Source organism: Prunus mume, linkage group LG1 (genome assembly GCF_029339155.1).
Source record: "Prunus mume cultivar Tortuosa linkage group LG1, ASM2933915v1, whole genome shotgun sequence".
Lineage (NCBI taxonomy): Eukaryota > Viridiplantae > Streptophyta > Magnoliopsida > Rosales > Rosaceae > Prunus > Prunus mume.
Genome location: NC_142698.1, coordinates 9,005,715 through 9,146,420, shown reverse-complemented (window position 1 = coordinate 9,146,420; position 140,706 = coordinate 9,005,715). Strand labels below are relative to the sequence as shown.

At 37.2% G+C, this 140,706-nt stretch overlaps 14 protein-coding genes, 1 long non-coding RNA gene and 2 pseudogenes across 20 annotated transcripts; 11 read left to right on the top strand and 6 right to left on the bottom strand.

Annotated features, from left to right (window-relative positions):
• The first annotated feature begins 11,401 nt into the window (after positions 1-11,401).
• On the top strand, positions 11,402-17,733 carry LOC103333979 (signal transducer, putative (DUF3550/UPF0682)). Its single transcript, XM_008236893.3, has 9 exons — positions 11,402-12,158; positions 13,675-13,881; positions 14,005-14,256; positions 15,285-15,351; positions 15,443-15,625; positions 15,768-15,859; positions 16,386-16,568; positions 16,649-16,785; positions 17,006-17,733. The coding sequence occupies exons 1-9, from the start codon at positions 11,646-11,648 to the stop codon at positions 17,190-17,192; spliced, it is 1,821 nt and encodes a 606-aa protein (XP_008235115.2). The 5' UTR covers positions 11,402-11,645; the 3' UTR covers positions 17,193-17,733.
• A 6,338-nt stretch (positions 17,734-24,071) lies between these two features.
• LOC103333969 (histone H3.3) lies at positions 24,072-25,802 on the top strand. The gene is made up of 5 exons (XM_008236882.3): positions 24,072-24,164; positions 24,760-24,831; positions 24,931-25,007; positions 25,103-25,193; positions 25,278-25,802. The coding sequence occupies exons 2-5, from the start codon at positions 24,760-24,762 to the stop codon at positions 25,446-25,448; spliced, it is 411 nt and encodes a 136-aa protein (XP_008235104.1). The 5' UTR covers positions 24,072-24,164; the 3' UTR covers positions 25,449-25,802.
• Positions 25,462-28,745, top strand: LOC103333958 (pentatricopeptide repeat-containing protein At5g56310-like). 2 transcript variants are annotated; one of them, XR_016123416.1, is made up of 3 exons: positions 25,462-27,087; positions 27,371-28,408; positions 28,613-28,745. XR_016123416.1 is itself a non-coding variant. In XM_008236870.3 (2 exons), the coding sequence occupies exons 1-2, from the start codon at positions 26,301-26,303 to the stop codon at positions 28,327-28,329; spliced, it is 1,746 nt and encodes a 581-aa protein (XP_008235092.2). In that variant the 5' UTR covers positions 25,462-26,300; the 3' UTR covers positions 28,330-28,477. The 2 variants fall into 2 exon arrangements, 1 of the variants encoding a protein (XP_008235092.2); XM_008236870.3 differs by lacking the exon at positions 28,613-28,745 and having other exon boundaries at positions 27,371-28,477.
• Positions 28,746-28,823: 78 nt separating this feature from the next.
• LOC103333952 (Myosin heavy chain-related protein) lies at positions 28,824-32,565 on the top strand. 3 transcript variants are annotated; one of them, XM_008236865.3, is made up of 2 exons: positions 28,824-28,962; positions 29,486-32,565. In XM_008236865.3, the coding sequence occupies exon 2, from the start codon at positions 29,504-29,506 to the stop codon at positions 32,330-32,332; it is 2,829 nt and encodes a 942-aa protein (XP_008235087.2). In that variant the 5' UTR covers positions 28,824-28,962; positions 29,486-29,503; the 3' UTR covers positions 32,333-32,565. The 3 variants fall into 3 exon arrangements, with proteins under 3 accessions (XP_008235087.2, XP_016646838.2, XP_016646837.2); XM_016791352.2 differs by having other exon boundaries at positions 29,480-32,565; XM_016791351.2 differs by lacking the exon at positions 28,824-28,962 and adding an exon at positions 28,977-29,265.
• A 1,327-nt stretch (positions 32,566-33,892) lies between these two features.
• On the bottom strand, positions 33,893-34,333 carry LOC148920954 (secreted RxLR effector protein 161 pseudogene; annotated as a pseudogene).
• Positions 34,334-47,727: 13,394 nt separating this feature from the next.
• On the top strand, positions 47,728-48,980 carry LOC148920953 (uncharacterized). The gene is made up of 2 exons (XR_016123221.1): positions 47,728-47,865; positions 48,648-48,980. It is a non-coding gene; the product is annotated as an uncharacterized LOC148920953 (long non-coding RNA).
• An 8,101-nt stretch (positions 48,981-57,081) lies between these two features.
• GCL1 (GCR2-like 1) lies at positions 57,082-62,338 on the top strand. 2 transcript variants are annotated; one of them, XM_089051282.1, is made up of 5 exons: positions 57,082-57,371; positions 57,452-57,657; positions 59,668-59,779; positions 60,960-61,430; positions 61,821-62,338. In XM_089051282.1, the coding sequence occupies exons 1-5, from the start codon at positions 57,171-57,173 to the stop codon at positions 62,160-62,162; spliced, it is 1,332 nt and encodes a 443-aa protein (XP_088907408.1). In that variant the 5' UTR covers positions 57,082-57,170; the 3' UTR covers positions 62,163-62,338. The 2 variants fall into 2 exon arrangements, with proteins under 2 accessions (XP_088907408.1, XP_008235076.2); XM_008236854.3 differs by having other exon boundaries at positions 57,083-57,317.
• Positions 62,339-72,528: 10,190 nt separating this feature from the next.
• Positions 72,529-75,637, top strand: SNRK2.7 (SNF1-related protein kinase 2.7). Its single transcript, XM_008236848.2, has 9 exons — positions 72,529-72,962; positions 73,128-73,202; positions 73,541-73,642; positions 73,839-73,892; positions 74,003-74,095; positions 74,215-74,307; positions 74,439-74,543; positions 74,645-74,743; positions 75,033-75,637. Exons 1-9 carry the CDS (start codon positions 72,843-72,845, stop codon positions 75,309-75,311), a joined length of 1,020 nt encoding a protein of 339 aa, XP_008235070.2. The 5' UTR covers positions 72,529-72,842; the 3' UTR covers positions 75,312-75,637.
• A 2,487-nt stretch (positions 75,638-78,124) lies between these two features.
• Positions 78,125-80,784, top strand: LOC103333920 (small ribosomal subunit protein eS6). The gene is made up of 6 exons (XM_008236838.3): positions 78,125-78,279; positions 78,362-78,426; positions 79,544-79,601; positions 79,680-79,788; positions 79,928-80,200; positions 80,363-80,784. The coding sequence occupies exons 1-6, from the start codon at positions 78,274-78,276 to the stop codon at positions 80,596-80,598; spliced, it is 747 nt and encodes a 248-aa protein (XP_008235060.1). The 5' UTR covers positions 78,125-78,273; the 3' UTR covers positions 80,599-80,784.
• A 971-nt stretch (positions 80,785-81,755) lies between these two features.
• Positions 81,756-83,170, bottom strand: LOC103333909 (peroxidase 17-like). Its single transcript, XM_008236827.3, has 3 exons — positions 82,914-83,170; positions 82,623-82,814; positions 81,756-82,412 (listed from the first exon to the last, which is right to left on the bottom strand). Exons 1-3 carry the CDS (start codon positions 83,109-83,111, stop codon positions 81,816-81,818), a joined length of 987 nt encoding a protein of 328 aa, XP_008235049.2. The 5' UTR covers positions 83,112-83,170; the 3' UTR covers positions 81,756-81,815.
• Positions 83,171-89,141: 5,971 nt separating this feature from the next.
• LOC103333899 (peroxidase 17-like) lies at positions 89,142-90,604 on the bottom strand. Its single transcript, XM_008236817.2, has 3 exons — positions 90,361-90,604; positions 90,076-90,267; positions 89,142-89,884 (listed from the first exon to the last, which is right to left on the bottom strand). The coding sequence occupies exons 1-3, from the start codon at positions 90,553-90,555 to the stop codon at positions 89,297-89,299; spliced, it is 975 nt and encodes a 324-aa protein (XP_008235039.2). The 5' UTR covers positions 90,556-90,604; the 3' UTR covers positions 89,142-89,296.
• A 3,935-nt stretch (positions 90,605-94,539) lies between these two features.
• Positions 94,540-96,792, bottom strand: LOC103333890 (peroxidase 17-like). The gene is made up of 3 exons (XM_008236805.3): positions 96,218-96,792; positions 95,871-96,062; positions 94,540-95,430 (listed from the first exon to the last, which is right to left on the bottom strand). Exons 1-3 carry the CDS (start codon positions 96,407-96,409, stop codon positions 94,837-94,839), a joined length of 978 nt encoding a protein of 325 aa, XP_008235027.2. The 5' UTR covers positions 96,410-96,792; the 3' UTR covers positions 94,540-94,836.
• Positions 96,793-97,897: 1,105 nt separating this feature from the next.
• LOC103333881 (uncharacterized) lies at positions 97,898-105,213 on the top strand. The gene is made up of 15 exons (XM_089044132.1): positions 97,898-98,218; positions 98,315-98,403; positions 98,559-98,625; positions 98,746-98,861; positions 99,278-99,344; positions 99,512-99,560; positions 99,939-100,024; positions 100,250-100,515; positions 100,587-100,642; positions 101,099-101,184; positions 101,927-102,019; positions 102,635-102,968; positions 103,285-103,844; positions 104,394-104,628; positions 104,711-105,213. Exons 1-15 carry the CDS (start codon positions 98,027-98,029, stop codon positions 104,977-104,979), a joined length of 2,565 nt encoding a protein of 854 aa, XP_088900258.1. The 5' UTR covers positions 97,898-98,026; the 3' UTR covers positions 104,980-105,213.
• A 902-nt stretch (positions 105,214-106,115) lies between these two features.
• Positions 106,116-108,263, bottom strand: RABA4A (RAB GTPase homolog A4A). Its single transcript, XM_008236782.2, has 2 exons — positions 107,934-108,263; positions 106,116-106,736 (listed from the first exon to the last, which is right to left on the bottom strand). The coding sequence occupies exons 1-2, from the start codon at positions 108,164-108,166 to the stop codon at positions 106,292-106,294; spliced, it is 678 nt and encodes a 225-aa protein (XP_008235004.1). The 5' UTR covers positions 108,167-108,263; the 3' UTR covers positions 106,116-106,291.
• Positions 108,264-116,892: 8,629 nt separating this feature from the next.
• Positions 116,893-119,729, top strand: LOC103334489 (ABC transporter G family member 1-like; annotated as a pseudogene). Its single transcript, XR_016124775.1, has 7 exons — positions 116,893-117,454; positions 117,863-117,942; positions 118,207-118,672; positions 118,789-118,875; positions 118,997-119,122; positions 119,237-119,428; positions 119,526-119,729. The product of XR_016124775.1 is annotated as an ABC transporter G family member 1-like (transcript).
• A 4,860-nt stretch (positions 119,730-124,589) lies between these two features.
• On the top strand, positions 124,590-128,728 carry LOC103333853 (RNA-binding (RRM/RBD/RNP motifs) family protein). Its single transcript, XM_008236763.3, has 6 exons — positions 124,590-124,777; positions 124,875-124,977; positions 125,580-125,650; positions 127,896-128,087; positions 128,173-128,300; positions 128,403-128,728. The coding sequence occupies exons 1-6, from the start codon at positions 124,655-124,657 to the stop codon at positions 128,449-128,451; spliced, it is 666 nt and encodes a 221-aa protein (XP_008234985.1). The 5' UTR covers positions 124,590-124,654; the 3' UTR covers positions 128,452-128,728.
• Positions 128,729-134,208: 5,480 nt separating this feature from the next.
• Positions 134,209-137,226, bottom strand: LOC103333844 (phospho-2-dehydro-3-deoxyheptonate aldolase 2, chloroplastic-like). The gene is made up of 5 exons (XM_008236751.3): positions 136,533-137,226; positions 136,122-136,399; positions 135,604-135,880; positions 135,244-135,489; positions 134,209-134,889 (listed from the first exon to the last, which is right to left on the bottom strand). Exons 1-5 carry the CDS (start codon positions 137,058-137,060, stop codon positions 134,626-134,628), a joined length of 1,593 nt encoding a protein of 530 aa, XP_008234973.2. The 5' UTR covers positions 137,061-137,226; the 3' UTR covers positions 134,209-134,625.
• Positions 137,227-140,706: the final 3,480 nt, after the last annotated feature.

Here is a 140,706-nt window from a genome sequence, read left to right as displayed (position 1 = left end):
GAGGGAAGAGGTACTTTAATGTTACATTAAGTGCGTCTCGCAAAACGAAAGGACATTTTATGTTGCTCTAGCTCTACGAGCTTCACTTTCTTTGCTTGTATTGCATCTCTTTCTTCTCCGTAGCATATCTCAACCTCTTGTTGTTTATGTCAAAAGAAATGGTGTGAGTTCCATAACCTCTTCCTTTCACTTGCCTCTCTTGGCAAGTTGGAAGAGAGAGGTGAGATCATGTTAAGAGGAAATGAAAAACTTATTGCATGACAGCATTGCATGTGTGGCCTCATTGCTATAACAATAGTATGATTCATATCATAATTCGGAGATAATCCCTATTTTTGAATCACATCTCTGTAATTTGAGAGGGCGATTTGGGATGAAAGGCTTAAGGATGATGGTTTCATAAGGGGCAATTTGACCAACTCTTAGGTCAGTTGACAGCCTTGGGGCTTGTTAGGACGACTATTGAAAGCAAAAAGAACTAGTGGAGCCATAGAGTTTTCATCATGGGAGATGTTGTTGGACTCATTGAAATAAAATAATACCAAGAATGGGTCAAGAATGAGGTATAGTCTAACCAAACCTTGGTTATCAAAATCACTAGCAAAAAAATAATGAGTAGGTGACCAAATTTACTTGTGATGGGTAGGGCTGGCATTTTAGACCGAAAAACTGCAAATACCGACTAAGATTTTACTGCATCTAAATCAACCTATCAAGAAAACCGTGCGATTTATAAAACTGATCATGATATGCGGTTGCGGTTGTGGTACCGCAAACCGCAATATAATTTAATTAATTATTAAAACAAGTACTTATAATTATTTTATATTAACTAACAAAGGCTAGGACTTCATCATTTAGATGAATCTTTCTTTCTCTTTCTCTTCTTCTTTTTCTTTTTATTCTCTCTCTCTCTCCCTCTCTCTCTTTCTCACTCTCTCATCTTCTTCCTTTATGTGGGACTCGCCTAGGCTTTGAATGTATTACTAATGAAGTGTATTCTTTGTCAATCTCTTGAAGTTCCCTCTATTATTGTTCTTTTTTTAAAGGGAGTTTCACTAAAACACCCAAAATGGAGGTTGAAATTATAAAAAAACCCAAGCACTATTTAAACATATAAACACACCTCAAAACCCATCATTACACACACTCAAAATTCATTTATAAACACACCCAAAAAGTTGACTTTGGGGTTGATTTTGGGTGTGTTTCTATGTTTAAATAGTGCTTGGGTTTTTTTATAAATACATGTCTAGGATTGGGTTTATTTATAAATTTGTATTTTTTAAATCTCAGCCTTGAAGAAATATCAATTGAATATTTAGTGAATTAATATAACTTAATTAGTAAATAATCAAACTTTTATCTAGTAAGAACTTGGATTTCAATTACTATCGCAAACTCATTAGTTGTATTTTGTTAGGTTGTTATTAGTGTATTAGTCGAGATAATCTTTAGCTTGCAATCAACTATTTAGTTGATTAATTGTGCATTAGCAGGATTGTGGATTGTACTGTTTTTTAATAATAAAGTTCATTATTTCCATATATGAATTAAAGAATCATTGTCAATGATAGAAAGTTGTACTTATTTCAGCAGTATTTTTAAGCATGAGCGTACTCTCTTTTTTGTTGATAGAAAGTTCTGTAATGTTATGTTGTTCTCTATATCGACAATTGCAGTATACCAACTGCAATATACTGACAATTACGATATACCGTAATATGTCAGTCGGTTCACGGTTTCATTGAAAAGTTGCGGTGACCGAACCGTAACCTCCCCTAGTGATGAGTATGTGATACGAGTAAGCATATTTCTTATTTTGACTTTCTTTTTATCTTTGGATAATCTATTCTATTTTACTATAATCAATATCTCATTGAAATACTAGAGCAATGATAGGCATTCTCAGCCACAACCTGTGTTGAGGCCCTTTATAGGTAATTAATTAATTATTCAAATTTTTGAACATAGTATTTTGTTCAATATCCCATCGAAAGAGAAACAGACGAATGAGGCTTTGGTGGGGGATGACTTTTCTTATATCGAAGTATTCAAGGTGACAATGGAGAAGTCACTTTACAATACTGGAGTAAACAATAAAACGGGCTTCCTGAGTAAGACGATCTATGGGCTTCTATCCCTAGGAGTAGGGATCACATTTAGCCCGAGCCCCGATGAGCTCAAGCTTGGTTCGGCCCAATGGGCTAAAGCTTGGTATGGCCTGATGGTTAGGCCCACTCAGCCTGGCCTATTCTAAGGTTGGGTATAGCTTAGGTTTAGGATTTGAAACTCACAGCTTAGCCCAATAAGACCTGCTTATGGCCTGACTCGACCCGAGTATGCTCACCCATTGTCTTGTCTTTCTACTTTAATTTATTTTTATATTACTCAATTTACTTAAGTTTATAATGTAAATAAGAAAGTAACCCCCATTTGGATTCAATTAAAAATACTAGAAAATTAAATTCCCAACAAATCAAAATATGAAAATCCAATTTTAGTATAAGATACAATTTATACAAATATTGGTAAAGTCAATGTATACTTTGTTGAGACCCAAAAAATCCACGGTTCTGCCCAAATAAATTCTCAGCCAATGCAATACCTTATCAAGAAGAAATCTGATTTGGGCACGCGAAAGTTCGTCATATATGCTTTGCACACATGCCACGCCAAACAAATAAGCAACACGCCATGCTACAAGCTTAAGTGGGTCCAAGCCACGCAAGATGCCCGGGGCTTACTTGAGTAGGTTGTGGTATAGATGGTAATAAATTGTCATGAGACCCATTGATCGGCCGAGAAATGGAAGTCCCGGGTTGCTTGGGAGCCTCGGGACTCAAGTCCATTTCATAGGCCCAAACATGTGGGTGAGCACAAGAGAGAAAAGAATAGCCCATCACTCCAAACAAAAATAGCCCAACCAAAATAGCATATTGACTCAACCAAAAGCCCAAATGTTTGATAAAGAAAGCCCACTTACTTAATAAATCAACTTGGCCCATACAATTACAATAGAAAAGTTGCAAAGCTCCAGCACTTGGTTGAAGAACAAAGCCACAAAGGAAAATTTGAAGAGCTGCTGGAAGGCTCCAGCACATAGAAGGGAGCAAGTTTCAAGCAAAAGACACCCAAGGGACCAAGGGATATTGGAGCGCAGATCACCCTTTGAACTAGCATGCATACCCATTCTCTTTCCCTCATCAAACCTGGCCATAAAAAAAGGAAGAAAGGAAAGGAAGGAGATGACTGAAAATGGGAGTTCTGAAACAGCTGCGGGAAAGGGGCATTGAGCTCCCAAAAATCCTGATTTTGTGCAAATGGGTAGAGTGGATTTCACCAAAATAGGATGATTGAAGGGATGAGGGAGAAATGAAGGAAAAGACTTGACCAAATTGGATATAAACCATTAGGGTTTCTTGGAAAATGTCAGCTTCCAGCAGTTATAAAAGGGGGCTCTTCTACCCAACAAACATCAATCATATCAGAGAGCAAGCTTCCTCTCTTACTCCCAAAACCTAGCAATTTCGTGCTCAACTCATCCTTTTCCCTTAGTTTTCCCTCTTGGCAAGCTATTCTGACACTTGACAGAGTCTCTGTCAAGCTGCCAGAAAAACACTCAAGCCACCTTTTTCTCTTTTTTTTTTCCTCATGCTCAACCAAACCTCTCTGCAAAATCCTTTCTCTCCAACCTTAATACCCCATCTTTCCCCTAGGAACACTTAGTTTTCTCTTCAGTGTTAAACTCATAACAATTTTGCTCTCATGCCAAAAGCTTCTCGTGCCAAGCTAAAAAATTTATCTATAAGCATCAAGAAATCATCTGTAAGTTGTTGTTGTTTTGGTTGGTGAAGATAACCAAGATGCTTTCTAAGGCTCTATTGCCCTTTCAAAGCATATTTGGGGCTTGATTTTCGAACTCAGACAAAGGGGACAATTTCATCAATCTATCATTTACTGCAGCCCATCCCATTTACAGTTGCCGGAAGAAAAAAGCCCCTACATACTTTATACTAAAATATCATAAAATAGTATTTAATTATTTAAGATGTAACAAATATAAACTGCCAAAAATATCATTTAAAACATTAGGGCCCGTTCGGTAATGTTTTCGGAGAATGTTTTATGAAAATGAAAACGAGAAAACGAATTTGTATTTTCAGGATTCAAAAATGCATCTAGTAGATTAATTGGAAAACATATTCATAAAATAAAAATAGTGAAAACATGTCTGGTAGGACAATTTGAGAATAATAATATTTCAAGTATTTTTTTGCTAATTTCTCTCCTAATTTTTTTTAATTTTTTTATATTTTAAAGGCTAAAATTATTACAAATAACGGAAAATGTATACTTTGAGAATAATAATGTATAATTAAAATCTAATTTTAGAAAAACGTAGATAATAAAATAAAATTAACTTTTGTTTAATATAAATACGAAATTGAATAATATATGATGGTTTTATCATAAAATTAATATACAGTAGTGTAGCAAAATAAAATAATGAAGTGGAATGAAAAAACTGAAAATTGAAAAGAAAAAAAAATTAAAAAAAGAAAAGAAAAATCAGACCAACCAAAAAAAAAAAGAAAAAAATAAAGCAATGAGACCAATGCATTGGGTAGAAAATGAAAACGACAGTTTTTGTACATGAGTTTGAATTTATTTTCAAAAAACGAATTCCAGTGAAAATGAAAACGACATAATGAACACGTTTTTGGTAGAAAATGAAAACCAAAAATAAAAACGGGGCCTTGAAAACGTTACCGAACGGCCCTTAATATTTCGAAAGTCCATTTTTCATACTTAGTCAAATTTTGAGAGAAAACCGTTTAATGCTACTTTTTTTGGATTTTCTTATTGGCTACATAAACAGATGTTGCGCTGTGATGAATATCATGGGATTTTATCCTATAATTTCCTCGGACCACGCTTGAAAGACATTTTCAGTGTTTAGACAGAATTCCACTTGCAGCAGCCAACAACCTGAAATCCATGCCAGTGTCCTATTTGAAACATAAAACAAAATATCAGGCGGCATTGGTCCACAGGTGATGAAGCTGATCAGAGCAAACCAACCCACTCACAAAAAAAATGTCAAATTTTGAATCTCTTCCTTCCCTCTCTCTTTCATCATTATGAGTTTCCTTTTATTCTCGAGCTTTTGAGATCACTTCCTCTTTTAAGCCTCTGCAGATAGCTAGCTTTAGAAGATTCTCGAGCAGCATACTGAAAAAAGCTTGAGTTGATTTTGATTTTTGTTGCTTTTTATTGACATGGATGGCCTTCCTTTGCCTTTAGCCTCTTTTCCAAAGCCATACGTACGTACTCAATGCCAATGGTGGAAGTGGAACTATTTCTTCATTGGTAGGGTTCACAGCACTCGTGCCTGCCTCTGACTTTAACAATTAACTTTTTATTTTTATTTTTATTTTTATTTATAATGTTTAGCTTTTTACCTACTCACTACAAGTTAATCATTTCTCAAATTAATTAATTAAGTATATATTTTTTAGGGTTTCTTTTTCTTTTTTTTCACTGATGTGGAGTGTGTGATGGACCTTCCAAGGTTCCAAACATGCATGCCCAAATATATATTTTATAATGGGAGAAGTTGAGATTGTCATCCTTCTTTATTCCATTTATCTATAATTTTATTTCGTTATATATATAAATTACCCCACTTCATTTTATACTCTCACTTTTCTGTGTAAAGTTCAACAATTCAAACTGCCCGTGAATGATTGATTCACCCAATTGTGTAAGAATGATAATGTAATTGAATCATTCATATTTGATCTAACCATTGAGAAAAAATGACCTCTCATTCATTAGAAACAAAAATTATATATAAGTAAACTATATAGTTTATCATCAGGGGTATATGATATAAAAACATCAAATTAAATGAAAGCTCTGCTGCCTTGTTGCATGACAAGATACGTCCCAAGAAACTTTAATGATCCAGCGTTAGTGACAGTGAGTAAGGAAATCTCTAGCCTCTACCTAATAAAGCAAACGAAAATGACTCCCATTGAAAATTGGAAAAGGGCATGCATAAAGTCGTGCAATGAGCCGTAAACTAAAGAGTAAAGAAGGAGAGATGATTCGAACTCGGGTGCAGAGTGGAGCACGTTTGCTCAAGTCAAGTTAAGCCAATGTTTGCATATACTCTTTAATTTTAAAATAAAAAACATCTTTCTGAAATTTTGAAGTTCAAAACATCTTCGAAATTCAAAAGAATATTTCATCAATCATTCAATTGTTGTTTTATACGAAAGCCGACACACCACGCCCATCCACTTTAATTTAGAAATCTGAATTCTATTGTTGTTGTTGTAGTTAGCTTAGTGAAAATAGCAACGATACCTAATTAACAAGTCAACTAAAAATACTTCACTACATATTCAAAGTAAAGAGCCTTACCATAATAGAAATAAAGAGAAAAACTACATGAGAGATTGGAAAAGAAAAATACATATCCAATACTATTAGTAGAACTATGTTTAGTAAATACTATGTTATGAATTAAGGACATTGTTTGTCTCCATTAGAAGGATATATTCCTCCTACAAATCATAGTTTGACACTTATACAAAAATAATTCATTAAAAACGCAAAAATAAAAATTTATGTACACATATCAAACTATGATTGACATGAAAATAGAAGTTCCTACTTACATTAGAAGGAGACAAGTAGTTTCCATGAATTATGACAAAACAACAACTTATGCTTTGTTTATGAGGTCCCTGCATATTTTATTTTGGATGTCCTCTCTTTTTCCAAGTTTTTTTTTAATGATATAATATATTTTAAAACCCTAGTCACTAAGAGAGAGAGAGAGAGAGAGAGAGAGAGAGAGAGAGAGAGAGAGAGATAGAGTCGAATCCTGTCGGATCATCAGTGTTCTTCGTCTTTTGGTGGACTTATGTCGATCTACTCTTCCTTTGGCAAATTTATTGTCTCAAATCTTGGCAAATTTGCTCTTTGAGGTGTTACAGTTTGGTCATAGTTAGATCCGCTGCTTATTGGTGCGTTGAGGTCTTGGAGTAACTAGGTGATGCTCTATATGTCATGTTCTAGAGGAAGATTGGCGGCGATTTGGTTTTCCTTTTGCGGTCGTTGTTTTAACTTTTTAGTTTTGATTTAGTTTGTTCAATAAAGTCCAAAAACTCTATGAGTTGTTTTGTGTTGTTTTTCTTTCATAATTCTAAAAAATTTGTTGAGTTTGTTGTGTTTCATAGTATTTTAAGGAGAGCCATGCCAGTTAGCGGCTGGTTTTGTCCTTAATGTAATTGGACTAGATTCGAGGCAACTATGGAGGTAGATAAGAGTTTTAGAAAAGTTATTTTTTGGAAGTGATTCTCTCTAAATCGTTTTAGCTTTTTAGCTGTCTCAAGTCACTAGGGAAGTTTTGCGCATGTTCACCGTACTGCTATTGGGATGACTCCCTTTACAGTCTTTTTCTTCTGTACTCATTTATATGTTTGATCAAATAAACTTCAATTTTTAATCTATAAAAAAAGGCCATGTATATTAGTCTAACCATATTTTACCTAACCTTAAAAAATGTTCTGAGTTTGAATTTAAAAAGAAAATTCTTGTATATTATATATATATATATATATATATTATACTCGAAATCTCCCATATGAAAGCAAAATGGGGCCGCGGTCTAGCTAATAGCTTATGAAGATAGTCAACCTAGGCACATATATCATTGAGGATAGATCCCCATATTATTACATATTTAGCATCTTATAATAAGTTTAAATGCAAGGTCACGTCAGAGGGACAACGATACTTTAGACCATATTTTCTGTTTGGTTTGATTTTTCGGACGCACGTCAAATAACTTTTCCATGAGAATTTGAGTACATAAATTTTTTTATTAAATTCCATAAAGTGTCACCGACATTATTGATAAATATGAGTATTTTTGCTCAACATTTTAATTCAAGATGTACTATCATTATATTTTTTAACATTTGGCATGTATTTATTGACATAAGCATGGTTCCATAAATACAAAGCAAATGATTAATTATGGTTATGTCAATGGACACGTGTCAAGTGTTGAAAGTACACCTTAAGTTAAAGTGGTGAGCAAAAATATTTCTATAATATAAAAAGAAAATTTAATAATGAAAAAAAAAACGAAGACTAATCAAATTAAACACACGATTGTTTTTGTTAATCTTTTCGATCTTTTGTAATGTACTCCCATATGAACAACTTGTGGAATTTCTCCACTAATTAAGAAAACCACTAAAGTATTTACATTGGATAAATTTTGATAAAATTTCAATATCATCTTTGAGCTATGTTTGTTCAACAACTAAGTCTCCCTTTCTGGTCCATGCAGCGGTAGGTCACATAAAGGGTGGTCCTAATTATTAAATGAGAACAAGAACAACCAAAACTTTGACAGCAAATCACAATTAAGACATGCTTAAGTTTGCCCTTCACAAATCTCCGTATTGAGGGGTGGAACTGTTGATTTTGTAGATCTACTATCAATTGGTGCTTTGGGTTTAGGGGTGTTTGTGAGATTGCTGGAAGTTGAGCGGGATTTGCTTTTCCACTTGTACATGTTTCCTATTCCCAACTCCCAAATTGATAAGGAGTTATCATCTTTAATATGATTTTCTTACAGAACCGGTTGCAGTGACTTTATGAATTTTCTTATGTTTTTAGTTTCCAATGAGTTGGGTCTTCAAGATGTAAAATTATTTTTGCTCATTGTCTTGCAATAATTGTGGTTATTGTTTGTATCTTTCATTGTTTGCAAGAGCTTTTTGTGAGGCTATGATTATATAATGTCCATTTATTAATGAAATTACTGCTGCCATAAAAAAAAAGTATGTCCTTCACAGGATTTTTTTAATTACTTTTTATATATATTCATTTTCAGAGTAGGTAGGATAATGTCCCCTCAAAAGATTGAACAAAACAATGTGGCTCATAGCTTGAGTGAAGAGAAAAGGATAATTAAATTGACAGCACAAATATACACAAGAAAAGGGGAAAGAAATTAATGGAGTGGCCTGAGGGCCATATTATTAGCCAAAGTGAAAGTCAAATTATTAGCCATTTTATTATGGTGTAATCATCAGGAAACAGCCTGTGGATTAACAGAAAAAAAAAAAAAAAAATTAAAAGGCAACCTGCTACTCAATTATATTTGAATTTGGTGTGGTGAAGGTGTGAAACCACATTTGGTTATATGCATTATATATGTACACCGCGACTATGTGGCACGACATGACCTAAGACAATTGTAAAATATTTATAATAATAATAATAATATTCAATACCTCAGTTTGATGTACTTTTTTCCATGATAAAATAGTTATAATCATTATATACTAACGTGGTATAAAATGCTGTGCAGTTAAGTACATGCCAGATCAACTTTCAAGTAATACTAGATATATAAATTATTAATTTTTTTGTGAGAATTTATAATCTCATGACGGATCACATGTTATTATGTACAAAAATGAAATATAAAACAAATATTGTATATAATTTTTTTTTTCATTTTTTCACGGCATGCTTCCATCGGTCACCAAATGATCATTCGTGACAATTGTTGGATCCATATATTAGAGAATTTCACTTGCCTATATTACATTATGAATGATTATATATACACAATTTAACTAAAACGAACATTATGAGTTGTAAGCAAAATGTTTGTAGCTCATGTGATTTTTAAAAGCATTTATCTCTGTACTCGAGATTATAGATTCGATTTCCCCTTTTTCATCTGAAAACAAATTATAAATTATGTTTCTTTTGCATAAAAATAACATTTTCCAAAGCCACATTCAAATATTAGTCATTAACAATGCCGTATGTCTTGGTTCCACGAATCAAACTTTGTTTTCATGCTGCTTTGAATATCAATGTGTCATATATTAAGGTTGGTCAGAGATTACAAGAAGTCAAACTCAATGGGAGAAGACATAATAAACTTTTATACTTGGAGAAGTGTTTTAAAAAGTTATGAGAATAAATTATGCCACAATTTGATTCATATATTTCTCTTTGACTTTGTATTTTTCATTTTTTTTTAATTTTGAGGTTGGGTAATATTGTGAATAAAAAATTATGATAGTGTGATGAAAGATGACAATGCTTGGTTTACCTTTTCACTAGGAAAATCCACTCCTACATTCATTTTCATATCTCTTACCCAAAAGTATCAACCAAAGAATTGAATGATATGAGAGATGTGAGAAGACAATTCTAGAGTTTAATGAGTTTAGATGGATGTATAGAGGTGAGTGTATTGAGTAATCAGTTTACTTTCTTTTGTTTTTTTCACTTAGGTTTTTAGAGGTCTTGGGTAAACTTTTCGTCCACATCTTCATTGAAAGGAACAATTTGATTATGTTGGGACGATTTATTAAGGCTAAAATCATAACCAAACCAAACTAATACAGTTTGATTCAATTTTCGGGCCGTTTGACATTTTGATGGTCAAAATTAAACCAATCTGCTCATTACAATTATGATCAATCCACTTAATGTCCACACAAAAACGAAGCTAGTTTGGAGGTAATTGTATTTACCAAACTATAGAATGACTTGTGTTTATTTTATTTTAGGGTTAATGACCTAAATGGTCCCCCAACTGTCGCGAAATTATCATTTTGGTCAACCAACTAAAATTTTCAATTCAAACGTCCTTAAACTTTTTATAATATACCAAAATCGTCATTCCGTCAAAGTCTGTGTATTATTCCGTTAAATATACTCACCTAAAAATACGGTTTTGTCCCTTGATTGAACGGAATAATACACAGACTTTGACGAAAGGACAATTTTGGTACATTATAAAAAGTTTAAGGACGTTTGAATTGAAAATTTTAGTTGATGAATCAAAATGATAATTTCGCGATAATTGGGGTACCATTTAGGCCGTTACCCTTTATTTTATTTATAATTATGTTATTTTCCTTTCGTGTTGAGCCGGTTACAACTTGTGTCACCCTAATTTGTCTTTAGGCAAATGATCCGGACAGATAACTTTTGGATTTTGGTTTAAGTAGGATTTGTTTTGGGTTAATAATATTTGAAGGCTTGATTGGAACTGACTGAGATGGGGACAGACCATCCAACGGTCATGAATAAAACTAAGCGAAACGTACTTCTCAGGACCACATGGAAATGAAACCCATCCCTTCAGCTCTCGAAAATTCTCTCTCTCTCTCTCTCTCTCTCTCTCTCTCTCTCACATCACTCGTCGTCAGCTCAGAGAGAACACTTTGGACATGTTTGCAAATGACAAAATTTAACACAAAAAGAGAAAAAAAAAAAAAAAGGGAAAAAAAAAGTCACGGATCAAATCACCCAATATCTCCCACGCCGCCACTGTAATTCACAAATTCAGTGACCAAAAACAAACAAAACCAAAAACCAAAATCCCCAAACCAGAAAAAGAAAAGAAAAGAAAATCACAAAAAATATAAAACCCAGCAAAGGCCATTTCTTCTCGTCTTCTCTCTCTCTCTCTCTCTCTCTCCGCTCTGTCTATGGTCTATAAAAGCTACTACACCTTTTCCGATGACCTCCGGGGGCCGTAATTACTGAAACAAAGGCTGCTGCTGCTTCTTTTAACTGGCCACATGTCCGACAACGATGTCGTTTCGGGGACTTTCCGAGCGCTGGTGGAGAGCGCGGACCGGAAGTTCGCTAGGGTTCGCGACGTGCCGGCGTACGGACGTGTCCACAACCAGCACTACTTCCACAAGGTCTTCAAGGCCTACATGCGCCTCTGGAAGTACCAGCAGGAGAAACGGTCCAAGCTCATCGAGGCCGGTCTGAACCGCTGGGAAATCGGCGAGATCGCGAGCCGGATCGGCCAGCTCTACTTCGGCCAGTACATGAGGACCAGCGAGGCCAGGTTCCTCGTCGAGGCCTACGTCTTCTACGAGGCCATTCTTAGCCGGAGCTACTTTGAGGGGTCCAATTCCAGTTCCAAAGCTTTCGGGAAGAAGGATCTCGGCGTTCGGTTCAAGGAGTTGAGGTTCTACGCCCGGTTTTTGCTCGTTTCGTTGATTTTGAACCGGACCGAGATGGTTCAACTTCTCGCTGAGCGGTTCAAGGCTCTTGTTGATGACTGCAAAGCCAATTATCGGGTAATTCACATCGTTCTTTTTTAGCGGCACTAGGATTTGTTTGGTTGTTGAGAACCAATCAATCATGCAAGTTACAAGAGTATGTTGACTTGGTCCTTAGCATTTTCGGGTATTTTTTAGTTACTTCTATACTCGGACATACAGAGCAACAAGTACTACTAACAAGATAAAAGCTTTCTCAAATTAAGTGACAATTTTTTTTATTTATTTATGCTTTTTTCTGTGATTGGATCAATTGAGTGATTTATTATTGGACTTCTGAATTTTATTTCCCGTTTTGATATGGGGTCTTTGATTTCAAGTTAAGATTTCAATTATTATTATAATTTTTTGGTGAAAAAATAGGTTTTTTTATTTTAATAGTCATAATATTAAGTGAAAACGACCTGTTATCTAAATCAGATCCGAGTGTCAAGTGTTGCCATGATGTTATGAAAACTGACTAAAGAGAAGATGTAAATTCCTTAATGAAATGGTACCTCCAGCTGAGATTCCGCTTGGGGGGAGGTAACTCACTGATTTGGGTGGGTCTGAAAGTTACATCATGTTGAGGGAGAGATATGGGGAAACTTATTGATGGCTCAGTCTCCACTAGAAAGTCACTTTGTTTGTGATAGTAATGTGCTGGTTGCTTTTGTGATTTTAAATAAATTAGTCAAAGGCGCATTCACAGTTGAGATGGCAGATCCAGAGAAATAAGAACTCTGATAAATAAATGGTTTCAAGTTTTCTTCAATTTTATCCATATATCAACTACCGTTTGAATCATTAACATATGTGAATTCTGATGGCATATAATTGAAGCTTAGATCAAGTATGATGACTTGGAAATTAAATATCAACCTTTAAGTTTATAAGGAAGTTGCGACTAAATTTAGCATCTCATGCATACCAAGGATGATAAACCTGTCTTTACTCTAATCGGGGAGAAAGGTGGAAGTGAAGCTAATCAAGGACAATCCAAGAATGAAGTCAATGGATGTGTACTTAGTATTGTGGTTTGATTCTTGTCCGGAAGCACTTGCCTCGAAATAGTGATATATGATACCTAGATATACATGGCTTAGATAACGCATTTTATATGCAGGAATGGTGCTTCTAGTTGAGCTAGGCAGTTGGTACAGTGACTGACACACATAGGTGGAGTTGGTGGAATTTATACAGAGACACAGGGACTGTTAATTTTTGGGGTGGGTGAGTTTGTTAGGTTCAATAGTCTTTTGAATTACTAAGTTGTTGAGTGAAGCAATGCGAAGTTCTAAGTCACCGAATGCCATTCATTTTCTGCTTGGATGCTTTAATTGAAGCAAGTAAAATGTCAAGGTTAATCAATTTTTTACTGATCAAATATGCGTGCATTCATTTATGTCTCTGTTCAAATAGTTAATGTGCATGTACACTTTCGTTCATGTCTCAGTTCAAGTGGTTAATTAGAAATAGGTTTCCTCAAATGAGTTCTTGTGTACTTATTTCGATGGGTGCGCATGATTTGGACATTTGAGCTATCTCTTCTCAGGAAACTAATTTTAAAGAATGGAGGCTAGTGGTGCAAGAAATTGTTCGATTTATGAAAGTTGATACGGCCTTTATGAATGTCAGGCCATTGCGATACTCCGCCTTGTTTGATTCACATCCGTCGTCTCTTCCATATGTGGCTCGTTTCCATGCAAAGAGGGTTTTAAAATTTCAAGATGCATTGCTGACAAGCTATCACCGTAATGAGGTCAATAAATTATTATTTTTTCCGCATCTTTGGCTATTTATTTTAATTTATTTCACAATTGATAATAGATACAGGCCTCACTTAGGAAAGTTTTTGTGAATGTTTGTGTACTGTGACATGTAGGTCAAATTTGCTGAACTTACATTGGACACTTACCGAATGCTGCAATGTTTGGAATGGGAGCCAAGCGGGTCTTTCTACCAAAAGCGTGCAGTGGAATCCAAAGAGAATGGCACTTTTATTGATCACTCCGGGGCTTCTGCCGCATCTGGAGTAATCGATATGAACTTGGCTGCGGACATGACTGATCCAACTTTACCTCCAAATCCAAGGAAAGCGGTTATTTACCGTCCATCTGTGACACATTTGATTGCGGTTAGTGTTAATCCCATCTTTATCATATTTGTTATCTGAGGGATCTGTCTCTGGAACTTTTGGAATTTGAAACGCATGTTGTGTGATGCATGAACCTGGACATGCAACATTCAAAATTATACCAAACTGACAATGGAATCCAGAAAAAATAGGACAGAAGACAAAAAAAATGTAATTTTGTTTTTATTTGATACATTGAATAAATTACAAAAGCTAAGGTATGATTTAAGGAATATTCATGAAATTTGATCAAATTCCTAACTTCTAATTTCCTGAAGAAAGTTCAAAGAATTAAAAAGAATAAAAGACTAAAAATCTTTGAGCTTGAAAAATTAATTACATACAGTTTTAACCTTTACTTTGTTCAGATTAAATTCTGTGGTGAAAGAAGAAAGAGTTAAGCACGACCCTTCATGTCCAACTAGTCCCTATTTTGTTAGTTGAAATGGGTTTTTGTTTGACAAAAAGTACTTTTAAGCAGACAAAGAAAAAACAAAAGGAAACTTTAAAAAATTACAGAATGAACTCCAGTTTTTCACATTTTTTCTTTTTGAATTTAGCCTGTCCATGTTGGGGCTGGATTCCAGATGTTTCCAAAACTTTTTTTTTTCCTTCACACATCATATGTAGCAATGCAGCCCTTTGGGTCTGTTGGTCTGTCCTTCTATCAGTGAAATGGCCTATAAACTTAAAGACGCATTTTATTTGCATGATTCTGACAAAGTTTCTGTGGCATATTTGTGTGTAACTTATTTGTTTGCTCAGCTTTATCATGTGGGGTTCATTATAACTATGATTGAATAAGGGCATTGCCAGTTTCACTGTTCTTTCATGTACCTGCAATAGAAAATGGTGTAAATATGTCTTTATTGCAACAACATGGAGTGGGTCCATCAAATAACAGTTGCTTGTTTGCCAGTATTAAAATTTTCGATCTATAATATACATGTATTTTAATTTATTCTTTCTGTTTCTTAATTATGTAAGTATTATTGGTAAGGCTGATTGCTTAAATGATGCATCGGCAGGTGATGGCTACAATATGCGAGGAGCTCCCTCTCGACAGTATTATGCTAGTGTATCTGTCAGCCTCAGGTTAACTTTGGTTTCTTAGGATAAAAATCAACTCATCATTTATCATGTCTTTGTCATCCCAGATTATTGAACTTGATGATAAATTGTGCAGGGAAGGCTGGTCGTAATAATGTTACTCAGGCATACAACTCTGGAGGATCACATAAATCCTCAAAAAATAAAGTTCCTCTCCCAGCTCAGAATAATTCTATGCCTGAATCTTGTATAAACAACAAGGGAGAGTCAAGTGGCTATTATGACCAATATTTGTGGTTTGGCCCTAGAGGAAATGGTGGTAGGTTCCTGTTTTGAATCATTGTGCTGTCTTGTTTTATTGTGACCATTTTTGTGCACAGTAACCTGTTAACTCATTTATTATGTCTCGTCTTCCCTGTGTTATTGTTCCACCCTTTCATTTGCTTCTTTTGGATTTTCAGGTTTGAGTAACCTCTACCCTGGCGACATAATTCCTTTCACTCGGAGACCTCTTTTCTTGATAATAGATAGTGACAACAGCCATGCATTCAAGGCAGGTTTGTCAAAACTTGTGCATGAATTCCAAGGTTCCGTGTTTTGTTTACAGTGGAGTGTTGTTTCTAAATCACATTTGTCTAACTTTAAGAATAAATGACATTTATGGTTATCGTCTGAATTTCACTATATGGTCAGTGCCATGTCTACACTATATGTTTGATCCCGGAGTAAGTTTTGACATGTTGAGAGGAACTTACTCACTTTCTGGAACCAGTAATAGTTTACCCACTGAATGTTATTGGAAGCACATTTATCACTAGCAAAAATGGAGCCCTTCAGGCTCAAATATGTCTTTCGTATCTAAACTCAAAAGAGCGCCAGTGTCTTCTGAATCTTTCTAAAGGTTGCACTTCTCCAGATGCAACTGTTTTTCATGGTGCTTGGCCATTTTGATGGAATCGGAGAAGCTTTCTCGAACTCATGGTGTCTGTTCATTGCCCGATGTTCAATATTGAGTCAATCTGCCTCTGAGTCTGGTTTGTCAGTGAAATTACGTACGTTCTGATTATGAATGATTTCAGGTTTTACATGGTGCGGAAAGAGGAGAGACAGCTGCTCTGTTTCTTTCACCTTTGAGACCAGCATTCAAGAACCCAGCTGATGCTGATTTAATGCAAAATGGAAGTCAGTTTACCTTTTTCTTGACTGCTCCTCTGTCAGCATTCTGCCACTTAGTTGGCTTCTCCTCTTCTGATGGTGAAGCAGTAAGTTAGTTGCAAGACCTGTAGTACTTCTGACAATCCATTGTATTTTAGGTGTTCCAATTAATTTGTTCTGCTTTTAGGAGGTTTATAACAATGCTGAAAGCATCCTCTCTGCTGCCTTCTCTGAGTGGGAAGTTATTCTTTGTACATCAACAAGCCTGGATCTGGTATGGGCACAAGTTATATCTGATCCATTTCTGCGGCGGCTTATTCTGAGGTACTCCTCTTTCCACCTTGCAAAGGACTACAAAGCAACGGATTCATAATATGTTATGCTTAGCGCTATCTTACTCGATTCTGTGACTTGAAATGGGCTGTGCAATTTCTTTAATAATGAGAAACAAGATAATAGCATTTGTCTTGGAGTTCTGTTTCTGTTTATTTGCTGGTGTATAATTAAAATAGTGGAAATGCTTACATGATGCTCCTACTTCCAGATTTATATTCTGCAGAGCTGTGCTTTCATTCTTCTGTCCTCCAGAAGATAGTGAGCAGTATTTGCCGATTTGCCTACCTCTTCTTCCCATTTCTGTTTCTCCAGAGTCTGAAGTTGTGCAGTCTGCCGTCCACCGGCTTGCAAAGCACCTCAGCGTCTCTGACTTTTTTCACTTTGTTGACACATGATTACTTGATTAGATATCAAAGCTAGATTGTAAGTATAGCATTGCATCTTCTGGGGTTAACGTCTCGTATATCCGGTTTGACCACAGCACAGATCAATCAACTGGGCTTATTGGGTTTGAGAAGATACTGGTTGATAAGCGCAAAATATAGAGAAAATGTTTTGAGCGTGGTCATGCAGCCCTGTTGTTTCTCGATGATGTATGGTGGTTTCGTTGTATGATCATTATAGTGCGGTGTGAACTTTGCCAGGTGAAACTTTGGAGCTTTTTCAAATTACATATAATTGTCAATACCTTTGTAAAAGAAAATCAGCTAGTGAAATGAGATCTAAATTTTTTTTTTTTCTTCTAACCTTTCTTGGCGGCACCGTTACATTCTTGGTGAAGCTTAGGTAGATGTAAACGGTTACCGAGGAGTTTATTGAAGGCCTCTGGTACTGACTCTAGAATTCGATTTGAGATTTTGGTTTGTATTGTTTTAGTTTTTACTATTGCTCATTTTTGCCGGGGGACTTGGTATAAAAGGCTTTCTTTGTTCTTTACGTTCTTTTTGCTTCTTTCAAATTTCAGTTTGGTTGTTAATGTGAACTCCGAGAGCAGCCCTAACATAACATGGGCTAACTGACACTAACCAACATTAATGTGCAAGAAGACTTTTTTTGCTTGTAAGTGACTTCAACAACTAGATAAATTTCCTAAAGTAGCGTATTAGACAACCTTAACAGCTATTTTGGTTGAATTAGTCCCGCTACTCTAGCTACCTTTGACCCCAATAGAACAAATTGATTTTTCATTTTGAGGACTTTTGCTATTGAAAGGGGCGATAATACACTAAATTCACACATAACACGAATGTTAGGATCACAAGGAGAAATTATAGAATGGTACAGTATCATAACGTCAGATAGTGAGACTCCCACTCAAAATCTACCACTTGTGACTTTTTACAGCTGGAAACACATCCAATTTTATCCTTTACAATAAAATTAATAAAAGAAAAACCACAAAGAAGAAAATTGCACCAGACTCCCACCCGACTAAAATTACCAGTTCTCGTTCGCCGCCCCCTCTCTCTGAGTTTCTAATCCTCCTTCCATCTCTCTCTACTGTACCAACAACTACTTTATCTTACATTTGTTGTTTATTTCCACATTGAAATTCTGCCCATTTATTCATCTTCCTCAAAGTAAAAAGAATTAAGAATCGAAAAAACTAGAATATTGTACGCCAACCACTGCACCCAGCTTTGCCTCCCCTGGTCATCGCCCATGCTCTCTCAGTTTCTCTCTCTCATTTAGAAGAATGATATCTACTATTCCAATTGATCCCAAGTCAGCTTTTGGGCAAGCCATATTCAATCGAATGAGATCTGCATATTCAATTAAAAAGTCTCGAGTTTTCTCATATGTTATCGAGAGAGGACAAAGAGATGTAGGGAAGAAGAGAGAGAGAGTGAAAGAGTGAAGGAGATAGTTTGGGTGACTCATTCTTTTTTATTTATTATTTTATAGATTTTATTTGAAAGGGTAAAAGTATAATTTCATGTCCAGCTGTAATTAGTTTTAACTTTTAAAAATAAAAATAGACAAGTGGTAGATTTTGAATGGGAGTATTACCAGCTGATGTGGTGATACCGTACCATTCTATAATTTCTCAAACCGAGGAGCATACTTGTGGGGTGCAATTACTCCAAACCACTACATTAGTGAATCTTTTACCTAGAAGAAATTGATTTTGCTAACCGTGTTCTCAACTTTCCAATCCAACAATTAGTCTTTGTTGCTTCCGAATTTGCCCTTCAATGATGTGGGGATTTGACTAGTAGGTCTCTCCCAAGCTGACTTTTGGGCCTTGCTTTGGGTTGAAGGCAAGAGAAAAGGGTTGCAACATGTAACATTGTTGTGTTCCAAAAAAAAGACTCTAATTATGCCAAGTTACCTACATGGTCTAGTCCAATGAAAAATGAACTTGACTTGTGGACTAATAGTCTCAAGTTTAAATCCCTTTAGAGCACTTCCATCTATTTGTCATGTCAAAGAGCAAGGGGAGGCAAGGGCTATTACTATTCACATGAATAGTGCTAGCATTGCAAAAGTCAAAGTGTGTTTCCACCCATTGCCATAGCAAATGACAATTACTATTCACTTTAAATTATTTTATTTTTTTATACATAAACGATTAATTTTGATAGGGTTTATGGTTTTGGCGTGAGAAGTAAAGAATATGGCTAGGTATATATATATATATATATATATAATTTTGAATTTTTGTGTAACACCCCGACTCTATTTAATTTCCAATGCAAATGGAAAAACTAAATTAAATGTGAAATTACGAAACTACCCTCGGGGTAGGGTATTTCGGTCATTTTCTTGTCCGGAAGGATTTTGGGACCACAAGTGGTTTGGTTGCGTAGGTGGTTCTGAGATGAATTCGTGGACAGGCGGTAGGCTTGAATCGGAGTTATAACGAGGTTTTGGCGATGAAATTTCATTCAGTGGCAAAACCGTAAATAACTCGAAAAGGGTATTTGTAAAACCAAAAATCAGATTTTCATTTTTATTTCTCTCTCTCTCTCTCTCTCTCTCTCTCTCTCTCTTTTCTCTCTCTCCCGTGCGGTTCCTCTCTCCCGACCCGACACTCTCTCTCTCTCTCTTCGTTTCTCCCTCGAGTCACGGCAGGCCAATCCGTCCGTTGGCTTCGTCTTGACGTCGGTCAAGACCCATCGATTTCCCGTCGAAAACTTCGAAAATAGCCTACTGTTTTGGTTCGAGCCGGACTTTTCGTCGTTGCTTGCGCCGCCTCCGCCGTCCATTTCGAGTAAAATTGGTGAGGTTTCTCTTTCTTTTATCTGTTCTAGCTGCACTGTTGTGTAGGATTGAAACGATTTTGAGGTTTTGGAAGTTATTTTGAATTAGGTTTTGGCCGGATTTCGGGATGAAATTCCGCCACTTCGGTCAATTTTTGGGGTGTGCCCAAGAACAAAAGTGGCTCCAAACAGGGTGTTACATCTGGAATAGGAGTCTTGAGCCGAGATTTTGAGATTTTCCGGCCAAGCCTAATCGCTTTGGACACTCGCTTGCTGCCAGCGCGTGTGGCGGCGCGTGGGCAAGTGTGGTGGAGCTGTAAATCATTCCAGTGTGATCCTTAGGTTGTCACGAGCGCGTAGGATTTAGCGGATCTCGATTCCGAGGTCGTTTGACAATCGAACGAATTATCGCATATTGTGCGTTATTCGGGTTCTATATGTCCCGACCGTTGGATTGTTTTCAAACTGAAGTATGTTCCTCTAGGTACCCTTAGGATCGTGTAGGATTCGACGGATCGTAAAACGGAGTCCCGGATACTCCGGAAATGCTAACTTAGGGTGAGGGTTTCAATAACCGTCCATTTGTGTGATCGTGAGCTATCTAACCGTCCGTTTCGGACCAAATGTATAGGACGTGTATCCTAGACCTCGTAAAACCTATATGAACTCCCGGGAAGCTAGGGTTTTATTTTAAAGTTCTGTTTTGAAGCGCTTGACGTTCATCGTATTTTCAGTATTCAATCGTACTCACCCAAAGATACGCAGCGGGACCCTCTAAGGGTCAAGCTGTGTGGGATTACTTGTGAGTGGACTTTTCTTTTGAAACTCAGTATGATTTCATTCATGAAAATATGACATATAGTTTTATTATGTTTATCAAGAATTTATATATGCTCGAATGAAAGTTCGAGGTTTTTATAAAACTTATTATGATATTTGAATTTTGAGAAATCGTGTTTGCATGCGTCTATGCATGGGGTACGTGATGGTTGATATGAGCTATGGAAAGGTAATATTTGATTTGCTAGTTGGAGTGCGTTAAGCACTATTTCATGTACCTCCCCTGATCTGATTTTGGTTACGGATACTGAGTACTTTTGAAATTATGAGAACTCAGAACATCCTTGAGGGATGTTCTTGTGGACCCTGGATTTGGGGTAGTCTGCGCGCGTAGGACTGGTATTTCAGCGTACAAGCTTTGACCGTGTCTGTATGTCTTTGGTGAGAGTTAGTCCCCAGTTGGACGGCTCGTTCCCTAGACACATGGTGAATTGAGGAATGGCTCTGCCATGTGGACTAGTCAAACAGTCCCCCGGTTGGATTGTTTTCCCGGTACAATTAAATATTGGTTATATTCATATACTATTATTCTTAATATTATTATTATTCTGTTATATCATATATTTAGTATGTATATAATTATATGTATGTATGAATGTTCTTTGATTCTATTCCTCGGTAAGGATACTTCCTTGCCGGTCGTACCTTTGAGAATGTTTATGAGAGTCTAACCTTTCGGAACTCTTAAATTGAGTGGTGGGCTTCGTGAAGTATTATTCACGGATTACGGATTTGAGATCCGGTATAAATGTGTTAGTATGTATGCATGTACTGTTTATGTTGTTTTGTTGTGCTTATGGTATCCTTGCATGTTTTAATAAAGGTGGGGGTTACACTATTTTGTTTTCACTTGAACTAAACTTGACTTTTGTCCACTCACAACTTTCTGTTTTGCGCTGACCCGATCGAGCTTTGCATTGAGCGGACCGGGTGCATCTTGGAATTCGAGTCTTCGTAGAGACTCTTGGTACCTTTTCCTTTCCGTTGTGATATTAGGTTGTATTTTGAATTACATAGATATGCTCATGAGGGTTTAAATTTTGTGAGGCACAGAGGCCTTGTTTGTAAATTATTGTATGCTGTAAAGCATACTGCCAGTTGGTTGTTTTTAAGTAAATTTTGAGCGAGTTGAATTGGGAAATGTTCAATTTACAGGGGAGACTCCAAATTTTGGTAGAAAGTCTCGATCTTTAGTAAATGGGCCCGACATCGGGATGATGTCGGTAATTAGCGAGTCCGTCCTAGGTTCCGAGGAATTTCTGGACGGGTCCTGTCATTTTGGGTTTTTTCAATTTTAAAATTATTTTAATTGGCTACACGTCATTATGATGTCGGCATTACGTCACTTGCTCAGGCAACAACACATGTTGGATTTTCCTGTGGGCATGCCTAGGTTGGTGGGCCCTACACCTTGCCCAGGCTGCATTTGGAGGCTAGAATCACAAAATGGGCCTCGTGCCCCCTCTTGCCTGGGCTAGCCCTGCGCGCTGAAAGTGCTCTTAGCACCTTGACAATGCATGCGTGAGAAATAAAAATATATGAAATGAACTTGACTTGCTCCCCCAATATCATTTGTATATAAAAAAAAAAAAAAATTTCATCAATTATTTTCATCAATTGTCATATAGAAAATGTCAAACACATGATTTTACATATAAATTCTCAAACTCAATGTATAGGAATCTGTTAAATAAAAAAGTTTTACCCAAGTGAGTTTGGTCTAGTGGAAAATTGAACGGGCTAGGCCACACATGTTGGGCGAATGTGATTGGGCTCCTCAATGAAGTCTCGAGTTCGATCCTCTGCATGTGTAATGAAACTCTTGGGGAGAACTTTTCCTTAACCCGTGCTCGGCTCGGAGAGGTGACACTCCTACCACCTTTTTTTTAACCCAAAAAAAAAAAAAAATCAGCCAAAAATCTAATGGCATGGGTTAAGAATATGGGTGACATTTTAGACAAAAAAAGGGCAACAACCAACCGACAATTTACAGCAATGGAACTGCAATCGCGGGAAACCGAACTGCATTTGCGATATGAAGAATCGAACCGCATTTGCGATTACGGTATTTGATTTTCAAAACTTGCTGTTACCGCAAACCGCGACTATATATATATATAAATTGCATTTTGGAAATAGCATTTGTGCTTAAACAACACAACGGAGTCCTTCAAATCCACTCACCACCACCAACACTTGAATTTATAACTTTAATTTGTAACATTAATGCATTGCATTTTCCCTTTAGTTTGTAACTTTAATTTGTAACATTGGTACATTGCATTTTCCCTTTAGTTTGTAACTTTAATTAACTTTGAATTGGATTTTTCCTTTGGGTTGTAACTTTAATTCATTTTGCATTGCATTTTCCTTTTGATTTGTAACTTTAAATGATTTGTAATTGGAATGCTTGAGAAGTTAACTTTAATTGGAATGCTTGGAATTGTAACTTTAATCTTCTTTAGGTTGTGAATACTTGGGAAGTTGAGGAGGTTGCGAATTTATATATGTTTGAGAAGTTGAGGTTGTGAATTTATATTTTTGGGTTAAAGTATGTTTGAAATAAAAAAGCTTCAAAAGAAGCATCAAAATTAGGCATAAAATGTGAAAGATTAGATTTTTATGACACAAAAAAACTTGCAGTTTTAAACCGCTAATTCTGATGGAATCGACCGCTTTTTGCCACAAAAACGGTCGGTTTGCGGTTTGGGCAAAATTCGCGATTACCGAATCGCAATCGCCCTTAGTTAAGAATCCAGATCTGATTAGAAAAAATAAAAATAAAATTGTTGCGGTAAACTGCCAAAAATGGTCGATTTGCGATTTGGACAAAAATTCGCGGTTACCAAACTGCAACCACCCCTAGTTAAGAATCCAGATCTGATTAGAAAAAAATAAAAATAAAATTGTTTGCACGCTCAAGAGTAAAGTTCACATAGCATTACGATTTAAAAAAATGAAAAATTTCTCCCGTAATAACGTTTTACCATCCCAATTACGCAACCTCCGTTTGGTCCGTTTCCCATTTGTAACCAAGTGTTGTTTTTCTCGGCCAATAGGAAGCCTGTGTTAGTCCGTAGCGATCCGCGTCACCACCACAACAACCCATCGCGACCGTGCACTTAAACTGAGAAAACACAACTAAGCCCCTCCATCACCGTTAGATACCACAAAGAGAAAACACACGGATAGTGGATCTCATCCGTCCGATCCCCCAGACCGTTTTGAGTCACACGCTATATATATTCCTTAGCCTCTTGTACGTTCAAATCTTTAGAGAGAGAGAGACAGAGTAAAGAGAGACAGAGCGCGAAGAACACAGAGGTATGACTTTCGTTTAATTTTTCAAAAGTTTTATTTATTTATTTCTGAAGGTAAATAAGGGTTTGCTTTTCGTTCCTACTCAGCTTGCCTATGTCTGTGATCTTGATTTAGGGTTTTTGGTGGTGTAATGGCAAATAATTTTGATTAGGGTTTTCCGTTGCTTTTTCCATTTCATAGTTGGGATTTAAGGATTTCTCCCATTTTTCATGGTATTTCAATGTGAAGATTTAGGGTTTTCCGTTGTTTAGGGTGTTTCATTGTAAAGATTTGGGATTTTCCGGTGCTTATGGTATTTCATGTAAGGATTTATGATCTTGCGTCGTTATTACATTTCGATGTCAATAATTAGGGCTCCTGAATTTTAGTTTAGTTTTTAATTAGGGTTTATGAAAAGACCTGAATGTTATGAACTGGGTTTATGCAGATTCTATATATTCACTTTTCTATCATTTGGGCAATATACATCGTTGTTAACGTTTCTGAAATTATTTTCTAAAAGAAATACTTCTTTTCCTGTTGTCTTATATTTTTGCCAATAAAAGGTTTAATTGTGTGCTAGAACAAATGTTAATTTTCTTTTCTGTTATGTGTTCAGATGGCCCGTACAAAGCAAACTGCTCGTAAGTCAACTGGAGGAAAGGCTCCAAGGAAGCAGCTCGCTACCAAGGTTGGTGCTTGTAAACTTTGCAGTGGTCTAATTTCTTTTCTTGAAATTGTGTCGTAGGTTGTTTGCAGTTGTTAATTTTTTTTTCTTTCTGTGTTATAGGCTGCCCGTAAGTCTGCACCAACCACTGGAGGAGTCAAGAAGCCCCACAGATACCGCCCTGGTACTGTTGCTCTTCGGTGAGTGATTGATCTCTTTTACAGTTTTCCAAGTTTTGGTCTTTATGGCCATAGGCTGTGGTCTAAATTCTGTTTTATTTGGAATGTTTGTGCAGTGAAATTCGTAAGTACCAGAAGAGTACTGAGCTCCTGATCAGGAAGTTGCCATTCCAGAGGCTTGTTCGTGAAATTGCCCAGGACTTCAAGGTATATTTATTGTTTCCAAAATTATGTCAGATTGTTGTTGATGATCTGTTCATGAATGCTGTGTTGATCAGTGTGTTTTTGCAGACTGATCTGCGTTTCCAGAGCCATGCGGTGCTCGCACTGCAGGAGGCAGCTGAGGCTTACCTTGTGGGTCTGTTTGAGGACACCAACCTTTGTGCCATACATGCCAAGCGTGTTACCATCATGCCGAAGGATATCCAGCTGGCTAGGAGGATCAGGGGTGAACGGGCTTAAATGACCAGCCTCTGCAATGAAGATGAGGGGTTGCTTGTGTGGTGGCTGCAGATGGATGGGGTTGATTTGTAAAATGCTTAATTGGGAAAGGAAGGAAGGTGTTTTGTTTGGTACTGTTATTATTAAGTCAGATCAGATAGATAGGTGGTAGGTACAAGCTTGTAGTGAATATCCTTATAGGCAAACACTCTTATGAATTGATGTGCTTTTGGGTGTTTTGTTTCTTAGATTGAGGAACCTTCAATTTGTTGGTCCACGCTTAATTGTGTTTCTGTTATTTTGGTTGTCTGCAGCCTCACTAATGTGGTATTGAACAATATTTCATCTAATTTAGTCCTAAGTTTGTATTTGTTATGTGGATCTGGATGATTTGATGATTCGTTAAAATTGTTAAGATGCTGTTTATGAATGTGATACGTTATCTGGTATCCGCGTTCAACTCTGTCAATAGCCATTGAAACAACAAATGCGTCTTGAGCTTCTTTCCCCGTTAATGTCTCGGTCTGTGTGTTGTGTTCTCTGATGTTGGTTTTAGGGTTATAAGAGATTTGTTCGTTTTCTTCTATAAATACAGCCTTATATTGAATATGGTTTAAAAGCAACATAATATTTGTGAAAACTCAGTACAGAGACCCAAAAAGGCCAGATGCCCGCAGCAGTGGACAAGTGATGGTTTGTCTGCCATCGTCTTTTGTTGTAGTTTAGACCAGTGGAGGCTTTTAGTTACTCCGTAGCACTAGACGAGAATATGCTGGGGTTTGCTTAGGCCTGGTAAGTCCCAGAAAGAGAAAATGAGCATAAATCTAGAGTAGAGCCTACAAGTAATGATGTTGATATATATTTGGGCTAATAATGCGACTTATTCTTCGAACTCCGGTCCCTGCCAATCTCATTTCAGGTGCTTGTTACATTTTCCGCTGCTTGCTTTCTCCACAGTTTAAGCTTTTCTCAACCCAAGATGTATATGTTTGCAACGTCAAGATTGGTGCCTTATCAAGAGCGGGTAAGATTGAAGCCGCCCGCCAATTGTTTGATGAAATGCCCACGAAAGACGTTGTTACATGGAATGCTATCGTTACTGGGTACCGGAAAAATGGGTATTTTGGAGAATCAAAGAGACTGTTCGAATTGATGCCTACTAGGAATGTGGTGTCCTGGAATTCCATGATAGCCGGGTGTTTCGAAAATGAGATGGTTGATGAGGCTTTTAGGTACTTTCGGTCGATGCCGGAGAGAAATATTGCTTCTTGGAATGCTATGATATCAGGTTATGTGAAATATGATCGGCTGGAGGAAGCTAGTAGGCTTTTTGAAGAGATGCCGAGGAGGAATGTTATTTCTTATACGGCAATGATTGATGGGTATGCAAAGAAAGGAGACCTAGAGCGGGCAAGAGCACTTTTTGATTGCATGCCCAATAAGAATGCCGTTTCTTGGACCGTGCTGATCAGTGGGTATGTGGAGAATGGGAAGTTTGATGAAGCAAGGGAATTGTACGAGCAGATGCCAGAGAAAAATGTGATTGCAATGACCGCTATGGTCACAGGGTACTCTAAGGAGGGGAAGATGGAGGAGGCGAGAACTTTATTTGATCAAATTCAGTGTAAGGATCATATCTCCTGGAATGCAATGATAACAGGTATGCCAACTGCAATTCACTCATCCATAAAAGAAACCTTTAACTGCTTAGTGGGTAACTGAACTTGTGCTCATGACATAAATGACAACTTGACGAGGTTACACTTCAAAATTGGCTGAATTTTTGCTTCTGTGCTTCTAATTTTCCAAAACCTAAACTTGTTTGTGCTTGCAGAACTTAGTAAATCAAACAAAATCTTGTTGATGGTACTATAGTGCTTGACAATATTCTGAGCATGAGATAGCTTTCCCTAGTCCCTTCACATGCCTGTTTCTGTTTACAGGCTACACACAAAATGGCAGCGGAGAGGAAGCTTTGAAGTTACATTCACAGAAGCTCAAGATTGGTTTGCGTCCAGATAAATGGACCCTTGTTTCGGTTCTTACCGCCTGTTCTAGTCTTGCATTACTTAAAGAAGGGAGACAAACTCACGTACTCATTATCAAACATGGATATGAATCAAATTTATCCATATGTAATGCTTTGATTACCATGTACAGCAAATGTGGTGCAATCCTTGATTCTGAGTTAGCGTTCAAACAAATTGAGAGTCCAGACCTTGTCTCATGGAACACCATTGTTGCTGCATTTACACAGCATGGTCTCTACGAGAGAGCTCTTGCCTTTTTCAACCAGATGGGGTTGCTTGGCTTTCAGCCAGATGGTATAACATTTCTTAGTCTGTTATCTGCTTGTGCTCATGCGGGGAAGGTGAATGAAAGCATTGATTTGTTTGAGGCAATGGTTAGTAATTATGGTATTGCCCCTAGATCGGACCATTATGCTTGCTTGGTTGATATTTTGGGTCGAGCAGGTCAGTTAGAGAAGGCTTGCAAGATAATCCAAGAGATGCCATTTGACGGAGACTGTCGGATATGGGGTTCTCTTCTTGCATCTTGCAGTGTTTATGTAAACGTGCAAATAGGGGAACTAGCTGCCAAGAAAATATTAGATCTAAATCCTCATAGTTCTGGGCCTTATGTTTCGTTGTCTAATATATACGCAACTGCCGGAAAGTGGAGAGATGTTGCAAGATTGAGAACTCTGATGAAAGAGCATGGAGTTAAGAAGCAACATGCGCACAGCTGGACAGAGATTGGAAATAAGGTGCACATTTTCCTGGGAGGGGATATATCTCATCCAGATATTGATAAGATTCATTTGATGCTCAAAAGGATCAGTCTACACATGGCAGTGGATGATTTTGCAGAGATCGGTGTTCCGTGGAGCTGTTCTTACTGACCTATGGTATGGGATGCATTGGTTTTTATCCAGGGGCAGAGCCACAGCAGCCCCCCAAACACCACCTTTCATGTAAAATGTATGTTAAACTTCTGTAATGAAAGTCCTGCAAGCTCAATGCCCTGAGGCTTTGGCATGCTTCAATTTTGCCACCAGGTGTACTGATATTGATGAAGAAATATAAAAATGTCGAAAAGTTAAAAAGTAAAAAAGAAAGAACAGGCCAGCCCTTGCTAAATTTGGAGCTTGCAAAGATAGGTGAATAATGTAAATTCATTTTCAGGCCCAAAAACAGTGTAAGCCCGAGTTGTTGATTGGCAAATTTGAACACAACAGTCTCCAACGACTATGGCAGGCAGCCGACCAGAGGCAGAGGCAGAGGCAGTCATAGGTTGGACCGTTGGAAACTTGGAATATTATGTGTGGAATGTCAATTTTGTCAAATTCAATCAATCCACTTATTAGATTGCTTCCTTCCAACACCCGCCAAATAGGTTCCCTTCAGTGGAAAAACCGCCAACCTCGGACTTTTCCACCAAAATCATTTTAGTGACTTTCCCAAAATAGAAAATCCCCTGTCCCAACAACGTTCTTCACCATAATCAAACATGGCACCTCCAGACCGAGGCTAAGGTACTTTTCTTTTTCCTTGAAAATTCCAATGCTTTTTTCTGTATTAATTATATCTTTCTTTTGTGTTAATCTCATTCATTAGGCTTTTAACGTTGTTGGGTTACTGTTTCATTGCTTTTCTCAACTTCCTTAATTCGTTAATTCTTGCCTTTGACGTTCAATCTGTGAAATATTACTAGTTTTCTGATCTGGATCTTTGAAATTCAACCAAAGAAGCTTTCTTTGGTCATATGAAATTCAAGACCATCTCTGCTCTGCATTGAAGTCCTCAAGAAAGCCCTCTAAGCTACAAATTTGCATGTGGTATTGATCCCGTTTCATAGTTTTTGCTTTGATTGAGAACAGGGTTTTTATTCGTATGGAACTTTTTTCAAAGTCAATATCCATCTTCATAACTGTTTTAAAGGATTCTAAGGGATTGGATTGACCATGCCAATTTTTTATATTTTTCTTTGATGGTTTTTTTGCATTGGATTTTAATTTGTTTGGTGATGGGTGTTTTGTGTGTTCATGGTAGAAACAGATCGCTGGAGCTTCGGAGATGCAGCAACAAATAATGGAGCAACCTGAAGAGGAGCTGAAGGAGCAACTGCAGACAATGGAGCTACAAAGAGATCGAGCAGTTGATGAACCGAGAGAGATAAAAAAGGTGGCAGATGAGGCCAACATGAGGCTTAGTGAAGAATTGTCAACTCAGGAGGGAGATGGGGTGCATTCGGAATTGAATTTGGTGAAGGATTTATTGTCTGATGCAAGGCAAGATTTGAAGAGTAAAGAGGAGAATATTGAGTCTTTGAAACTTGAACTTGGAAAGGCCAAAGATGTGGAGCTCAAACTGGCAAAGAATGCGAAAACCTCCGAGGTTCACACACAGACTTTGCTGTCTCAAGGCGCAGAACGAATTCGTGAATTGGAGCTCAAAGCAGATAATGCAAAAACCTCCGAGGCTCAGACAAAGGCCTTGTTAGCTGAAAGTAAAAAAAGAATTCGGGAATTGGAGGTCAAACTGGCAGAGAATTTGAAGTCCTCTGAGGCAGAGGCTCACACAAAGGCTTTGTTGTTTGCAAGCGAAAAAAAAGTTCGGGATTTGGAGCTCAAACTGGCAGAGAAGGTGGAAACCTCCGAGCCTCACACCAAGGCTTCATTGTCTGAAAGGGAAGGAAGAATTCAGGAATTGGAGCTCAAACTGGCAGAGAAGGTGGAAACCTCAGAGGCTCGCACCAAGGCTTTATTGTCTGAAAGGGAAGGAAGAATTCAGGAATTGGAGCTCAAACTGGCAGAGAAGGTGGAAACCTCAGAGGCTCACACCAAGGCTTTATTGTCTGAAAGGGAAGTAAGAATTCAGGAATTGGAGCTCAAACTGGCAGAGGTTATGAAGTCCTCTGAGGCAGAGGCTCACACAAAGACTTTATTGTCTGAGAGTGAAGGAAGAATTCAGGAATTGGAGCATGAACTGGCAGAGAATGTGAAAACCTCTGACGCTCACACCAAAGCTTTATTGTCCGAAGGGGAAGGAATAATTCGGGAATTGGAGCTCAAACTGGCAGAGAGTGTGGAAACCTCTGAGGCTGACACGAAGGCTTTATTGTCCGAAAGTGACGAGAGAATCCGGGAGTTGGAGATGGAAATAGAGAAGAGAAAGCAATCAGAAGCTAGAATTCTTGATTCATTGATCACCCAGACAAACCAACTTGAACAAACCAAGGTTTTGCTTGAAGAGGCAAAGTTCGAGATTGCTTCGATTCAAAACAAATTGGAGAAAGGGGAAGATGAATCTGCTCAACATAGTCAAGAGCGTAGTACGTCTCATTATCATGATCACCTCGAAAATAATCTTTCCAAGAAGGAGGAATTAGAGAGTCTAAAGTCTGAGATTCAGCTAACAAAGGAGAGTCTGGTTGATGCCCTAAAGAAGGAGCAACTTGCTTCATCCAAGGCTCAGAAATTACTTGAGGAGATGGGAGTGCTTAAACGTGAACTGAAGTTGACAGCGGAAGCTGAAGAAAACGGAAAGAAGGCAATGGATGACTTGGCTTTTGCACTGAAAGAAGTTGCAACAGAAGCCAACCAGTTGAAAGATAAACTCTGCGTGACCCAAGCAGAGTTAGAGCACTCAAGATCACAAGAAGAATGCTTGAATTCGATGTTAAAGAGCAGTGAGGAAAGTTATAAAGCACTATTGGATGAAGCAAAGAAAGAAGCTGAGAGGTACAAAAATACTGCTGCCAGGTTGAAAATAGAACACGAGGAGTCAGTTTTGGCATGGAGCGGGAAAGAAACTGGTTTTGTTGATTGCATTAGAAGAGCTGAAGAAGATAGATATGCTGCACAGCAAGAGAACTTTAGATTGCATGAGTTGCTTCTGGAGACGGATAACAGGGCCATGGTATCAAAGGAAGAAAATAGCAAGTTGCGAGACATACTTAAACAGGCCTTAAATGAAGCAAATGTTGCAAAAGGAGCTACAGCCATTGCTCAAGCCGAAAATTCTCAGCTGAAAGATACCCTGACTGAAAAGGAGGATGCCTTGAATTTCCTTGCCTGTGAAAACGAAAATTATAGGGTAAATGAAATTGCAGCTCATGAAAACATTAAGGAGTTAAAGTGGTTGCTCATTGAATCGTCGAAGAAGGAGGAGAAAGAGAAATCGCCATCAAAGGAAAAGGATGGTAAGAAAGAGGAGAAAGAGAAAACAGCATCGAAGGAAAAGGAGGGCAAGAAAGAGGAGAAGGAGAAAACACCATCAAAGGATAAGGAGTCGAAAAAGGAGGCTAAGGAGAAACTATCTTCAAAGGAAGTGAAGAAGGAGGTCAAGGAGAAAAAACCACCGAAGGAGTTAAAAAAGGAGGATGCTGGTAAAGAGAAACCACCATTGTCAGGGGACGCCAAAAAGGAAGATAAAGAGAAAACATCATCAAAGGAGGATAAGGAGGCTGCAGCATCTCAAAATGGAGGCTTATTTGGCAAAGTTTTCAGTTTCAATCTCAAGGAGCTCAAAATTTCAAACATGCACGAGGAAGTTGATGATGATGATCATGAGATTGAAATAGATGAGGCTCTCAAAGGCTCGATATTCGAGGTAGATTCGCCAGGCTCAGCTACGCATCACCGGAGAAATTCTTCTTTTACATTCACAGATGATGGAGAAACACTCCATTCAGATGATTATGATCATCTAGATGGGACTCAAGCTGAAAACTCAAGGAAGAAGAAAGCGTTGCTGCGAAGATTTGGAGATCTTATAAAGAGAAGTACTACTTATACCAAAAAGGAACCATCACCATCACCAGATACCAAAAAGGAACCATCACCATCACAGGATGCCAAAGAGGAAACATCGCCGACGAAAAGGGAAGCTTCCCCGGAATAGACAAGCTGCATTTTGGTGATACTCTTCGAGTTTTGATACCAAGTAGTTTAATCTGATTCTTTCTGTCACATATTTCATCTAGTTTGTATGTCAGAGTGCATCAAAGAATATGATCCAAAGATGTAAAAAGAAACAACACTTATTTAGAACAGTCCATTATTAGACAACATATGTCTTCTACTTTTCATCATTCTATGTACATATCCATCATCAGCATACTTCTATGAAAACAAGTGTTCAGTTTGTAAATATATCTCATCTGCAACTCCTCCGTATTCTATCTAACGATGGTTATCTTATTCTCAAGAAGAAAAAAAGTTAACAATGCATGTTTTGCAGGTTTATTTAAACTTGGCATTGTTTATTTCACCGGTAAACATAGGCCACTTTTTGGATAAACAAAAATTAAGATTTTGATGTTGTTTAATTTGTTAAAATAGGTTTTCCGATCTGCAAACACAAAACATCAATTTTTATTATATATAAATGCAATTTTAAGACCGGAAATGTTGTTGACACTCTAAAAAATTCATCATAAACTCCTTTATATTTTTGTAAAATTTATCTCTTCTAACTTTAAGCTCTTGCAGACGCGGGGGATTTTAGGAAATAGGTTCACTGCGGTACGCTATGCATGTAACCCCGTCATTGCTGGGGAAATTGAGAGAAAAAAGAGAAAATTTGGAATAAAGGGTAATTGGAGAAAAACACGTGAGGATTTTTTTATTTAAAATAATAGTTAATTTCAGTTTACTGTTATTATATTATGACTCTGTAATTAGAAGAGCATTATTTAACAGTAACTTAAAATGAGATGAATGATGTCCTGACAATTACGTGCAATTATACAAACTAGAGTCTAAATTAATCTAATTTATGGAGAGGAAGATTCGGATTTGAATTTTAGGAAATGGATTCATTGCCGTGGTCAAACTGGCCTAACCCACTTGTAAATTATGCAATATTTTTTACACTTTACATGTGATCGTCAATAAGTTTTGCATGTTAAGTTGATCATAATAGACTTACTTTTAATTTAGGATAACCATATATAGATTTGTGTGATCGAATAAACGTAAGAACTGTTGAGATTTGAATTGTCAAGGGAGCTAGAGAGCTTAAGACTGAGAGAGAGCTTGAGCAAGAAGAAAAAAATGGTTATGACCACTACTCCTCTGCAAAACCGTTGCAGCAGAGAAACTTCATTCATACCCAAAATGTGTTCTTACATCAGCAATTACAATCTAACCATTGTGAAGGTTAAGCCAATGTGAATATGACACATGGCATTACAAAGCTTTAGAACCGCTAAAATGTGACATATGAGCTCAAGGCGCTCAGCTAACACACGACTTAAATGGACTAAATATAAACTGACTAAGTGATTACTAACTAATCAGAAATTAGCTAGGCAGTTTACATTTTAACACTCCCTTCTAAAGTGCAAGCTGATTTCACTCCAAGCATACTCCTCAAATAGCTGAACTTGTCTTTGGGAAGTGCCTTGGTGAAAATGTCAGCAATTTGCTCTTCTCCTTTGCAGTAGAGCGGTTCAATCACTCATTCTTGGATTGCTTCTCTAATAAAATGGAACTTCCTCTTAATGTGCTTGCTCCTTTGATGAAATACTGGATTTTTAGCCATTGCTATTGTTGAAGTGTTGTCACATAACACAGTTGTTGCAGCAGTCTGTTCTTCCCCAAAATCTTCAAGAACAAACCTGAGCCAAATGGCTTGTGATGTAGCTTCTGTTGCACTCACATACTTTGCTTCTGCTGTTGAAAGGGCCACACTATGTTGTTTGACTGATGCCCACGAAAATGCATCACTTCCAAATGAAAATGCATATCCGGAAGTGGTTTTCATATCTTCCACAGATCCACTCCAGTCACTGTCACAATATCCTAATAAAAGTGTAGACTTTGCAATCACATACTCAATTCCATAATCAATTGTGCCTTGTATGTACCTTAGAACTCTTTTGGCTGCCCCATAGTGCATCTTAGAAGGATTGTGCATGAATCTTGCAAGCAGGCTAACTGAAACATGATTTCAGGTCTGGTTGTAGTTAGATATAGCAAGCTTCCTACAATTTTTCTGTACAAGCTTTCATCTGCTGCTTCACTTCCATCATCTCTTTGCTATTTATCAGTGGCAACTAATGGAGTGCTCACTGATTTGCAATCCTTGAGTCCAAACTTATCTAGGAGAGTGAGTGCATACTTCTTTTGATGGATGAAAATGTTCCCTTCAGTTTGTGTTACTCCAATACCAAGAAAATAATGGAGTAAACCCAAGTCAGACATTTCATACTTGCACATCATCTCAGCCTTGAATTCTTTCACCATTTCATCACTGCTTCTAGTATATACTATGTCATCTACATAGATTGATACGATTAATGTTCCCACACCTTCCTTGGTTCTCACATAGAGAGTTGCTTCACTTGGACTTCTGTGAAAACCACACTGATATAAGTAAATGTCGATTTCACTGTACCAGGCCCTTGGAGCCTGCTTTAGTCCATAGAGGGCTTTTCTTAATCTGTACACTTTATCCTCAGCTCCTTTAATCACAAAGCCTTCAAGTTGATCCACATAGACTTCCTCTTCAAGGACACCATTTAAGAAAGCTGATTTGACATCCAATTGCCACAATTTCCAGCCTTTCTGTGCAGCTAGTGCAATGAGAGTTCTAATAGTGTCTAACCTTGCTACTGGAGCAAAGGTTTCATTGAAATCAATCCCTGGTTTTTGTGTGTAACCCTTGGCTACAAGTCTTGCCTTGTGTTTTTGAATGGAGTCATCAAGGTTTAGTTTAGTTTTATATATCCACTTCACTCATACAATTGGATTGCTGCCTGGTCTGTCAACCAATTCCCAAGTGGAATTCTTCTCTATCATTGATATCTTTTCAGCCTTGTTCCAACCTTCATCTTTGGTTGCTTCATTGTAACTTTCTGGTTCAATAACGCTCAGTTTACATTGAGCATAGACCTCACTTAAGTTCTTCCATTTTTGTGGAGTATGATCAAAAGTTTCAGAGATTGAAATTGATGAATCATGTGTAGCTGACTCCATAGTAGTTTGCAGATCTTTAACCACTTGTGATCTCTGACGAGATTGAACTGACTGAAGCGATTCATTAGAATATGAATCAATTTATGATATTCTTGAACATTCTTCTTCATGCCATGGAATAGTCACTTGTACTTCTTCATTCAACTCCCAATTCCACATTGCTTTCTCATCAAAGATAATGCTCCTTGAGAGTTCAATCTTTTTAGTTTCTAGGTTAAAGACTCTATACCCTTTCTCACAAATCCCATATCCAAGAAATATTCCATTCATTCCAGTTTCCTCTAGCTTGTGTCTTTTCTGAGAAGGAATATGGATATAGCACAGTGAACCAAATATTCTCAAGTGTTTGACACCTGGTTTTCTCCCACTGAACTTTTCGAATGGAGTTGTATTATCCAGAGCACTTGTTAGACTTCTATTTTGCAGGTATATAGCTATATTGACCGCTTCTGCCCAAAATTTCAAAGGAATTTTCTTCTCATGCATCATTGTTCTTGCCATTTCCATCAATACGATTCTTTCTCTCTGCAACTCCATTCTGTTGTGGAGAGTAGGCTATAGTCAGTTGCCTTTCTAATCCCATCTTTTCACAAAACTTTGAAAATTCCAATGATGTATATTCTCTACCTCTATCACTTCTTAGCTTCTTTATTTGATAACCACTTTGCAGCTCACTCATCAATGAAGGCGAGAAAGTATTTATTCCCTCCAAGAGTGATAGTCTGCATTGGACGACCGATATCTGAGTGAATCAGTTCTAGTGGTTGTGAGGCTCTCAAAGCTTTTTCCTTATCAAATGAACTTCTGTGACTCTTGCCTATAGCACAACCCGAGCAAATCTTCTCAGGTTCTTGTAGCTTAGGTAGACCCTGAACCATGTCTTTCTCTTGTAAGAGCCTCAAGCTAATATAGTTTAGATGCCCAAATCTTCTGTGCCACAGCCAAGATGGTTCTCCAAATGTTGCTCTATTTGCCATAGGAGGATTGACATATTTGAGATCTAAGGGAAAACATATGTTCCCTTGCATTTGAACTCTTGCAATCAGCTCTTTCAACTGCTTATCTTCATAAATGTCAACCTTATTATCACTAAACACCAACCAATGCCCCTGTTTTATCATCTGTCCTACGCTCAATAGATTCTCATCCAAACCAGGTACAATCATAACTTCTCTAATGTATCTAGTAACACCTTGCACATCTATAGCTAAAGTACCTTTGCTTATTGATTGTACTAAATCACCAGTACCCATCTTAACTTTACAGTTCACATTTCTATCTATATCAATAAGTAAAGACTCATGAGCAGTCATATGATTACTCAAGCACTATCCACATACCAAACATTCATATTTCTTCTAATAGTAGCTGAATGACAAGCATAAAATATAGTAGCAGGTTCTGTTATCTTACTAGCCAAGTTTGCAAGTCTCTCAGTCTTATTTGATTGTTCACAGTCTTTAATGAGATGCCCAAAACAATTGCACCCATAGCACTTTGGCTTTCCTTTAAACCAGCATTCTTCATAGTGAAGCTTATCACAGTGCTTGCATTTCCCTTTTGCTTGATCTGATTTTTCCCCTTGTTCATGCTTTCTTCCTTGGTTGCCACTATTTTGAGGTTTTGAATCCCATTTCTTACCCTTCGATTTCCAGCTCTTCTTTGATTTATTATTACCAAAACCAGAATTTGACTGAGATCTTTTTTGATTTATGCTCATGCTACTGAAAGCTTTCTCAGTGGTGCTCTCAGCATGTTATCAAGGCCCTGAGCAAAACCCCTCAATGCAGCAATCACCTCTTATACCTCAATCGTTTCAATATCCTTAGTTTGTTCAATTACATAACAGACATGATCAAACTCCTTAGTCAGGCTTATAAGTAGTTTTTGAACTAACCTTCCTTTGGATAGGTCTTCCTCATATCCCTTCATCTGATTCACAAGCTCAAGTAGGAGAGTGAGGTATCCAGACAAGGTCTTATCATCCCTCATCCTTGTGTACTCAAAATCACGACGCAAACCCTGCAATTTGATGGATCTGACCTGCTTATCACCATGAAATTCCTGAAGTAAAATATCCCATGCACCCTTTGAGGTTTCTTCATTCGAAATCCTAGGGAAAATGTCTTCTGAGACAGCCTCTTGGATAATCCCAAGTGCCTTAGCATCCTTCATTAACATAGCTTCATTCTCAGAATCCAATGACCCAGCATCATCCACCTTCTTCCCCTTTGAATCTGGAATTTGAAACCCCTTTTCAACTAAATCCCAAATTCCATGAGATTTGAAAATCGTTCTCATTCGAATCTTCCAAAACTCATAGTTGTCCCCATTGAATATTGGAGCTCTGAGATTACTCCCACCTGACCTAGCCATTTGAGACCAGAATCAATGAACTGAGTCGGAAATTTCTCGTCGGATTTCCAAGCTCACCACACACTTAACGCCCACTATCCAGATCCAACCTTCGCTGCTGATACCATGTTGAGATTTGGATGGTCAAGGGAGCTAGAGAGCAAAAGACTGAGAGAGAGCTTGAGCAAGAAGAAAAAAATGGTTATGATCACTACTCCTCTGCAAAACCGTTGCAACAGAGAAACTTCATTCATACCCAAAATGTGTTCTTTCATTGTAACAACCCGACCCCAAATTTAATTACCCATTTAAATTATTTAATTTAAATTATGAATTTACCCTTGGGGTAGAGGTAATTTGGTCATTTTCTTGTCCGAAAGGATTTTGGGACAACAAGTAGTATGGTTATGTAGGTTGTACTGAGATGAGTCCGTAGACACGTAGTGGGATCAAATCGAATTTGTAACGAAGAAGTTATGAGCAAAACATCATTAGTGGCACAATCGTAAATATTGCGAAAAGGGTTTGATAGAAGTCAGAAAAGCCATCGCGTCTCTCTTTCTCTTTCTCTTCCGCACGTGCTCTCTCTCTCTCTCTCTTCAAAAATCCGACCACCGGCCGAACGGTGCCAAAGGACCGGCTCACTCGGCATCATGACTGGCCCTTCCTCGACATCGCCGCCGCTCCACCGTTGGAAAAAGGTGATTTTCGGGCGGTTTTCGCTCGAAGTTTGCCGGCTCCGATCTCTCTCCTCCGGTCGCCATTTTTGGCGATCAAGGTATAGAAATTAATCCATTCTTCATGATCTAGCTGATGGTTGGGTAAGATTTCGTTAATTTTGAGTGTTGATGTTTCGATTTACGAATTGAAATTCAGCTGGTTTTGGGATTGCGATTCCGGCCACTTCTGGTCTGTTTTCGGGGTATGTCCAAGAATAAAAGTGACTCCAAATGGGGTTGTACACTTAGGTTAGGAAGCTTGGCCGGCAATTTGGAGTTTTTTCTAGCCGTCGGAAATTACTCAAGGCACCCACGCGTTGCCGGCCCGTGTGGTGGAGTGTGGGCCAGGAAAATGGACTGGCTTTGGGTCCTAAAGTGATCTCCTAGTCCTCACGAGCACGTAGGTGTGCTCATATGTCAATTTGGATACCGTTTGAGTCTCGAACGGATATTGTCTATTACGCGTTATCCAGGTTCGTTAGGTTTAGACCGTTGGATTGACTCTCATTTAATATATGTTAACTTGGACATCCTTAGAATCTTGTAGGATTCGACGGATCGTAAAACGGAGTCCCGGATACTCCAGAAATGCCAACCCTAGGGCTAGGATTATAGTAACCGTCCGATCGTGCGATCGTGAGTGATCCGACCATCCGATCTGGACCAAACTTGCAGGACATGTGTCCTAGACCTTGTAAAACCTATAGGAACTTTCAGATCAGAATTTGGAGGTCATGGACCCTATGGGTCGTTTGACCTAGGTTGGGTAGTTTGGCCTTGGGTTGACCGTGAGACTTCCTAGGTTGTGTTACCTTCCTAGGAAGATTATAATTCCCCTAGTGACAGGTCTTGAGCGTTGTGGAGTTATGTGGATTTAGGATATTAATTTATTGCCTTTAATTAGGGAATTACCGGATGTTATGTTATAGGGACAGACCCCATACGTGGCGTTGATATATCCGGCGTATGGGGAGATATGTGATTTTGAGGTCGCAGTGTCGTAGGAGTAGCCAGCGTGTTGATAGACCCCATACGTGACGTTGGTATATCCGGCGTATGGGGAGATATGTGATATTGTGTTGAGGTCGCACGTGTCGTAAGAGTAGCCAGTGTGTTGACAAACCCCATACGTGGCGTTGGTATATCCGGCGTATGGGGAGATGTGATATTGTGTTGAGGTCGCATGTGTCGTAGGAGTAGCCGGCGTGTTGACAGACCCCATACGTGGCGTTGATGTATCCGGCGTATGAGGAGATATGCGATATTGTGTTGAAGTCGCACGTGTCGTAGGAGTAGCCGGCGTGTTGACAGACCCCATACGTGGGGTTTGTAGATCCGGCGTATGGGGAGATATGTGAGATTGTGATTGGTGAATTGTGATTTAAAGTAAAATCATTTTAGAAAAGAACTACGTGTGGCTTGATTCCTTAGTGAGGGTATGTAGGCAGCCTATGGTAGCGCCTTGGTGCTGCCACGGGTTGAACTTTACTTATTTGTTTTATTGAGAATGGTACGGACCTTGTCTTTGGTCCTGAAACTCGGATAAAACCGAGGTGTGATTTGATAATTGTTCATACTCCCGTTTTGACTACGGGAGGGTGATTTTAGTATGTTGTGGTCGCATTAGGGGTAAAACCCGTTTGGATTGTTGTATGATTTTGGCCGAGACCTTAAACTATTTGTGTTTGCGTTTGGAGGTTAAAACCTCGTATATTGGATAGTTTGGAAAGTTAGATGTTACAGATTGCTTTTGGCATTCTTAAGTGAGAGTGAATTTATTACTTGCCTGGTTAAAGGTATTAATTGACTTGATAGCGTGCTGGGTTGTTCGCTTCGAATTATCGGAAGGCCAGAGGCCGTTTATGTGAATTGCATGTTGTTACATTGTGCAAGCTGCCAGTTGGGATGTTAAATGTGTTTTATGCAGGTTGGAATTTCTGGGAAATGTTCAATTTACAGGGGAGACTTTGTTGAATTTATGGCAGAAAGTCTCATGCCCTTATTCCTTTTTGGGAAAAGAGGATATAGTTTTAGAAGTGGGCCCGACATCAGGGTGATGTCAGGAATTCCACAGGATTCGCCTCGGGTTTTGAGAAATTCGGGGCGGGTCCTGTCATACATCTGCAATTACAAAGCCAATGTGAAGGATTCGCCTCGGGTTGTGAAGGTAAAGCCAATGTGAATATGACACATGGCATTACAAAGCTTTAGAACCGTTGAAATAAGAGAGACAATCCTAAGCCTTACACTTGGCATATGAGCTCAAGGTGCTCAGCTAACAGACAACTTAAATGGACTAAATATAAACTGACTAAGTGATTACTAACTATTCAGAAATTAGCTAGGCAGTTTACATTTTAACAAGAACTACCAATGTAAGGCTTCCAAAAAAATAAGTTTTGCATGTTAAGTTGATCATAATAGACTTACTTTTAATTTATGATAACCATATATAGATTTGTGTGATCGAATAAACGTAAGAACTACCAATGTAAGGCTTCCAAAAAATACCATCAATGTAGAGAAAAACTTTGAGCTTATGTGAAGTACATGGTTCACTATTTAAATACATATTTAAGATATAGGGAAAAATTATAGAAATTATAGTTAATAAAAGTAACCTTCATAATCAGCTTTAGCATTAGGCAAAGAAAAGAAAAATTTACTATTGGATCTATCAATTGGGTATGTCTGGGATTCTTGTAAGCATAAATGAGGGCTTCACACTCACCCTAGTGGAACACAACTCAAGAGCAGAAGTAGAATTCATAAACAACACTGATGGTTGCTCATTGAGTGTAAAACAGATTAAACAAAGAGCTATAGCAATCCTACTAGTATTAAAATAGTACACGATATGAACAAGCTATAAAGCTATGAAGATAAAATTAATAGTACGTGCAATCGTTCGCTTCTGTAAAGAGCATTAGAAATCTGCAAAGAACACACCATTTACGGTATAAAATAGTAGGTGCTATACTCTCGAATATACACTGCAGCTTTTGCCCCTATAGTCCTATTGATTGGACTGAATTTGGAGATCGAGAATTGTGGAAGATCTTGTCGTTGAAGCAAGCATGCCTTCATCAAAGATCAACATTTCATATTTACATCTAAGTGATCTTGTGGTATTGTGAGCGCTTTTACAATTTACAAATCATATCATCAGTTTTTAATCAGAGCTACCTCATGAATACTTAAAACAGATTTATAAAGGTTTTCAATTCAGTTTTGTTTTATGTTATATCTGTCACTGGTTGTTCCAGGATTCAAAAGTCGAGCAGGCAAAATTTACATTAGCCTTGAAAAGAATATTAGCCTTGAAAACTGAGTGATAAAGCCTGAGCATTAGTGGTTACATGTTGGCTTCACACACACTCTCTCTCTTTCTCTCTCTCTCATGCATATGCCTCTAGGGTCTTAGGTTTAGGCAATTCCATACATGTTTTATTTTTCTGAAATTTTTTGGGTGGGCTGCTAATGGCTAGATCCGCCATTGTCACTAATATGTTTTTGAGTGCATAAAAAGACAACTGTGGTGATCATGTTTATAGAATGGTGTTATGCAAAATGATACTGCCAAAGCAGTTCAGTTTGCATGCATCTTATCAGTTCATGGTTTTTAAATGATCACCAATTGCATTGTAATTCATAACATATAGAACATATTGATGTGATTAATTGCAAGTGGACAATATCTCTCAAATGTACTAAAATATGAGAAATATGAGAGAATATTTGTTTGTGGGAATTTTCTGTGTATTCTTCTCCTTGTATGAGGTAATATTTATAATACAACGAAACCTGAATGGGCAAGTAAATAATAAATTCCTATTTCTATTTACAGTAGGAAATCAGGAATTAAAGTAAATCAAATATAATTATAATAGGAATTCTTGGTGTGTAAGGAAAGAAAGTCAATGGTCCACAAGTCACGCCAACACTCCCCCTCACGTTGGTGCATAGATGTTGCCAATAGCCAACTGGTCCAATGATTTGTGGAATGCTTTACTAGAAATTGCTTTTGTCAAAATATCCGCCAATTGATTTTTGGACTTTACGAAAGGAAACTGAATCACTTTAGCTTCGAGCTTCTATTTGATATAGTGTCGATCTACCTCAACATGTTTGTTGCGAACATGTTGAACTAAATTATGTGCAATAGCTATTGCAGCCTTGTTGTCACAAAAGAGATTCATTGCAGATGTAGGTCTATACCCAAGTTCAGTAAGCAACCTCTTTAACCAAATAAGTTCGCAAATTCCTTTGGTCATACCTATGAACTCGGCTTATGCACTGGATAAGGCAACCACCTTCTGTTTCTTGCTTCTCCATGTAACCAAATTACCTCCCACAAATGTGAAGTAACCGGATGTGAGTTTCCTATATGTTATATTTCATGCCCAATCTGCATCTGTGTAACCATCAATATTCAAATGACCATGTTTTGAGAATATAAGTCCTTTTTTGGGTGCAGACTTCAAATATCTAAGTATTCGAATAACTACATTCATGTGGTTTTCACTTGGAGAATGTATAAATTGACTGACGACGCTCACTACATAAGCAATGTCTAGCCTAGTATGAGACAAGTAGATTAATCTTCCCACTAACCTTTAGTATCTTTCTTTGTTAGTTGGAACTTGATCCAGGTATTCTCTAAGATGATGATTCTGAATAATAAGAGTGTCTACAGGCTTGTAATATAGCATTCCTGTGTCTGTCAATAAGTCCAAGGCATATTTCATTTGAGAGAGAAATATGCCTCGTCGTGATCGGGCCACCTCAATCCTCAAGAAATATTTAAGTCCACCTGGATTCTTCATCTCACATTTATTAGCCAAATAGTCTTATAGCTGAGATATTTCATGTTTATCATTCCCAGTAATAATTATGTCATCAACATAGATTATTAAAGTTGTTACCTTCCCTTTTTGATGTTTCAAGAACAAAGTACGATCTGAGTTACTCTGTCTAAAACCATTGTTCTTCATTACCATGGCGAACTGTCTAAAACCATGTTCTTTTTTCCTCGTGGTAAAGTTTCTAGTATCCAAGTCTGATTCTTCTCAAGAGATTTCATCTATTCCTTTACAGTTTGAACCCACTTAGGATCTTTAAATGCTTCAGCAACCTTGGTTGTGATATGAATAGCATACAACTGATGCACAAAGGCCTTAAGTGGTTCAAACAGCTTCTCAGTGGATACATGATTCGCAATTGGATACTTTGAAGTCTTGCCAATATCATGTGAACAACGATTTGGTGGCTTTCTATGATTATGCCTGAAAGGTAATTGGTATCCAATATATTTATCCTCTAAATTCACAAGTATAGTAGGAGTAGTTACCTCAAGGATATTTACAGTTGAGTTAGATGGGGGGTCTTCATCTTGTCGTTATGTATTGTCTGTAGGTGTGGGACTCGGATCAGAAATATCTTTGGGATCATGGGTCAGGCGATTGATCGCTTTTCAGAGAGTAATCTCATGCTCCGCACTCGGGACGATCAATCATTTCTGTACATAAGAGAATTTCTTCGCTTTCCAAGTTGCTCCAATTCTGCTCTTCACTTCGTATCTCCCTCTAAAGCGTAGAATTGGATGATGGGTTATGGAAGAATAGCTCAGATTCCAAAAAGGTCATATCCAAGTGACATAGGTATGTCAGGTAGGAAGATGATAACAGCGGTAGCCTTTCTGATGATTGACATAATCCATAAAAACACAACGAAGCGCACAAGGATCAAGTTTGCTACGTTGATTTTTGTAGAGATGAACGAAAGCCACACATTTAAAGATTTGGGGTGTGAGTATCAAAACAGAAGGCAGAAGTCTGTGTTGTGCAAACACTTGTAAGTGAGTTTTAAAGGTCAAGACATCACAAGGCAGGCGGTTGATCAGGTAAACTACGATGACAATAGCATCATGCCAGTGATGGCGATGAGCATGAGCACCAATCAAAAGTGCTTGAGCAGTTTCAAGAAGATGTCGATTCTTTCGTTACACTATTTTGTTGCAGTGTCTGAGGACAAGTCCTCTCATTGATAATTTCATGTTGTTGGAACTAAGTTCGAAAGTCATGATTGATAAATTCTTCACCATTGTCTGAGTGAAGAATTTGGATTTAAGCACTAAATTGAGTTTTCATCTGTTTGTGGAAGGACTGAAAACTAAAAAACACATTGTTTTTATTCTTCAACAAATAAAGTCATGTCATCCATGTACAATCAAACTCAATTTTCTACTACCTTAAAGGTGCTTTGTTTGGATAATGGTGGTGAATATGTTAATCAAGTTTTACACAGTTATTTTCAGGAACATGGAATTCTACGTGAGACTACTTGTCCCTATACACCTCAATAGAATGGTGTGGCTGAAAGGAAGAATCGCAAAATTCTTGAAATTACTCATGCCAGTCTTATTGGTGCTTACATGAGCCCACAGTTTTGGGAAGAGGCGATCACCTCTGCAATTTATCTTTGATGATATGATCATAATTGGTGATGATTTTGATGAAATTGGCAAACTAAAAGGCTATTTAGCTTCTAAGTTTGATACGAAGGATCTTGGTGGATTAAAATATGTTTTGGGTATTGAGGTAGCTCGTTCTAAAAATGAAATTTTCTTGTCACAATATGTTCTTGATTTGCTAAAGGAAACAAGTATGCTTGGGTGTGAATCGATTGATTTTCCTATAGTGTCACATCCCAGGATCGGCTCCGCCGTAACACGATATTGTCCTCTTTGGACCCCCCTTTCTACCCTCACGGTTTTGTTTTTGGGAGCTCACGAGCAACTTCCCAGTGGGTCACCCATCCTGGGATTGCTCTAACCCCAACTCGCTTAACTTCGGAGTTCTCATGACTCCGAAGCCAGTGAGCTCCCAAAAGGCTTCGTGCTAGATAGAGCGGGCATGTACATCACCCCCTCTCCATTGGTCGATGTGGAATGTTACAATCCACCCCCCTTAAGGGCCTGAAATCCTCGTCGGCACACTCGCACCACACGGCAGAGTGGCTCTGATACCAAATTGTCACATCCCATTATCGGCTTCTCCATAGCACAATATTGTCCACTTTGGCCCCTCTCTATGCTCTCACGGTTTTGTTTATGGGAGCTGAAGAGTAACTTCCCAGTGAGTCACCCATCCTGGGATTGCTCTAGGCCCAACTCGCTTAACTTTGGAGTTCCCATGACTCCGAAGCCAGTGAGCTCCTAAAAGGCCTCGTGCTAGATGGAGGCGGGCATGTACATATAAGGCATATCACCCCCTCTCCGTTGGTCGATGTGGGATGTTACATATGGAACAAAATCATGGTTTGGAAGAATGTCCAGATTAAGTTCCAATTGATAAAGGACGATATCAAAGGTTGGTTGGTCGTTTGATTTATTTTTCTCACACTAGACCTGATATTGCATATGCATTAAGTGTTGTAAGTAGGTTCATGCATAATCCAAGTGTACAACATATAGATGCAATGGTCTGAATTTTGAGGTATTTGAAGTCTACACCGGGAAAAGGTCTAATGTTCTTAAAGCATAGGTATGTAAAAGTTGTGGGGTATATGGACTTCGACTGGGCAGGAAAGAGGGATAAGAGAAGATCGACGTCTGGTTATTTTAGGTTTGTATGAGGTAACTTAGTTACTTTGAGGAGTAAAAAGTAGAAGGTTGTCTCTTTGTCCAGTGCAAAGGTCGAGTATCAGGCTGTGATGGAAGTTGTTTGTGAACTGCTATGGCTAAATCGGCTTATGAGGGTGCTTGGTTTTCCCAGTAAGGATACTATGAAGTTGCATTGTCATAATCAATCAGCAATTAAGATTGCTGAAAATCTAGTTCAACATGATAGGACGAAACATGTAGAGATTAATCGAAATTTTATTTATGAGAAATTGGAAGAAAAGATTATTGAAGTTCCGTATGTTAGGACTACTGAACAATTGGCGGATATGTTGACCAAGGCCGTATCAAATCAAGCCTTTACAGATTCACTTGTCAAGCTGGGCATCTGCAACATCTATGCACCATTTTGAGAGGGAATGTTGGCCTGAATCATTATAAGAATTGTATACAATTATTATCTTTATTTGTAATTATAGGAATACCGGTTAGATCAGGATTGTATTTATTTCCATTTTCTTTATTGTATTTATTTCCTAGATAGACTTTTATTTTTATCACTATAAATACCTCCTTATGAGAAGAATAGAAATATGCATAATTATGTTGGTTATGGATGCCCACCATAAGTACATTGTATTTCCTTCATTATACTCATCATTATACCTATCATTATAGGGTTGTAACATATGCACTAAATACCATATTTATCATTGGTTATTATGTTTTGTAACCCACTACTTAAAGGTGGTAAATGGTGATGTATTTCCTATGCCTATAAATAGTAGGCACTAAAGATGAATAAGTGACTTGAGCATTGAGCTATTGAGAACTACTCTTACCTTTCATATACTTTCTCTATTCAGTTTTATAACACGTTATCAGCACGAATTTTCTTCCAAAATCCAGTTGAGTATCCCGATCAAATCCCTCTGCTTTACTCATCCTCTACTTGAGGTTTTCTGGGTAATTGTGTTTTCATGATTTCCTTGTGTGTAAATACAAACTCCCTTTGGTAGCATTCTATGTTTACAGAAAACAAACCAACCAAAGAAGAAAATTGAAGATCATTCTAAGAGACACAAATCCAAAACAAGGACCAATTTTCACCAAAAGAAACCAACTGAGGTGTTGAGTTTCTTGATGTTCAGAGTGGGATATGAACACCCACGAAACAAAGAGATAAGCCTTCTGACTTACACTTTATCTTCTTCAATTTATTATTATCACCATCATATCTATACTCATGCTAACATCTAAAGCAAGTATAGATGTGCTGGAACTTGTTCTTGTGTGGCAGGTGCAAAAGTAGGAGCATATGGTCAATCCTCCACAAGTAGACAATTTTAATATATTAATCATGGTTTTTGTCGGTTTCACTTTCACATGGCTCTATTTTATATTGGTACATATAATATTAATATGGAAAGTTGATCGTAATACAATATGATATATATATATATATATATATATACAGTCCCCTTTAGTTGAGGGATCTCTCAAATAGTGTTATTTGAGGGATGGGGCGCTCAACCGTTGGATCTCTTTTAATGAGCTTGTGTGGCTGTGATTCTTTTAAATGTTTTAACCCGTTTGAAAACTCCTGACCCGAAAAAATAAAACCAAGCGATCTGAAAAAATAAAACACGCGATGGCTGAGTTTGTGGAGTGCTCGAAGAAGACGAAGAGCCCTCCCTTCCAAGACGAAGGAAGAGCTGCCATCGCGAGTTGAGGGTGCAAGAATTCTATGCCAATCAGGTAGGTGTATCCATAGCGGTGTTTATGTTTCGTTCTAAATCTGGGTTGTGATTTTCGAATTGGGGTTCTGCAATGGGTTTTTAATTTTAACAATTTCTGGTCAAGGTTGAGATGGGTTATTGATTTGGGGATTCTGTGATAAGTTTTTATTTGAGTTCTAATGGGCAATTCTTTATTTCGGTTATAATGATTAATTCTGGATGTAGGTTCTAATGAGTAGTTCTTGATTTGGGTTCCATTGATGAATTCTTGATATAAGTTGGCAATTTTTAATTTGTGTTCTAATGGTAAATTCTTGATTCTGTGATAAGTTTTTATTTGAGTTCTAATGGGCAACTCTTTATTTCGGTTATAATGATTAATTCTGGATATAGGTTCTAATGGGTAGTTCTTGATTTGGGTTCCATTGATGAATTCTTGATATAAGTTGGCAATTTTTAATTTGTGTTATAATGGTAAATTCTTGATTTGGGTTCTAATGATGAATTCTTGATATAAGTTTTAATGGGTAATTCTTGATTTGATCAAAATCTGATCCTACACTTTTCTGCACTCCACAGAGTTTGTTTATTCTAGTTCTCTAACAAGCTGTGCACAATAGAGATACTATACACTAATTTAATCAATAGAAACAGATGAAATATTTCTATAATTATAATGTTCTTAGGAGCATAGACGAATCAAATACTGGTTTTTTTTCCTTGAAATCAATTAGGAGCAGAAATTCTGGTAAATTCTTGTAGTCTCATTTTTTCTTTTTCGTTTTTTTTCTTGCATTGCAGGTTTTTAATGGAGTAATCTTGTTCGTTTATGTCAGTCTCGAAGTTGGACCATCTGCTGTACTTTGGATTTAACATCTTTAATGGTGTTTGTTTTGCTGTCATGGAACTTCTCATCCAAGTGATCATGTTTGTAGTACTTTTTGGGTTGGAAATAAACTTTTATGCTTAGATGATAGTTCTTGGGGCCAACTTGTACAATTTATTGAAGTTAATTATCAATTTAAGGACCACCTGCTCTCAAGCAATTCTATGTGAAAAGGCTATTTGAACACAAGGCCAACCTCTTTATCTCAAAGCTTGTTCCATTTGATATATGACGGTTTATATCATTCAGTTTTATTTTTAATTAATATTTTCCAAAATGATCGTACCATTCACATTGCATAATTTCTCATTGATAAACAGTTATAGGTACTGCTTTCCATTCTTTTTATTTTTTCTCTATTGAATTGAATATTCCTTTTGGCCGTTGTGCTTTTCTTATTTCTGCACGAAGGAGGTGTGGCCGTGAAAGGAAGTTAGCCATCTTATAATGTACACATTGTAAAACTTAACTTGCTTCCGATTTTAGTGAGCAGGTTGCAGCAACCTGTAATGCCTCCAAATTTTCATTTTTTCCAGTTTGTGCTAAGTCTAATGTCCTTCTTTAGGAACCTCTTCACAGCAGTCTAGAAGCATTTGAACAGATAATTACGAACAATTTATTGACACTTGAAAATTGAGTCTCGTTTTACATGTACATGATGAAAAAAAAAAAAAACCTAAATACTTCCTTGTAGTGGAAGGAACAATATCCGAGTTTGACCCAAAAAGAACACACACATCTTGTGTTGTTGCAGATGTCATACACATGATATTCCAAAATTTTAAAAAACCATTACAAATCTGGAGGAGTGATCTTCAAACCCATTAAAACCATATCAGAACTCATCCCAGAACTCCAAATCGAAGAACCATGGCTCAGATATTGAAAGAATCAGAACCAATGATAACATACCTCTGTCGCATAGATGGTGGGTCTTCTTCTTCAATTGACGATGGTGGGTTTTCTTCTTCAACTAACGATGGTGAGTCTTCTTCTTCACGTCGTTTGGTCTGCGTGAAAGGTCTCCAAGCGTTGGAGGAAGAAGAAAGACGTTTGGTTTCCCAGCGTACGTCATTCCCAATCATAAGTGGAGTTTGTGGTGGGTCAGGAGTTTTCAAACGGGTTAAAACATTTAAAAGAATAACAGCCACACAAGCTCATTAAAAGAGATTCAACGGTTGAGCGCCCCATCCCTCAAATAACACTATTTGAGGGATCCCTCAACTGAAGGGGACTGTATATATATATATACCTCTCTATATATAAGTAAATAAAACTATGACTGCCAAAAGTTATTTATGTCCATTTATTATATATTCATGGTTCACATTTATATGAGAATATGATAGTAGTTACACTCCATGTTTGTTATGATGGAGTTGGGAAAAATAAAGGAATTAAGACCCGAAGATCTTGATCCTCAATTATAAAGGGCTTGAAGACCCTAAATTTTATACAATTAAAGGAAAAAGCCTGAAGATCCTAAATTCCTATACATCTAAAAGGGTATGAAGATCTCAATTCATGTATAATAAAATATAAGGTTGAAAAATCTACACCTTTGTATAAATATATGTGACCCTGAAGTTCACATCTTAATGAGCTAAACCTGGAGTTTAACATTGAGCAAGTGTAATAATTATAGAACCAGAAGTTCTAAATGATTTTAGTGGAGCACACTATCATATTACAATTTTGAGGGTTATAAGTTCCTCAATTCATTTTCAATTAATTAGGACTACAATATCCTAAATTCTCAACCCTTGTAATATACTTGTATGTGGACACGAAGTTCCTCATTTTTCCCAAAAGCATAGAAGACCAGAAGTTCTTCAATCTCTCTTATTGAAACTAGAAGTTTCAACTTTTTATTTTGTTACACCAACTTAATTATTGTCTTACTTTTGTTATTGTATTTTATTTTTGTCATTTCAAAATTTTATATACATGCCTAATGTCCTAAAAATGACTTGTAGTTCAAACATCTCAATTATAATAGTTAATTATGTGTAATCCAAGACCATAAGTTTTTGGGACATATGTATTAAAGTATATCAATTAGAACTTTAAGGATGAATTTGCATGTTTATTATATACATATATATATATGTATTTGTTATTTGTTAGAAATTCAAAATTTTCATGAAGGAGCAAAGTGAGAGACTCAAGAATTTTTATTCTTATACAACCAATGAAGGACTAGAAGTTTCCTCAGTTCTTATTTAATCATATAAGGGCCAGAAGATCCTTAAATTTTAATTCTTATAATATAAATATTAATGGAGGACTAGAAGTTCCTCAATTCTTATTCAATTATGTAAGGGCCAGAAGATCCTTAGATTTCAATCCTTATAACATAAATATTTGTGGACTTAAGTTCCCTAATTCTTAAAAGACAAATGAAGACCTGAAGCTCTTTGATTCTTTTTTTATTGGAACCAGAAGTTTCAACAATTTATTTTAGTGTAATATTTTATTTTATTTTTGTTGTATTTCACTTTTACTTGGTTCTTTTCTTTGGTTTCATTTTTTCTATTTTATGCAAGGATCTAAAGTCCCTAAATTATTCTTATATAATTAAATAAAGACCTGAAGTCTCTTAGTTCTCAATCCATATAATATATATACAAAGAATTAGAGTTATGCAATTCTTAAAAACCAAAACAAAACTTGGAGTTCTTTGATTTTCTTTAACTGGAACCAGAAGTTCCAATAGTTTATTTTATTACAGTATCTTTATTATTATTATTTTATTTTTCTTGTTATTTTCAGTTCTTTGTTTTCATTTCAATAATTTATAATTCAGGATTTGAAGTTCCTAATATGACATGAAGTTCAAAAGTCTTAGAACCCAAAGTTCTAATTATGTCTAATCCAAACTGTAAGTTTTGGCTGCATGTGCATTAAATTAAAAAAAAGGGAAATTCTAGAACCTGAAGTTCTAATTGTGTCAACCTTCAAATTGATATTTCAACAAGTGCATATGTATTATGATTTTGGGTTGAAAACTATACATCATGTTAAGAACTTGAAGTTTCAACATTGTTTGGATTTCAGATTTTCTAATTTATTATTATTATAATTATTATTATTATCGTTTTATTTTATTACCTTGAAAAATATCATATTAATACAAATTTGGACCTGAAGTTCAAAACCAAATATCCTTTTTAAGTTTGATATATGTATTTGAACATGAAGTTCTAGATATATGTAAATATATATCCAAAGTTCATCATTTTTATTGAGATTAATATTAATATGAACCTGAAATTCATACCTTATCAAGAACCTGCAGTTCATACATTGTCAGGAACCTGCAGTTCTGGCATAACATATATGATATTTTAATTGAACCTGAAGTTCATAATCAAATTTTTTTGAAAAATTATATATTTATCATGTTTTCCACAATGGAATCAAAATATTGTAACCAAATTCTAATTGGAACTTTCGAGTTCCTTGGTTCTTAATTTTAATTAATTTTATATGTAATTTGAACCTATAGTTCAAAGCACAAAATGAGAAGATAAGACCTTTCCAGAAGAATGACATGCAAGAGATCGTTCTATAAGAACGACATGTTTTATGTACAAAAGAGTGTTCCAAAAGAACGACTTGCATTATGTACAAAATATCGTTCCAGAAGAATGACTTGAATTATATACAAAAGACCATTCTAGAGGAAAGGCTTGAATCATCCTGATATGTATCTATTTCAAAATGATTAAATACAGTGCAAATTCTGAAGATTGCAAGTTGAATACATTGATAATACACTGCATAAATTAAAGTCCCAGAAGGACAACGTATTAACATGTCAATATTAATATGATGCACGCCGAATGCATTGAGGTTCTTGAAGGACAATACTTATAACATGATTTAAGGTCCCCGAAGGACAATACTTATGACATTCTTGGTATTATTTTGATGAGACCAAAATTCCCGTCGTTAGGGGGAGATTTAGTTATTCCTGAAAGAACAAAGAACGTCGTGAATGATTATGAAATGTATTTGTTATTGTCTCATAAAACAAATTGGTATAGAAGATAAATGCTAGAAGCATATTCAAATACAAAAAGGATTGTAAGTCAAATGACAAGAAGCATATACAGACACAAAGTAAGTGACTACTAATAGCCAATTTGTTGCATACCTGAAGCATGACAGATTTATAGATTGCAAAAAATTGAACTCCCCATAAAAGCTGTTAGACGCCTAAAGCATGACAGATCTATAAGTTCAAAAGACTTAACTCCCCAGAAGATGAGATTAATTGCAAAGTTTAAGCCCTATTCAAAATAACGCTCTAGAAGAGGTTATGATCCACATTCTATAAATTTTACATTTTAGAAGAGATATTTGTCCATGAAGTGACAATGAAAGCCTCTGAAGTGCACTGGTACCAGAAAATAATGAAAGCAATGAGATGCTTATAAATTATGCATGCGCATGGACATTAGAATCATGGGATCATGAATTGATGATATATTGGGTTGTAGTACGTACTAAAATTATCAAGGGCTATACATGATGATATTACACCACTTGTTATAATTGTCGACAAATATAGATAAAGATTGGCCAATTGGAAGAGACAATCTAGTAAAGTTGGATATTTCCAGAAAAAGTGCAATGATCGAACCTATAGTTAAACACCAAAAGGATATAAAAATGTATATGTTACAAATTAGTGTTTGAGATGAAGTGAAATAAATCACTTGATGATATGGCACAATGTTTCCTAGTAAAGATACGGGATTATGATGGTAAACATATGCAGCTATGTTTTGCATATTTATGGAAAATTCATGTATATAAAAATTCCTGAAGGATTCAGAATGCCTGAAGCAAATGATTAAAATATGATGGCTTGTAATGATTCTTGTCTTAATGAATATCTATTACAAAAGGGATATATAAATAATTTGGAAATGAGTTTATCATCATTGCAGTATATATATGAAGAATTTTGTTAGAACTCTTGAAGAGTTTACAAAGGATTCCCCTGATTTAATAAATGAATTGGAGATGAAAAATCTAAAAGATTATGAAGTTAAGCATATCGTCAAAAGTGATATTTTGAAGACTACATAAGAATAAATTCTAAGAGATGTAAAATGTCATACATTATATAAATTATTGAAAGTAAATCTCTAAGAAGTTAAGGAGCCTGAAGCTCAATGTCTATACTCAATTTTCATGAAATGAAAATGATCTAATTGCCTCAAGTAAGGGTATTGACTGAGTTATGAATTCGAATTTAAGTTCAAAATTGTTGCAACGTATTCAAATTTTTAAAAGAAGTTATCAGAATATTTAGGTCCCTTGAAGAGCCTATGACAAGCTAGCATAGTATACAAAAATTTATATGAATAGCATATTACATCATGCAATTTTATACTCTTATCCTCGTAACGGTAATGTATGAATTTGCTTATATTATTATTTTGACAATATTTTAGAATATGATGTTATTTTAAGAATTGTTAATTTTTGAAAATAGTCTAGATATTTTTGGTATTGCTCTAACCTCAACAGGGATTCAAAAGAATGACACACATATATCCTCCAATGATGATATTGAAGAAATTTTAATACAAGCATTACCAAAGATCACTCTGTGAAGGATGAATGTGTGGTCAATATCATTTATGTTGGATTACCAAAGAAGTATAAAGACATCAAGAGGAGTAATTCTTCAAGGGGATCATCCAATAATATTGCAAGATTGATTCATGGAAGCAATGCCAATTACGACAATCAAAATATGGTCAACAATATGGCTTAAAGATATTTTGTGAGCATCAGGGAGAGCGTGCCATCAATAAGATTTTCACACACTGTACTCTTTTTCCTTTGTCCAGGTTTTTGTTCCACTGGATTTTTCCTAGCAAGGTTTTAACGAGACAGTGTCGCACGCGTGTCAATGTTATATGCACAGAATTTTATGTTACACATGGTTATGCACTCTTTTTCCCCTTCGACCAGTTTTTGTCCCACTGGGTTTTACTGGCAAGATTTTTAACGAGGCATACTCCATGCATGGTGGACATCCAAGGAGGAGTGTTGTAACCTCAAAGGTTATGGATGCCCACCATAAGTCCATTGTATTTCCTCCATTATACCCATCATTATACCTATCATTATAGGGTTGTAACATATGTACTGAATACCATATTTATCATTGGTTATTATATTTTGTAACCCACTACTTAAGGGTGGTAAATGGTGATGCATTTCTTATGCCTATAAATAGTAGGCACTAAAGATGAATAAGTGACTTGAGCATTGAGCTATTGAGAACTACTCTTACCTTTCATATACTTTCTCTATTCAGTTTTATAACAAATTATTCATAATCCTAAATTCTATTTGAGTGCGTTTGCTGATTGTTCTTGGAATTACGGATTTGGACCTTGCATTGAGGACTAAAGAACCAATGCTGCCAGCAGAAGGAAGCACAACTACACTACACAAAGATCATTTTGAGTTTTCATCGGTTTACCTTTTTCTTTTTTGGGCAGTGATCTCTATACTCATTTTAGTCGTGTGTATGGATTTTTGAAATTACAAATGTTTCACATAAACTTCAAATAAAAAATGTGGAAATTTTATAATTTCAACCAAGTTCTAAAATATCTACAGTTTTGAAAATATCAGTGGTCCAACAACACGGAAATATCAATATCGGTAAAAATTGAATAAAAATCACGGAAATTATGAGAAAAACTTGGAAATTTTTATTGAAACTTTAGAGGATGTTTACTTAGTCAATTATCAATTATTTTATCACAAAAAATTAGAAGGAAATGCATTACATGGTGGGTTTGAATAATTTAAGTTGATTATATAGTGCGCTAACAAACATTGTGACTCTAGAAAATCTGTTGTAATTAGTTAAAAAAATAAAAATACCATAATTTTTAAGTTATAATACTTTACTACAATATTTTATACTTTATACAAATGATAAGATGTATGAACTCGACCAAAAAAACAAAGATAAAATATATGAGTAACTTAGTACCACATAGAAAGAATTCCTATAAGGTTCAAACTTAGTATCACATATAATGAACAATATTAAAACTCAATAGTAAATAATAATACAACTCCACAAAATATGATCCAAAAAAATACAACTCCATATTAAAATAATAAATAACATTAAATTGATTAAATTTATGATATGACTTTTTTTAAGGGAGATTTATCCTAGGGAATATTAAAATAATAAGTAACATTAAAATTAGCTTGCAAAAAGTTTAAAGACATTATAAATGTTACATGTTGTAGCTTATGATCAGAAACTCATTCGTAGCGTGTTGGATAAGTCTCGACAGGAGGAAGGGAGTGGAAGGGGTTTGAATGTGCACAAGTGCTTTCTCACAATCTGGTCTTTACAGTTTACAGTTTTACAATTTACCCCACATGGCTATACTTTCTGGTCTCTCACACCACCACCGTCCACCTCAATATCTTGACCCACATAAAAATAGGATTAGATCTTTTTATCCTTATTGTCTCCCAAAATTGTTGTTTTTTGTTAGACAACGTTTTTAGCGGGGCACAGAAAACCCCCCACCTTCTACATCATATATGGTTTCAACTTTCAATCATTATGGACCGATCATCATTTTAGGCCTTTTGGTCATTCAAAATGAAAATACTTGCCTTCCGGGAGTAGAAATTCTTACTTTGCGTGTGTCATGTGTGTAAAATATCATTTTCAAAATCATACCTGCAATATCGTTTTCAAAATCATAAAATATCACCTCATTGACAAGACAAAAGTTACAGGTGTCACTCCACGAGAAACACTTATATAAAACAGCATGGTATGTTATGCGTGATAATTTTTTTATGTGACAGACTGTAATTGCCCGTTTCATATAAATTTTTCTGTCAAAACGGACTTCATGTTCATGTAGATTTTCCACCGTGGAACATCAAATTGCCAATTCAGTGGCACACGTTAAAATCGTGGGTCCAAAAATAACTTTAATTAATTAAAGAAAGTGGACCGCACAGTCAATAATATCATCCCCTTATCCCCGTTTCTTCTTTCTCTGTTGGAATCATATCTCTCCACTGTTTACTTGTCCAAATTGCGAGAGAGGAATGTGATTCGCATGCATCAAACGGTAATAAAATATTTGATAAAAACAATAATAAAAAAAAGGGTAATAAAATATGGCAATTTAATCGTACAAGGTATGATTAGCTTACGTGGTACGCGGGGAAGGAAGCATATCTCTCCACGGTGCACCGCCACACCATACAATCACAGCTCAACACCTTTCCCTCTCCCAAACTCCCCCTACATATATCCGTTGCCGTATACGTGCGCTTGTCCCCAGCTAATTAAGCTCAAAACCCAAACACGAAGAAAGCAGAGTAGAGAAAGAGAGAGAGAGAGAGAGAGCAAAGACATGTCGTTTGGGGTGGAGTTAACGTCGTCTCCGGAGGGTCATGAGGATGCCAACAACGAACGGCTGGATTTGATTGATCCAACGGCTCCCAACTGGTCACTTCCCAGCGAGACTTTTCTCAGAGCAGCTGTGTCTCTCAAGGACCAGGTATGTTACATGTCGTATGTTGAGGTCAGCTTCGTAATTCAAGACCTATCGTTGGTGAGATTTGAATTCAGAAATCGTTTCACCTCCTTTAATTTTTGGATTTTTATTTATTTATTTTTAAATTTCGGATGCAGGTGGTACAGGGCACTTGGGAAGGAGGAGGGGATTCGGGTTCGGGTCTGCGGACGGGTATGGTGTTGGATCCGACAGTGTATACGGGTTTGCTTGGTACGGCTTTTACGTGTTTGAGGTCTTACGAGGCAACTGGTAACCGGCAGGATTTGGTGCTGTCCTCAGAGGTTGTCGACAAGTGCGTGACCGTCGAACGTGCGTCCACAAGGTAAATTACGTTAAATGTTTTGTTACAGGTCTTGTCGGTTGTCGGTTGTCAGTTGGGAGTTGGGGGTTGGGTTTGTCATGGGACGTTGAGTTACTGAGCTGAAGTAAAATTACATTACACGTTCCTTCCCTCGGAAGTAGCAAGTCATGTTCCAAGTTTTTTCCTCTGCCAATTACATAGTCTTGCTTTCTTTCAAATCATAATTTGGCATGTGTTCGTGTAGAAGCTTTTCCTTTTATGTTTTCGATGAATTATTTTTGTCTATATATCAAACTCTCATTTGAAGATGGAAACAAACGGTATCCATCTGCCTTAGATATTTGATGTTATTGTCATCCATCTGCCTTAGATTTTTTTTTTCTTTTTTAATTATGCAAGGACATTATTTGTCAGCTAATATATGCAAGTTAGGTGATTCATTAAATTTTAGAAGAGGACTTTAGGGGGTGTATCCAATTCTAACTTTCAAAGACTTTTTTTAAGTGAGTGACTTTCCTAGAGTCGACAAATTCTTAATGACTTTTATATACTTGATAAAGTTAAGTGACAAACTTTCATATACTTTTGTCCTAGAGTTTTATAGACTTTTAAATACTTATTTTTATTGTTTTAAATTTTACGAATAGCATTTATCTTTTATGTTGAATGAACTAGTCGGCATACATGGAACAAAAAATTAGGAAAAAAAAAATGGATACAAATCCTTATTAATTGTGTATATTTTCATAATAGCTTATTAGTAAAATGCATCCAATGCACCTTTTAAATTTTTATTTATCAAATCTAATCACATAGATAAGTAACATATTCTTATCAAAAGAAATAAATATTACTCAATCACGAATAATATTTCATAAACACTCACAAACCAACAGAAATGGTCAGATTACAAGAGTCTATATTCCCGCAATTCTCCTAGCCCAATACGTGGGATGTAATCAAATTGAGAATATTATATGAAAAAATTATCCACATAATGAATTATGGGTAAAGAAATAGTACCTAAATAATAAATTAATGGGTTTAAGGGTAAAAAATTATATAATAAAATATTGTATGCAAACATAGCATATGAGACAATCAATATAATAAAATATTTATATGCAAACATAGCTTTGTGATGAAATATTGATAAGCTTCAGGATGCAAGCATGATGAAAAGAATAGAAGAAATATTCATCAACAGAGGGAAAGTACACGTGTGGATGAGAAGGGAAAAAAAACATTCAAAAAATTTTACTAACCTGAACTGAAGGAAGTGGATGAAAAGATGGGTTACAAAAGTGGAGCCCTAACCATGAAGAAAAAAGACATATCTGCTTGCTGCTTGATATAACGAGGGAAGAAAGAATTGGAGACGTTTTGGTTATATCTTCCTAGCTTCCCAATATTTCAATAAAATCTGGTGTAAATTAGCAAGACTTTTGGTAGTAAGAATTAGCTTCAAAAGTATTGAAAAGTTATTTATTTAACAAAGTTTTTAAAAGTCATTAAGATTTTGAATACCTCAAGACTTTTAAATGCTCTTTAAAACTCACAATTGAATACAACTAAACTTTTAAAGACTATTTAAAAGTCACAATTGAATACCTTCAGACTTTTAAAATCATTAAAAGTCATTAAAAGTTAGAATTGGATACACCCGTTTTTTGGCCGTAGATATATGGGAAATGCTAGCAACCTTTTCTCTAGTGTTTTTTTGAATCTACTCTCTTTTTAGCATGACATGTGTCACTTGCTTACCCTTATTAAATAAATTAAGTCTCTCTGTCTTCCTCCTTCCCTGTCAAGTCCCTCTCACTTTAATCATCAACCGCTCTCTTCCCACCCCACTTTTTAGTTAGTCATATGTGAAGTGATCACAATATGAAAGACCTTTAAAAGCAGAAACAAAAATTCGTAAATTAAAAGAACATGGAATTACCTTATTCCCATTTTTGACGCAGGATATGCCAAGGATATTTTAGCTAATTTGTCTTTATTATTAATGGACATTCTTGGTTTATGCAGGCATGTGACTTTTTTGTGTGGTAGAGGAGGAGTTTACGCCATTGGAGCTGTAGTGGCCAACTTGGTTGGCGACCATCAAAGGCGAGACTTGTATTTGAACCTTTTCCTTGAGGTATAGATATCGATCTAAGTCTCCAATTCATCTTAATATCTCTGTCGTTTTTTATTGAGTACAAGCAATTGGGGGAGGAGGTTTTACACAAATACTGGGTGTATGTGAGTTTCGAACCTCTGCCCATATGGGCTCTTCAACCAAATGAAATATACCCTACTGGCATCTCTGTCGTATTTTTAGTACAACTTCTATTACCCATCTATTTATGGATTTTATAATATACAATAATGCTATTTGCCAACTTGTATTAGAGAGGCGATCAACAATGTGGTCAACAAATATGGTACTGATAGAATCTCTCGTAATATCTTGGAGTATATTCTTACCAAAAAAATCTATCTTGGAATATCTTTGCTTTTTGTTTTCTCCTCTCTTTGGCCCGTTGGAAATATCAGGTCACCTGTTGACATGAGCTTACCACATTTCTGCCCCAGCTTACCACCTTGGTTTGATATTTATGAGCTTCCTACAATGACAGTTTTTCTTATGATAAATATATGTAGGCGTATATTTCTCCAAAATTGAAGTTCCCGACTAAAAGTCTTTGCCTCTATGCGAAGGTTTCAATATATTAACACTTGAAATGATGTTCGTATCAAGTTTTAAAATCTATACATTCTACAAAGTCAAAAGATGTTGCTTGTACGGAAAATTAAACCAACCGTCTGTGCTAATACATGCAACTTTCTGTGGAAGCTTATCCGCACCCTGACCTGTGTTTTAATAAAAACACAGGTGAGTTTATGTGTTTGTCTGTTAATTATAATTTGTCTGTGCCGGGGCAAACTTTTCCTGTTTTGGATCAGCTCCTTCTCCATCCTAGAGATGGAGTGGATTGTTTTCCCCTCTTTGTGTAGATCAAAGTTTTGAATTTTTTCTCCCGGGACACGAGGAGTGACGAAATAAGTAATGCAACAATTTGGTTGAACGTAGTGAGCAAAATGGCTCTCATTAGGATCAGTTTGCAAGATGTCAAGGACTTAAATTACCAACTAATGTAGTTAGCACCTCCCTCAAAATTATCTTTAAAACTTGTATGGTTGATAATGGCCAGTCAGTTGGGTTGGATGGTTCAATGTATTATGTATCTGCTCTAAATTTTGTTTTGATCGAACCTTTAAAGCAGGAAGATTAGGTGCCGGTTTATATTAATACTTATTTGGTTGATCATGTATAGGTAGCACAAGAGAAGGCCCTCTCAGTTGGGCCAGAGGAAGGTGGTTTTGGAATGTCATATGATCTTCTACATGGGAGAGCTGGTTTTTTATGGGCAGCTTTGTTCATAAACAAGTATCTTGGACAAGAGAAGGTGCCAAGTGATCTTCTAATGCCTGTGGTGGATGCTGTGTTGGCTGGAGGTAGGGCAGGTGCATCTGATAACCCTTCCTGCCCACTCATGTACAGGTGGCATGGGACAAGGTATTTAGGGGCAGCCAATGGCCTGGCTGGAATTTTGCAAGTCCTACTTCACTTCCCACTTTCTAAAGAGGATGCAGAGGATGTGAAGGCAACTCTCAGATATATGATGGCTAATAGGTTCCCTCATAGTGGAAACTACCCTTCAAGTGAAGGGAACCCCAGAGACAAGTTTGTGTATTGGTCTCATGGTGCAGCTGGCATGGCCATAACCCTGTGCAAGGCATCACAGGTTGGTTCCCTCTCCTGCACAAATTTACTTTTCCTAATGCAATAGTGCTGGAGGGTTACATGATATAATTAATCACATAAAGTGACCGTTGGTAGGTTAATTGGTAGTTTAATTATAATACTGAGTGAATGTGGTCAGAAGATATGATCCCTTTAACATTTTCCTTTAGCAAGGCTTCAAAGTATAGAGGTCCATTCATTGCCCTCAATTGTATACAATGCATTGAGAATTTATGTTATGGTGCTTGGCCTTTTCTTCTGAATCCAAAATCCTCGAAGTTTGTTAGCAAAAATGGTCCATGTATTTTTGCTAGCACAAAATCCTCGAAGTTTGTCTGTCTGTCTACTAATCTAGACGAATTAATGGCTGCTTGTCTCTTTTCTTCTTTAGGTGTTTCCAGGTGACAGGGAATTTCGCGATGCTGCGATAGAAGCAGGAGAAGTTGTGTGGAAGAATGGCTTGCTGAAGAAGGTAGGACTTGCTGATGGTGTGGCTGGGAATGCCTATGCCTTCCTTTCTCTCTACCGTCTGACCGGAGAAACCATATATGAAGGGAGAGCAAAGGCATTCGCAAGCTTCTTGTATCACAATGGTAGAGAACTTGTGACTGTGGGGGACACTCATGGGGCTGAACATGCCTATTCCCTTTTTCAAGGACTTGCTGGAACAGCTTGCCTCTTGTTTGATCTGCACATGCCCGAAAATGCCAGGTTCCCAGGTTATGAACTGTAGGAAATTGAGGAAACTTTATCTGCGAATTAAATCTTCTTATTATGAGATGAAGTGGAAAAATGTTAGTATATGATCGTATCCTAACATGTATATATATTTTAGTGTGTACTTAAGTGAGCAGTTGTAATCTTAAATTCCATAATATATAGTGGAAAAATGAGATTGTTGGTCCCAAACACACCAGGTTTGATTGCCCCTTGTGTCTCGAACTCAACCGGCAGAAATATATTGGTTATGGATGGGTTTGTTTGTATGATGAAATTAGAATACTTCGGTAGCTGGATAGGGATAAATAAAACCCAAACTGTTGAAAGGGGTCATGATGCGAAGCAAATTTTAATTAAGAGTTGTTTGCAATTCCTTGTTATGTGCAAGTGTTGAAGGATCGCGCCTCCACCAACTTAATATATGTTTTTATTCAGAATCACTCACAAATGAGTCGTAAATAATAATTCTCGTAACAAAAAACAAAATTTCGGACTCATTAAACATTTCAATGTTTAAAGAAAAGGTCAGAACGAAAATCAAACATCTCATTGTTTTGAGCTCCCCACAACAACCATTTCCACAATTTTGATAGGAAAAATCAGTATTCACCACAAGTAATTAGTGAAATAAACTCACAGTAAATGACCAAACAAAACTATATATGATAACAGAATAAATAAAAGAAATAAGAACAATAACAATGACAAACTGAATCAATGACTTGTTAGATCACCTCCATCTCAAAGAGCACTTCCACCCATTTGCCATGGTAAAAGGCAAGGGCTGTTACTATTCACGTGAATAGTGGCAGCCATTGCAAAAGGTTGTGGTGTTTCCACCCATTGTCATGGCAACCACTATTCACATGAGATATTAGGAGATGAATTTGTAGAGTTTTGGTGTGGGAAATGAAGAATATGAGTAAGTATTTATTAAAAAAAAATTATGAAATTCATAGTATTTTTTTAGATTAAAAAAAAAAATTTGGTTCTGACGTCATCGCTGAAGTTAGTAAACCTAGGCTAGAAGTCAGGCTGGTTTAGCCTATGGACTGGCCAGTCTCGTGGGACCCATAGCTTGCCAGGGCAAGTTTGGCCTGCTCGAAGGACTAGCCTGGGCTTGGGCTCTGTTCTGCCTGGGCTAAAGTCTATTGGTGGAGTTGCTCAAAGGGCAAGAAGAAGGCAAAGGTAAAGGTAATGCAAGGTTTGTCACTATTTACATGAATAGTGGCAACCCTGCTTTTTTTGGTTCCACCCCAAAAAGCAAGGGTAAGGACAATTACTATTTATTTTAATTTATTTTCTATTTTTTATACTTAAACCATTAATTAAGCTTTTCGAATAAGATTTTCGGTTATCACGTGTCACTATTTATTATAAAATTCTCACATAAAATTTTAGATAACATTTTCAGATAAAATTTTCAAATTAAATTTTCAGACAAGATTTTCAGTTGCCACGTGTCCATATTTATTATAAAATTCACATCTCACTCATCATACAATTGAAATACTCCCGGTCCTCATAGTCTGACACAATCCAGTACAAGGACGATTCAATCATTGGAGGAGGCGGTTCCACTGGATCAAGATATGAGGGAGTATTTTCCTTCGGAGGATGTAATAGTGCCATTATTTCCGACATGGAACACATCACTGGAATCAGTTACAGGCATTGTTCACTTGAGGAGCCATGTGTAATGGTTTTCCTCATTTTTGTTTTGCCTCGAATAATCTATTAAAAAACTAAAATTGGAAATGCAAGAAATATAAATTAAAAAAAAACATTAAATTGAATAAAATGGCAATTTTTTTTCTTTTACCTCATCGCCAAGATTTTGACCTCTTCAAACGTTTGTCCATGACCCTCTGGCTTCGATGGAAGAGGCCATTTGTATTTTTGCAAAAATGAAATTTTGTAGCAGAAAATTTGGTGTGTAAAGTGAAAAATATTGTAAGGAGATGAATTTGTATGAAGATTGGGTGTGGAAAGTAAATAGGTATTTATAGAAAAAAATTTCCAGAATTTTTGGATCTTTTTTACAAATTTTTTAAACAAAAAGTGGACAACCGTTGGATTGGATAAGATTTTTGAATCAGAGGCTCCAGGAGAAGCCACGTGGCTTGTAGCCTTTGGTTTCTGTGGGCTGGTGGGTCAGCGTTGACATCAACAGCCTTCGAGCAACAACCCAGTCCATTTTTTCCTGTGGGCTTGCCTGGGCTGGTGGGTCCCACACCACACCTTGCTTGGGCTTGACTGTGCGCGCTGGAGGATGGCTTTGTGGCATAGGGATGCCATTTGCTCGAGTTTGGGCTTGCACAGGAAGTGCTCTTATGTAGATAGAGGCTTGCATATTTCGCTCATTCTGAGTGCTTGAAGTTCAATAGACGTCTATCTCCCAAGATTCAACTCTCATTTGCTTTCAAACTCCCAACAAATCTTAGATTTGGTGTGCAGAATACACAAGAATATTATCTCTCTTTTTGGTATAGGTTTTCATCAGTCTTAATCAGTGGTTAATTTGACATGAAATGTCATTCATATCACCATTGAAAAAGATATTGCATTCTTTCTTCCTTGATAGGGATATATGATTATATGCACCTCCCTTGTATACTGCTAACAGAAAAAGAGGGTTTCCACACCTGTGCATGCACATATATAGCTGGCTGCTGTGCATTATTTAGACAGCTTGTGCTAGAAAACAAAGAAAAACTTATGTCTTTGAAGATAAAACGCCAAAAACACTTGGGCGTAGCAAGCGTGAGCGTCCAATAATCGAAGCTATTAAATCGAGCAAGATTAGATCCAAATGATGAGCAATCAAGATTAATTATATGATGAGAGGGCTTGGAAAGGCATGTTGTTGACATGAAGTGTGGGCCAAAGTTGTCGAATAGCGAGAGGTTAATGATGGCTGTACGCACAGGTGTTTGATGTTGGAGAGAAAACAGCTTTTCAGGGGATAAGAACGTGGATTGTTATAAGAAAACACTTCCAAACATATAAGCGAATTGAAACAGGAACTCGATTGTAGATGTATTATGTTCTCAACCACTTGAATTATAAATCTTCTTGCAATTCAATTAAGTGAGATTTAGAGCGTTATCATATTGGATAAGATTGTTTTTCTCCTCCGAATCATGATTCCGGATGAATTTTGATTTTAATATTTTGATAAGGTGTTTTATAATCACGTTCATTGTAACAAAATTATGTTTGACGAGAAATTCTAATATTTGGCATCTCAAAATAGGTGATGGACTGGACCCTTGTATTTTGGTATGATGCGACATCAATCGTCTCGTTCTACGACAACCACACAGAAGAATCGCTCTTGCCCCATAACCAACTTACAATTTAGACCACTAGCTCAATAAGGGCAAGATGTAAGGGAATCATTATAATTTTTTGGTATCTGAAATTATTAGACTTTGAAGCATGCTAATTTGTTTTAATATTTAAAAGCATGTTTATTTCGTCCACAACATGTTTGCCGTTGCCTACACCGTACGGCAATCGCTATTTTTTTTTTTTTTTTTTGGGGTCAACTACGGCAATCACTATTGCAAGTGCTAATTCAGCTGATCAGTCTCCTATCGAAATCGAATTTCTATTTCTGAATATGGGAAACATTTTTAAACGTTTCCAAATGAAAGAGAAAAACAAAACTTCTAAGTTTTGCCTTTTTAATTAGTTATGGCAAGAACTTTCACAATTCTTCTTCTTTTTATATTTGGGTTGCTTTTTGTTTGTTTCTTCTTTGAGTGTGGACTTATGCATTGAATTGCATGAATCTTTTAAGCAAAAGAATCATTGCACGTGGTTTTTATTTATTTATTTATTATTTTATAAATATTTATTTATATTTTATAAATTAAATAAATTAAATCTGTTTAAAAGCACTTCAAATATTTAAGCTTAGGCTCTAATAAATTGTAACCATTCAACTCTTATCTTCGTAAAAATTCACTTAAATCGGGAAGCAATTAGTTATCAACGGTAACAAAATAAATAGACAAAAATAACATTTTTCAATAAATAATGAAAATATTCACAATAATTAGTCGTTTAAATGGTCTATAAACTAAATTATTCGTTTAAATGGTCTAAAAACTCTTCATTAATTGGGGCTTTGATCCTATTGTTACATTCTGTCAATATTACCATCAAATATAAGGGGAAAACGATCCAGTTAAATAAATAGTAGATAAATTAAAAACTAAAAGTTAAAAAAAAAAAAAAAAAAAAAACCATTTCCTAACTTCCAGCCTCTAGCCTCCAGTCCAATAACCTCATTGCCCCAGTGCCCCATCTTCTCTTCCCCACAGCCTATCCTCTCTTCCCTTCCTTCCATGAGAGAGAGAGAGAGAGAGAGAGGGTGGGGTGGTTCGTTAGGTTTTTTTGGGGGTTACTTTTTGTTGTTTTTTATTCTTTTATAGTTTTTAATTAATTTTAAAATTAAAGGAAATTTTATATTAATTTTTAATCATATATGTTAATTTTTTAGTTGTCAAAAGTCTTATTTACCCTCACAAATGTTGCATGTGCTGCTCACACGACTAAATTTAACAGAAAATATAATGGTATGACCAATACTCTAATTAATGGTAAATTACTCAAATGGTCCTCAAACTTATACCTGATTTACATTTTGGTCTCTCAACTAAATTATTCATTCAAATGATCCATTAACTCTATATTATTCGCTTCAGTGGTCCTACCGTTTAATTTTCTATTAGAATTAACCTAATTTTAGGGTAAATCATGACCAATTTGCCCCCATATTTAATGGAAATATTGACAGAATGTAATGGTATGACCAATAGAGCGAATAATATAGAGTTTATGGACCATTTGACCATTTGAATGAATAATTTAATTGAGGGACCAAAAATGTAAATCGAGTATAAGTTCGAGAACCATTTGAGTAATTTACCCCTCCAATTAATAAAGAGGTGGTGAACCATTTGAACGAATAATTTAGTTGATGGACCAAAATGCAACTATGGTATAAGTTTGATGACCATTTCAGTAAATAACCCATATATGGAATATGGATGACCACCATATCATCCATTACCTCCAGCTTTTAATGAGTTGTAACCTCTGTTATTACTATTAATATTATAATTAGTACTCTTTAACCTACAGTTTATGAGTTGATTTCTTATGGTTGTAAGCCTATAATTTGGTGCTTATCAAAGATGAACGATAAAAGTTGATAGAGCAAATTCTATTGTCCTTCTTTTCTTTTTTCTCTCTACAATTTTCCTCTAGTTTTATAACACATAGCTAATTAAGGGATTTCCGATTTAGGTGAATTTTATAAGGATGATCCTTTTTTGAGGATATAAGAATGAACAATTCCAATACTGAGATTACATTATAGAGTACGCCAAATTAATTGGTTAGTGTTTATCAATTTATTAACTAGTTAGCGATTGAATGCTATTGCATCTTGTACAACAAACAAACAAAATCCTTGAATTTATAGTACATGAGTTAGACTTAAAGTGAAGTAATATATCAAGACAAATTAACATAGAATTTACTTCTTTTCATAAACATGCGGCTAAAAAATGAAAGTATATATAGCATCCATTAATATGGTGAATAAAATTAGAGAAACATAATTTCCTTCAATTCAATCCCATGAAAATGAAAACCAGAAGGTATGTTTATGTTGGAAGGATGTTCTTATTTAAATATAAAAAAAAATTACATTTCGATATTTAATGATAGGTTTTCAAGTTCAATTTTAAGAATTATCCCGATTAGTTCAATTGCAAAATTGTTAAGTTATTTGAGTATTTGATTATTATTTTAGTTTTATCTAACAAAATGTATTTTTGCTTTTATACATTTGAGGAGATGATCAAATAGCTTTCTATTTGAATGATTTTTTCAAAGTATAACCCCATGTAAATACTAAAAATAGACAAATTCGATCATTTTTGGAGTGCTACTATTTCTACTCATGTCTTATTTTCTCTTTTACCTTCTCTTCCCACCCACCTTGTAAATTTTAAAAATACCATTTAATTAATACCTTCTCTCTCTCTCTCTCTCACGCCCCACCGCTTCACCACTATACTCACAATATATGAGCATGACTTGGCTTCTTAAGATTAAGGAGGAATTCCTCCTCAATTTGAAGGAGCCAATCTTTTTCCATTTGAATCTACCAAGTATGAAAATTTATTGGCAATTGATGCATCTTATTTTCCATCTCCTAACAACCAAGTGGTTAATTTACAATTTCTAATATTCCATAATGTTTTTTAAGTTGAATCAGAGAACCCAATTTGTTAAATTCAGATAGACAGGCCATTGACCCACTACTAGCAACACCGATATTGTCCCCAACTTAACCACCTACAAAGCCCAATAAATGTAGAGTTTTATTACAAAAGGCCTCAGTGATATTAGTAGTACAACCATTCATTATATGTTGTATTTTATTTAGTCAAGTTTCTGATATGGGACTTATATTCTTCAACATGCCCCATCACATTGGACCATCACATAGTGAGCCACACGTGGAGCCAAGTCAGCGGCTCACTACTAGCAACACCGATATTGTCCCTAACTTAACCACCGACAAAACCCAGTAGGCGTGGAGTTTTACCACAAAAGGCCTCGGTGATATTACCATTCATTATATGTTGTATGTTATTTATTCAAGTTTTCGATGTGAGATTTTATATTCTTCAACATGCCTCCTCACGTGGGAGCACCACATAGTGGGCCACACGTGGAGTTAAGTCCACACTGGAGTCTAACATTCAAACCCAACATGTGAACACCACATATTAGGTAAGAGTAAACATTCAAGTCCAACATGTTCACACCACATATTAGGTAAGAGTAAAGGCCCAATCAATCAACCCGTCTTGATACCATGTTAAATTTCAAAGAGATGGGCTAATGGCCCAATACTAACAACACTGATATTATACCCAACTTAACCATCTTCAAAGTCCAGTAGATTTGTGATTTTATCACAAAAGGCCTCGATGATATTAATAGTGGAACCATTCATTATATATTGTATTTTATTTAATCAAGTTTCCTATATGAGACTTATTTTCTTCAACACACCCCCTCACGTGGAACAACCACATAGTGGGCCACATGTGGAGCCAAGTACATATCGGAGTCAATCATTTAATCCCAACACGTGAACACCACATATTGGGTAAGGGTAAATGCTTAATTCATGCCCAATCAATCAACTTGCTCGGATACTATGTTAAATTCAGAGAGACAGGTCAGCAGCCCACTACTAACAACATTGATATTCTCCCCAACGTAACCACCTATAAAGCCTAGTATGTGTGAGGTTTTATCACAAAATGGCCTTAGTGATATTAGTAGTGGAACCATTCATTATATATTGTATTTTATTTAATCAAGTTTCCGATGTGAGACTTATATTCTTCAACACTGATGTGGAATGGTATATAGATGCTGATTGGGCTGGTTCAGTCACTGATAGATGTTCTATGTTTGGGTATTTCACATTTGTTGATGGTAATCTTATTACTTGGAGGAGTAAAAAGCAAAACGAGGTGTCTAGATTTATTACCGAGACCGAGTATCGTGGGATGGCACAAGGTGTGTGCGAGTTACTATGGTTGAGAAGATTGTTGAGAGATCTTGGGTTTGGACCCCAGAAACCCATGGATTTGTATTGTGATAATAAAGCTGCAATTGCGATTGCGCATAACCCTGTGCAACATGATCGTACAGATGCTGATTGGGCTGGTTCAGTCATTGATAGGTGGGGTAGCTGATAGGTTTATCATTTTTTCTTTCATTTTTTGTTCAATTTTTATAAGGCCTAGCAGTGTTAAATTGAGGTTTTGTTCAATTCATTGCAGTGTTAAATGAGAAGGTGTCGGTTAAGGCTTTGTTGGTAAGGGGTTTTGTTCAATGGGATCATGTTTAGCATTAACGATGAAGTATGTAGTAAGTGGTTATTTAATTGTTTGGCTATAGATGCAATAGTTTATAGAGATATTTAGTGATATACCCATTCTTAGCACTAATATTATAAATAAACCCCTACACCATTGAATTTCTATAAACAAACCCAAAAAAAACTCAGAAAATGACAGCTGACCTTATTGAATTTAATATTGATTATTAAATTACTTTGATACCCTATTGAGTATTTTGAGTGTTTTGAGTATTTTTATGAGATTTTGGGGTTGGGTTTGTTTTAAGAAATTAATGGCAGTTTTGTAATTTATAAGAAGTTAAAAGATTCTTTGTTATGATGTGTAGGGGTCTTTTTATTCCAGAAGCTTGACGAATGGGCTTGGGCTGCCGAAAAGAGAAACATGTGTGAAATTGCCCCTTGAGTCTGAGTTTAAGAATCAGGCCCCAAGAGTGTTTCGAAAGGATAGCTGAGTCTTAGGAAACACCTTGGTCTTCTTCACCAACGAAACCAACAGTTGCTTACAGATAAATTCTGGGGCTTGACACGAGAGCTTGTGGCATGAGAGCTGAGTATTCGTGAGTTTAGCATGAGAGAGAGAAGACTTGGGGTTTCCTATGAGGAATAGAGGCTTTGCGAGAGATGAAGCTTGCTCTCGAAATCTGTGTTGTGGAAAGAGAGGTAGAAGATGAAAGCATGGATAGCTTTAGCATATTTCCAGTAGCTTGACAAAAGCTTCGTCAAGCTCATGGGCGATTTGACAGAGGAGAAAAATGGAAGCAATAGAAGAACAATACTTGAAATCGAAGGGTTCCAGAGATGAGAGATGATGCTTGCTTTCTCTGGATGTGGGTTTTGAGAGAGAGGAAGAGGAATTGAAGAACAAAGCATGAAATTGAAGGATTCCAGAGTGGATGCTTGCCTTCAATTCGTTCTTGTATGTTCTGTCCATCGTGAGTTGTTTTGCTGGGAAGAAAGTGTCTCATTTTATAGGGGCTAGAAGACTCAATTTTATCAAGCCACCATCTTCTTTTTTCCTTCACTTTCTTCCATTTATCTAGTTTGGTGAAATTTCTCTAGCCTGAACCCATAGACACGCAGCTTTTTGGGGTTCTAAGGTCCTCAAGCAGCTGGACTCTTCATGTGGGTGAGGTGCCACCCGCTTTTGCTTCTTGTTTTCTCACCAAAACTTGAAGAGGAAAGAATGGGTAAAGGTGCTTGGTCAAAAAGGTGATCAGCACATGGGTTTGCTTGCTTTTGCTGGTTTGGCTTTGAACTGGTTTTAATAGAGCACGACGTTGGATATTTTATAAGATGATGGGCTTGGCTGTTTTGTTTCCAGCGGTTTGTGAGTTCCTTTGATTTCGTCATCTTTGGAAGCTTTGGTGATGTGGGATTTTTATGGGATATGGCTATTGGACATTTTTAAAGATGTTTGGGCCTTTTCTTAAGGTAATGGGCTATTGGGTTTTCTCTCATGCTTGCCCATATATTTGGACTCAATGAATGGGCTTGAGTTTTGGTGCTCCCAAGTAGCCCAAAACTTCCACTCCTTAGACCATCAACGAGCCTCGTGAACCATCCATACCATAACCCGCTCAACAAGCCCCATGCATTAACGTGGTTTGGGCCCACTTAAGCATGGCGTGGCATGTTGCTTATTTACTTGACGTGGCATGTGTGCAAAGCGTATATGACGAACTTTCGCATGCCCAAATCGGGTTTCTTTTTTATAAGGTATTTCGCATTGGGCTAAAAATTTATTTGAGCCGAATGGATTTTTTGGGCCTCAACATGATGTAAATGAGCTTTGGGTGTGTTTCTAAAGTCCATTTCATATATGGTATTTTTATAATTTGAGCCCTTATATTGGGTATAATAGCGAATCTCTCTATTTTATATTCAACTTTAATATAAGATTCTTTTTTTTTCTTGGAAAAAAAAAGAAGAAGAAAAAAGTAAACATGTGTTAAAACCTTAAATATGAGACTGAGGGGCTTAGAAATTATTTTACAAAAGGTTAAATTTATATTTAAAATTGGGTGGAGAAATGAAAATAAAGCACTATTTTTGTTGTATGCAATCTGACCGCGTTGTTTCAAATTCCAAGAAGGATGAAATCCAGGCAACATCCCAAAAGAAATGTGTGGGGGCCCACTATCAAATTGCACGACATATCTCACTGTCCTCCCTCTCCACCGTCCACGTCATCATTTGGTCCTACCTTCTGTTACTTATCCTCTCCCCTCGTAAACCCAAGGAATTGTTCCCTCCACCCAAAATAAATGCTCTCTTACTCGCTGAGAGTACCCAAAATATTTACCCGCCAAACTTACGCTAACAGCTGCCATTAGCATCTGTAAAACGACATGTCGTAGTCTTGCAACGGCGAGTACGACCGACTAACACATTCGAGAGCACGACAACAGAGATAGTGGTCGGTCACAACTTGGTAATGTCTGCTGGAGATCGTAACCACTCAAAAATCGGCACGTGGAATTGCTGCTCTTCTTGTTTCTTATGTTCCACGGAGACTTTTTAGACAGTCCACTGGAGCATAGGAGGGGATGTAGCCAAGCTTAACGAATAAGCTTTACATCTTTTTGCATTGCTGCCAATTCAGAATTAAAGGCCTACCCATGAAGATGCTTCACGCAAGCAAGTAGACAAGGGCAGAGAATTTATACACAATTTAGAAAGAGAGAGAGAGAGGGGGGAGATAGAAAGAGAGAGATTGTTGCTATAGCAATGGAGCGCTTTGAGATATTGAAGGATATTGGGTCTGGGAATTTTGGGGTTGCAAAACTGGTTAAGGAAAAATGGAGTGGGGAGCTCTATGCTGTGAAGTTTATTGAAAGAGGGCTGAAGGTAACATATGCAATCTTTTATTTTTTCTCTTTCATTGGTATGAAATTTTGATTCTTGGGTCTCTCTTTTTTCCCCATTCATCTTGATAGGTGAGAAATTATCATACTCGTTTTGTTTGTTTTTTTCATGGAGGGACTAATTTGAAGCATTCTTCTGTGTTTACAGATTGATGAGCATGTACAGAGGGAGATTATGAACCACAGGTCCTTGAAGCATCCCAATATAATAAGATTTAAAGAGGTATAACTTTGAGTTTGATCTAATGAAATAGTTCTATTCGTATCTCAATGAGAAAAGGTTCTGCAAAGCTACGTTAGTGCTCTGCAACTTGCAAGAACTGTTAGAGAATCAGACACTACTTTTTGTTAATAACAGAACATGCTTTTCTATCTCCACTTGTTTTAAAGACTCTACCTTTTTCCTCCATTATCTTGGCATTGGAACCAGGCTGGCTACAGTGAAAAATTTATGCTTCCTTAGTTGGTTTTCAATGAGTAATTTCAAGGGGTTTAGCATATTTGAAATCAGATGAGATTTTTTCCTTATTTATTTGACTGTATGTCTGTTAACTTTTGCAGGTCTTGTTAACACCAACCGACTTGGCCATTGTCATGGAATATGCAGCTGGAGGAGAACTTTTTGAAAGAATATGCACTGCTGGTAGATTCAGTGAGGACGAGGTAAAAATTAGAACAAATTCAATGCTAAAAGAATATCCAGCTTTTTTTTTTTTTTTTTTTTGGTCTGAAGAATATCCAGCTTTTATATATATATACTTGGGTTTTCTTTTCTTCAGCTACAAATGTTTAGATATTTTAGTAGCTGTTTTGGGTTTTTTTTCCTTGATGTCCTGATACTTTACATGGGTATCTGTAGGCAAGGTATTTCTTTCAACAGCTGATTTCAGGAGTCAGTTATTGCCACTCAATGGTAAAAACCTCAATCTATCAAAATCATAATTAAAGTTTTCTTTGTTGTAATTATCTCCAATCTTGACCTTCCATCCATCCCTTACTGATTTTGTATGTTTTCTATTGCAGCAAATTTGCCACAGAGATCTTAAATTGGAGAACACACTTCTAGATGGAAGCTCAGCACCACGTCTCAAAATTTGCGATTTTGGTTATTCCAAGGCAATTAACTACTTCATTTACAGTACATTCAGGCCCGTTTGATAACTGTTTCAGTTTTCATTTTTCGGTGTGTTAATTCAATTTCAATGACTTAATTTCCTTTTTGTTGCATCTTATAGTCATCTGTGTTGCATTCCCAACCCAAATCAACTGTTGGAACACCGGCCTACATTGCACCAGAGGTCCTGTCAAGAAAAGAGTATGATGGGAAGGTAAGTTTACTAATCTTTGTTGGCCTGTTTTTCATGTTCGATTTTTGGTCTTGTCCTTGTCATTTTGGGGCCAACTATTTGGTCACCTAACATCATGTCTTCACACTTTTTTTGTTCTCTGAGAATCTCAGATTGCGGATGTTTGGTCATGTGGGGTTACTTTGTATGTGATGCTTGTGGGTGCTTATCCCTTTGAAGATCCAGAAGATCCAAGAAACTTCAGAAAAACACTCCAGGTATCTATCATTGTGGTATTTGTACCATTTTAGTTTTGCCTCTTGCTATGCCTTTTAATGTTGTGGCCTAACATCTATAATTTGCTAATGCCTTATTTCAGCGGATTCTTAGTGTCCACTACTCCATTCCTGACTATGTACGCGTTTCCATGGAATGTAGACATCTCCTTTCTCGAATTTTCGTTGCTAACCCCGAAAAGGTATAATTCCTTATACTTACAGCCCTCGTTGTACACATGATTGATTGCTAGTCGTTGATGGTTCATGCTTAGAAAGAAAACCCTTTTTTACTTTTTTGAGTTTATACACTTTATTTTGATTCTTTGACAATAGTCGTCAATATATGCAGACGGCTGACACCCGTGCCTAGAACGAAAACGATTTTTCACTTTTTTGAGTGTTTATACTTTTAAGTCCTTATTTTGATTCGGTGACAATAGCTATGGATATGTATGTGTGATTGATTCTCAGTCGTTAAATTTGATGCAGAGAATAACCATCCCAGAAATAAAGCAGCACCCCTGGTTTCTGAAAAATATACCAGTAGAATTCATGGAAGAAAACAACCTGCAAAGCAGCAATCAAAACCATGAACAACAATCATCCCAGAGCGTTGAAGAGATTTTAGCAATAATTCAAGAAGCTCGAAAAGCTGCAAACGGTGCCAAAATTGGCGGGCTTTTACTGGGAAGTATGGATCTTGATGAGATAGATGATGCTGACATAGATGACATAGAGACAAGTGGTGATTTTGTTTGCGCATTATGAGTGTCAAGTTCATATCACATACAGCTTTGCACCTTGCAGCTGCGGGCCAAATGCCATTTCCAAAAAGCAGTTGGAGATAAGGCATTTTTTTTCTTCTTCTTTTTCATGTGATGTTGGGGAATCAAACTGTCTCTTTTAAAGAGTGATGGTTATTTTCCCTTGCTTGGAAGCTTGCTGTCTTAGTCTCTGTGTGAAGTGGCATTATTTCCATTATAGGGTATTTATTGGCTGTTGCTTCTCATATTTGTAATTTGCAAAATTCTCATAATGTTCAGCTTCTTTTTATAATCTTACCTGATTAAGATAAATCTTTCTCAGTCACAAAACTGCACATTTTGAAATTCTGTTGGCCTGTGACACAAGCATAAAGTGATCAGTGATAAAATATTAGTATAATTCCATCAACCTGATCCAATTTAACATCAAAACATTGATATTATATGCATCAATCTTCAGGGCGGATTTTGTAGCTAGTTTAGGTCATGCTCTCACAACCCTTCCCGTCTGTGTGAGAACGGGGTTCTTTTGTTCGTTGTAAACTCCTTTTATTTTGACTTTTTAGTGCCTCCGTGTTCGAGAGGGTTTCTCCTGTAATTTCCTTTTTCCACATAAAAATAAAGTAAAATTAAAAAAAATTGCAAAAGATTAGGACGATAATGTAAATATAATACTAATAAGAGTACAGAAAGGATACATATAATATCAATCTTTGTGATATCTTCATAGTGGACAGCATCATATGTTCATATTTAGCATTGCAAGTCCAATGGTTAGTTGCTCGTGCTAATTGGAGCATGTCATACAGTGCACAATTAGTTAATTGGCACTAATATGTTTCTTTTCAATTATTTAAGTTCAGATCCTCCACAATAAATGTCTGCTGTTGGATAATCTAATGGTTAATTATTTGAGTGGTATTTTATTGTGTAAAATTACTTGTTTTTATTGTCTTCTAACACGATAATGTAATTGTTTGCTCAATTTCTTTTGGGTTAGTGAATAACAAGTCTCTTAAGGTGACTTGGTCTGAGCCATGTTCACATATGAGTTTTTGTTGATTCTTCAATGAAATCATTCTCCCGAAATTTCCATCTAAAATTTATCTTTTCTGAAATTTAGTTTAATTTTATCTCGAATTTAAAGGATTTTGTTGCAATATGTCGTTGGGAAAAAGAGGGATTAATAAGAGTCAATTAATAGCTCTGATTGTCCCTGAACCAAGCTTTTTCCACCCTTGTGCAATTGAAATAGGCAAACAAACAATGTGAGGCTCAACTTTGCCTACATCAATAAACACAAATGAAGAGAGGGAAGCATTACAAAAAGTAGAAACCCAAACTAAATGTAGCTCATCACCCACAAATAAAGCACAAGGGCCAAACATAAAGATACAAAACCAAAAAAATGAGGTTTTCTCTTGTGAAATTCTCTCTAATTTGCTTTTCTGATGAATGATTTTGAAATGCAAACAGTGGCTTTCGTAGGTCCCAATGAGCTAAGAAAACATTTCCACCCCATGTTCATACTTGCGTTGGTTTTGTAGCCATTCATTCATTAACCACCTCATTCTATGGTTTTTCTTACCTTTTAACTTCGTCTTTATCTCTCTTTTCCACTAAAGCAAGGATAGCCTCTGTCTCCCCCTCCCGACTTAGGTATCATGCATGCTGCCATTATGTATAGCTCATACTCTGTCGTTTGGTAAAGATTGTCACTATATCCGAATTGTTGTTATCAATATGAACGTTCTCAAGGTGTAGTTTTTGGGAATATAACACATCACATGTTCAGTCGTAGTGCATATCAATGTGCTTCAAACTCGGGTGAAAACTTGAGTTTTTTCTTGGGTTGAGTTATTAGGCTATCTCTAACTCATGAGGCCAAACTCAAAATACCCCAAATTTTAGCATAACTTCTCTCTCAACTCAAGAAAATTAAGGGCTCAAAATTTGAGAAAACCCAAACTTGAGGCCAAATACCAATCCAGCTATTGCCTCGACTGGAATTTTTTTGGTGGAGCCCACTAAAAGCTGACGCAAGTCATGTGCAAAGTAGCTGTGAAAAGGGCCCACGCTGCTACTGCTGCAGACCTTCTCACGTCACGTGTCCCGCGCTTGTGATGTAGTCGTTGGAATCCAACATCACAATTCAAACAACCCTTTTTTTAATATATATATATATATATATATTTTATTCCATTAGTAACCCAAATCAACGATTTAGATTAAATCCAAACTATTTTAACAGTAAAACAAAGATCCAAAGGTCAAAATAGTATTTTAAATTAATTTAAATAAGATCCAACCTAAAACTCACTCCAAATTCTATAAATACCTACCCATTTCATAAATAATCTACCAAAAATTATATTTGTGGAATATAAATTGTTCAAAAAATAAATAAATAAATTATGAAGTTATTTAAAAAGATTAAATGAAGAAAAATTATCCATTACAAAAATTAGACTTAAACCATTCTTAAATAATTTAATAAAGTTGCGGACTTAAAATTTGAATATGAAGGGTTGAGGGAAAAACGGTTTGAGTCTGGACAAAACTCAAATAGTTATTTTTTAGAGGGGGAAATTTAAATTTAGCTTCAAATGGGTTGGAGAAGGCCTTAAGAGAGAAAAAAATTGTTTAATTGAAGTCCAGTTAGGCCACAGAAATATATATGCTGGATTGAAAGGAGAAAAATCCTAATTTTCTATAATAAAAACTGGAAGCCCAGCCCAGTACTCCTCTAAGGAGCTTGGGCCCAATGAACTCATCCACGTTTTCAAGTTTCGTCTCGCAATCTCCCAAGCTTGGGGCCCAATTCCGCGTCCCATCTGCCTCGTGTATATATAAATTCCTCTCAGGCTCTTCCCCAAAACCCTAAGAAGCTGCCAGGAGATCCTTGAATTCGAGTGGTTTAGCAAGAGGACCATTTCTCTCATCTCGGCCGTGGCAGTGGAGCAAACATGAAGGTTTGTATATCCGTCTTATTTTCTCCGATCCCCAATTCTAATGCATTTCAGTCTTTCACCGATCAGCTTTCTGTTGTTTCAGTTTAACATTGCGAATCCCACCACTGGGTGCCAGAAGAAGCTCGAGATCGACGATGACGCTAAACTGTACGAAAACCCTACCTCTAATTCTCCTCCATTTCGTGTTTTGCTTACTTTCGGGAAAGGATACTATCAGCATTTGTTAGGCAATAAAGGTTGATAGATTTGGATCGATCTTATGAACTTGAGGTCTGTTTGGTTGCTGAGAAATTATTAGAAGAAAACGAAAATGGAATTTTGAGTTTAGGGTTGTGAGTTTATCGATTATAGCAATCATTTCATCTTAAGGAGATTGGAGAAGTTTTATTTTTCAAGTTAGCTATATGTTTGGTTAGCAATGTAGTGGATGGATTTAGGCGGCATGATTTGCATCTTCTTCGTATGAGTAACGATCATTTTATCTATCTGATGACTAGGAGGTCGGTGAGAAATAGAATTGCCTTCTGGGTTTATTTCATTACTTGATGAAAAAGGAATTTCTTTTGGTATTTCCACAATTACACCAAATGAATTGAGTACTTTAGAAAACGATGGAAAATTTTGGATGCATTTTATGAGAATAAAGATTACAAATGGAGTGAATGATTTGAAATTTTTACTTCAAATTGTCATGCTCATGAGTAAACTTGTGGTAACAATTCTTTTATTCATTTTAGTTAGTATGTAGCCTTCTATTAAGGTTTACTTTTTTGCACTATGTGCTTATGGATGAGTAGAAGGATTGCTCTGCAGTGTATTTCTTTATGGAATTCCAGCTGTGTCAGAACTTGTTCTGAATGTGCATTTTACCTTTTGCGTATTGACTAGGTTTTTCAAGAAATATTTGTGTACTGTGGTGATGCCATATGATTTTTTTATTTTTTATTTTTTATTTTTTTATATCTGATGTATATGTACTTCGTAAATACCAAGGAAATTAAGAATACTCTTGGATTATAAAGAGCGAATTGACCTCAAAGTGTTTTATAGTTGCTGGAAGTACATTTTCCAGTGACAGACGCATATCGTGTATTGTTAATTATGCTCACATGTTTTTATTTATGGTTTTACCAATTTCATTCTAGACTTTAGCTTGACATATCTTGCACTCAGTTTTTTTTTCTTTCTATTAACAGATTGTATCCTAAACAATGTTTTATTTAATGTATCTTAGATTATGACCACTAAACTCTTTGACATGCAGCCGTGCATTCTGGGACAAGAGGATCTCTCAAGAAGTCAATGGTGATGCCCTGGGCGAGGTATTTACCGTTTGCGAGATTTGATTTTAGTCATCTTACAATGGAGTACTCATTACAGTTTTTTTCCTTCTTTTACAGGAGTTCAAGGGCTATGTATTTAAAATTATGGGAGGCTGTGACAAGCAAGGCTTTCCTATGAAGCAAGGAGTGTTAACCCCAGGCCGTGTTCGCCTTTTGCTCCATAGAGGTATGTTATAATGTATCAATTTGTGTCTGAGAGATAGCGGCATTTGATTTTGAGTTCCTGTTGTAGTACCTAATATTAGTTTTCTCTCGGCTCAACACTTTCGGGCAATGAAACTGATTGATGCATATTGTTTATTTAGGTACACCGTGCTTCCGTGGATATGGAAGGAGGAATGGAGAGCGAAGAAGGAAGTCTGTTCGTGGATGTATTGTCAGTCCAGACCTGTCTGTATTGAACTTGGTTATTGTTAAGAAAGGTGACAATGACCTTCCTGGACTTACTGATGTTGAAAAGCCAAGAATGAGAGGTCCAAAAAGGGCATCAAAGATCCGGAAACTATTTAACCTCACCAAGGATGATGATGTGAGGAAGTATGTCAACACCTACCGCAGAACATTTACAAGCAAAACTGGTGGGTTATATTTTCGGTCTTTAAAATTTTGTTTTCACACAACAGAAATATGAAAAAGATACTCTGCTAGAATATTAGTCACCACGCAGTGATGAAATTTCCATTTAAGTTTGTTGTGAGTCTCGGCCCTTGAGATAAAATACCCACTTTAATGGTTTGCAGGCAAAAAGTGCAGCAAAGCTCCCAAAATTCAGAGACTGGTTACTCCATTGACTTTACAGAGGAAGCGAGCAAGGATCGCAGAGAAGAAGAAGAGAGTTGCAAAGGCGAAGTCTGAGGCAGCAGAGTATCAAAAGCTCCTTGCTTCCCGGTTGAAGGAGCAGCGTGATCGACGCAGTGAGAGCTTAGCCAAGAGGAGATCGAGACTTTCTGGTGCGTCTAAGCCATCTGCTGCTTAGGTCTCTGAAACAAATTTTGATCTTTTAGTCAATGAGTTAGTGAGCAAATGAGCATCATAGATGGTTTAATGTATTTTTGATTGCTTACATTGAGCTTTCATGATTTTATTATGGATGTCGAACATGTTGAGTGGTTGACATTTCAAATTTTGATTTCGCTTTTAATGTTGGAATTTATTGGTGGTATACCTTCTCCCTCTCTCTCCCTGTTCTGCAATTCTCACTTATTCTCAATTTCGTATGACGAGAGAAGCCTAAATTTATAGCATACTACACCATCTCGAAAACCTTTGCATTTAGCATCGGTGCAGTTTTACGCATTTAAACTAATACTAGCTATTAGATTAATCTAATGAATTTTATTAAGTCCACATTAGCATAATTGTACTAACATAAATAAAACTCACAATTTGTACCTTACTCTTTGTATCCAACTTTTGTAATATAAATAAATAAAAAATGTCTCATCAAACATGAACACCCCTCCCGACCCAGGCCCCTTACCAACCCCACTGACAGCCACCCATGGTTCTATGTATTCTTAATTTTGGATGACTGACTCTCAACAAGGCCTACGGATTGAAGTCCTTCATCGTTAGGAATCTCTCCCAACTCCAGAACCACCCTCGAGTGATAATCCCGTTCTACAACTAGGGAACAATTTTATCAAATCTTGATCACGAATTCTTCGCCACAAGTACTGCAATTGACATCTTATATATGCCTACCAATTATAGGACCAAGTGAGCGGCGGCCCTGGCTGGCTAGGGGGCTGGATCGCGTTGTTGCTTGTTGGAACTTTTTTTTAATTTTTGAATTTATTTCATTAGTATTGGCTAAGGTGCAAATGGTGAGTGAGTTTGAGGTTAATAAATGCACCGATGCTAAATGTAGAGACTTGGAAACTTCGGAATTCCATGCTGAATGATGCGAGCGCAACGTTGAAAATTCAATTGAGGAACATTGGTTTGAATTTTCATGAACGCATTGGTTTTGGAATTAACCTTTTGAAAAGGCGGCATGAACAATAAACCAAGAGTGCAGAATATTAGATGGATTGGGCCTGATTAGGAAAAACAAAAAAGTTTTAAGGATTCCATTAAAAACCAACCACAAAAAAGAAGAAAAAGAAAAAAAAAAAAAAAAAAAAGTGACCATAAAGATAAAATATAGTAAATTCCAATGATGGGTTTTTATTCTAACATCATCATGCCCTCTCAAAGACAGGTACGTGGGGTTACAGGATGACGACTGTTAACCACCCTGCAATTTCTTCTCACCTCACCTTGCTGCTCAACCTGCAAGTCACCCATCTTTATCATCCCCTCAACAAAGGCCTTGAAAAACTCATGTTGGTCCCTGCTAAACAGTTGAACAAATGCCCTAGTCTCTGGAAATGTGAAAAGTGTTTGATCTGAATTCAGAAACCCTCTCCCTGCAACCAAGTCCTTGAAGTACTGGTTATCGAACACTACCGGTGTAGCGTCAAGGTCTCCAGTCACGTTTTGATCCACATTCAAAGGGCAGAGCTTGTTTAGCTTTTCTCTAAACTTTGGATCAAAGACAGGGTCTGGCCGGCCGGTGCCGGATTGGTTGTACAGCCTGAACATGATGGAGAAGCATCGAGCTTGGCCGATGGAATGTGAACCAGAAAGGGCAACAAGGTGTTTGACAGACAGATTGAATTTGCCAAACAGGTCAATGAGGAAGCTTGCGTTGGCTCTTGGACTTGGCATAACGTTGTCTGAGGCTTCTTGGCTGGCGCTTAAGCTATCCAATCTGCCTAACTTCACTTCCCAATCAGGTCCTCCTGTCTGATTAACACTAATTTTTTTAATTATGGAAACCATAAACAGAAAAGAATTATACGCTTTGCACTCAAACCAAGCCCATGTTGATTATTCATCACTTTTTTTTTTCATTTTATATCAACAGAGGGGGGTTTCGAATTCGGATCTCTTCGAATATTAGGAAGAGAAATTCCACTAAAAGAAGATGGAAGTATAGAGAAGAGAGTTTCATACCAATGCAACAGCATCTTTAGAGGCCATGATGATGATATCTGCACAAGAGACAATCCCAGGGCAGACCTTCTCCAAGGCTTCCTTGACTTCATCAACAACCTCATAAGATCTCAGTGAATTTATGTTTGCAAGGGCGAGTTTTTCCCCAAGCATTGTTGGTGTGTCATCAAGCAACAATGAAGCATCACAACCCTATGATTTTTTTACCAAAGAGGGAACCAATTAATTAGTTGTTGAAGAACAGCTTATAAGGAAACGCAGGATTGTAATTTTTATATATAGTTCACTTACATTAACAAAGCAATCATGGAATTGGAAGCGCATGACAGAAGCAAGGCTCCGGGGCTCTCGGATCAGAGCCTTCTTCATGACATGTCGAACCTCAGCTTCGGCTTCCGGGCACGATTCTGAGTAGTAATGAGGCCGGAGTTGTGCACCGGCAGCGCTGACTATTATGTGGAGGAGGAAGAGTGAAAAGAGGGGAGACATTGAATTTTTGAGACAATTCTCACTACTCGGTAGGTGTGTATATGAGTTGGTGAAGTTTGGAGTTCCGTTTGAGGGTTTTTAAGCTTGTTTGATGCCTCTGTGCATGTACAGAAACAGTGGGTGTGTGAAATGATTCTTTCCCTTTTTTTCTCTCTCTCTTTTTTGTTTTTAGTGATATGGGGTAAGTTTTGAGACAAAGGCGATAGTATTGGATTACCTGTTGCATCCCTATTTTTCAATACAGTACTATCGCCTTTGAGTTATAGGAGGAAGCTTCATTTGCGCTATTCACTTGTATTCGTACAATCTTAGAGCATCTCCAATGGCGGGTTATATAATGAGGTGTATATTAAATATATATTATTTATAATTGGAATCACATGTACTGGGGATATGTAAACTATTGTAAATTTGCATTACAACCGTGAGATGCAAATTTAGATGCACATTTGCATCCTTTTTTACATCTCTTGCAGGTGAGACCTACATAAGAAAGAGTGAGAAAAGGTGGACAAAAGTGAGCAAAATCAGTCACGTTTTCATTCATTTGGAATCTGGGCTCTTCTACTTCATTTTTATTTACTTATTTTGTTATTATTTTTCCCTCTCTTTTCTTTTTTTATTCCCTATATATATTTAGATTTACATATTCCCCATTATAACAAAAACCACATTTATAACCCCTGGAGGTGTAAAGGGAATGTAAAAGTGGAGAAATTATAAAATGATACGGTATCACCACGTCATCTGGTGATACTTCCATTCAAAATGCTCTATGTGTATTATTTTTTAAAGAAAAATTAATTATTTATACAGCTGGATTTAAAAATCTAATTTTATAATTTAAAACCATAAAAATAAAACTAAAATGAAAAAACTCATTAATAATAAAAATTCCCAACAACCACTTCCCTGAGCTCGACGACCAAGCCTCTGCCTGCCCACTTTCTGCCATGGCTCTTGTCTTTCTTTCATTTTTCCAATCTTTCTCTCTTTCTCCCTCTCCATCCCTCCTCTCTATTATGGATATTCTCTCTATGATGGCTTTAGGGTTCAAAAAATTTAGATTGAAGATTTGTTTAGGGTGGGTTTATAGTCTTTGAGAAATTATTTGATTTCATATGCGAAGGTCAAAAAGTTTAAAAGTTTTTGAGGAATTTGATTAGCTTCAAAGACCTACAAGGTATATGGCCATTGAGATTATCAACAAGAAAAGCAAATTTTATAGTAGGTGAATAGGAATCCAATCTTGGTTGCATACCTTTCTATGTATGAATAGCCGAATCAATTATTTTTTTTCTAATGATTGTGAAAGTGGAATTATCCATGTGTTGGGGTGTCCTCAAATTCACATAGAGAATGAGGCAGTAGTCATGGAAGATAGTGGTGGGGGATCACTGTGGATGAAGGGGGTGGTTTTTTTATTTATTTCTAAAGGTTTTTAAAAATCATTTTAATTTTATTTTAAAAGTAAATATGAGTGTTGGATCCAGTTGTCAAAAAATAATACATGTGGCGAATTTTGAATGGAAGTATCACAAACTGACGTGATGATATCGTACAATTCTATAATTTCTCGTAAAGAGAAGTGGCTTCACACCCACAAAAATACACCATCTACTGTGGATGCTCTTATTAAAGAACATATATAACATTGTCATTTAAATTACGTGAAAAGAAAATTACATGAAATGTTATTTTGGCTCTTCACTTGTATTCGTGCACTATTATAAAGGAGTGTAGATAACAACCGCGGTGTTATTTACACTTCTCGGTAGACATTCAAAAGGAGATTACACATAACTCCCTATAATGGTTATTTGACTTATTTTCAAAAGATGTTATGTATTAATCCATTTCTTTGCTTTACCAAATCCCAACACATACAGCCCGGCCAGTATTGTGGAATAGATTAAAACAAATATTAACAGCCATCAATGTCTGCAATTAATATTGCATGAAGAAAGAGCAAAGCCAGCTCAATTTTATGCTAAATCTTGTAATATACAAATCCCCATATGTCTTTTATTTGCTCACTTCTATGTTGAAAGGAATACATAGTACCTTCGACTTCCTCATGATGTGTTACTTTTTTCACATTTAAAATAAAATAATATCTTTATATAGACGTGAATTAGGTAAATTTTTATTAAATTAAGTTTGAACTATTTTTCCGTAACTATTGCTTGTATATATAAAAATGTCTTTAATATATATATATATATAAAGCAAAAGGTAGAGAACAGCGAAACATTCAAAATATCAAAAAATGCCCTTGGTTAATTCAAACATTAAAGAATTGAAATTATTAATTAAATGAGAATAATTTGGTAAATTCACCTATTTTTTCATATTAAAACAAAATTAGATAATAGGTCATATTTTTATGGAATATAATTATCCATTATTTTTTTTAATTTTTAATTTTTTTATTTAAAAAAAAGGCCTTTTGCAGGTGCGGAAGCCCGTGCGGAGAGGGTAGTACATTTAAAAAAAATTAACTTTTGTTTGCTCATATTAAATGTCTTTAATAGCCTTACTGGCCTTCATCTACCAATGAATTCTTTTCATCTCCCCTTATTCTCTTCCCACGGCAGATCCACGACGCCTAGGTGGCCGGGTTTTGTTCTCCGGCCTCAAAGGCACTACAACATCCATCACTCTCTTCTGCACAGTAACTCTCTCTATCTTGACCACAACATCCATATTCTCCTTGCGTATAAACTTGATAGATCCTTTTGTTTTGTTTGTTCGTTTTGGTCAACGCTAAGAATAAAACCTAGTGGCTTGAGAATAACCCTTTAACCGGCCCAAGAGATAAATATTATTCTTCAGTTTACCCAATTGGTCATGATGAGACCTTTCTATGTACATTTGAGATTTGACCCTTAACACCTTTTTCCCAACCGAAATAGGCCGAAAGGAAGCCATGGACATTGAATATTGAACAACTTACTAAACTATATCTAAGAACTAAAGTTGTAGAATTCTATTCTAGATTCTAGATTAATATTGTAAATCATCCAAGCCATCAGTCCAAAAACATAAAAAAAATGTTTGTTTGTCTGTCGATGTGGTGGCCCGTGGATTGAATGAACCCATATGCTACAAGTGCCCTAGTTTCATGCAGGACCCCAAATACCAAGAAAGACTTCCATGTCACAGGAATAACACTATTTTGCTATCCCCGATCAATAATGTTATGACACTCATGATAATACTTTCACGTGATATAGCATTATTGACCAAAAATAGTGAAATAGTGTTATCCCTATTGCAACTAAGTTTTTCTCCGAAATACCAAATAAATGGAGGTCCCCTCCTCCATTCACATTCACCAAGGCTGATCAGACCAAAATTTCAACGGTCAGAATTTGCATGAACCTTTGATATATAGACAGCCATTGTCAGAAACAGTTTCTGATCGTGCTGCAATTACAAACTTCTTTAACAACAGTTTCTCATAGTGAGCTCACATAGTTCTTTTTGTTGAATATGAATGTTATAGTGTGATTTAAACTAAAAGTTTGCCACCCACCCTTTGTGGTTGGGGGACCCTACTTACCTGATGATAAGGAGTGTGTTTTGTGCGACTTCACCCACCAATGCCAAGGTGAACCGCTCAAGAACATCATGTCTCATCTGAGAAGATTTTAATCAAACAATTCATTATTTTAATGTCCTATTTAGTTACAAGCTCACGCTACCTATATATAAAAGACATTAAAAAAAATTATTGAGTTGAAAGGAAGTTCTTATATTTGACCAAACGGGGCACACAGAATCACTGGGAGTGATCCATCAAAAACTGATATTATAATTTATCCAATCAAAACAGCAATATTCACGAGCTTTCAACATTTATGGATATCTCACTTCAAATAATTGTGGTTTGTTTTTTCCCTGTAGTGCATATTGTTCCATTTTCAAGAATAGATGAATAGGGTGCTCATCTCCAAGAGCATTTGACCCCAAAGTGGATGATTATCAATCAATCACTTTTTCCTATTTTCTATTATTTGTTATCTTTCTTCTTCTTCTCTTTTGCCAAATTTATGTGTTATCTTTCTATGGATGGAAATTGAGACCCTTATCTTTCTCTTCAAAAAATTATATTTAATATGATAGTAAGGTATAGCTCAGTTGGTTGAGCTCTTACACTTTCACTTCACTCAAGTGGGCAGAGAAGTTCAAAACCTCCAAACATCCAATGAATATTTATATAAACTCCCTCCCTTAATTTCTTGTACTCAAAATAAATATATTTATAAATATACCATGATCATAATACTAGATTACTAATTGTGAGATTGGTATGCAAGACTAATTTCTATATCATTAATTCATTTATGACACAAAATGGGGACACATGGGGACACATGAGGGACACAAAATGAGACATGTAAAGCGCCACTATATATATGAGTTGCAAGAACTTACATTTAAATGACACTAAATTTTATAGTTTAAAAAAATTTCTTCCTAAAAAATTTCTCCAAATGAGGCTTGGAATTTTTAGTGTGAAGTACATCAATGAAGGATGTACTTCAGAGCAAAAAAGCACTCTTCTCAAATATACAATGGAATACCAAAAATTTACATGCTTTTGATAATTGATAGTATTTGATCTGTAGTTAAAAATGCATGATAAGGGTGGCACTGTCAAACATGTATGATTTTTTTCTAGGCCTGGCATTTTAGACCAAAAAAAAAAAAACGAAAAACTGCAAATATTGATCGAGGTTTTACCACATTTAAATTAATTTATCACGAGAACCCATCACAACATGTGGTTTATAAAACCGACCGCAATAAGTCTTTGCGGTTGCGGTTCCACATATTTAAATAATGGGGTATACCGCAAACCGCAATATAATGTAATTAATTATTTAAATGAATACTTATAATTATTTTATATTAACTAACAGAGGCCAGGACTTCATCATTTAGATGAATCTTTCTCTCTTCTTCTTTTCTTCTTTTTCTTTTTATTCTCTCTCTCTCTCTCTCTCTCTCTCTCTCTCTCTCTCTCTCATCTTCTTCCTCTTAGTGGGACTCGCCTAGGCTTTGAATGAATTATTAATGAAGTGTGTTCTCTGCCAATCTCTTGAAGTTCCCTCTATTGTTTTTTTTTTAATTTTTAAATATTAGCCTTGAAGAAATATCATTTGAATATTTAGTGAATTAATAAAACTTAATTAGTGAATAATTAAACTCGTATCTAGTAGGAACCTTGGTTTCAATTAGTATTGCGAACTCATCGGTTGTGTTGGTAATTTTGTTAAGTTGTTATTAGTGGGTTAGCCGAGATAATCTTTAGCTTGCAATCAACTATTTAGTTTATTAATTGTGCATTAGCAGGATTGTGGATTGTATTGGTTTATTTTTAATAATAAAGTTCATTCTCTTCGAATATGAGTTAAAGAATCATTGCTAATGATAATTTTTTTTGCTTATTTCATCAGTATTTTTAAGCATGAACTCTTTTTTTGTTGATAGAAAGTTCTGTAATGTTATGTTGTTCCCTATACCGACAATTGGCAACCGTAATATATCGACAATTGCAGTATACCATCATGTGGTATATCGTAATATATCAGTATGTTCATAGTTCGTCTTTTCACCATACCGCAATATATTGGTCGGTTTACAATTTCATTAAAAAGTTGCGGTAACCGAACCGCAACCACCCCTAATTTTTTCTATCTTTGTCAATTGTCAAAACATGTTTTCATAACTGACTTAATAGACCCAATACTCTTATATAAAAATAAATGGGTTTTGATTTTGAGGTCATTTATTCAAGTGAGTTTTTGACTACATGTGAAAGTTTATAAAAAAGTTCACATTTATGAAATTATGGTCTAAGTTTAGGCTAATAAAAAACTTTAAAAAGAGGATTGTTATCTCAAATGATTAAGAACATTTAAATCACCTTGACAATGTATGTATAAGGAAACCTCCCTCTCCCCTAATATCGTTTGTATAAAAAAAAACGAACATTTAAATCAACATACTCATTCTAAAAAGTACAATAATAATAACCATTTTCATATATTCCAACCGAATTAGACCATTTTTTTTTATTACATATAAGGGATAATGGGGGAGTGTGGAATCGAACCGGGACATGGAGTAAATGCTCTTAAGCACTTGAGCTACAAACCCCTTACAAATTAGACCAATTATGTGACAATGTTGGGAAGATGACTATTAACCACCCTGCAATTCTTTCGCACCTCCCCAGGCTGATCCACCTTCAAGTCACCCATCTTTAACATTCCCTCCACAAAGGCCTTAAAAAATACTCCTTGGTCAATGCTGAACTGCTTCACAAGTCCTCTAGTCTGTGGAAATGTATAAAGTGTTTGATCCGAATTCAGAAACCCTTTCCCTGAAACCAAGTCCTTGAAGTACTGGTTATCAAACACAACAGGTGAAGCATCAAGTCCTACGGTAACGTTTTGGTCCACATCTAAGGGACAAAGCTTGTTTAGCTTTTCTCTAAACTTTGGTTCAAAGGCAGGGTCTGGCCGGCCCGTGCTGGATTGGTTGTACAGCCGAGACATGATGGAGAAGCACCGAGCTTTGCCAATGGAGTGTGAGCCAGAAAGGGCAACAAGGTCTTTGACAGAGAGATCGAATTTGCCAAAGAGGTCTATGAGGAAGGTTGCATTGGACGTTGGACTTGGCATGACATCATCTGAGGCTTCTTGGCTTGCTGTCAAGCTATCCAATCTTCCTAACTTCACTTGCCAATCTGGTCCTCCAGTCTAATCAAGGAAAAATTAAGTTAGTACTAAAATAACACTTTTCTTTATACATTGTATTGGACTAGTACGTATATAGTAGAGTGTGCGTACTCGTCCAGTGGAATATGGTTCAATACAATGTTCGTACAAGTTCGTATTAACGTTGGCCTCAAAATAAGTCCATGTAATATTGATAAGAGAGTTTAATATACCAGGGCAACAGCATCTCTAGAAGCCATGATTATGACATCAGCGCAAGAAACAACTCCGGGACAGGCCTTCTCCAAGGCTGCCTTGGCTTCATCAATAACTTCATAAGATCTTAGTGAATTTATATTTGAGAGGCTGAGTTTTTCTCCTAGCATGGTCGGTGTGTCATCAAGTAACAAAGAAGCGTCACAACCCTAATATATATGAAGCATTAACAAATCAATTGTTAAAGAATAAAGACTATAAGGAAATATAAAATTTTACTTTGTATATGTAGTTTTATTTACATTAACAAAGCAATCATGGAATTGGAAGCGCATGATTGAAGCAAGACTCCGGGGATCTCTGGTGAAAGCCTTCTTCATGACATCTCGGACTATGGCTTCGGCTTTTGGGCACGTTCTCAAGTAATAACCAGGGTGGAGTTGGGTGGCGGACGCGGTTACTATGTGTAGGAGGAAGAGTGAAACAAGAGGAGACATTGAGAATTTTTTGAGGCACTAGTTGCTAGTGAGAAGGTGAGGATGAAATTGAATTGGTGCACTTCAAGTTGTGTATGGGGGGTTTTTAAAGTCGTGGGATGCCCTCATGTGCATGTATAGAAATCAATAGAAGCAATGGATGTGAAATGGTTCTTTCGCGCTTCTCACAAAAATCAAGAGTTGTTCTTTCCCTCTGTCTTTTTCTGATTTTTGGCAAGATGGAATGCAATTAATTTCAAACAGTTGAGTTTGGTATAATTAGAGATGTTTTGATTTTGCTCCTAAAAAAGCCACTGTTCTTCCTCCCCTTTCCCCTATTCTCTTCTCCCTCTCCTCCCCTCATTTTCATAAACAAAAGGTTTTTCCTATTTGTCTTCGTTTTGTTATGATTTTCTTCCAATCATCACAGGCAGCTCCGTCTCGCGTCGGATCTCCACCTGCATTTCTATGTTGAATCTCTACCACCATCATTTTTGCGGTTTATTTATGTTCAGAATAAGTCATAGAGACTCTTTTGGTTTTCTGTGTAGTTTTCACATCTCCTTTGTGAGAGATTTTCACCTCTCCTTTGTGAGAGATTTTTACCTCTCCTTTGTGAGAGCTTTTCATCTCTCATTTGTGAGAGCTTTATTCGTATTGTTATGACTTTGTTTTTAAAAGCTTTATCTTTTTTTATTATTTTGAGTTTGCAATCTTAGTTGGGATGCATATGCAAGAGTTTCTTCAATCTTGCGTGATTATTAGTGGAAGCGCATCAGATTATCTTAATTTTGATGTTAGACCGCTCTGCTATTGTAATGGCCCTTTGTAGCTAGTTTGCATTGGTCCTTTGTGGCTAGTAACTTTTTTTGCTGAATTAAGAATGCAATCCTATAATTTCTATATATGAAAAAAAGAGATGTTTTGATTTTGATGGCCATTATTATTTTGACTATTTATGGGTTCAAACAAATATTGATAAGCCATTTGAAGTCTGCACTGCACGAAGTGCCAGCCACCTCACTCTTATGTTGATTAAAGAAACATATACGTTCAATATGAGAACAAAAAAGTAGAAATTCAAGAAAAACACATGTGATGTGGGGATCTTAAGTTTATGTATTTAGAGATTGTGCATTTACCCAGAACTTTATAAATTGTGGGAAGTTATAGAAACTAAATATAACTTAGAGTACGACATATTATAGGAAACTCTGGCCTACTCATGCTAGACATTTTAGTTTTTGCACTCTAGAAAAGCAATGAATGTTTATATCATACTGGTTAAGTTTGATTTGCAAGTAGTAGTAAATGACTTAAAGAATGGTGAGGAAGAGTCATTGGTATCAAATGGGCATCTCATTGACGATATTAAGAGGAGTCTGCAACAATTTGATGATGTTAATTACTGTTTCATTCGGTCTAAGGAGGTGCAATCAAGTAGCTCATCTTCTAACACTTAATTGTATAATTCTATTGCAATTTGGATTGAAGAGGTTCCTCTTTGGCTGGAGCCAATTGTACAAGATGATATTGTTGTATGCATCCTCTTAATTGTTATCAATGAATTCCTTTTCAAAAGAAGAAAAGAAAAAAAAGCAATGAATGTATATCATGTAAGACATGCTCATATTAAACATTCATGTATGTGTGCAAAAGTTTGTGGTTTGGAAGTGCAAATAAAACTTCCTTCTTTTTGGAGTTGATGTTCCCATGCCACTGTTATATTTTGCTTCTAATGATAAGCAATAGTTATTGTGGTCAGCCACTCCAAAAACGTTTATCTCACTGTTAATAGAGGGCCCTCTAAAAGCCGTCCTGGTGCCGTTGTTTCTCTACGAAAATAATGTGAATTTAGTTAGCGGCGGCTAATCCTGCATTTCATATTCAATGAACCAACTAGTGTCAAAGTTGCAAGGGCATAATACCAGAGAATAGGGGTCTCCCTCCAATCACATTCATAAGGCTGACAAGACTGAGAAGTACTAATATTGCAATTTTCAAAGGCCGTGATTCGCAGGGAGTTCAATTTTCCTATTATCAAATGCCTTGTGTCCACCCTGTTTTTTTTTCTAACTTTTTGATATGTGGCACACCACTTAAGAGCACTTTTAACTTAAGACATGCATCAACTATTGAGAAGAGTAATTATATTGGGTTAATATGGTGTGCAAAAATGCTCCCTCCTCACATCCCCAACCGCTACCCAGCCACCTCATCCCCTCCCAACCGTCAAAAGATCTTCTCTCTCTCTCTCTCTCCAATGGCGACCCCACCCTGCACCATCTCTCTAGTGAGGGTACATTTGAGAATTGAGCTCCTCTTTGTCCGAAGAGCAGAAAGAGTGGGGTGGGCACATGGCATTTGGTAAAAGGAAAAAGGTTACTGAAAAGGATAAATGGGTACAGTTGAATTGAAAAAGCTTCTTAAGTGCATACTGCAAACTTTCTTCAACTTGATAGCGAACACTCATAGATTCATTCATCATATGGAAATTTCGGTGTCATTTTCACAATTTTCAACTTATCTTATTGTCCGTCACTTACTTTTTCATAAATGAGATAAAGAAGGCTCAAACTTGAGATATCTTCCAACTTTAACTAGTAAGAGTCATTATAGACTGATAGCTAGTAAATCTCATCATTCACTTAAAAACACTTCTATACGTTATTCGACCAGTCATATTTGTTTCAAATTAAATTGTTAAAGTCTCATTAACAAACATTTGCCGTCTACACTTGCTTTGCTTAGGGTTTATCTCTTAAATATTACGGCAACCATACTAAGAAAAATACTCAAGTAAGAAGGCAAAAAGTGTTGTTTCAAAGTCCAATGAAAAACAACTCAAGCAATAAACTTAAAAGCTTCAAAAAGAATAGGGGCACACATAATAAAGAAAAGAAGAATGGGTTACAAAAGTTGAAAGTAAATTTTTGTCTTTGGACAAATGGGGCACACACATAATCGCTTGAATGGTCCATTCAACACTGATATGCTCGCGGACCCAACTTACTCCATTGCCAAATTCGAAAGTCTCTGCTTCTTGACTTTCCATTTCAAAACAGTAATAAGCTTCCCCAATATCACCAGTGGTGGGGTTGGGGACACATTCAACATCTGTGCACATCTGACTTCAAACACTTTCGGTTTACTTTCCTTTGAGTGCAGATTCTTCTTTTAAAAGATTATTGTATTCAACTCAAACATCATTTAGCCAAAAGTACAAGTTTTACAAATCAATATTTCCTTTTTCTATTATTTGTTATCTTACTATAGATGGATACAAAGACACCCTTATCTTTCTTTAATTAAAAAATATATATTTAATAGTGTGACCATAATATTTGAGAGAATCTCAACGGAACGAGGGAAGATGTGACCATAATGTTAATTGGATGTGATGAAATATATATCCAAGATGGCTTAATCATTACCTATATCCGTTTCATGATTATGCACATTGGGTGAATTTGGTATAGTTAAGAAAAAAAAAACTTTCTTACCAATCCAAATGATGGGAATTGGATTCGAAGTGTGCATAGTTTCTTGTTGAACTTTCTTTATTGAGATCTCTTTGATTGTTCTATGACGTGTTCTTGTTTTCTTTATTTAATAATAAGGAAGCCTATCCATCTCTTATATCTTTAGTTGATTTTCTTTGGGTTAAATTGAATGTAGTGCTTTCTGACTGTATGCTGCATTTCTGCTTAGTGTGTGCTGCATCAGGTTCATAGAGCACTCCAATTGCTTGAGGTTCTACTCACAGATCAACAAAAAGAATGTGCATAGCCAACTTGGTACCCGCAAATCATGAAGCTCAGTACTAAGGGCAACCGATCAGCTTACGGATTAAGTACACAAAAGTTCCTTTGCTTTTCAAAGCACATCTTAATGTATTCAGATACTTCTATAACTAGTATCTTGATTCCTGATTTTGCTCATACCATCACAATTGTGATTTCTTTTGTGTAAAATGAATAGAACCAAAAAATTTTGCACATGCAATTAGCTTGTTTCTCTTTTTATTTCTTCTTCCAACATTACATATGAAGATATCACTAGTAAGCTGTCTTTGTGAGAGTTCATGGCTCCGAGGAGGTGGTTTTGGAACTTAAAAAATGGAACAAAGTTCTGTTTGCTATTGAGAATAAAAAGTTCTATTGACTGTATACATACTGTTTTCATATATTCCAACCAAATTAAACCGTCCACATTATGATGAAGGCAACAAATCAGGCTCAATTACATTGATGCTAGGGGACAATGTGTATTCTTTCTAATATCTGTTCAAGTCCCATCCCTTCAAGACTCGCAAAATGTGTTGACAGAACGACTGTTGGCCACCCTACAATTTCTTCTTATCTCCCCAGGCTGCTCCAACTGCAAGTCACCCATTTTTATCATCCCTTGAACAAAGGCCTCGAAAAATTCGCTTTGGTTTATGCTAAACTGCTTCACAAATTTCCTTGTTTGTGGAAATGTGAAAAGTGTTTGATCTGAATTCAGAAACCCTCTCCCTGCAACCAAGTCCTTGAAGTACTGGTTATCAAATACAAAAGGTGTAGCATCAAGGTCTCCGGTCACATTCTGGTCCACGTTTAGCGGGCAAAGCTTGTTTAGCTTTTCTCTAAACTTTGGTTCAAAGGCCGGGTCTGGCCTGCCTGTGCCGGATTGGTTGTACAGCCGAAACATGATGGAAAAGCACCGACCCTGGCCAATGGAGTGTGACCCAGAAAGGGCAACGAGGTCCTTGACAGATAGATTAAATTTTCCAAACAGGTCAATGAGGAGGCTTGCATTGGCTCTTGGACTTGGCATAATGTTGTCTGAGGCTTCTTGGCTAGCTGTTAAGCTATCCAATCTTCCTAGCTTCACTTCCCAATTGGGTCCTCCAGTCTGATTAAGAAAATAATTACACTCCTTTCACAATTTTTCTTTAGTAACATTAATTTTCTACAACAGAAAGTACAAATGTCATGGCATGATACAGTTGACATACAATTCTTCAAGTTCGGCCTACTTCACCCCTAAAGCTGAACTGTTCTTTCTAACCAAGACCAGTGATGTTGGAATTTGATTTGGGAAAATAAAAAAGAGTTTATAACCCATCAATTATCTTTCCACAGTTTTACCCTTTTCATCCTTTAATGACAGATTGTTATTTTCTCTCTTCTCTCTCTCTCTCTCTCTCTCTCTCTCTCTACAGGCAATCCCATTTTGATGAACTTGGGTCAATCAACTGGTTTCAGTAATTGTGTGTAAGCACTTAAAAACTAGCAGTCCTACCACTCTGTTTTGAAAGGTGATATATTGTATAGATAAAGAGAGTTTAATACCAGGGCAACAGCATCTCTGGAGGCCATGATTATGATATCTGCGCATGAAACAACTCCAGGGCAGACCTTCTCCAAGGCTTCCTTGGCTTCATCAACAACTTCATAAGATCTCAATGAATTTATATTTGAAAGGGAAAGTTTTTCTCCGAGCATGGTTGTTGTATCATCAAGTAACATAGAAGCATCACAACCCTATAAGTATACAAGTTAAATCATTAACACAAAGGTACAAACCAAAAATCATTAAGACAAAGGCTTCTGCAAAATATTTATAAATAAATAAAAAACAAAGAAGTATTGGGAAATATAAAATTTTACTTGGATAGGATAAGATAGTGTTTACTTACATTAACAAAGCAGTCATGGAATTGGAAGCGCATGACAGAGGCAAGGCTCCGGGGCTCTCTAATCAGAGCCTTCTCCATGACATCCCGGACCACGAATTCGGCTCCCGGGCACGTTTCCAAGTAATGGCCGGGCCGGAGTTGGGCGGCGGCCACGGTTATGTGAAGGAGGATGAGTGGAAACAGAGGAGACATTGAAATTTTGAGGCAGTTAGACAGAGAGGTGTGTGTGTATAAATTGGTCCAAAAAAACAATGGGTGTGAGATGGCTCTTACCCTTTTCTCTTTTGGCAATATGCATGTATGATTTTGATGAATTCCCTTTAAAAAAAGGGTGTCTGGATTCTTTGTTTCTCTCTCTTACTGGTGTCAAAAAATTAAAGGGTTATTATGTTGTGAGCAGAGGAGGCAGCATAAGCCAACTGGCTGAGAGACCCGCCTCAAGTCAAGAGTCCATAGGTTGTTTTGTGGGTAAGCGCGTCAACAATTACGACACCCACGATGCTTTCATTTCTGTATCCAAATTCATAATGCAAATTTTGGGTTTTGTCTGAATCTATCAACCCTTTTTTTTTCTTCATCTTGACTCAAAGAAAAACCAGCTTTTAGAACAAAAAAACAGAACCAGCTTTTAGCAAATATGGCAAATGATTGATGCAGAATGAGCAAGTAGGTCTTTATTTTCTGCACTTTGAATTGAATGCTTCATTGTAGTGGATAATCATATCCAAGAATGAAATGGGGTTGGGTAGGCTGTCAAAGTACTTCTGCAAGTGGACAGCTGGGACCTCGAGTGATGATTCATGGGTCCTAAGACAGAAAAATTTGTATGAAACGGGAATAATACTATTTTGCTATTTCTGTCAATTACAGTCTGTTACGTGAAAAAGTTATCACGTTTAACATATTGTGGTTAGCGAGAAATAGTAAAATAGTACCATTCCTATTTCATGTAAGTGTACCTCGTCCTAAGGGGACTGTTTTCTTTTTTTCTTTTTTCTTTCCGGAGTTGTTTTGTTTTGACCTTTCTTTGTGTGGTCATAGATCCTTCGTTGTTTTGCGGTTTTGATACTTTTTCCTCTGTTTCGTTGTATTGCTATGATTGCATGGGAGAGAAATATCTTTACCAAATCGGTGCACGTTGGGCTGGGTCATTTGATATGACATGAGGATTTGATTGCTAGAATATGTCGTTGTTGTCAATCTTTGTTTGGGCTTTGGCTCCCGTAGTAGTACCCAAAGCCGATTGTCGGTTCCAAGGTGAAGCAAACCAAACTGCACCACACTCACACCTAAGAAGAGGAACATAGGTGAGTTTTCTGAAATCCACCAATCTGTGAGGGAAGGCTGGATTTGTTGTGGGCTAAAGTGTACCCTTAAAATCCACTACTTCATAAATTCCTTCAAAATCATGAACTTTTCAAATGCATATGAATTTTTGTACTTTAAAAAATTTATGATTGAATATAATTGAATTTTTATGGACTTTTAAAAAACTCACCAAAGTCCAGATTGAATACACATGTACTTTTATAAGCTATTCCCACCCACGATCATAATTGAATACCCGTAAACTTTTAAACTCTTTATATACATATACAAAACATAATAGACTTTTAAACTCTTAAAAAATCACAATTAAATACACAACTGCTCAAAAAGCCCAACTCATAACCCCAAACCAAGATAACCTGGAGCCCAAGGACCCGATTACGGTCCCCTAAAACCCACTGCTTAGCAAACTGAACAGCGGAGCTCTTCTCTTGTTTGTTCTCTGAGGCCAAGCATCAAACAGTTGAGCTACATACACAAATGGGAAGCGGCGGCGGCAGAGGCAGAGGAGGTTCTCGCACTCAGAGACGCCACTTCCGTCAGAACAGAGAGAACGTCTGGAAGCGTCCCAAGTCTGACCCTTCCTCTGAGAACAACCCTGAAAACAATGGCGAAAATCGTGGCTGGCAGCCCTTTGCCACTCAGAATCCCGCATTCGATGAATATTATAAGGTGATATCATTTTCTATATAAACGTACATATATTGGATGCAGTATTTCTTTTTATGCTCTTCGCTAATTTTTTGGCATGTGTGTGATGGTGGGTAGGAGCAAGGGATAGTGACCCCAGAAGAGTGGGATGGATTCATTGAAGTTCTTCGAAAGCCGTTGCCTGCTGCTTTTAGAATCAATTCAAGGTAATTTAAATAACTTCTTTGCGATGTTGTTTTTGTTAGCATTTTCGTATTTTATGCTCGGCTTAATTCTATGTGAATCATATTTCTGAATTGAGTTTCTGTAGATGTAGCCATTGACTGAATAATAGGTTTTGTTTTTGTCTTTAATGTTGCAGTAGCCAATTTTGTTCGGACATCCGAACCCAGTTGGAGAATGACTTTATGATATCTCTTCAAGCTGAGGTTGGTCTCTTGTTTGCTATTTTGTTACTACAATGCGGCGACAGATTGTGTTGTCATTTGGTTTTTATTGTAATGCATTTATTGTTGCTTCTTGTTTATTATTTGAACTACACTGTTCAGGTAAGCGAGGGGGGTGAACTGGTGCCTATTAGGCCATTGCCTTGGTACCCTGAGAATCTTGCTTGGCATTCAAATTTTTCTCGCATGCAGCTGAGGAAGAACCAAACACTTGAGAGGTAGATGATGCATTATTTGAGAAGACTTTGTAGTATAAGTGGTAGATATGTGCCTGGAACCAAGGTAACCCAAGACCTGTTTCATGATGGTGCTTGTTACGGATAATAGCGGTAAAAGCCTATTTTTCAATGGGCTGGTAGTATGATGGGTTTTTTATGCCACCTGTCCTGTATTTCTTTCAGTTTTGAGATTAATGGATGAGATTGGCTCTTGTATTCCCGATGGAGTTCCTATATGAATACTACTAATACGTATCTACCATAACAGTTTTTGTGGTTTCCTAGTTGATCCTCCTCCAATTGCTAGTGTGTATACAATTTGACCAAGTTCTCCATGATGCTATCAAATCACTCAAGTTCTCCATGCAAATATTTTTATCTGTCAATTCCTGGTTCTGATGGTATGAATTTCTCAGGTTTCATGAGTTCTTAAAGCTTGAAAATGAGATTGGAAACATCACAAGACAGGAGGCTGTCAGCATGGTGGGCCAATGTTATTTGTAGTCTGTTCCTTTATGGTTTACAAACTGATATTGTCCTGTAATATTTATTTATATTTTATAGTGTTTCAGCGCATTTAGTTCACTCATCTTAATGATCAAGTATCCAGTTAGTTTTTTTAAATTTATTTATTTACTTTTATGATACAGGTACCTCCTCTATTCCTTGATGTACGTCCAGATCATTTTGTACTTGATAGTAAGCAACTTATATTGTATATACCTTTTTTCCCCTTTCTAATAGTGTGCAAATTTAAAAACCTTGTTGACCAAATGATGAGACTTGGAATTAATGAGCGTCAAGTGAAAATGCAATTGGTTCTGTTCTATAGCAAGTTTGTAAGCTTCTTCTTGGCATTGTAAACTGCTGAATGAACAACGTAGTTTGGATGGGAGATGCATAATTTCTTGTTGATATTATTTCTTGAGAGCACTCTGTTCTGTGTTGTATAGTTTAGTTTTTATAAGGAAATCTATAACAGTACTCTGATTTCTTGTGACCGATCATTCATTATTTTGTTTTTGTTTCAAAGACTAAATCTAGTGCTTTCTGACCTTTTGCTATAATTTTTCTCAGTGTGTGCTGCACCAGGTTCAAAAACATTCCAATTGCTTGAGATTATACACCGATCAACAAAACCTGGATCCCTACCTGATGGACTGGTATGCATCCTTTTAAATATATGTTGTTTTACATTTCTTACATCATATTTGTATATAGTCTGTTATGAGTTTTCCTCAGTCAAGTGTAGATTATTAACCCACCTTTCAATCTCTTATATGATTCTCCTAGTTAGTATTTTTTTTTTCCTTGATATGACATGGATTTTCCCTCATTTTACTACCTTCTAAGACATTGATGCCTAGTTTTATTGCCCCCTTGATTAGGTCGTAGCAAATGATCTTGACGTCCAAAGATGTAATCTACTCATCCATCAAACAAAAAGAATGTGCACAGCCAACTTGATAGTCACAAATCATGAAGCTCAGCACTTTCCTGGCTGCCGTTTAAAAAAAAGTTGTTCTACTGCTTCTGAAATAGGAGCTGAAAAGGAGCCACCCATCAGCCAACTTGTCTTTGATCGTGTTTTATGTGATGTCCCTTGCAGTGGAGATGGTACCCTTCGCAAGGCTCCTGATATCTGGAGGAAATGGTAGAACTTTTATTTTCAATCACAATTTTTTTTTTTGGCAGGTTGATGATATTTGTTTTGCTTATTTACAGGCATGTTGGATTGGGCAACGGGGTCCATCCTCTACAAGTTCAGATAGCTATGCGAGGTATCTTTGATGTAAAACTTTTGCTCAGAATTTCTATATAATTGTATGGCTCTATGCTTCGTGGTTTTATTCCCATAGATACTGTCCCATGTGCATATTAGGCTTTCCTTGAAACGATGAGGATATAATCTGGAAACATCAAACATGTATAGCCCAGATGTGTTTCTTTCTGGATATTATTTCTGTTCCCCTACAAGATGGTGATGGCAGCCATACCATTTCTTAAATACATTAGTTTATATGTTTCTTGAATATATAAACCATGTAATGATTAATTCTGGCATTAAACTAATGTCGTTTGGGATCGAACTTGCTCATTCTCTGCCACTCTCTGATTTTGAGTAAAAATACTTGGATTTATTGGTGTGGTCAATCAGTAAAATTAGGACTTTCAATGCAATGCTTTTCATTTGGTGTGCATACCAAACATAGCTGAGGTTGTATTGTTTTTTCTAGGTTTATCTTTGCTTAAAGTTGGCGGAAGAATGGTTTACTCTACCTGCTCCATGAATCCAGTTGAGAATGAGGCTGTGATTGCTGAGGTAATATGTTCGGTTATTTTTCTACACAAAAAGATGTAGGATCTGTGGAATTAACATTTTTGTAAATAGTAATTCTCTGTGCAGTTGCGTGGTCTTTCATAAATTAAATTGTGTAGTGTTAATTTATTTTCATTTTGTGATCGCTTGAAAGCTTGGCTTTGTATTTCTTCTCTATTATTATATAAATGTTGTTTTGTATAATATCTGTATCAGGCTATTGTTGTTATAAAAGTTTGTATTGTTGTAGCTACATTGCTTGAAACAAAATATTTAACTTGGGGCATGGTTCGTTCAAAGATTGTAATTCGTAAGCAATAACAGCATGAGTTATCCTTACATATGAAGAGAGCTTGTAGGCCATGATAGATAACCATTGGATGCTAACCATACAATTATTATTTCTTTTGGTTCTCTTGACTCATCATTGTTCACCTTTTGCGAACTGTTCAGTGGGTTGGAGCATGTGTTGATCTACACATGATTAATTGATTTTCTAATTTGTTTATTTGGTTAGTGTGGACATGTATTATTTCTGATTTATCTATGTGGACATATATGATTTCTTATTTATGGTTTAGCCTTTAATATATGTATGTTTTGTAAGTGAAAAAGTTCCCTTGTTGCAGAGTCACATCATTTTTCGGTTGTGCTTCTTATTTCTTTTGTTTGGATTCTAGTCCTGTGACTTTGCATGGCTTTGTGGTCTTTTGACCCTATTTGACCATGTCTCAATTTTTTGCAGATTTTACGGAAATGTAATGGGTCTGTTGAGCTTGTTGATGTCTCTAGTGAGCTTCCTCAACTTGTTCGGCGGCCAGGTCTTAAAAAGTGGAAGGTTAGTTGTCAGTTTTACCTTTGTGTGCTAGTGCTTACTGTTAAAAGTTTGATGTGCAAAACATATTATTGAATACAACTGTTCCCCTGGTTTGTGTAGTGCGGGTTTCTTTCTCAATTACCAAATAGGATGGATTCCAATATCATTTGTAGTGCTATTATTACATTGATGCTCTATAAAATTTAATCTAAGCGTTGTGTGTTTCATATAACACCATCATCAATGTAATAAGGTATCTTTGCTATAAATAATTTGTTTTTACCTGTAAAAACAAGAGAGAGGAGAAGATCTCATATAGATATCCATTATTTCTCCTGCTAAAACCTGCAAGGGTTAAGAAATTGTATTGCAATCTATGCATCACATCAATGTTAGGTGAAACCATTTTATACTTCCCTGCTTGATTGTGTATAAGTTGGGTCTACATTTTGATTTTTGTTTGTCTCGAATGCATCAAATTTAAATATATAGCTATCTCATAGCATGGAAAGCTAATTCTATAAAGATAGTGGTCTCAATTATTGTTTAGACATCACCTACTGAGTTGCATGCAGTTGCAGCTTTAGAGTTTTCTGTTTAGTGTATAAATCAATATTCAATCACTTGGCAATGCAGGTACGTGACAAGGGTAGGTGGTTAGTTTCCCACAAAAATGTCAGCAAATATCGCAAATCTGTCATTGTTCCCAGCATGTTTCCTTCTGGAAGAAGGTTTACAGAACCAACGGACCATAATGGTAGTATGGAAGTGGAAGAAAAGCATGAGAATGGTGAAAATGGAAATGTTGAAGAAGCATTGGAGTCAAGCGATGATCCTGCAACTCTAGCCAATGAACAAGATGAGGAAGTTTCTGATTTTCCACTAGAACGCTGCATGAGGATAGTGCCGCATGATCAAAATGGTGGAGCTTTCTTCATTGCTGTCTTCCACAAACGTTCGGATTTGCCAGGTGAGTTCAAGTGTCTACCTAGTCATTGGATCTTTCTTAAGAATTGAAGTGCTTTGAGGTAGTGTACCTGTGCTAAATGTTAGCTCATATAATAATAATTATTTTCTTCCTTGGTATGAATGCGTTGTTTCCATCATATAGAGGAAACTTCTCTGTTTTATGTCATTTGCAATATGTGAGGCCTATACGTTGTTTAGGATCTGAAGCAAGCCTTGTGCTGCCATGTTCTGCTTTGGCTTTCTTCATGAGAGAATTCCAGTTTATTCAATTTTTTATTATTTTTAATATAGTTTCCTCTTTCCCTTTTATTGCGCAGCCAATCAGGGGAAACCTAATAGTCTGGAAGGGGACTTGGGCCCCAGGAATGATGAGCCGCAGGTACAATTACAAAATCAGAGTACTGAAGATACAAATGGGATTGTGGCTAGTTCGGCAGATGGTACAGATGAGCCATTTTCTGAAGCAGCTTCAGAGGCAGAGTTGATAAAGGATGAACTAGATGGGGATTCTTTGGAACTTGATCCGTCCGTTACATGTGAAGAAAATGTAAATGTATTGGAGGAAGCCCAAGCGCCTAGTGATAAGGAAATTGATCCCAAGAAAACTGGAGGAAAGAGGAAGTTGCAGACTCAAGGCAAGTGGAGAGGTGTTGACCCTGTTGTTTTCTTTAAAGATGAAGCCACCATCAATAGCATAAAGACATTCTATGGCATTGATGACTCATTTCCCTTTAATGGCCACCTTGTCACAAGAAACAGTGATGCTAATCATGTGAAGAGAATTTACTACGTCTCAAAGTCAGTCAAAGATGTTCTTGAACTGAATTTCTCTGTTGGACAGCAACTTAAGATAACCTCCATTGGGCTAAAGATGTTTGTAAGTATTTCACAGATGAATTTGATTTATATTTCTTTTAAAAATAATGTTGCTCCGAATTTATAGACATGGGCAAAGAAAGTTGTGCATAACTTTCATGCCTATAGATAAGTTGATCACTTGCTAATATATTAGTGTGTGTAAAATTAAGACAATGAGCAAGAGAACTGTTTACAGGGTTATCCTTCTTGCTTAGCTTCCCTTGTGGAGTGTAAGAGCTAGTACAAAATAACTAAAGGAATATCTGTAAGGCAAAAAAAAGAAGAAATATAATACAAAGAAGAACACCCATGATGGTCCTAAATGAGAAACTAAAGCATATGAGATATATTAGGAAGAATACATTTAAATGCAGTTATTTTGATCCTTATTATATTGTGAGTGCTGGATTCCGAATTTGTAGTTATATTTATAAGTTCATCCTAAATTCCTCGTGCTCTAAGCTAAAGATTCTGGTACAGCCCTTGATTGTTGAACAAAATATTAGACAATCTGGTGTTACCAATATTCGGAAGCAATTTCTCCCTAATTTATTCTTGTTTTCAACAGGAACGACAAACTGCAAGAGAAGGAAATTTAGCTCCTTGTTCATTTCGGATATCATCAGAAGGATTGCCACTTATTCTTCCATACATCACCAAACAGATTGTATATGCATCCCCGGTGGACTTTAAGCATCTTCTTCAATATAAAAGTATCAAGTTTGCAGATTTTGTTGATGCTGAGCTTGGCCAGAAAGCATCAGGCTTAATGTCAGGATGCTGTGTAATAGTTTTGAGGAAAGGTACATAGCAGCATGTGGTCAAGGACAACTAGTACATATTCATGTGTATAATTTTTAACCTAAGTAAATTTTACATCCGCAGATGGCAAAGCCTCGTTGGATTCCATTGAAGTAGATGATTCAACAATAGCCATTGGATGCTGGAAAGGTAAGTCCAGTTTGTCTGTGATGGTCACTGCAATTGACTGCCAAGAACTGCTAGAAAGGCTTTTGATGCGCATGGAAACCGAGAAGGGATCTGCGGAGAAGAAAGACAAAGCCTCTAATGCCAAGGAGGATGAGGAACAGGACATAAAGGATATGGAAAAGAATGGTGACGAGGAAAGTATCACACTGGAAACTGAGGGTTAAGCGACAACTTCTGGGCTTCCAGATTTCCATTGTTGTACTCTAATTTCATAATTTAATACAGGGGTTGTAATTGATATGCCATGACTTTATTTTATCTTTTAACATTTCTACGAAATTGGATTTTCTTATTTTAGCATGGAAGACATCTTTGTATTTTGCCTCATCAAGTTGCATAATCTTGAGAACAGAGCAATTTTGATCTAGTATATTAATCATCTCCATTTGTGTTCTTAATCATTATTGCTGGTTGGAATCATGTTCGTATGGTGTAACCAATGATATTTGCGTTTGGCATGTACTCATGCTGCCCAGAAATTGCTACAAGAACTGTTTTTCCTTGTGAATGGATTGCTCCCAAGTGTTAGTGTTAGTCCCGGCTGCCGATGCAATCTCAGATATCGCTGAGAGGCCCACTGATGTATGATACCCACAATCATCAAGGTTGAGAGGGTTGAGATTATTTTACGTGCCCATACGCGATTGACGCTAGTGTCTTCCTCTTAACAATCACTAGCATTTTATATGTAATTATCACTTACGTATATTTTCATATGTTATCCTTTCCAAAAGAAAACACTAAACCCTGCTCCTAAAATATATATATATATATATATATATTCAAGTCACTCACAACATTCAAATAAGTTTTCTTTATTTATTTTTCATTTTTCTTGTTTTGGACATTCATGACTCCAAAAATGTTTTTAATTAATGAAAATATTAAGAAATGAAATCATTCAGTAAATGAGGATAATATTAAACAAATCACACCCACGTGAAGAAATTATATAATGGTATTGCAGTAGGGCCCTGTGGAGAGTACACGAGAGAGCTAATTGACAGGCGCAAAGCATGTGTCAAAAGGACTAGTTTTAATAAATTAAACCGTAGCCATCCAATCATCCTTGTGTAAGAATCCGCGGAGGGAAGAAGATTGTTCTTGAGACTTTTCTGCTTCAGGTTAGAGTTTCTCCTTTCTATTTGGTGTCTTCTTGATGACATCAAAGGATAGACGCATCTTACACAGTGATGAGTAGGGTTTGAGTAAAAACCATTCATACCAAAGGATAGACGCATCTTACACAGTGATGAGTAGGGTTTGAGTAAAAACCATTCATACTTAAAAGAACAGATCATAAAGAGGCAAACCCAAATCAGCTTCATTTCAAACAAGCAATTAATCAGCTCATACAAACTAAACTAAAGCAATGTAAAAAATATACAAAGGAAATATATCACAACCCTCAAAATTTGCTAGTATTAAGAATGTAGAAGAAAGCATCCGTGTTCAGAAATCAATGGTCCAATGAAATCACGATGTACAGCACACCTTGCTCTTAGCTGGGATTTCTTGTGCAGGGCCTGGGATGACGATCTTCTTACCAGACAGAGTTGCAGGGTTGCCATTAGCTTGATTTTCGCTGGCGGCCAGGCTCTTCTTGTTAACAATGTTGAATATCTCTGTCAACACAGTCAAGAAAGCAGACTCCACGTTTGTTGATTCCAGTGCTGAGGTCTCCAAGAAAAAAAGTCCTTCCTTTTGAGCAAACTCTTTGGCATCTTCAGTGGGGATTGCACGCTGGTTCTCAAGATCACTTTTGTTGCCTATCAGAATGATGACAATGTTCTTGTCGGCATGGCTACGCAGCTCTTCCAACCAACGGGGTATGTGATCAAAGCTCTGGCGTTTGGTTATATCATAGACAAGCATTGCCCCAACAGCGCCCCTGTAGTATGCACTTGTAACTGCTCTATATCTGCTCATAACACCAGAAGAGAAGTAGAATAATCAGTTGCCAATACACCATTTGTGAGTTAAAAGGAGTCAGGTGGGAAGATTATTCCATAGCGTGAAAGTAAATAAGTGACAGCAAAGAGTGAAGGCTTCTAACTCCCACCTAATTTACATTCCAACCAATAATAATTTCTTTCCAAATGATGTACTTCGTTTAGTTACATTGAAATCTTTGTTTATGCAAAAGGAAGCAAAAGCCGAGCCTCATATGATTGTGTGAACATATCGCCCGACTTGGGTCATGAATGCTCCTTTAATTGGCTTCATAGTTCATCCAGTGATGAAAGAAGTCGTAGAATCCAACACTCCAACTATCTAACTTATGCGATAATAGCTCATAAAGATAGCATAAGACTGAGAAGCACATATCATCTGATACTATACAAAGATAACACTAAATTTATCCAAAACCGTTCATCCTATAAAAGACAACAATCTCACCCATGTAATCATCCATTCCCACCCCGAAATAGATCAACTCAAAATCTGGCACATCATTTTAAAAAGGGTAACAATTCTTACCGCGCTGTATCATCCATGACAACATCCAAGATTGCAAGGCGGCCAAAATGGCACCAAAAGTAGGATATGGATACAACACAAATTCATATCTTTGAAAAGCATATTGCTAGTGGCCGGTATTTACAACTAAGCAATGCATGGATCACATAAAGAAAGGGTATCTAATTTCATTCTATGCATTTAAAAAGCATTTAAAGTATCTAATCATTTGAGTGGAGTGCATGAGATAAAAAAACATGGATCTATATTCTTAGCTAATAAGAAAATGTAATACAACATCACAAACTACTAATCTTACTCCTACTTTTCCTTCCCTTTTTCCCCAGCTTAATAGTCTCAATCAGTTCAATTCTAGCATACAGATGAAACATTTTATTAGCAATCCACTTAAACCAATATCAGCATCACAGAATGTAATCCACCTTATACTTCAAACAAAATTAACCCAGAAAAAAAAAAAATTACACAAAGCAACACCTAAAAAGTTCTACTAGAACTGAAAAACCCATCAAGCAGAGTAGAGCTGCTGCAAACTTTCAAAATCCTAAAACCCATGTAGCAGATTGAAGAAAAGGGCTATAAGCTACAGAAAACAGAGAGAGAACACAAAGAGAGAGAGAGAGAGAGAGAGAGAGACCGTTCTTGGCCAGCAGTGTCCCAGATCTGAGCTTTAACACTCTTGTGCTCGATGATAAGGGTCCTGGTCTGAAACTCAACGCCGATGGTGGCCTTCGAATCCAAACTAAACTCGTTTCTAGCAAACCTGGCCAGAATCTGAGACTTGCCCACTGCAGAGTCCCCTATCAGCACCACCTTGAACACATAGTCTATCTTCTGGTTCGAGTCTCCATATCCTCCTCCACTCGCCATTTTCCACCCAACCCAGTAAAGTAAAAAACAATCCCAGATCGCTACTTCTGCTATTAAAACCCCAAAAAGGCCTCAAATTTATTGAGCTCCCCAAAAGACGAGGACTTTTCCTTTTGCTGCTGCTTGCAATCATGTTAGAGTCTAAGTGTGGTCACCCCCATTGCCTTGCCTGTGAGCTGACCAACCAGAGCGTGACACGCTTGTGGGGATGGATGGGTTGGATCCAAAGTGGTGACGTGGAGGTCTGGGATTGGTTGGGTTGGTAGTGTGCTCGGGGAAGAAGGAACAGTGTGAAACAGGGTATTTGTTGTCCATGATTGATGTGCGCGGTGTCAGACAGCGTATGTCTCGGGTGAGTTGTCTGTTTTGGCTGGTTGACGGTCACGCCGAAGCCCTCCTTTCTTCGGAAACTTAAAACGACTTGTCGCTTAGTCCAGACTTTCGAACCACAGAAAAAAAGGATAATGGGTTTTCTTATCTGGGCTTGGGCCTGCACTCGGTCCAAAATACAAGCTGAAATTCCTTTTCTGGCCCAACAAGGGACTAAATTTTGTTTCCTAATTTTAACCCACAAGGGGTTTAGGGTGTGTGTCGAGGGATTCAATCCAATCGTCCAAGGGTAACATTTTTATTGATCTGATAGAAATGCTTTTGATTGTGAACCTTTTGAGTGTTTTTAATTGTTAACCTCTCCTTCTATATTATAATTTCTAATAACTTCAAGAAATTAATTCATATTAAATGAATTGTGTCAAATTTTTTAAGTTGTAGTCCATACTTACGTTAGTTTTGCTTCTTGAAGTTGTCAAATCTTCTAGGAGTTGAAGCCCCCAATTTTTTATTATTTTTTTAAAACTTGATATCCCTTTCCTTGCTTTAAATTGACAACTTTCTATTTTTCTCCTACCAATGGTTTGGGAGTTGCTAACAGAAAAAAGACTAATCACATAACATGCATAGTAACATTGAATGTGGAGTCCTTCTATCCTTAAATGTTCAAACAGTGATCCTTAACATATAAGGGGATGCTAGCAACCTTCTCTCTAACCTTCTCTTTCGGACCTTCTCATTTTTTAGCTTGACATGTGTTATTCTCTTTACACTTAAAACAATGTCATTAATATATTATACAAGCTAACTTTTGCTTTCCAAGTTTACCCTTATTAAATGTATTCAATTTATCAAAAAAATTCACAACTTTCTTACCATCTTATTAAAAAAAAATTTAATGACAACTTTTTTTTATTTAAGAAAATGTCTGCTTTAAAAAGAGGAAATGTCCCTTTTTTTAACGTCAAGTTTAGACTTTTTAAATTTTAAAAAAGGACATTTCCTCTTTTTTTTAAAAGCAAAAATTTTCTTTAAAAAAAATAATTTACGTTAAATTTTTTTTAATAAGATGGTAAGAAAGTTGTGAAATGTTTTGGATAAATTGAATACATTTAATAAGGGTAAACTTGGAAAGCAAAAGTTAGTTTGTATAATATATTAATGGCATTGTTTTAAGTGTAAGAAGAATGACACATGTATAAAAATATTTAGGTTTTAGAAAAATTCACTTTGAAAAGCCAGCTTTTGAAAAATCTCTAAACTTTCAAATCAAAGACATGCAAATGTAAAGGATTTCTTAGAAATCCAAAAATAAATAAGCAATTTTGTCCATTTTGGCTTCTTTTACAAATTTTCTCTCTCCTTTGTGTTTTTCCAAAGTCTCCCAAGCTAAAAATGGAGAAGTTCCAAAGGAGAAGGTTAGAGAGAAGGTTGCTAGCATTCCTCTAACATATAAATGACATTTCCATCCAGTATTTTGGGAAACAGAGTACATTTGACAATTGTTTCCATAAATGCACACCATTTCTTCTATACCTTTTGTTTGACCCAAAAAAAAACAGACTTTTTTTTTTCATTGTTGCTAGCGATAATTGTTCCTATATATCACAAAATGACACTATGTTTATACTTTTTATTTTTATTTTTTATACATACGATAATCTAAATTACTCTAATTTCTACAGAAAAAGGGACTTGAACTTGTATGCAAAGGGACTGACTCACTACTCTGTCCAACTAGCCTAGCTCAAGTATGCTAATTATTTACACTTATTATCAGTGACGGATCCGGGATTCAAAAGTCAAGTAGGCGAAACTTACCTTAAAAACTTGACGGTACGAGTGAATTTTATTCATAAAAATAAAAAGATACACCTAGTTAAGGGAGATGTAATGAGCCTTACCATCAAATATGCATATCTATATATAAATAAAAGCTTAAAAAAAAAAAAAAAAAAGTAAATGCAATGCAACACAAAACTAAACTATTTAAATCTAAAACTTTACCCTACAAGACTTAGAAATCTTAAATTCTTAAATTATTTCTTCATTATCGATATTATTAACAAACTCTCTTTCAATGTGGAGAATCATGCAATCAGTAAGGAATTCATTAGCTATGGTGCTCTAAAGTCTATTCTTAATAATTCTCATACATGAAGAAGCTCGTTATGTTGTTGTTGTAGAAATAGGAAAAGTCAAACCAACTGAATCAACCTGTAAAGCAAATGGTAGTTTTTTGCCAAAGTTGTTTCCACCAATTGTTGACATAACTGAGGAAGAGTGGTGAGGTCATTAAAGTAGGGAAGGCGATGCATATCATTTTGAAAATACCTCAACTCAATTTCTAAAGCTTTCAAGTCACTTGTATTGAAATCAGCATGATAGAATTTCTTAGCAAGTTTACATAGATTCCCAATATTGAATGATTTTAAGGAATTCACGAGGATCTAATGTTGAGTTAAGAATAAAAATTTTAACTGTTTGCTTTGGAAATCTGTTATTTAACTCCCTCAACATGCAATCTATCACATCATTTAATACATCAATGCAATAGTAATGTTCAACTATAATAAAATCTTTTTGTTGATAAAAACGACCACTAATTTTCTAGCTTTATGTGGTTAGGGTGAGGTTTGTTCGGCGGCATGATTTGTTAAAATAATTATTTTTTGTGTTCGCTGCGTGGGGAACCGGGTAAGTGGAAAGCAACAATATAACAATCATTTGATACAAGTCTTTTTACGATTCGCCGACTTCTAAGAAAAATATTCTTTGGAAGGGAAGGAAGAGATATTTACAAAATATAATAAAGAAGAGTTATCACTCTACGGGTTTCCTCATTCCTATGGTAGGGACTCATATAACGAGAACTCATATCAGGAACATCAATACCATGTTGTTCACAAAATGATACCACACTTATGAATAAATCATCCCAGTCATGTGCCCTCATATCTTGGAACTGTGATTTTGTGTTTTCAACAAAGTTTAAAGCACTTACAATATCTTGAGTTTTTGTCTGAAACACTTGACAAAGAAAGTTGGTCATTCTCATAATTTTATTCATCAAAAGCAACGAAAACACAAATTCAAAATACATCATAGCAATATAGTTACTCTCTGCATCGCCACGAAATTGTTGGTTAGGTCCATGATCACTGATTTCTTGGAGAAGTATTTTAGTCTCTTTAAATAAACTCATCAAACTTGTAATAGAGGCAAAGTGAGATCCTCAACAAGTGGCTCCAGCTCGTTTCAAACTACGACCTTGATTAAGTCTTCTACCTGTCTCAAGTTTCCCCATAATCCAACAACTCTTTGAGTTCAGCTTTTTGAATTAAATTTAACTCATTACGGTGCTTAGCAGAAGCACTAACAAAATTCACAACGTTAGTCAACGTTAAAAAAAATCTCCATACATCTTTCACATGCTTATATTGGGCTTTTTTTTTTTTTTGGTTATAGTGGAAAATTGAACGGGCTACGCCACACATGTTGGGCGAAATTGATTGGGCTCCTCAATGAGGTCCCGGGTTTGATCCTCTGCATGTGTAATGAACCTCTTGACGAGAGCTTTCCCTTAACTCGTGCCTGGCTCGGAGAGGTAACACTTCTGCCACCTTTTTAGTAATTTATAAATAAATAAAAATCTCCATACAACTTTAACATCTTTCACATGCTTATATTGCTTTTTTTTTTTTTTTGTTAAAGGAGAAAGTTTGAGTGTGCTAGGCTATTTTTTTTGTTAAAGGAAAAAATTTGAGTGGGTTGGGTTTGAGTAGACAGAAGAAATTTGATAGTATTGGGTATTGGGTAATCTTTGGTTTGGCAAAAAATGGAGTAGCCATTGCCTACCCTGCTCTTAGGGTAGGACCGCCCCTGGTGGGTTGGGTTTGAATAGGCAGAAGAAATTTGATTGTATTGGGTATTTGGTCATTTTTAGTTTGGCAAAAAATGGAGTAGCCGCTACTTACCCTGCTATTAGGGTAGGACCGCCCCTGATGGGTTGGGTTTGAGTAGGCAGAAAAAATTTGATTGTATTTGGTATTGAATAATTTTTAGTTTGGCAAAAAATGGAGTAGGCGGTTGCCTACCCTGCTTATTATTGATTTGCATGCAGACAAATTTCTTCGTCGTTAAGACCAAACCCAAATGAAAAAGTTATTTGCTATTTCCAGCCACTTTCTTGTTTAAAAAGTTTCCATTTGACAAAAAAAGAAGATCAGCCTCCATTTATACATAGGTGCCAAAAGAACTAATTGCAATGGTCGCAAGTTTTGTGGCATGCCGCATGCTTTGTTTGAAACGCGCGTTCAACTCACCTTATTATAGTAACACAAACCAACTTATTATGAGCAAATGTATTTCATCAATCCACATGATTTGCAATGATTGCTTCAAAACTCTGCTTTGGACCTCTTTGGATCAGCCTACTGGGAGATGATCCTCCTTGTAACTTCTCTTGGAAAGGAAGAAGTTTTACCATGTGGTTTTGTATGATGAATTGGATTAATTAAGCTCTTATTGAATCACCAGGTGGCTACAATTGAATACTAACCCCCTTTATTAGTTTGTGTTAGTATTAATCAGATACTTTCTAAGGGTTAACTGTCAATATAAAGAAAAAAATTATCGGTATAAGAGTTTGTAACTCAAGTAGTTAATAGCAGTTATCATACGCATGAGGTCGTTAGGTCGTATTTTAGTCAAATGGCTTAATTCAATATAATTGTTTGGGCCTAATTTGACACACACACAGCCCACTTCTCAAAGGCCCATGAAACCAAAACCGGGCTTCAAACTATCGGATCGGGATAGAGAAAAAGCTAGGCCTATGTCCTTTTCAAAGGTGGCAAGAATGAAAAAAATGCCAAAGGGATGGCTGTTACGTTTTAGACAAATCAAATAGAAAAATTGGATTGGTCTCAACCTATTACCATCTCTCAAAAAGGCCCAGCAACAATTTCTCAAAAATCCACATGAAACCCACGTGAAACCTTTCTTCGCAGACTTTGAAAAATCAGCAAAATCAACTATCACAGAGTTAATTGGGAATTTAAAAGAAAGGGTCAGTGGCTGGCAAACTGGGAAGGGACATCTCTGAAAATTTTGAAGATCAAATCCCTTTTACATATATATATATATATATATTTTTTCTCTATTCTAGAGAAGGTGATTCTCCCAAGAAATAAGCAAACTTCAATCTTAGAAAGAAATAAGCAGGAAAGCAGGAAGTTGTTCAAACTGAAGAAAATCAAACTAACCATCACAGTTGAAATCTCACAAGGGGCCCATTATACGATTGATGAAAGCCTATTTGACTGATTTCAACTTAGTATTGAGGAAAGGAGGGACTTCTCTATATACGATGCCTTATTCAATTAGTATTGATGTATGCATGCTTAGTCTTTGTTAAGCTACGTGTAGTCATTGCTGTTATGGTTATGCTTAGTCATTGTTAGTGTAGTATGTGTCAAAGAAAAAAAAATGCTTAGTAAGCATAGCTATTTACTAGCTCTGTCAATTCACCAAAAAAGGTTGTATATAGGAAGTAGGAGGTGGTAGTTTTTCCTTGCTTTGAACTTGACGTGTAAGTCAGTTATGCTAAAACTTTTCTATTTGAGATTGATTACTCGACAAGTGTCATTCCACTAGATGACTAATCCTTCTTAGTATGAGCTGGTGGTATTGAGACTTGGAGCAAAGGTTATCAGTTGAAGTGCATCTTCCACCAATTAGAAACCATTAGTTGCCACCTATGTAGTAGTATAAACAGAGAGTTGCATGTGGAAATGGTTTACACATCTAGAGAAGGGCATGCATAGCTTGCTTAAGAAACGAGAATAGCATATTGGTAGAGAGATAAAGAAAGAAAGAGAGAGAGAGAGAGAGAGAGAGTGGTAATAATATTCTTGGAGGAGTTAGAGGTCGGAGCTTGTGTTTTCTTAACTTGGAGTTAGCTTTGGAAATAATAAGGTAGGGGTTTCTTGGGGGGCCTTTTATAGAGATTGATTTAATTAAATTTCGTGAGCATTATATTATGCATGGTACTGATTGATCTACGTTCCTTGTATTGGGTGTTTATGTACTCTTAACTGCTTGAACAATGTGAGCATGATTATATGTACATTTGTGATATTTAAATGAATACATTGTTTTTATGAGATATGTGAATAGAATAACTATATAATGTCATGGAAATTATTTGGAGTTTTTGGGTTGAGAAAATAATGGTGGAAAAGAGGGTAATGGAAATGGTCTTTTGTGTAGTTGAGTCTAACTCTTGGCAGGTACCAGGTCTCAAGGATTCCCACAGTGCACATGGTTTTTATTGGGTGATTCGGGACTGGCGAAAGGGAGTTAGACAAGATGACTAACAAAAGGGGAATTATGGGACAGTTGAAATGGGTGTTAGTTTATATAAATGGGCATTCGGGGCCAAGTGGTAAAAGCATGGTATGGGACGTGCAGGTCTGCTTGTCCAATTATATGAATTAACGGGATTAGATGAAGAGCATTCATGCATTCTTACTAATAATGTGAAATTTGGTTGCTTGATTATTTGTCACTTAATTTAATTATATCAATTTACCATGAAAAGGTTTATGTCCCTACTGAGCTCTGGTTTTGCTCACCCCCTAATAGATTTTGCAGGTACCGAACCTGAAATCTAGAGCTTGTGATGATTTTGGCATGTCTATAGAGTGTATTATAGTTTGTGGATGAATAATGAGCTACTCTTTTAATGAACTCTAGAGTAGTTCTGACTTGTAAAATAATGTAAAATTTTTATGGTTTCAGATGTTATCGTTTCCGCGTTTCTACTGAATATTTTATGTGAAATATTTATTTTATTTATTTAAATGTTTTCTTCACATTTTAGTTATAGTTTTTAAATTCTATAATTAAGGTGTGAATCACGTCTTAACCCAAGGTTTTGGAAATCCGAGGGTTGGAGTGTGACACAAAAGCCTCATAAAGCTTGAAGTAGATTAAAGCTCTGCCAAAATTGAACTTTGGTATCGATTTACAGCTGAAGCTTAGTAGTTAAAGTTGTTGACAGTTCAGTCCAGCCCGAATCATAGCCTTCTATCTAGGCATAAATGGAGTTCCAATTGTCTTTTAATCTTTCTAGCGTTGATATGTATATTTATAGTCTTGTAAAGGGCAGTTCTGCCTAAAATAGTCCAATTTCTATCAACTATTATGGCAGAACAACTGTTTTTATACTGAGATAAATTATGAAAGTCTCACCAGTCTGAGGCAAGAAAAGAACTTACTTGGGATATATTCCTCACCCAAATTCACAATCGTTTGTTTTAAAGATCAGTAACTTGGGGCGCAAGTTATCTATTCTAGAAGAAGTCTGCTAGAATCTTCATTACTAGCAGTGGCACGCTCATGCACCAAAGAAAGCTAACTTGTTGACCAGTCGATGGTTTCCAAGGCAGTGGAGAACTTTGCCCTTCCATCTTAGGAGTAAACACCAAACGAGTGAACAAGAACGAAATAGCTAGTTGGAGGAGAACATATGGAAATGACCATAAACAAACACTCAAACAGTAGCTCTTGTGTAAGTACAGTACATGTAATGAAGACACACATTTATAAGAGCATTCACAGTAAGGAGGTGTATACAGGGGTGTATGTTATACACCCTAGTCACCGGAATCGTCTCCAATGGGGAGATGTAAATGGATGTAAATATACATCACCACCATGGAGATGTAAAATAAAATGTATATTTACATCTATTTTTATATCCCTTGCAGGCGGGACCCACTTGAGAAAATAGAAGAAAAATGAAGAAAAGTCAACATAAAAGAGGACCCACGACTACCCGAATTTACACCCCATTGGAGCAAAAACATATTTACACTCTCCGGAAGTGTAAAGAGGATGTAAAAGTGGCTTTACACCCCGAATTTACATTCCCCCACTATGGATGCTCTAAGGAGGGTGGATGTATAAATAGCAATCTACCTCCATACTTGAAATGGAAAGGACAGATATGACAATAAATTATTCACCAAATCAATGGAATTAACACAGCACAAAACTAAATTAATACGTTCAAATCATCAAAAGTCCAAGCAAGCAACCTAAGATTATGTATGAGCGTAGAACACGCTTTTGTCTTTGATGACAGGACTTAGATTTGCAATAAACCATGTGGTTTTATTTATTCTTTTTTAATTGCACAAACAAACAAAACAAGTTTATTTTTCTTGCTAAGCAAAAGATAAAAGAATAAAATGTGTTGGTCCCACGGCGGCAAGCTGCAGGCTGCAGCTGATCATAGCTCACAAGCATTTGGAAATACTTTAAATACCAAGAAACTGAGAAGTTGGAGTTGAAGTTGGCCTTTTCAGATTTACTTGAAACCATTTGGCATGGAGTTGAGTTCTTCAGCTAATGTCCCAAGATGGACGACAAGTCCAAGCCCAACAAGATCATTGTTGGCATCAGCTGTGGGAGGCCCCAGCTCCAAGGAAAGTCATGTTCTTGACGATGATCATGCTAAGATGAAAAGGCAAAGCAGCACAGCTTCTGCTGAAGATGGGATTTCCTTGTCTCTAGCATGGACAGAATTTTTCCCATTTAGCATTGTGTTTAAAACTGGAGCTGCTCCAAACTTTGGTTTAGATATTCATGAAGCCCCATCTCTGAGATTAGAATCTGCGGTGGAGAAGTCAGTAGGGATTGATCAAACGGTTGCAAAGCTAGGCTATGGAAAGGATTAAAGTTATGTTGTTGGTGATGATATTGAAATTGGGTTGAGAAAGAAAGGTGTTTGCTTGACATGGAAGGACCTGTGGGTTGGTGTATTTGATGGGAAAAATGGGAGGAGAATGATTTTGCAGGAGCTTACAAGGTTTGCTCAACCTGGTGAGATGTTGGCTATCATGGGTCCTTCTGGCTCTGGCAAATCCACCCTTTTGGATGCTTTGGCAGGTATCTCCCAATTTCTAACTTATTTACTTATATTGTAAGTATTTTTTTGGAGTGCTTTTGAAATGGCTAAAAACGCTTTCTGACAACCAAAAACGGATTGCATAAGCATTTTCTGGAGAAGCACATGTTATGTGCTTATTCAAGAAGTAATCCCAAGTGCTTTTCCATGAAGCACCTGTATTTTTTATGAAAATTTCAACGTTTTTATAATAAAAGCAGTTTTGTTAGAAGCGCTTATGACCATAAGTGCTTTCTAGATAAGCAGTCCCAAACAAGCCCGTACAAATCTTCTCTTCGTTGACCTTTTTGTTAATTTGAATTATTTGATAAAGTCAGCTTAGCAGCTGTGAAGTTTTCTTTATTCCATAAAAAAAAAAATTACTGCTGAAAAACATTTGAATATTGCAGGCAGGCTAAGTTCAGACACACAGCAGATAGGGGAGATTTTAATCAATGGCCGTAGAGAAACACTTGCTTTTGGAACTTCAGTAAGAATAGTGAAGGAAGGAACTCATTATATATGCATATCTAATCACATACAATCCACTGTAATGAACCAAACCTTCACACCATAATGTGAAATCCTCTTGATTGCCATCTGAACCTTCCGATTGCCCGAAATCTGGTTTATGTACAATACTTCTCATTTTCATATCAAAGTGTTCTTCTCTTGTAGGAAATAAGAATTTGGATCCTCTCTTATTCCTGGAAAGGTCAATAATAATTGATGTGTTTGATTTATCGATATGCAGGCATACGTGACTCAGGACGACACTCTACTGACTACATTAACAGTCAGGGAAGCTGTATATTACTCAGCACAACTCCAACTGCCTGACTCCATGTCCAAAGTAGAAAAGAAGGAAAGAGCAGAGATGACAATAAGGGAGATGGGCTTGCTAGACTCCATGGACATATGGATTGGCGGTTGGAGCGTAAAAGGCCTCAATGGTGGACAGAAAAGAAGAGTTAGCATTTGCATTTGAAATCTTGACTCGCCCCAAGCTTCTCTTCCTTGATGAGCCTACAAGTGGGCTAGACAGTGCAGCATCTTACCATGTCATGAACCGCATTGTTAAGCTAGCACACCGGGATGGAAGGACGGTTATTGCATCAATTCATCAACCTAGCAGTGAAGTCTTTGAGCTTTTCCAAAACCTTTGCCTTCTCTCCTCTGGTAGAACAGTCTACTTTGGCCCTACTTCAATGGCAGAACAGGTATTAGCTTATTTGAAGAATGAATGTGCAACCATGAATCATTCTGACTTTCATCAGCTTAAATAAGTTTACTTCTTATGACCAATTAAATAATTATGCCAATCTAAATGGTGCAGTTTTTTGCTTCAAATGGCTTCCCTTGTCCTACTCTGAGAAACCCAGCAGATCACTACCTTAGAACCATCAACAAGGATTTCGATATTGTAAGTCTTCTGAGAACAGTAATCCCTTCATTTTAAAAGCAATTAGCTTCATTGGATAAACTTATGATTACTCCAATAACCAAAAATAAAAACAAAAACTTTCCTTGAATATTGACGCTAGGATATCCAACAAGGGTTTGATGGCAAACCAAGCACTGAGGAAGCAATTAATATTCTCATACAATCATACAAGTCTTCAAATCATTTCCAGCAAGTTCAGAAACAAGTAGCTGAAATTTGTCAACAAGTAAATAAGCCTATGGTTTTGAATAGTTCAAATTTAATTTTAAGCATTAGCTAATCAAACACAGAAAAAGAAAAAAAGAAAAAAAACATAGCTTGATTTTCTTATGTTTTGTAGAAAGGTGGGGCTCTAGAGAAGGGAAGCCAGGCCAACTTCATAACCCAATGCCTGGTTCTGACAAGGAGATCTTTCGTGAACATGTATCGTGATCTAGGCTACTACTGGCTTCGCCTTGCAATTTACATTGCCTTGTGCTTATGCGTAGGGACGATCTTTTATGACATTGGCTCCACTTTTGGCTCAATACAGGTAATTAGGTGAATTCTAGTGACATATTTCTCTACTGTTATCATACGCATTAACCTGTTAGTATAATCTAATAGCTTCAAAATAACTGAATTTTCAGGCTAGAGGTGCAATGCTCATGTTTGTTGGAGCATTCTTGACTTTCATGGCAATAGACGGCTTCCATATTCAGTTGCCGCTACGTGTGCCTTCGGCACTCACCTTCGGTACCAAACCTACCGATCGCAACATTAGGGCAACCTCGCCCCTCTGGACGCGTGGCGGTCTCACAATTGACGCCCAGAGTCCCACATCGAAACTCTAAACAAATTGCACACCTCCCAAGGCCTATAAAAGAGGACACCCATCCCAGCTTGAAGGTAATCAATCAGAACTTACGGCATACTGCCTATTGATCTGTAGTTCAAACTTACTTAATCCGTACTTACTTAAGCATCGGAGAGCCTTCGGCCGGTACCACACCGGTGCCCTAGGATTACCGTGTGTTTGCTATCTTACAGATCGCACACCCTACCGAGGACATCAGATACCGAAGAGACCTAATCACTAAGTTACGCGGGAAAGTATTAAACCATTTTTCTGCGTCAACAGTTTGGCGCCGTCTGTGGGAAATCGATAAAATCAACCTACAATTCCTAAAAACAAAACAAATGGGAACCACTTCAGGACCACAGTTCCTTTCAGAGGACGGACTACCGTACGGTATGCCAAGTGGAGCAAGCCCGCTGCACCTAGCACCTTTCGGTAATCCTCCGACGCTTCGACCACGGTCGGCGGAGCTCTTGGCTCAAATGACCTCCCTCCGGAAGGAGATGGCTAAACTTCAAGAACGTAACAATCTCCTTTCGTCCAAAGTGGACGAAACCCAACGGTTGCTTAATCAGCAGGAAACACAAAACATTCGGACCACCGAATCTTCCCAGTCGCAGACCCGGTCGGCGAAGAAGGAAGCGAGGGGCAAAGGCAACGCGCTGCGCCCTCAAGCGGTGGTGGTCCCGCCACCCCATAACCAACCTCACGTACCGAAGAAGGTGTACACCGATTGTCGTCATCGGATCAACGACAAGAAGGATGCCGAAGCGGCATAGATCCCCAATCCGAATAAACGCCCGTTTGGGACTCCGGATGAGGGTCCGGGATAAGTCGCCCATTCGGAGGGTTCGGGGTTTGGATTCAGCACTAGAGTCCGATGATGATACGTCCCGGCAGGGCAACGAATCAAGCTACCTCGGAAGCTCCCGGAGTACTCAAAGCGCGACGCCAAGTCCAAGGAGAGCTTCCAAGACTTGATTCGGCGTCCCGGTAGAGACCCGCCATCCGCCTACTCTTTCAAAGAATCCGAAGATGGAGGATGACCGAACCCGATCCCGAGTCACGATTGGGAAAACTTGGCGGGACCGTTTACGATCGCATCAAGAAGTCAGATCGGACGGGAGGTACAGCCGTTGCGCATTCCTTTCTATACTTGTGTGGAAGATCCCTTGATGCACCTTCACTCCTTCCAATCGGCAGTTGGGTGTAAGGGCCTCGGCGACGAGGGCAATGTCTGCTGTTTCCCTCGTCCCTTACGAGCGCTGGAATTGGTTCTACCGTCTCGAACCAGGGACGGTACACTCATTTGACGAACTAAAGCAAATTTTCCTCAACCACTTCATGATCCAGACGGACCGTTTGTACTCTGCCGACGATCTGTACACGATTCGGCAAAGGGAGGACGAACCCCTACGGAATACGCGGCGCGCCGATCCACAGTACTCGAGGTGTCCCGAAGCAGGACGATAGGGCAGCCTCGGCGCCTTCAAGAGTGGCCTACGGTCCTCTCACTTCCGGTACCTCGTGTGCAAGCAGCGCGACGTATGGCGAATTAATAAGCGGCGGCAGTCCATGCAAAGGCGAATACTTCAACTCCAAACCCGGGCCTTCGGCTCGGAAGGAGGAATCGGCCACCAAAAGTTATCTGGCGAACCGCGACCCATCGGCGAGACACAAGCGGAAGGGCGGCCGGGATAGCCGTCGGAAATTCAAAGAAAGGACGCGGGAAGTATGGGCGTAACGACCACCGGGCACCCTACCGAATCATGATCGCGCTCAGGAAGTCTTCACCTGCTGAACACGACGTCACGAAACCGTTCTAATGAACGAACATGACCAGATCCCGGCCGACCAACCGGAAGCCCAATCGGCGGGATAATCGGGACACGGCAAATTCGCCGATATCACCGTGAGCGACCACAATACCAAGCGCATCGACCGAGGAAAATTATCGGCGCTTGATTCGGGAAGGAAAGTTGGATCGATATCTCGCCAGCCTCCGCAGCCCGACTCCGAATGCGGTGGCGGATCAACATGATCCACATGATCGCGGCGGTCCCACTGGCGGGACCCTCAAACCGTTCGGTAAGCGGTATGTGCGTGCACCACTTGTCCTCGTGTCTTGGCATAGACGGCGATCGGAGCCGTAAGTTGCGAAGGTGGGATGGGAACCCATCACCTTTTGTGAAGAAGAGGAGGAGGATCATCTACCCCACGACGACCCGATGATCATTCGTGCGAAATCGCCGATTACGATGTGGGTCGGTCTTGATTGATCGAAGCTCGGTGAAGCGTAATCTTTGCCGATCGTTCAAGGGGGAATTGCCGGCGGCATGGTCAATCGGCAAATTACACCTCTACTCAACTTTTACGGAGATCTGGTCCAACCCGGTAGCATCACCGCCCATCGCCTTCGGCGTCGCCCCCAGAAAAACAATGACCTACGACCAATTCCTCATTGTCGATTGCCCGACGGCATACAACGTCATTATCGGACGAACGACACTCACCAAGGTCAAAGTCCACTTGTCGCCCCACATGTTGCTGATGAAGTTCCCAACGCGCAACGGTACCGGAGCCATTCGGGTGACGGCTCACGCGACGGACGTGCTATGCCACGACCCTTAAGTCGGTAGCGACAAACCGCCAATGGAAGCCATGACCTTGCGGGGACTACCGAGCGTAACGAACTCATCGGCGACCCGGGAGGAAAACCTAACGCCATTCGCAATCTCCCTTTCGGTGATTACATTGGGCTCCAGATAATCAACGCCGAAGACAAGCTCATTCGGAACCCCCATCGGCACCCTAGGATTGCGGGGTAGACTACGGACACTCTCGGCGGTTGGGCGGTTCGGCGGCCGCCACCACGGCGGAAGTGGAGGCCTCGGCTGGTTACCACCGCTCGCCACCCGGGCGCCAAGCCCCACGTGGCAACCGTCGCTATATATGATAGACAAGCGATGCGGAGCGGTCATAAACCCTTCCCGATACCATGTGTGGGGACTGGCTGGGCCTTTCGCGAGTATCTCGGACGTCGGTATCACTCCTCCTCGGCATCAGCCCGCCGCTTCAACGTCGGAGTCAAAGAGACCGTCCGATGACTCCTCGTCGAACGCATTGGGCTCGCGCTCGGAGAATGACTCGCTATCAGACATCTACAAAAACAGGCAAAAAGGGAAACTAAGGCTCATGCCGGATGCTATCCTACCGACCCCTACATCACCACCTATGGCGACTAGACTACCGAATGAAACCCTATGGCCAGTCTAGTTCAAACCAAGGAAGGACGTAAACTCTTAAGGTATGTAGAGATGGAAAAGTAGGGCTACCGAACGGTACCTTTGTTTAGCTTCTGGAGGTGGACGCAGACTGCAACTACTTGGATCGCTGAACACGGAAGGCCCTTCCTACCGTTGGCAGCACCGGAAATCGCCTGGTTACCGTTAGATCTCGTCGGAAATCGCTGATTGCCGTTAGCACTCGTCGGAAATCGCCTCGGATAGAGCTCTCACTCCTCGCAGGATGCAAAGTGAATTCACCACCGGGGTCATCCCTATTTATAGGAGGGAGTTTGACAACGGTACTCCTCGAAAAACCAAACGGCGCATTAATGCGCGCGCGCCATCATCACTGTGCCACGTGTCGCTCATCCGTGGGCAGCGGACGGCACGCGAGGCCGAAGTCGAAGCGCTCGGGCGTCCCTTCACCGTCGGCACCGGCGACCTTCGACTTCGCGTCGGCCTCTGAACTAATGATGCGGAAGGGACAATGTCGGCCCCTTCCCAAAGATCGAGTTACGAGCGGTAGGGCCGTGGTTCCTTCCGAGGACAAGCGCAAATCCTTCCAAGACTCGCAAGGGGACTTGGGGACTCTGTTTATACCAAAATGAACAGCCAATGAATACCGAACACGTGGACCAAACCAGGGCTACTTGTGCCTTCGGCACTCACCTTCGGTACCAAACCTACCGATCGCAACATTAGGGCAACCTCGCCCCTCTGGACGCGTGGCGGTCTCACAATTGACGCCCAGAGTCCCACATCGAAACTCTAAACAAATTGCACACCTCCCAAGGCCTATAAAAGAGGACACCAATCCCAGCTTGAAGGTAATCAATCAGAACTTACGGCATACTGCATATTGATCTGTAGTTCAAACTTACTTAATCCGTACTTACTTAAGCATCGAAGAGCCTTCGGCCGGTACCACACCGGTGCCCTAGGATTACCGTGTGTTTGCTATCTTACAGATCGCACACCCTACCGAGGACATCGGATACCGAAGAGACCTAATCACTAAGTTACGCGGGAAAGTATTAAACCATTTTTCTGCGTCAACATAACATAAGAGGATAAAAATGATATTGATTGACAAAATGACATGTTTGAACTAATATAGAGACTGCATGTCAGTTAAAGTTGATTTCTTTTCATTGTTGTCAAAGAAAAAAGAGTATCTAATATATTCTCACTTCACTATGTTTTGAAAGGTTGCACGCATCGATAAGACTTTGTTTGAAATATAACGAGCATTTACGCTCTTAAGCGTTTTAGTTCATCACTCTAAAAAATTTATTAAAAATTCACATGATTTCTGTGATTCTTTAAAAGTGATACCTAAAGAAGCGTTTTTTTGGCCATTTTCGGTCAAACGCGGTTAGAATTGCTTTGGATTAGCAGTTCCAAACAAACCCTAAGTTACATAAGCCCTTGATTTAGCCCAAATAGCAATGGGCTAATGAGTTTTAATTAGGTTAGATTCCCTCCAACCTTAAAAGAAAGCATAAAGAATCAAGGCATAGGGCAAGCATACGACATCGTATTACGGGTGTAGCCTCCGAATATAATCCATGGCAAATACGAGTGAGACACGAGCGTAAAACTTCGTAGGAATCAGAGGTCCAAGAGAGACAGAATGGAGGAGGAGGAGCATGAGGTGTACGGAGGAGAGATCCCAGACGAGGGAGAAATGGAGGGGGATATTGAAGCTCATCATGCCGACGTTGACATGTCCACCGCCGACGACGACGCCGTCAAGGTACTCACAAAAACCCTAGCAATTGATTTGTTTTAGAAACCAAAATCATAAAAACCAAATATCGAATGATTTTGGTGTATTTGATTTTATATTATAGGAGTTGGACGAGATGAAGAAGCGCTTGAAGGAGATGGAGGAGGAAGCTGCTGCACTTCGCGAGATGCAGGCTAAGGTTGAGAAGGAAATGGGCGCTGTTCAAGGTTCCCTCTCTCTCTCCTTTTAATAGTAAATTAAAATTTGGTTTTTGACCTTATATATAAATAAAAATGTATTCTTAAACTTTATTTTTTGGCTTCCCATTTGTTTTAAAATTCCATGCTTGGTTACTGAAAGAGTTAGACTCGGGGATCAAAGCTGTTGGTGTCAAGTTGGGGCAAAGGGATGTTATGGGATTGTGCATATTACTATGTTCTGGTGTTTATATGTTTATTGAAAAGCTTTAGTGTATATCAAGAAATCTAGAAAATAGAGCACAAGGGTCTCATTATGCACTCTGTTAATTGTTTCTTTTTATAGTGTGATGTTGTCTGCATTTCGGTAATTACAGAACTTTTATTGTCCTGAGGACCTTAAAATCTTATTTCATTTGCGGTATGAGCTACACAGAGCTTTCTCATATGCGGAAGGAATTTTGTTTCGACTTCTTTCGAATAACATGCTCATTGTAATTTGTTTCTTCTGACAATGAATGCTAATTTATCTTTTCTTATACTTCGACACTATTTCCTTTCTTTGGTTTACACTTTTTCTTCTAATGTTATACCTCACTTACCTATGTGTCTGATTTTTTTGTTTCACACAGATCCTGCAGCTGTGGCTGCTTCTCAAGCAAACAAAGAAGAGGTGGATGCACGATCTGTTTTTGTTGGCAATGTGAGTAATAATGTCCATTATTTATTGCCCCCATCCCTTCCCCCACACCACCTAAAAAAAATGAGAAGAAAATTTCTTTTGACATAAGTGTTTGCATTATGTGTTAAGCTTAGACATGTCTTGTCCTAATGGCCATGCTGCCCTGCTTTTACTTTTCATGCCGTTCTCTTTTGAAGTGGGGTTGGATATTTTTTGTCTTACATAAGTTCTTTTTCTAGTTTGTAAGTTGCCTATGCTTTACCATTTTTGGATTAACAAGAGTTTATTATCAAAGAGGAATAAAGGGTTTTGGTCCTCCTTGTAGTTTGGTTATTCTCTGAAGTTATGTCTATGTTTTACATTTATGTGGCGGATGATATGCAACTTCAGAGTCATGGTTTGACTTTATGTCGTACTATGATCGCAGGGTCATTGTTGTTCCTCAAGTTCTGTGTATACTGGACATGTTACAATGTAGTTTGAGGGTGGGTTAAAGTATTCTGATGTATAATTAGGATGTCATTAAATGGGAGAAAAATGTTGTTTGCATGTTGTAATTTAAAAAAAGAAAAAGAAAAAGGAACAAGAAATGCAAAAGTTGGAAAATGGGAGGAAAAAAATATCTAAGGTCTCCACCCAACAAAAAAAATAATTTGCGAAGGTGAAAAAAAAGCGTGAAAAGAAAAAGAAGAAAGAGTTGAAAAAAAAAAGTAAATGTGGAAACTAGAACAGTGAGTTGTAAGTGATATGATTTATTGAGGAGGAAAGAAGGGGTGTTTTGCTGAAAATATTCTAAGAGAAGGCTGGGACAAGTGGTAGGATGTGAATTAAAAAGCTTCATCTTCAGTACACAAGAGGGCAGCAGCTTAAATTTTGAAGAGCAAAGGAAAGTTGGGTTTGCAGAGCTTCGCTGCTCCTGGAATGGTGTTGGTTGGTGGCTCAGGAATTTGTGCACATGTACAAATGTGGCGAGGGGTACATGATTCTGCTTCCCTATGGCCTTGATTCTCTTATTTGTCAATTACGTTCACCCAAATTTAAATTTAAAAAAACTACCTGATATTACTTGAGTATGATTTTCTTCCACGCATGATGTTTTTGTGATCTCTTTGTCCTCTGCAAGATTTTCAATTGCTCTTTTCACATCTCACTAAAGATTTTCAGTTGTGAGTTCTTTATTATGGACTGATCACTGCAAATCCGCTTTATTTTTATCTGATGAAATACTTATAACTTCACCTTGGGAAAGGTGAATCCAAATATCTGTATGTGTGTGCGCCCTTGCATATTGTCCAATGTGACAATTTTAGTGGAGAGGAATGTTAAACCTTTCCAAGCTGTTATAGGCTAACAGCTTTCTGTATTAAACTGATAAGAATTATTCATGAATTTTTTCATCTCCTGAAAAACAAATCTAGTGGAAATAAGATTAATCAAAATAATGCTAAGAATGTAGCATGCAGTCAGCCCAAACTTCTTGAGTTCCCAGGCATGAAGGGACTAAACAATCATTGGAATGTTGGCAGAGCACTAGACCAAATTGAAACATTCATTCCCGCAAAAAAAGAAAATTGGAACACGGTATTGGAGAGATGAGGAAGATGCAAGTGCTGAACAGCCCAAGTCACATGACTTTAGAGAAGAGAAGTTTGATGTTGCATAAATAGTAGATTGCTAATGGTATGACTTGGTTATTATTACAAGCTGAATTGGCAAAGATGGATGCATTGCCAAGTGGCACTAATTTAGAGAAGAGAAGGTGATGTTGCATCAGTAGTAGATTGCTTATCAAGTGCCATTGCCAACTAATACTAGTTGTGAAGATTTGCTGTTTATCTATATGAAAAATTCTGCAAGTGGGGGTTTGAAAAAATAAGATGTAAAAGGCAGAGATCAGTATTGGGGAACTGCTTAGTGGGAGCCATGCTTGACATACTGCTACAGTAAAGGGTTGTATAAAAAAATTCTAATTTGAGAAAAATTTTCTTTATTTCATAGTAGTAGTCTCTGTGTGTGGCTCTGCACTAAGTTTATAGCACTTAAGGTTTAGGGTCTCCAAACCAAGAGGAAATCAATATATTTTGTCCTTTTCTTTGGTCTAATGGACACAATGTTTTATGTGCTATGGATAAAAATGTTTTACCAGGAAGAGTACCTTCAAATGCTTTCTTAGCACACCTTATTTAGAAGTGCTTTTGAGCTTTACTTGCTTTTCTTTTTTGGACTCAGTGTTGGCTTCAAAAACTGAATAAATCATATTTTGCAGGTTGATTATGCATGCACACCTGAAGAAGTGCAGCAGCATTTCCAATCATGTGGCACAGTTAACAGAGTGACTATACTGACAGATAAATTCGGCCAACCAAAGGGTTTTGCTTATGTGGAATTCCTCGAAACTGAAGCTGTTCAAGAGGCTCTTGTTCTAAATGAATCTGAGCTGCATGGGCGGCAATTGAAGGTAACTCATCAGAAAGCTGGACCTGGATGTTCTTGTTCATTATTTTTGCAATAATGTTTGTTAATTTATTGCTTAATACATGCAGGTTTTGCCTAAAAGGACCAATGTTCCTGGTATGAAGCAATACAGACCTAGACGCTTCAATCCTTATATGGGTTACCGCTTCAGGCGGCCATATGTACCTCCTTACTTTTACTCCCCCTATGGATATGGGTAAAGTTCGTTTCACTGCTCTTACTTTCTTTGTATTAGTCTTTGAATTAGCCTAAGTGAGATGATTGATATGTCCTTAATTTTCCCTTTAAACATCTGCAGGAAGGTTCCCAGGTTCAGAAGGCCAGCTCGATACATGCCGTATTACTAGAAGATTGTTTGCATCTTGGGCTGGCGTATACATCTGGTTGATGGGTGCGTTATCTGATATAGGGCCTGTCATCTTGTGTTAATAGTTGATATTTAATTTTGGCCTGTTAATTCGATACAAGTGTCGGTATTGCTGAAGTACTGCGAACTGTATGAATAGAAACTATAGCGTCCATTGGGTGATGTGGTTGAGGGTTATGCCGTGTGAACTAGATGATACAAGTTTCGTATTGCCAAATAATGCAGTTTATGCTATGCTTTTTGTTTGGTTGATATAATTCCTACCATGCTCAACAGTTTTGCTATGCGTAAAAAATTTTGTTTTGCATTAGTTGTCTGCCTTGTGTTCCATAAGTATGGATGGTGGAGGATGATTGAGGGCCTTAGGGCCAACTATGCTGAATATGTGGGCTCGCATGTCACTTTGAAGACCCTCTGGCAGAACTTTTGCCTCCGCTTTGTGGTCTCTCACTGGTCACTGGTCGTCTATGGTGTTCATTTGTATATTGTCACGTTGCACCTTCAAGCCAATACCACCTACTTTAATCGATTTTTCCCTTTAATGCAAAATTGTTTTGTCTTTGTAATTTAATTTGCCCCGGATTATACTTAAACTTAAGTGCTACGCGTGAGAAAGATTTAAACAAAAATTGAGTCAAATTACGAGTAATTATAGTGTAGTATGGTAATACGGTCACGTGGTATGACTTGTCCATATGTTATAATGTAAGTAGATACTTATTGATACTATTCCCTAAAAGAAAGAAATATTAATCATGTCTTCCGCCTATATTACATGTGGTGATGTTGAACTATGTGAAAGGAGATAAATTTGAGCTTTTTATTATTGATATTTGAGCTTTTTATTAGTGATTGCAAACTAAACCAAACTATATTTGTAGGTTGGAGTAGAACTATGTGGTGAAAGGAGAAGGAGATGAATTTAAGCACTTTATCATTGTATTTAGAAGAAGATAATATATCAATAGATAATCAAATCGTTACAAGATGACCTACCTCTCTGAGGAAAACCCATAGGGACAAAATATCAAAGAAAGAGTACCACATTTGTTAGAGATTGCAAGATAGTCAAACATCAAAACTCTTAGGACAATCCTCAAGCAGATAATCTTTAAACCAAGGTGGTGAGTTAGTAGTAAACCAAGACGATCTGCAACCCCATTAGTTATGCGGGAGCAAAACAAATTGAATAGGATGGCGTAGATACAAGAAGTCGTCGAATTTCCTCAACAAGGACCCATTCGGCCGCATAATAGGTCCCCTCCTTAAGGTCATCTCCAATTATGTTGGGGCTAAACTCAAATTTCCACCCTACAAAATACAATTATTCATGTATTTTCAAGACTCAAATTTTTTTCCCTCCAACCTTGCAGACTCATAATTTGAGTCCGCAACTTTATTAAATTGTTTAAGAATGATTAACCCCTAAAATTTATTTCTTGACATTATTTTTGTTTCAACACTCGTGATTTAATTTTCGAAACATTTTAACCTAAAAAAATTAAAATTCTAAAACATAATAGAATTTCACTTAAATAAAAACAAGTACAACACCAACAAATATAGCTATTGGAATATTTAAAATAAAATTTATATATATATATATATATATAAAAGACAGCAACATCAGATTTTTTGAAAATATGGTCGTTGTCCATCAATAATGAAATGTGCCCCAGCTTTTTCGCACAAAGTTGCTGTCCAAACAGAAACTCCCAGCGGGCCGAGCAAATATTGTTCAGCACGTGGGCTTCAGAGGAAAAAAAAAAGGCAGATTTTGAGCCCACAAAAAATATCAGTTCAAGCAATAATGGGACTGGAATTTCACCCAAGATTTGAGATTTCTCAAATTTTCACACCCCAAAATACATGGATTGGAGAAGTGTTTTGGACTCAAAACTCAAAATTTGAGTTTCCACCCCTTGGGTTGGAGATGGTCTAAGAAGAAGTTGAATTACATTCAAAGAATTATACTCAACTAGTAAGGGCGAAAAGGAAGCATCAACCGCAAAGGAAACTGAACCACATTGTGAATTTTTGAACTTTAAAGGCCTGGTATTATTATTTTTTTCCTTTTTTAAATGGCTAACATTGGTTTGCGTACGATTTGAGGTCTAAACCAAATTTTACGAGACCACATCTACATACTTGGGACTCGTTTGGTGTCTAGAATTATATTGAATTGGATAATCATTATATTTAAGGCATGCTGGCAAGTTGAAGGAAGAAATTGAGAAATGTTGTCCAAGTTGAAAGTAGAATTAGACACACTCGTGAAGAAAACTTATCTCATACAAAATGGTAGGATATCAACACCTATTGAGGCCCAAAAAAGTCCATGGTTGGGCCCAAATAAGTTTTCGGTCCAATATGATACTGTATTAAGAAAGTCACATATCGGAGTACACGAAGGCTCGTCATATACAAGTCATAGTCCACGTGCCATGCTAAATAAATAATTTGTCATGCCAAGGATTGAAATAATATTATAAAATACAAGCCCATGCTAAACTAAGCACCATGTGCCTCTTCAAGGACGATAAAATTGAAGCATGTCAAGCGACATGCCACGCCAAGCAAAGAATTATTACTCCGCAACCGATCAAGCCACAAGTTTAAGTGGGCCCAAGCCACTTAAATACCCAGGGCTTGCTTGAGTGAGTTGTGGTATGGATGGTAATAAATCAACATGAGGCTCATTGATGGGCTGAGAAACGGAAAGTCTCGGGTTGCTTGGGAGCCTTGGGACTTAAGCCCATTTCTTAGGCCCAAACATGTGGGTGAGCACCAAAAAGGAAAAAAATAGCCTAATAGCCCAATCAAAATAGCCTATTGACTCAACCAAAAAGCCCAACGTTTAATAAAAATACCCCACTTACTTAATGAACCACCTTGGCCTATGCAATTACCACAAATGAGCCATAAAGGCCCCATCACCTGGCTGGAAGAATAAAAGCCACGAAGAGGAGGTCTAAAGGTTCATTGAACAAAGCTGCTGGGAGGTTCCAGCACATTGGGAGAGTAAGTTTCAAAGCAAAAAACATTCGAGCAACCAAGGGATATTAGCACGTAAGCTGCCAAGAGGAGGAGCACTCTTCAAACCAGCATGTACACCCATTTGCTTTCCTTCATCAGATCTGGCCAGGGAATGAGGAAGGAAAGAAGAAGAAACATAGCTAAGAATGAAGCCTCCCACTGAACAGCAGCGAGAAAGGGGACCTTGAGCTCCCAAAATTCCTGATTTTGTGCAAATAGATAGAGGAAATTTCACCAAGATAGAAAAAGTCAAGGGAGGAGAGGAGAGAGAAAGGAAAAGCTTGGCCAAGTTGGGAAGAAACCATTAGGGTTTCTTGGGAAGAGATGATTTCCAACGGCTATAAAATGAGGCCTCTTCTACCCAACAGGATCAACCTGCATCCAGAGAGCAAGCTTCCTCTCTTATTTGCAAAACCCAGCAATTTCATGCATTATTCACCATTCTTCCCAATCTTTCCTTTTCTAGCATACCACTTTCACATCTACTGAATTTCTGTTAAGCTGTCGAAAGAACATTGTTCTTTATTTCTCTCTTCTCAGCCAAATCTTCTTGCAAACCTTTTCTTTCTTATCTTAACACTCCCTTTTTTCCCCAAGAAATCATAATTTCCTCTTCAATGCTAAACTCATGTTGATTTTGCTTCCATGCCACAAGCCTCTAATGCCAAGCTAGAAAATTTATCTGTAAGTATTAAAAAATCATCTGTAAGTTGCTGTTGTTTCTTGATGAAGATAACCAAGATGCTTCATAAGGCTCTACTGCCCTTTTGAAGTATTGTTGGGGCTTGATTTTCAAACTCAGACAGAGGGGACAATTTCATTAATCTGCCATTTCTGGCATGACCATTTACCAAATGGAAGAAAAAGTCCCCTACAACACCTTATAAGTTAATTCCATCTAATCCCTCAAATTGAAAAATATTCACATCTACCTTCATTTCCTCCTTCAACATATCTTAAATTTAGTGATTCATCTAATCTAATCCAAGCATAAGCACCAAACGAGCCCCTTGGAGAAAAACTTGGTTGCCCGAGGATAATCTTATTTTCTTTATCCCAACTAATAACGTTATGCCACGTAAAAAAAGTATCATGTATGTCATAACGTAATTGGCTGGAGATAGCACATGCAAGTGTTTCTCCTAGTTGCCACCGTAAGTCAATGAAACATAGCTACATAGCTACATATTACATATAAATGGTGGTTCCTAACCAGTGTACTTAATATCTACACGTATTACATATAAATGGTGGTTCCTAACCAGTGTACTTGATATCTACACGCAGTGTACTTAATATCTACACGTTTTGCAAGTGCTTCAGCTGTTGTATGTATCTACAATAATTAGATGGCAACGTGTGTGTCATAAGGGAATTGGCTGGAGATAGCACGTGCAAGTGTTTCTCCTACTTGCCACCGCTAGTCAATGAAACATAGCTACATAGCTACGTCGTATTACATATAAATGGTGGTCCCTAACTAGTGTACTTAATATCTACACGTTGTGCAAGTGCTTCAGCTGTCGTATCTATCTACAACAATTAGATGGCCACGTGATTGTGTATTGTATGGGTTCACCCTCACCTTAAAAAATAAAGTTTGAATTTGAGCTATATAAGGTGTCATCTACCAGATGATCTGCTCCTCCAACTCTCGTGGCCATCTACTCCCTATAATGGAATTGACGGTCAAGGGTCACATCTGGATGGACCAAGAATATAATAATGTTATAATAATGTTTTCTTTTTTTATTTTTTTTATTTTTAGTATAAGCGATAGTGTAAACTACAAGAGAGAGGATTTCACACACACAACTATATATGATGTCGTGAAGATTCGAACATGAGACCTATGATTTGCAAGTCAAGACTCTTTTTCATTGAACTAGACTATTTTTGCCTTTAATTTTCTTGTTAATTTAGTAATTACATACATAACATATGTTATGCATGCAGCACAGCAAACATGCACTTCTAAAGTGTGTGCAGCTGTCTGTTGTTTGTGCTTCTTGAATAACTCATTTCGATTCTGAACAAAAAAAATACTTGTCGACATGCATGTATTCATTAAAACGTGTAAAGCCATCCATGCCCTCTTGCATGTCTAAAACATGTATCTAAGTTGGTCTAACATATTTTCCAACTTTGAATGCCATGAATATGAGGGTTTTGGTTTCTTCTTTGTTGTAACTTGTAGCCCTTAAATTAATATCTAATCTAGATAAAATCCTACCAAGAAAACCAATCTCCTTGAGACAATAAAAAACAAAACCAATCACCTAAACCAAAAATTTTAATAAAATAAAATAAAAATTGCATAAGCCAAGTTGGTTGCAAATTGGGTTAGAGGCAAAGTTGAAAGTGAATTATTCCTGCAGTTTAGTTTAGCAATCACTCAATTCTTTTTCTTCTCTCTCACTATGAAAATCTTGTGCAACATTTCTCTCGCAAAACCACCACTGATGATTTACATGATTGACATGTGAAAGGTTGAATGTACGATTACAGTTGCACACAACGACTGTATTAAGGCATTCTCTGTTTGTCATCCTAAAAATTGGTATCGCCCAAATGGTGGATTGTTTTCTTTCATACCATCGGCTCTCTTATCATATATTATGTCACGTGATGAGAGAGATATAAACATATATAACTGATTGTAGGGAAGAATTACGAGGATCATTGGATCTGCTAGCAAACATCTTGAAATCGAATAAACTTCATATATTCCTCTTCGTCCACTTTGATTTACCATAATCAAAGGCTTTTGGTTTTATTCTTACAAAAATTTCGAGGGATATCTGATCAAACTACATCCATAAATAAAACAAACTCAAATCCAAATACAAATTAAATTATAAAAATTTTACAAGCTTTTATCTCCAGCATCTTGCCTTTGCAGCCTGCAATCTGAGGCCACCATATTACTAGACTTTCTTCCAGAGCTTCTCTTTCTCAGGAATTTTGTAGTTGCTCTTGATTGTTTGACACTATCACAAGCCTGCAGGTGGAGCAATGTGGTGGCTGCAATATGCAGTTTGCTGGATAACCCATACGAACTTTATTTTCTACCAAGTACAAACAATCATTTGAAATGATGCAGTACTTTCGAAGTTGTTTAGAGGCCTAAAGAGAGCGACCGTTGAGTTCCAATCCTTCTCTTCCTAAGTCGTTCTGCGATGATAAAGGATAGCTCAAGAGCCTGAGAAGCATTGAGCCTCGGGTCGCAGTGTGTGTGGTAACGTGAGCTCAGATCATCGAAAGTCACTGTTCGAGACCCTCCAATGCACTCTGTCACATTCTGGCCCGTCATCTCCAAATGAATTCCTCCAGGATGGCTACCTTCTTGTTCGTGCACATCAAAGAATGCTCGCACCTCAGCCTAAAACAAATACAAAATAACAACCGTGGTTACATGATAATTAGTTAATGATGTTGGTAACAAATAAATAGCTCACAAATTGTTAATGTACTAGGATAATGCAACCCATCCCCATCCTTCCACATAATAACATTTAAGTCGAGTAGAAAACCACATGTTGATTGACTCTCCTAAATTAACCACAAACTAGCAACAATGAATTAGCCACCAGAGGATTATGAGCACTATTCACTCTACAGGACATTTCTTACACATTACTCCACATGACTTGGATTGTTCACCCAACAGCAATCAAGGGGAAAATGATACTGACTATATGTTGAAAAAGAAAAGAAATAGGTAGTGAAATTATACCAGAATTGAATCAAATGGACGTGTTTTAAGTCCACAAGGTGCCTTTATGGTGTTTCCGTGCATTGGATCACAGACCCAGGTCACAATTTGCCCTGCTTGGCGGACAGCCCTAATCAAATGAGGAAGCTTGACTCTCATGTTCTCAGCACCCATTCTTGCAATGATTGTGATCCTTCCTGGCTTGTTACTAGGGTTCAGGATTTCGATGATGTTAACAAGCTCTTTTGGGTCCATTTTGTTGCTCACCTGCATCACAAGTCATCTTAAGTCAATGTAGTTGCAATAGACAAAAGGTACAAAGGAAAAACGTCAATTATGACATTTTAGTCACTCAACTAGGATTAGTATGAGAAAGCCTACCTTGATGCCAAGGGGATTGGCAAGTCCTCTTAGGAACTCTACATGGGCACCATCCAGTTGCCTGGTACGCTCCCCAACCCAAAGCATGTGAGCAGAGCAATCATAGTACAAACCAGAAGTAGAATCCTTCCTTGTGAGTGATTGCTCATAGGGCAGATGCAAACACTCATGGGATGTCCAGAAATCAGTTGTTGTCATGATGGGGTGTTCAATTGTAAGTCCAGCAGCAGTCATGAACCCTAAGGCCTCATCGACCCGGCTAGCCAGTTCCTGGTACCTGTTAAACCATACCAACAGAAAAGACACACAAATTGAAACTCAATTGCGCCTTAGGATAATACATACAGGTTCACTAATTCGGATATTTAAGTTTGATTTATCTCCAGAGCTCCTATGAGTCCACAGTTTTTCCTAATGTTTTCTTTACTTTTGTAAAAGAGAAATCTGCTAATAGACATTTTTTGGTATTCATTTCAGTCCTCTAAACAAATATCACTATGGACGGCTTGAGTGCATACCTATCTCCCTGCTCGCTGTTCTGAGCAAAATCAAGATTCCATTGTGTAACCCTCTGCATAGCCGCATACCCTCCGGTGGCAAAGGACCTAAGAAGATTCAAAGTAGCCGCAGATTGGCAATAAGCCCTTATCAACCTCTGAGGATCTGGATTTCTAGATTTCTCATCAAAAGCATCACCATTTATATTGTCCCCTTTGTAACTTGGCAACTTCACTCCATCCTTCACCTCATATGCCTCCGATCTCGGCTTTGCAAATTGACCCGCCATTCTTCCCACCTAAATCAACCAACCCCACAATTCTCAATTCTCATTCCATATACCATTCAAAATCAATCAACTCAGAAACAAAAAACTCAAAAAGAAAACAACAATCTTTCTATAACCCACATGAAATTATCAAAAACTGTACCTTGATAACAGGCATTTGGCCTCCGAACATGAGAACAACACCCATCTGAAGCATAACTCTGAAGGTGTCCCTGATGTTATTGGCACTGAACTCCTTGAAACTCTCAGCACAATCCCCACCTTGCAAAAGAAAAGCATTGCCCAAGGCAGCCTCAGCCAGCTTCTCCTCCAAGTGCCTGGCCTCTCCAGCAAACACAATCGGAGGAAAAGACTCGATGGTCTGGAGCACAGTCTCGAGCGCATTCTGATCTGGGTACTCCGGGAGCTGCAAGGCCTTCTTGGTTTTCCAGCTCTCCAAGCTCCATTTGCCGGAAACTGGCTTCACCTCAGTCAAGGCCTTGGGAGGCTTTTCGGCGACGACGGGGGCCTTGCCGGAGTCGGCGGCGGCGGCGCAGATTGGGTGGAGGGTCTTTCTCTTGGTGAGGAATGGAGAGAAAATGGGTTGGTGAGATTGGGGGGTAGGAGGGCAGAGAGAGTGAGTATTGCAGAGTGATTTGGAAGACAGGGTTGCTGGGTTTGTCAGAGCCATTGTTGTCTCTCTCTCTTACTCTCCTTCTTTGGCGAAAGCTGAAAGTGAAATTCTTGAGAGAGAAAACAAGAGACAGGAGAGAGAGAGAGAGGGAGGAGGAGTTGGTAAGGAGGCTCTGAGAAAGATGGGGTTGGTTTGGAGGGGTTTATATAAGGTTTTTGAGGGTAGACTTCAAAAATCAGGTGGGTAGTTAGAAATGAGGGAGAAAGGGGTAGTTTGGTAAATATCAGTGGGTCACATGCTAATTTGGAAGGGAAACTTAGGTGGGGTAAGGCTGTGAGGGGCCATATGGTCATTTTAGTGGGGTAGTTATCTCACCAACCGATGCTGGAGATGGTACCTTTATTATATTATTATTTCATTCATTGATCACCTACTACCACAGTACCATCAAGTATATAGCCTATTGGCCTTCGAGCATCCAAAGGGGGGTGTATTTTCCCACTTTTATATCTCTTTCACATTTTGGAGTTGTAAATGTGATTTTTGTTCTAATAAAAAATATATAAATTTAAAGATGTATAATTGATTTTGCTCAGTTTTGTCCATATTTTGTTACTTTTTCTCTTGTAGGCTCTACCTGTAAATGATGTTATAAAAAAGATACACATGTGCATCTAAATTTGTATCTCACCTTCCATTTCAAGAGATTCCGATCATAAATTGTGTATATTTAATGTATACATCATTATACAATCCCCATTAAAGATGCTCTTCCTAGTTATGTTTTTTTTGGGTCGAAAACGCCTTATTAGTTTTACTTTTAAGTATCAATCTCATAATAATTGCTCTTCTATTATTGTTTCTTATTTGGTTTTTTCTTCCCTATATGCCCTGCATCAACCCTACAAAAAAAGGGAGGTAATGAAGAAGGAAGTGCATCTACCACGAGCTAGTGCTTCTTGTAATGGACACACTTCCCTATGTTGTGGACATGGATGTCGGTATTAACTTTATGTCTTTCAAAAGAATAAAAATAAAAATTTACCTTAGGGATACATTTGATTGGTGGGAAAATGACTTGGGAATGGGAAATTATTTTCGTTCTCATATTTAGTAAGTTCGTGTTTGGGAAAAGTTTCATGCTCCGTGGGAAAAAAGAGAGGGAGAATCAAGAGAAACATTAATTGTGTTTTTTGTGACCAATTTGACCCCATTAAAAATATCAGGTATGTTTATTTATCAAGAATGAGAAAATTTAAGAATTTAATAATGGGGAAGTAAGAAATTTGTTATGGGAAAAAGTCATTCCTATTTAGATGTTTACTAACCAAATGAAATCAACACACGAATGAAAATTATAAAATTGTATGGTTATTTTTGGAAGGTAGTAAGGAAGAACATGAATGGAGTCGGATAAACTACCCCCTAGTTGATATGATTCCTTAATTTTCAGGATATGTGTTTACGAATTTTTCGGTGTTTAGTAAGTGTGGGGAAGTTAGTAATTGGAATCATTCATTTTTCTCTCATACCCATTTACGGTAAGTAAACATAAGGAAGTATTAATTACCTTTTTTTAACTTAGGGGTATATTGAAAAACTAAACAAATTTTATTTCCAATTTCTACACAAATCAAACATGAACAATGTATTTCCATTTCTCATTGTCTTGAAAAAGACATGAGAACTAATCTCCCATGAATTTATTTCTAAGAACTAAACATGATTAGGGTCAATACAAAGCATGACGCAATTGTTACCCCCAAAATTATATAAGCAATATTGGGAAGGGGGAATCGAACTTAAAAACATTGACTCCCCCTTTCCAATATTGCTTGCATAATTTTTATTTTTTTTTAACAAAAAAACCCCCAACAACAATTAAATGGTTTCTATATGTACATTTTTTCCGGCCTCAAATTTGTAGTAACCCTTTTTTTTTTCTTTTTTTTTTTCAGTCTTAAGAACTTGGTATAATTTAAAGTTTGTTTCAACTTACTAGAAAATTGATTCCACTTATGGTTTTCCCTTTATTACTTTCACTTTTCACTGTTTTAAACGACACTGACATGCAAAAATTTCAATTTTCATGTAAAGTCATTGGTTCACTTTGAATTAGTTCACTGGTAGTAGGCACTCCAATTAGAAAAGCAAGAAGGCTATTGAATTTATAATTTATCTAGGTACATAAAAGAACCCTCGTCATTACTCGGCCTAACAACATCCTAAACAGAGGTCTTTTGTTTTTTTTATTACAAGTGATAATCTGTAAAGAAGATGAGGATTTTTCACACGTGCACAACTAAGATGTTATGGAGGTTTGAACTTGAGACCTATAATTTGTAAGTCAAGCAGGGACGGTCTCTAGAAGGTTCTAACCTGGGCTATAGCCCAGGTGAGTTGTTGTTTTATCAGCCAAAAATTTAATTTAACCCATCCACGCTTACTAATGACAATTATGTCATCGCTCATTCAACAGTGCACTCAAAGAAAAGAAGATCAAACAAACTAATGAATTGATGAATTCTTTGACTATACCTGGACATTCTTGTGTAGGACATCTCTGTAAAATTCTCTCTAAAATGAAAAGTATTTCTGTCTCTGTAAAGTTCTCTCTAAAATGAAAAGGCATTTAGCACATGGATCAATTTTTTTTATTTTTGTTTTTGTTTTTTTTTTTTTTTTTTTATCATAAACACATGGATCAGTTAAGAGGAGGATATTCATCCGAAAGATGCTTTCTCCTCATTATTATAATCCAGAATCGTACCAAAGTAGGTGACAAAATGCACGTGGATTGAACCACAGTCACAAGTTTTTCCTTTTTAATTTGGGACAATTGCCTATCAAATAACCCAACTTTTTTTTTAATACTCTAAACTATCTAAAATCATCTAATCTACGATGAAGTGAATTCGAACTTAAAGTGTAATGAGATGGGTTTATTGTTTTAGTTAACTTGCTTAACTCACGTTTACAATCAAATTTATTTTAATAAAAAAAGAAACTAATTTATTTATTACATGCATTTGTCATCGTTTGTATTGCGATATACTCAAATTTAGAAACAGGTTTATTTGCTTCCTAACCATGGGTAACTTTTGTGTTTAACTCCCATCCTCTGCTAATTGAACTCAACTTTAGAAACACGTGTGACTAAGCAAAAAATTAATAGAAAAATAACAAGAGCAATTCTTGAATTGAGTTTCAACTTAGATCTAAGTAACTGCCTTTTTCATAATATCTTTTCCTGCATGCCTATTAATCTGTTTTTCATTCATGGTTGATATTTATTTATTTTGCACCAATTTAATTAGTAAAAAAAATTCTGCCACTTCATTAACATGGAGAGGAGGTTTCATATATGGTTAATTTCAATTTCGTACTCTGAATTCTTATCCTTAAGGTACATTTTGTCTCTGTACTCTTAATTTTAACGATTACATATCCTATGCTTTTAAATTTTGCAATTTAGTTCCGACGTTAACTTCGCCATCAAAATTTCCATTAATTGTTTGCATGGCCGACATGGGTCTCACCTATTCACTTATTTTGATGTTAGTTGAAGAGTATTTTTTGATAATTGGTGTCTTCCCACCCATGAAGAAAACATTACATGCATTAATACCAGTGGTGGGGCTAGGCAAAAGGCAGGCTGGGTGCCTGCCCAGCCCAAAATTTTTCAAAAAAATAAATACCTATA

Coding starts and splice junctions, on each gene's coding strand:
- LOC103333979 (XM_008236893.3), top strand. CDS start 11,646: ATGTCCGACAACGATGTCGTTTCGGGGACTTTCCGAGCGCTGGTGGAG. Junction 12,159..13,674: donor ACTGCAAAGCCAATTATCGG/GTAATTCACATC, acceptor ATCTCTTCTCAG/GAAACTAATTTTAAAGAATG. Junction 16,569..16,648: donor CCTCTTCTGATGGTGAAGCA/GTAAGTTAGTTG, acceptor TTCTGCTTTTAG/GAGGTTTATAACAATGCTGA.
- LOC103333969 (XM_008236882.3), top strand. CDS start 24,760: ATGGCCCGTACAAAGCAAACTGCTCGTAAGTCAACTGGAGGAAAGGCT. Junction 24,832..24,930: donor GGAAGCAGCTCGCTACCAAG/GTTGGTGCTTGT, acceptor TCTGTGTTATAG/GCTGCCCGTAAGTCTGCACC. Junction 25,194..25,277: donor AAATTGCCCAGGACTTCAAG/GTATATTTATTG, acceptor GTGTTTTTGCAG/ACTGATCTGCGTTTCCAGAG.
- LOC103333958 (XM_008236870.3), top strand. CDS start 26,301: ATGCGACTTATTCTTCGAACTCCGGTCCCTGCCAATCTCATTTCAGGT. Junction 27,088..27,370: donor CTGGAATGCAATGATAACAG/GTATGCCAACTG, acceptor TTCTGTTTACAG/GCTACACACAAAATGGCAGC.
- LOC103333952 (XM_008236865.3), top strand. CDS start 29,504: ATGCAGCAACAAATAATGGAGCAACCTGAAGAGGAGCTGAAGGAGCAA.
- GCL1 (XM_089051282.1), top strand. CDS start 57,171: ATGTCGTTTGGGGTGGAGTTAACGTCGTCTCCGGAGGGTCATGAGGAT. Junction 59,780..60,959: donor ATTTGAACCTTTTCCTTGAG/GTATAGATATCG, acceptor GATCATGTATAG/GTAGCACAAGAGAAGGCCCT. Junction 61,431..61,820: donor CCCTGTGCAAGGCATCACAG/GTTGGTTCCCTC, acceptor TTTCTTCTTTAG/GTGTTTCCAGGTGACAGGGA.
- SNRK2.7 (XM_008236848.2), top strand. CDS start 72,843: ATGGAGCGCTTTGAGATATTGAAGGATATTGGGTCTGGGAATTTTGGG. Junction 74,096..74,214: donor GCGATTTTGGTTATTCCAAG/GCAATTAACTAC, acceptor TGCATCTTATAG/TCATCTGTGTTGCATTCCCA. Junction 74,308..74,438: donor GAAAAGAGTATGATGGGAAG/GTAAGTTTACTA, acceptor TGAGAATCTCAG/ATTGCGGATGTTTGGTCATG.
- LOC103333920 (XM_008236838.3), top strand. Junction 78,427..79,543: donor ATCGACGATGACGCTAAACT/GTACGAAAACCC, acceptor TTTGACATGCAG/CCGTGCATTCTGGGACAAGA. Junction 80,201..80,362: donor AACATTTACAAGCAAAACTG/GTGGGTTATATT, acceptor AATGGTTTGCAG/GCAAAAAGTGCAGCAAAGCT.
- LOC103333909 (XM_008236827.3), bottom strand. CDS start 83,111: ATGTCTCCCCTCTTTTCACTCTTCCTCCTCCACATAATAGTCAGCGCT. Junction 82,815..82,913: donor TCCATGATTGCTTTGTTAAT/GTAAGTGAACTA, acceptor AAAAAATCATAG/GGTTGTGATGCTTCATTGTT. Junction 82,413..82,622: donor CTAAAGATGCTGTTGCATTG/GTATGAAACTCT, acceptor AGTGTTAATCAG/ACAGGAGGACCTGATTGGGA.
- LOC103333899 (XM_008236817.2), bottom strand. CDS start 90,555: ATGTCTCCTCTTGTTTCACTCTTCCTCCTACACATAGTAACCGCGTCC. Junction 90,268..90,360: donor TCCATGATTGCTTTGTTAAT/GTAAATAAAACT, acceptor CATATATATTAG/GGTTGTGACGCTTCTTTGTT. Junction 89,885..90,075: donor CTAGAGATGCTGTTGCCCTG/GTATATTAAACT, acceptor TTCCTTGATTAG/ACTGGAGGACCAGATTGGCA.
- LOC103333890 (XM_008236805.3), bottom strand. CDS start 96,409: ATGTCTCCTCTGTTTCCACTCATCCTCCTTCACATAACCGTGGCCGCC. Junction 96,063..96,217: donor TCCATGACTGCTTTGTTAAT/GTAAGTAAACAC, acceptor GTATACTTATAG/GGTTGTGATGCTTCTATGTT. Junction 95,431..95,870: donor CCAGAGATGCTGTTGCCCTG/GTATTAAACTCT, acceptor TTTCTTAATCAG/ACTGGAGGACCCAATTGGGA.
- LOC103333881 (XM_089044132.1), top strand. CDS start 98,027: ATGGGAAGCGGCGGCGGCAGAGGCAGAGGAGGTTCTCGCACTCAGAGA. Junction 100,643..101,098: donor AGTTCAGATAGCTATGCGAG/GTATCTTTGATG, acceptor TGTTTTTTCTAG/GTTTATCTTTGCTTAAAGTT. Junction 104,629..104,710: donor TGTAATAGTTTTGAGGAAAG/GTACATAGCAGC, acceptor TTACATCCGCAG/ATGGCAAAGCCTCGTTGGAT.
- RABA4A (XM_008236782.2), bottom strand. CDS start 108,166: ATGGCGAGTGGAGGAGGATATGGAGACTCGAACCAGAAGATAGACTAT. Junction 106,737..107,933: donor GACACTGCTGGCCAAGAACG/GTCTCTCTCTCT, acceptor TGTTATGAGCAG/ATATAGAGCAGTTACAAGTG.
- LOC103333853 (XM_008236763.3), top strand. CDS start 124,655: ATGGAGGAGGAGGAGCATGAGGTGTACGGAGGAGAGATCCCAGACGAG. Junction 128,088..128,172: donor TGCATGGGCGGCAATTGAAG/GTAACTCATCAG, acceptor TAATACATGCAG/GTTTTGCCTAAAAGGACCAA. Junction 128,301..128,402: donor TACTCCCCCTATGGATATGG/GTAAAGTTCGTT, acceptor AAACATCTGCAG/GAAGGTTCCCAGGTTCAGAA.
- LOC103333844 (XM_008236751.3), bottom strand. CDS start 137,060: ATGGCTCTGACAAACCCAGCAACCCTGTCTTCCAAATCACTCTGCAAT. Junction 135,881..136,121: donor AACAGCGAGCAGGGAGATAG/GTATGCACTCAA, acceptor ATGGTTTAACAG/GTACCAGGAACTGGCTAGCC. Junction 134,890..135,243: donor GTCCATTTGATTCAATTCTG/GTATAATTTCAC, acceptor TATTTGTTTTAG/GCTGAGGTGCGAGCATTCTT.